The 124,811-nt window shown below is 42.3% G+C and overlaps 6 protein-coding genes, 1 long non-coding RNA gene, 1 other non-coding gene and 1 pseudogene across 9 annotated transcripts in view; 6 read left to right on the top strand and 3 right to left on the bottom strand.

Annotated features, from left to right (window-relative positions):
• Positions 1-17,576: 17,576 nt before the first annotated feature.
• On the bottom strand, positions 17,577-69,737 carry LOC102794459 (CLIP-associating protein 1-B-like). Its single transcript, XM_087836699.1, has 42 exons — positions 69,465-69,737; positions 68,639-69,060; positions 64,383-64,461; positions 62,822-62,925; positions 62,313-62,404; positions 61,802-61,877; positions 60,334-60,431; positions 59,353-59,423; positions 43,631-43,771; positions 43,415-43,491; positions 43,216-43,308; positions 42,981-43,126; positions 42,708-42,843; positions 42,288-42,358; positions 41,436-41,495; positions 40,073-40,150; positions 39,785-39,952; positions 38,532-38,578; positions 38,061-38,264; positions 37,413-37,439; positions 35,186-35,281; positions 34,764-34,961; positions 34,248-34,352; positions 34,015-34,071; positions 32,674-32,771; positions 32,524-32,547; positions 31,944-32,191; positions 31,163-31,226; positions 30,597-30,760; positions 29,966-30,188; positions 29,686-29,781; positions 27,587-27,739; positions 26,950-27,056; positions 26,254-26,376; positions 24,447-24,597; positions 24,077-24,314; positions 23,941-23,994; positions 23,637-23,839; positions 23,418-23,546; positions 23,126-23,332; positions 22,509-22,625; positions 17,577-21,977 (listed from the first exon to the last, which is right to left on the bottom strand). The coding sequence occupies exons 2-42, from the start codon at positions 68,846-68,848 to the stop codon at positions 21,894-21,896; spliced, it is 4,917 nt and encodes a 1,638-aa protein (XP_087692825.1). The 5' UTR covers positions 68,849-69,060; positions 69,465-69,737; the 3' UTR covers positions 17,577-21,893.
• On the top strand, positions 64,777-64,905 carry LOC148096092 (U4atac minor spliceosomal RNA). Its single transcript, XR_015717337.1, has one exon. It is a non-coding gene; the product is annotated as a U4atac minor spliceosomal RNA (small nuclear RNA).
• On the top strand, positions 64,797-65,964 carry LOC148096091 (uncharacterized). The gene is made up of 3 exons (XR_015717237.1): positions 64,797-64,939; positions 65,740-65,767; positions 65,913-65,964. It is a non-coding gene; the product is annotated as an uncharacterized LOC148096091 (long non-coding RNA).
• A 3,447-nt stretch (positions 69,738-73,184) lies between the features above and the next one.
• clcn4 (Cl-/H+ antiporter 4) lies at positions 73,185-83,562 on the bottom strand. Its single transcript, XM_087835921.1, has 12 exons — positions 83,380-83,562; positions 82,422-82,576; positions 82,208-82,307; positions 81,787-81,974; positions 81,583-81,705; positions 81,111-81,317; positions 80,913-80,993; positions 80,288-80,833; positions 80,018-80,204; positions 79,403-79,801; positions 79,102-79,318; positions 73,185-76,400 (listed from the first exon to the last, which is right to left on the bottom strand). Exons 1-12 carry the CDS (start codon positions 83,393-83,395, stop codon positions 76,310-76,312), a joined length of 2,310 nt encoding a protein of 769 aa, XP_087692047.1. The 5' UTR covers positions 83,396-83,562; the 3' UTR covers positions 73,185-76,309.
• Positions 83,563-86,361: 2,799 nt separating this feature from the next.
• Positions 86,362-87,720, top strand: LOC102796493 (E3 ubiquitin-protein ligase TRIM39-like). Its single transcript, XM_087835912.1, has one exon. It carries the CDS (start codon positions 86,524-86,526, stop codon positions 87,718-87,720), a length of 1,197 nt encoding a protein of 398 aa, XP_087692038.1. The 5' UTR covers positions 86,362-86,523.
• A 6,777-nt stretch (positions 87,721-94,497) lies between these two features.
• LOC148096090 (uncharacterized) lies at positions 94,498-95,473 on the bottom strand (annotated as a pseudogene).
• Positions 95,474-101,223: 5,750 nt separating this feature from the next.
• Positions 101,224-106,354, top strand: LOC118454861 (E3 ubiquitin-protein ligase TRIM39-like). The gene is made up of 2 exons (XM_087836066.1): positions 101,224-101,295; positions 104,374-106,354. Exon 2 carries the CDS (start codon positions 104,383-104,385, stop codon positions 106,030-106,032), a length of 1,650 nt encoding a protein of 549 aa, XP_087692192.1. The 5' UTR covers positions 101,224-101,295; positions 104,374-104,382; the 3' UTR covers positions 106,033-106,354.
• A 1,399-nt stretch (positions 106,355-107,753) lies between these two features.
• LOC102790597 (E3 ubiquitin-protein ligase TRIM21-like) lies at positions 107,754-112,960 on the top strand. Its single transcript, XM_087835908.1, has 2 exons — positions 107,754-107,812; positions 110,660-112,960. Exon 2 carries the CDS (start codon positions 110,669-110,671, stop codon positions 112,322-112,324), a length of 1,656 nt encoding a protein of 551 aa, XP_087692034.1. The 5' UTR covers positions 107,754-107,812; positions 110,660-110,668; the 3' UTR covers positions 112,325-112,960.
• An 8,794-nt stretch (positions 112,961-121,754) lies between these two features.
• LOC102790878 (pyrin-like) overlaps positions 121,755-124,811 on the top strand; it is a 4,423-nt gene continuing 1,366 nt past the window's right edge. Inside the window, exons 1-3 of one of the 2 annotated variants that reach the window (XR_004843924.2) lie at positions 121,755-122,698; positions 122,905-123,004; positions 123,402-123,515. Coding sequence is in view for 1 of the 2 variants with exons in the window: in XM_035911788.2 (XP_035767681.2) it covers positions 123,599-124,528 (930 nt within the window). In the remaining variant the exon portion in view is untranslated. Of the gene's footprint in view, positions 122,699-122,904; positions 123,005-123,401; positions 123,516-123,596 lie in introns of those variants that run through there. The other variant, XM_035911788.2, reaches the window with a different exon arrangement.

Raw genomic sequence — 124,811 nt, 5'->3', positions numbered from 1 at the left:
GTCGAATTCGTCCTTCATTTCTTGTGTGGTGTCTTTCTTAAACGTGGCAAACTCAGTTTTAAACTCTGCTTTAAGTGAGTGAATTTCCTTAATGATGTCCTGGAAGTCTGCGTGAGGGTGGCTAGCTACATCTCCTTCCATCTGCTCGCCTTGCACGCTGTTCTCGGACATGTCTGCGTTGCCTCCTCTTGCCAGCTCCACTTGTTTCACAAAATCCTTAATGTTTCCTTGTCTTTTTGACTTTCTTCCACCTTCCATGGCATTTATTACACAGTTTAGCGGTGGAAATATTCGAATTCTGGTTCTCTTTTGAGTTTTGACCGGAGCTGCAAGCTTATGCTGCCATCTTCCTTACGTCCCGCCTTCCTTCATTTTTAACTCATTTTTTCCTATCTGTGCTTGCCTCTTCCTTTCCTTATCCTTGCACCTTAAAGTGTTCCACCTTTTCATCCATCATTTCACTGTCCCTCCTTATTTCTTCCCTTCCCTCTTAAGTCCTCACTTTAACCCTTCTCAGCAGTCCTTTTTCCTCCTGACCTTCTTTTCTGTCCTTACTCCTGCCCTGTTTCCATATAATCACTCCTGTTTATTTTGTTTCTTTACGTACTTTTACCTGTCTTTTCTTCTTCTTTATGTACTTTCGCTATTCATCCCATTGCCTCCTTTTTTCCTCTAAATCCCTTTTTTTACTACTCATTTTTATTCTCGTTTTTCAGTTTCTTCTGATCTGTCCCGCTTCATTCACCTCTGTTGACTCTGCCTTTCCAGCTCATTCTTGTCCAGCAGCTAAGCTCTATCCTGGAGTACTAAGACAACAATTACCTCGAATAATCCCCACCTTGATCTCACGGATTACTGCGAAGCCTTTTTGGGTTTTATCTGGCAGCCTCGGCTCACCCTGACACGCCACAAGGTGCAACATGACTGCCTCAAAAAGCACAAAAAAAGAGTTTCTCGCAAACTTCTTCTGCAGATTTCTAATCCCTTGGCGTCCCTCACCAAACATCTGACCTACAAAAAGCCAAACACTTGTTTTAAAAGCTTCAGATTTTATGTTCGCCAAAATTAAACCCCATGCTCTGTCTTGTAGGATTTAATAGGTTTTTTGCATTTCTTTATGAGATTTAAATATTTATGTAACAGCAACATGTAATTTGCTACAGAGAAGAGGACTATCTCTCTGCTCTACTCATCAAAGAAAATTAGTGATATGAGTCTGACACACCGGTGTGCTTTGCTTTGAGATGCTGACAGAAAGTAAAACCCCCAGACTAAATCCAGTTATTTGGATCTTTAAAATCCAAAAGCAACAGGAGGAAATTTTGCCAATAACCCAGTGAGCTCATAGCCTAATTAGAGGGGGAAAGTCTTAATTGACAGATAATTGCATTTGAAAGCTTTGTCACTCAAGCCTGACCCACCTGCAACTTGTTCAAAATGCAGCCTGAAGGCTCCTGACGGGTACTAGAAAGAGAGAGAATATTACCCCAGTACTCGCATCTCTACATTGGCTACCAGTTAAACATAGAATCGATTTTAAGGTTTTACTATTTGTTTTTAAAGCTCTCCATGGTTTGGCTCCAGGTTACATTTCAGATCTTCTTAGCCTGCACTTACCCACTCAATCTCTGCGCTCCTCCAGTCAGATGGTTTTATCAGTTCCACGCTCCCAGCTCAAATCTAGAGGTGACAGGGCTTTCTCCATTGCCGCCCCGAGACTCTGGAATAGTCTTCCCCCTTCATAAAATCCTCTTCATCCTTGGAAGTCTTGAAATCGAATCTCAAGACCTACTTATTTTCCAAGGCTTTCAGATCTCTTTGATATCTTTTTTATTCTGTCTATTTGGTCTCTTATCTCATTGGATGATGTTGTATGTGTATATACGTTATGTTCACATATGTGTGCTTGTGTGTGAATGTGTACAGTTTTCTATATGTATGTGCATATTTGCATGTACATTATATGCTATATACTCTTACATGTCTTACAATTCTTTTTTAAAATGTTTTCTTTCTATTTTAATTCTTTTATTATATTATCCCTCTGTTCAGCACTCTGGCCAACACTTGATGTCTTTTAAATGTGCTATATAAATAAAGATGACTTGACTTGACTCCAAAATGAACTAATGGCACAAAAACGCCTGACAAGATAAGTTACGTAGTGCCAATTAGAAGAGATGAAGGGCAAGACAGTCCTCCTCTTTAAAAAACAGTGGTACTCACACTTTAAGGTGAAACAAGCATCGTTATGACTGAAACAGCTTGAACCGATGTATAAATAATCTGAACTTTCCAGATATTGTCACTTTAATATATCAACACAATTTTGACACTTTTTTAAATCAAAGAAAAAAAACCCAACAAATTAATTATATGTAAATTTTCCATTGTTTCTTGTAAAATGTTACATTTATTGGATTCAGGTCAAATGAAATGTAATTTATTGATTGGCATACATTCAGTTTATACCTGCTGAGTGCACTCAGTAAATTATAATCCCTGCTGGTTTCATTGATGTCTCTGAAATTTTAATGTTTTTTTCATCAAACAGAAATGAAAATTGGACTCTGTGCGATATTAAAAAGGTCAACCATGGAACCAAATAATTATAAGAACTTATGGGTAGATAATTAGTTTAATTAAATTAAACATGTAAAACAAAGTGTACACTCAGCTGGGAGAGGATCCAGAGTCCTACTCAACATCAAAACTGGATCAGCGTCAGTCTGAGACACACAAGTAACAGATTCACGAACAGGCTGGTGTACATGTGTCTGTACACTGTCCTGTTTAAATTGATTAATTAACTAATTAAAACTTGGGTTGCACTTTCGGCTTTGCCTTAATAGGTTATTGATATGTTATTAAATAGAAACAAACAGTTTTGAATTTTGCAGCACTGTTTCCTGCTTATTAGACAGAAATTACCCCAGGTAAATGAGTAGTAATTACTCAGAAATTACCACATTATTACATTCTTGTTTCTTCCTTGTTACCCTACTATTACCACTTTATTAGCAAGCTGTATTTCCATATCCTTGCCCCCAGTTTTCGGGCCCTTATTGTCCAATCACACACATTTCAGCATAATACTGTAACCACTGGTACTACCATGATATTACTTGGATATTAAGTGGTTATTACTTTGGTAATTGCATAGTAACAAATTAGAAATTAGTACATTAGTACATTATTACATTCTTATTTCTCCTTGTTACCCTACTATTCCCCCTTTATTACTGAGCTGTAATAGAAAGTATTATTATTTATATGAACTGTTAATAGAACAGCATGTGCTGTTAAATTGCAACACACCAAATAACATCGGTTTTATAAGTAATTTGATTTCTTGTGCTTAAAAAAGGTCCATGGTCTAAACTAATTGCTCCCATGACGCTACACCAAATAATAAGATGTTGTAGTAAACAGTGGCTTGCTGCTCTAAACACTTAATTAATCCTTCATGTTAAGACTTTAAGGCATTTTGTCTCTGGTTTAAATTAAGTTTGTAAACTGGGATCTTCTTGTTAACCTTACAAATTAGCACGTTTGACTAGCAGATTATAAAGCAGGAATCCGTCTTACCAGGAGTAAGCCTCTTTAACGCCTCATGTGGCGCGATTCCTCAAACATGAACCCACACCGGGAGCAGGAACCGGCTGGAGGCCCGTCGATGGAGGAAGTCCGTGCAAAGAGTCGGGACCTGTTCTAACAGCTGCTGATGCTGCTGCTTGGTGCTGAAGTGCCATCCATGGAGCAAGTGCGCCTTTCACCACTCTGTGACCGTATATCTGCCACCCTCCCCCCCATAAGGCGCTTTTCCTCCACCTGATCCCGCGTCATGAACACCAGCTGGAGCTCCGGACCCCAACCCTTCCCTGTGTGTGTCCAGCACTGCCAATATTAGAGTATATAAGTGGCACGAAGTAATTAAAATTATACTGTAAATTTCAGAATAATTTAGGTACAAATATAGTAATATAGTAAATGAAAGAGAAACAAACAAGATTATTTTACAGTAATGTAAAAATCTTTAAAGCAGGAAAAAATCATGTAGCAAATGTTGCTTACAGTAAAAGTACTGTACTAATTTTCTTTTACTGAAAATTAGTTGTAAACTTAATTTAAAACAACATTTTCCTTGCTACAAATTACTTTCACAGAAAATTACAGTATTTTCTTTTACAGTAACTTACTGACACCGAGCTGCCATTAAGTTATTCTAATATTACAGCAACCTGTTTACATGAAATTTTGGAAGAACAACTGTGTGTGAGAAATATTAATAATATTAAATATTAATTATAACCAGGAGACAGCTGGAAACAGTGATGATGTCTAAGCATAAACTGTGCTCTCCCACTCCCCCAACACACCAAAGAGCTTCAAATTTATAAACAGTTAGCAAACTCTAAACCTGCTTCAAAAAGTCCAGATTTAAGCTCAAAAGAACACAAAAGAATAAGATGTTGTAGTAAATAGAACACAAGATCCGCTTAATGGTTAATTCATCCTTCATTAGATTATAACGATAAGACTTTAAGGCATTTTGTCTTTGGTTTAATCGAAGTTTGCAAACTCTGATCTTCTTGTTAACTTTACAACATTGGCATTTGACCTGCAGATTAAACAGCAGTAAACCATCTTACCTGAAGTAAGCCTCTTTAACACCATCTGTGGGGAATTTCCTCAAAAATAAACCCACACTGGGAGCACGACCGGCGGGTAGCCTGCCGGTGACCTGCCGGTGACCTGCCGATGGAGTGGATAGTGTGGTTGAACAGACGCTGACCTCACAGCTGCTGCTTGAGGACATGCAGTTATCAATTACTGGTTAAAAATCTGCAGTTTTTTTTATAAACAGTTTTTATTCATTATCAAGAAAAGCATAAAACATAACAAAGCAGACAAAAAAGAAAGAAAGAAAAGAAAAGAGAAAAAAACCCAAAGGGAATATATTAAAGTCATTATATACCTGTACAAATACACATATGGTGTAAAGAGGAGAGAGAGAAAAAGACAAAAAAGAAAACATATTTTTGCTCAATTACCCACAGATTTAGAAAGAGAAAAAGATAAACTCCAAAAGTGAATTGTTGTCCTTTACGCTTACTTCCTATTTAACTGAGAACACCTTAATCGCAACCCCCCCACCCCCCCAACAGTTGGGGCAAATCATTTGGCAAATAAGAAAGCAAAGGGGACCAAACATTGAGAAAGAGACCTTCATTTCCTCCTAAAATAGCAGCAGTTCTTTCGTGAGAAATAACTTTAAATAATTCTCTGTACCACAAAGTCACAGAGGGAGGTTTATCCTTAACCCAATTAATGAGAATACATACAGCTACCAGCAATAGTTTGTCACATAATTTGTGCTGCAAGTGATTCATCTGCAGTTAAAAAGAGACAAAACTGCAGGACCGGCAGACATAGGGAGCTGAAATGACATTGGAATATTAAGCATGACATTAGATTATTTAGCTTTATAATTACAGGCCCTGGTAAAACTGTGGCATCAGTATAATATGAGATTAGCTCTATCAAGAGTATTATAGTGGTTATATGATGCTAGGAGAAAAGCTGTAGCTGTAATGGAGTGAGATTTTCACATATCATGCTGCAGCAGTCTTGCCTTAATGCAGGGCTGGGATAGATTTGGATGAAAACAAAAAAAAATCTGCTGAAAAAAGCCTAACAAATTGTACCTCTAATGTGTTTCGTTAGGTTTTGTACACACAACATATATTGTACAATGTAATTCCATGTTTTAATGCCTTTTTAACCTGCTACTGACAACTCAAAAAATAAAATTTGCAAAGTGTTTTAAAGACACATGTAAAAATAAAAAATAAGAATACAAAGATTTTCATTGCTGATTTCCTGCTTTTTCACTTATTGTCAGTGCAGTCATCATACCTGACCATTTGCCTTAACAAACAAACAAAACAAGCTATGGAAAAAAAGACAGACAGCTTAGCAAATAACCCATTTTAGGTCCTAAGATACTGGCAGCCAGCCACATCTGTGACAGATCTTCTGACAGATGGTGATCATCCTGAGACTCCTCCTGTTTATTTGGGATCTCTTCCTGCTTAGAAGTAAGAGCATCACCTTTAGCACTAGTGACTCTGTCAGAAGGCTGAATTTTCCTGGATGTCCTCGTTCTAACTTTGTCATCTTCTCTGCCTCCTGCTAAGAGCTCCATCATGTCGGACTGGAGTTAATTCAAAACTGGAAACTTAAGGTTTTGGATATAGGACTTCACATAAATGTCTGGCTGTTTACTGCCATCATCTCTCTTTTACTATTTTCTACCCTAATAATCTCCAGTCACTGGCGCAGAGACGTTCATGGACCATTGCCAGCAGGGGTTGTTCTAGTTCTGCTAATCAGCTTCTCCTGTTTATGTAGTAGGATCCTGGGACCTTGATGCTGACATGGATCGTGCAGCAGAAACAGCCTTACCAGGCTGGATAGGAAGTTAAGACCCAGAGTTGGAGCTGGAGTGATCTTTGTGTATACATTTATTCATTTATTTATTTAAATAAAGACTCCCAAACTTCTGCTGTGCTGATTGAATCCATGGTTAACAGGGTCAAGCTACAATGATATTTCATCTTACATTGTGAAATTAGAAAAAAAAAAAAAAATCAAAATAACAGATGGGCTCACTTCTTGTTTACAGTGGTGATAAACAGGTTGACAGCTGAGTTCAGGAGTTTCTGTGGACTGATGTTTGTAGAGACACTGTGAGCTATAGCGAAAGAAGAGAGCCTGGCGAGGTGGAGGTAGGAGAGCAGAGAAATGAAAGTCAGCAGAAGTAAGACAGAATTCGTATGTGTGAATGAGAGAGAGACAGGTGGAACAAGGAGAAGATATAGTGAGTCCTGCCATGATGTACAGTTTGGAGACAGTGGCCCTGACAAAAAGACAAGAGGCAAAACTGAAGATGATAAAATTTTCATTTGGAGTGACCAGGAGGGAAAGGATTTGAAACGAGTACATCAGAGGTACATCAGTTTTTCTAATAACAGACACAGTCAGTTCATTTCTGTATAATCAGAATCAGAAAGGGTTTTATTGCCAAATGTTGAGCAGGTTTACAACATTAGGAAATTGCTGCTGTACTTAGTGCAAACATACTGTCAGATAACGCTTAATTAAACATAAAAATAAAAATTAAAAGTGCTAAGTAGATAGATATATACATGAGTGTAGGTGGTGATCAGTGCAAACATGGAATGATGCAGTGAACGCAGTGTAGGGTCATGTGTTAGTGGTGGAAACAGTCATATGGTTATTGTTCATGAGTCCAACAGCAGAGGGGAAGAAACTGTTCTTATGGCGAGAGGTTCTGGTGCGAATGGACTGGAGCCTCCTGCCTGAGGGGAGCAGGTCAAACAGACTGTGTCCAGGGTGAGAAGGGTCAGCTGTGATCCGAGCTGCACACCCCAGTGTCCTGGAGGTGTACAGGTCCTACAGAGATGGGAGTCTGCCTTCTCAGCAGAGCGCACAACACGCTGCAGTCTCTGTTTGTCTCTGATAGTGGCTCCAGCGTACCACACGGTGATGGAGGAGGTGAGGATGGACTCGATGATTGCAGTGTAGAATTGCATCATCGTCCGTGTTAGCAGGTTGAATTTCTTCAGCTGCCTCAGGAAGTACATCCTCTGCTGGGCTTTCTTTATGACGGAGGTGATGGTGGGCTCCCACTTCAGGTCCTGGGTGATGGTGGTACCCAGGAAGCGGAATGAGTCCACAGAGGTGATGAGGGTGTCAGTCAGAATGATGGGGGGGAGTGGGGCTGTGTGCTTCTTGAAGTCCACAATAATCTCCACGGTCTTCTGGGCATTCAGCACCAGGTTGTTGTGGCTGCACCTGGTGCTCATGTCAGAGCCACAGGTCTGTAGTCATTTAGTCCAGTGATCCTTGGTTTCTTGGGGATTATGGTAAAGCAGGGGTGTCAAACTCCAGTCCTCGAGTGCCGGTGTCCTGAAACTTTTCCACGTGTCCCGGTTGAGACACACCTGAATACAATTAGTAGGTCATTAGCAAGATGCTATAGAACTTAGCTGTGTCCCAATTCAGGGTCTGCACGCTTGAAGTACGCGTACTACGCGTACTACGTACGGTGCGTACTATAAGTACGAGAAGTGCGGAAGTGAGAGGCTTGTGAAATGGGACGGTCTAGCCTTCGTCGCGCTGTTCAGGTTGCCTAGCAACCATGATACTAACCGGGAGAAACGTTACATACAGCTTTGTGTGACAGAAATGAAGGAGAAAAATGTTTTGTTGGTCATTCATTTTTGTCATGACATCACTTTGATTAGCTCAGTATCTGAGACTGAGACCACAGGACTGTAAAACATGAATGTTGGGCTTCATTTCTGTACTGAACAGTTATTTAAGATTAGTTAGTACATAACAATTAGCTGATGTTGTTCATGAGACTAAAATCATCTCACTGTGGTAATGTAAATATAATATGGCCAATATTATAGTTATTGTCAATTATTATGATCTCTCTCTCTCTCTCTCTCTCTCTCTCTCTCTCTCTCTCTCTCTCTCTATATATATATATATATATATATATATATATATGCTTTAAAACTAAGTTAACGCTGAAAGTACAAACATCACTAATGTCACACAACTTTGCCGACATGTGGCCATCAGCAATGTTTTAATGTTCTTCGTTATTAAACATTCGCACATAAATAAGTGACGTCATATTCAGTACTTACTTTTGACAGTTCACTCTTCGGCCCCTCCCTTCTGCCGTATTTTGCGGCAAAATTATCCACACCCACCGCTGCGCTATGAATTGTGGGATATATGGGACCGTGAAGCGTGCACCGGACCACGCTTGATATTTGGGGAAATCGACGGTGCATTTGGAGTACGCATTTGAAGTACACTTCGAATTGGGACAGCCGTCGTCGCGTTGTGGTGACGTAATCGCACTTGAAATGCGTACTTCAAGCGTGCAGACCCTGAATTGGGACACAGCACTTGACTGCATGCTGAGGTGGCAATTCAGCCATTTGACTCATGTTACAGTAGCTCATGAATGAGTGAACATGGTGCAATAAAAGGACTTCTAGTAGTACAGTTTTCCAAACACTTACATTTACTTAAATTTACTTGAGTAGGGTTAGGGGCACCACTTCAGCATGCAGTCAAGTTCTATACTCTTGCTAATGACCTACTAATTGTACTCAGGTGTGTTGCAACAGGGACATATGGAAAATATACCAGCCCTTGAGGACTGGAGTTTGACACCCCTGATTTAAAGCATCCACTAAAACCTTGCGAGTTAAAATAATAATAATAATAATAATAATAATAATAATAGCAAATCACTTGTTTTGAGAAAAATCAATGATATTTTTGAACTGTAAAGTTTAAACTACAACACATTACATTAAACTCAACGCTGTATTTTATTAAATCTTTTGCTGATGTCACATGCTGTAGGTGATGATTTCTTCTCAGGGAGAGGCAGCTTGGCAGCAAAAACAGTCTTAAAATTGCCAGTCAGTATAAAAGAGCTCCTCTGAACGTCCCTGGTCTTAGTGAGAGAATTCGTTCTTATGGTAGAGTCTATTTTACTTACTGCGGTGTCCTGTGCTGCTGGTCTAATAACAGCTGTCTCGACCAGTACAGCAGGAGAAAGTGGAAGTGTCATAGGGGGATGATGGCGAGGGTACCGTTCCTTAAGGGTGGATCGAGCGATTTGGCAATAAACATTGGCGAAAAATGCTGCTGGCGCTGAGAACACCAAGTGGCGAGGGCTTCCAGGAGGACAGCTGAAGCTTCCTTCCCCGACCCGCCCATTGCAAACAGTTCAAAGCTGAGCCTCACTCTCAGATCTGTTATTATTTGTTTTAGTCCGCTAATATCCAGGAAACCGACAGTGGGGATAGTGGACGACAAAAAATGATTTAAAAAAAAAAAAAAAAAGACCTTCAGCTGCCTCTTGTAGGGGTCCGCAGCGTGGATTATCCTCCCGTAGTAATCCCACAGCTGCATGAGATACTCACCCTCTGAGGCGAAACGTGAGTCCACTGGATCCATGCTGGTCGTGTCGTTCTGTCAGGGCTCTGTGTGCGGGCAGGCGGAGATGAGGATCCAAATGGAGGACTCTGAGACGGGATTGTAACTGAAAATCTCAGCTTTATTGCAGGCACAAAACAAAAACAGAAACCAAACCGTGAAAACACAAACTGGAACACACAGGGAATTCTGAGGGTATGACGCAACACTGACACAAAGAGTCTAAGGAGCTTGGGGAAAAAAAGCGTCTGGACTTCTTTAAGTTGCTTGAAGACGTTTCACCTCTCATCCAAGAAGCTTCTTCAGTTCTAAGGTCAAATGGTGGAGAGTCCCAGATTTAAACCCAGTGCGAGTTTCCCCCCAAAGAGGGACAAAGGACCCCCTGATGATCCTCTACCTAATCACATGAGCCAAGGTGTGAAAACGGGTGTGGGTCACAATCACCCAGGGTTTCGGGTGAGCTCATTGTGAAACCTGGGTCCACCCTATCATGCAATTTCCTGAGGTCATTTCCTGGACTGCGCTGTGCACATCGAAGAGAATGGCAACCTCAACATCGAAGTTTACCGGACGTTTCTCGGATCAGCAGTGGAACATCTTCAAACTTAAACAAGTCCAGACGCTTTTCTTTCCAAGCTCCTTAGACTACGATGACTGAGAACCTTCATAGACCCTGACACAAAGAAACACTGGGCTTAAATACACTGAGGAAGTCATCAAGGAATAGAGACAGAAGGGGAACACAGCTGGGAGGAATGAGACCTAACGAGACAGGGGGAGCAAAGCTTGAAACACTGACATCAGACATGAACATGAACCTTCAAAGTAAAACAGGAAACAAGAAACACTTAACTAAGACACGGAGTAGACAGAGTGAGACAGACTGAACTCAACCTGCAATAATGACAAAATACAACCAGAACATTAATCATAATACAGCAATATACCAGAATAACTGAAACATAGATTTATCATAATAATCAACAAAGCACCAGAGAAACAGACAACAATCCATCATTCAAAAATAAATCAAAACATAAGAAACTCAAAATGCTGGGTCAAAATGACCCAAAACCGTGACAATACCAATTCCAACTAGATTTTTAAATCTTAATATAAAATGAGTAACAGTAGGTAGTAGGTGGACTTTAGGTAAGGCTGCACTTTTTGCAGCGATCTGGTATAGAAAACTATTCCACACGTATATAAAACAGGTCCGCGGCTGCGAACCGCAGTAAAGGGACCTCTGGCTAATACGTTGGTGTTAGGAGAAAAACCTCAGGAAAGCAAAGAATCACGGGCCCAGAGTTAATTCATGTACATAGACGACTCCTGTGCACTGACTCTGTCAACTACAGAGTTAGTGCAGGAATGCGCGCCAAGCATCTGCTCAAACTTTATTATATACTGCTTTACTCATGGGTGGAGTACAAGTTAGGAAAAAACAACTTCTTATCTGGTGATTGCATACGAGGCTGCACAGGATGCAGCCTTGCAAGACAAAGATGGACAAGTTGATTAACGATCTTGTAGTGGGTTAAAACAATACATGTGGGTGTTGTCTAAACTTGAGCAACTTCCTCATGTGGTCACTTTGTTCCAGCTAAAGAATTTGCTGACACGCTATGTACAGGCATTTCTGTGAAATTCAAATAAGCTAAACATAAGCAATTATAAAAGTAAAATCTTTTAACAGTCGGGTTCCTGTTGGGCTCGTAGCCAAAAACTAGCTTTCCTTTCTAGTCTGGGTCAACTTTGCTTGCGAGAGACAGAGAGAGGCGTTGAAAGGCTGCTCCAACGGAACTTGTTGTTTTTGGAGGAAAACACGAACACGGTGTACAGTCGAGTCTTAATAGCTTACTTAAAACTGGGCTCGTCAGGCACTCTTCTTGGCTGCAGTGGTTATTATTATATTTAAATGCCTCCATCTCCCGTTTCTGGTCGGTGACAGCTCGTACTTTTCCACTCCCCTTTTTCTCCCTCCCTCGCTCACAGACACATAACAGGTATGGCAGTCCATTCTCCCTGCAGCACGGACTACACTGCCCATGAGGCTACATTCTTTAGGGCTATGCCTGTAACACTCTGCCTATTGCCTTCATATTAAATTATTTTTTGAATAATAATTTTTAAAAATATTTCTTCATGTCATTATGCGGCCGCAAGTAGAGGTGACATGGGCCACGAGATTGAGACACAGGCATTAGAGCCTCTTAATGCGTGTTTTGTTTGGGTTTCCACCGGTGTGGAATTACCAAAAATAGAGAGGGGACAACCTAACATATTTCAACAAAGTAACTGTATTCTGAATATCACCTTTTAAACGGTAACTGTAATGGAATACAGTTACTCATATGTTGTATTCTAAATATGTAATGCCGGTACATGTACTCCGTTACTCCCCAACACTGATCCACTGCATACTGCTGGACCCTCTTCTGCTCAGCCTCAATCAGCTTCTTCATGTCTTTACTGAATATCTCTTTCAGCCGACCCACAGCTCTCACCACAGTCCCCTCATATGATGTTGGATGGATACTGACATTTGTCCAGTCCTTGGTGGTTGGAGCAGCTTTCAGGGATGAGAAGTTTTGGAGGAGGTGGAGGTGATCTTTAGAGCGTGAGAGCTGCTCCACCTCAGAGCTTCTCTTCATCAGCTCAGAGATTTCCTGTTCCAGATCTGTGATGAAACCTTCAGCCTGTTTCTCTGTTGTTTCCTGTTTCTCTTCAATCTCCTTTATGAGCTCGTTCAGGCGTCGGTCAACAGACTCCTTCAGAGCAGTGAAGACCTGAACACCTTCTGCTTTCTTTCTCTCTGCAGCATATTTGCTCATCTTCACTGACTCTTTGATCTCCTGAATCTTCAGTCGTCTTTTCTGGATCATCTGTTGAATTTCAGCCTCAGTCTCCCCCATTTCTGCCTTCTTTACTTCACATTCTTCTCTCAGAGGAACAAATTCATGAGTATTGTGGTCTATAACAGAGCAGAGCATGCAGACACATGTGTGATCGCTCTTACAGAACAGCTCCAGAGGTTGATCATGTTTCACACATATCCTACTTTCCAGGTTCTCCTCAGGATCAATCAGTTGATGTCTTTTCAGACATGAAGCTGTCAGATGTCACAGGAAACTTCTCCTGGTTTGGCAGCTTGTTGCTCTGAGCTGCTGCTGCTGACTTTCTGCTGAGCTTCAGATCTAAACTCCGAAACCATCTCAGAGACGAAAGTGTTGATGTGCAGCTCAGGTCTGATCCTAAACACCTTTTTACACAAAGGACACTGACACCTCTCACTGATATCTCAGTGTTGACTGATGCAGTTTTTGCAGAAGTTGTGTCCACATGGTGTGGAGACTGGATCAGTGAAGGCATCCCGACAGATGGAGCACAGAAACTGATCTTCAGATCGAAGACAGCTGGCAGCAGACATGTCTGCACTCTGAGTGAGAAAGAAAAGAAAATGATTTTATTAACAATTCCAATTTTAATTCTATTGAAAGAGGACTTGTTCTGCTTTTTCTACTTTCCTGTCACATGTCTCCTGTTCCAGTGGTGGATGTTCATGCTAAACATGACCAAAGTTTCAAATAATGTAATCGAGTAATCCCTGTGAGCCCAAAGTTTACACTTCAGACTGCTCTAAAAACTCAGTTTTACACAGTTTTTTTTAAACTGTTAGATCTGTTTGATGACAATACCAGTTGTGGGTGTTAGACAGTATCATGAGTCCAAAAGGGTGATGTTGAATGTTGTCAGTGTAAATACTCAACAGTCAGAAGAGAAAGAATAATTCTGGAGTAGGTGGATTAAGTGGTAGAGGGTGTCTCCAGTGGGGGAGAGAGTGCTGATTGGAGCAAACTTTAATGGACATGTAGGTGAACGGCATAGAGGTGTTGAGGATGCTGGATATTTATGATGTTAATGACAGAGAAAAGGAAGGACAGATGGTGGCGGAGTTTGTGAAAAGGATGGAAATATTTGTGAACACATATGAGACGAAGGAAGAACAAAGGAGTAGAGGAATATGTCCACAGTTAGACTACATCTTAGGCAAAAGGTTCAATATGAAAGCGGAGACATTAGGGGAGAATGTTGATTGGCAGCAGTGGTGACTTTGGACACCAAGAAGAGGAAGAATGTGATGCTAGAGCAAAGTATCGAATGATGGAAGTTGAAGAAGGAAAAATGGTCCATCTGTCCTCTTGCTGTCTTGTTGCTCTTTCTCTTCTTTTCCTCTCTTACCTTCTTCTACCTGTTCACTCTGTGCAGATAACCTGGAGATCATTGATAAGGAGACTTTGGTTTCTGAGAGATTCTGTGCAAAAAGGAACTGTTGAATTGCCTGTGTGTTTGGAACCTGGACTTGACTATCCAAAACTTTTACCTGAGCTTTTGTGAACCTTAAATTTTAAACATCCATCCATCCATCCATCTTCCTTTGCTTTATCTGAGGCCGAGTCGCGGGGGCAGCAGCCTAAGCAAAGAGGCCCAGACCTCCCTCTCCCCAGCCACCTCCTCCAGCTTATCCGGGGGAACACCAAGGCGTTCCCAGGCCAGCCGAGAGATATAATCTCTCCAGCGTGTCCTGGGTCTGCCGCGGGGCCTCCTCCCGGTGGGACATGCCTGGAACACCTCACCCAGGAGGCGCCCAGGGGGCATCCTTACCAGATGCCCAAACCACCTCAGCTGGCTCCTTTCGATGTGGAGCAGCAGCGGCTCTACTCTGAGCCCCTCCCGGATGGCCGAACTTCTCACCCTATCTCTAAGGGAGAGGCCGGCCACCCTTCGGAGGAAGCTCATTTCCGCCGCTAGTATCCGCGATCTCGTCCTTTCGGTCACTACCCACAGCTCGTGGCCATAGGTGAGGGTAGGGACGTAGATCGACCGGTAAATTGAGAGCTTCGTTTTACACTCAGCTCCCTCTTCACCACGACGGACCGTTGCAGCGTCCGCATTACTGCAGCTGCAGCCCCAATCCGTCTGTCGATCTCCGGCTCCCTTCTCCCATCACTCGCGAACAAGACCCCGAGATACTTGAACTCCTCCACTTGGGGCAGGAACTCATCCCCAACCTGGAGTGGGCACTCCACCCTTTTCCGGCTGAGAACCATGGCCTCAGATTTGGAGGTGCTGATCCTCATTCCCGCTGCTTCACACTCGGCTGCGAACCGTTCCAGTGCGAGCTGGAGGCCCTCACCTGATGAAGCCAACAGAACCACATCATCCGCAAAGATCAGAGATGAGATTCTGAGGCCACCAAAGCGAAAGCCCTCCGCCACTTGGCTGCGCCTAGAAATCCTGTCCATAAAAATCATGAACAGAACCGGTGATAAAGGGTTTAAATTTTAAACAGAACTTTGTTAAACTTTTTTCTAGAGTCCTGCATTTGACTCCAACCTGTTTGGTGGCCCCGAAATAACAATATAGCCAAGATATGGATCGGTGACTAAATGACAACGTTAAAAAACAATCAATGTGAATGAACAAAGTGAACTGAAGATTTGTGCTGTACCAGTAAATTATGATGAGTTGCACTTACCAGTGTTTGTAAAGACGGCTGCGTTATTGAGGAAAACCCATTGATCCAGTTGACCCTGAGATTAGACATTTAGCTGCAATCTTCTTTGTCTCTAGATGATGATCCACATTTGGACTTTCAAACTGTTCAGTCATAATTATCTGTACTCACCAGTGTTGGAGAGAAGCTCTGCTGTGCTGATATGAAAGGATCAGTGAGCCCAGTTTAATGTTCCTTTGAAAAGAAACTGATTCTTTTCAAGTGAAACTCTGTTGTGACACAATTTAATTTAATCACTTTTAAGCCAATCACAGCTCAAGATTAACTGTAAATTATTCAAATGAGAGAATTCATGTTTGTCAAAGAAGTGGACTTTGCTTGTCTTTGTATTCTTTGTTTGATTCCTAATTTCTGAAAGAGGAGAATTTACATTTGGTCTTTTCAAACAGCATCATCGTGATCACCTGTGTTGGACAGAAGCCCTGCTGTGCTTTGTAGCAAAATGTTCAATGAGCTCAGTTTCTCATTCCTCTAAACAGAAACTGATGTTGTTATGCTGCATCTCTCGCTTTCAAGTTTACTTCTGAATTTCTAGTCTTTCAGATGTTGCGCTGCCTCTTTCAGCAGGTGAGACCCAGTGTTTACCAGTAAAGATTCAAATGTAATCTAATTTCCTCAGCTGTGGTAAGGAGTTTCAAGTCATCATGGCCATGAATCCAATGGTAATTTTATGCTTTTAATGATTTCCTTGAACTGTATGTTTTTGTTTTTTTAATGATTGTACAGCATACACCTTTAATAATTTCAAAAACGAAGAAGTTTCAATTTATTTTAGATTTTCTCTAATTCACATATGGTCAGAAGTTTACATACAGCCTCAAATATGAACATACATGCCCATTAATATCTGGTTAAAGCAGCTGCACCTACGGCATCAATTTCATAATCCTACATCACCTCGTTCTTGAGTGAACATTCAAAAACCTTGGTGTTTATGCTGTCTGCCTGCCCAGCAGGGTGACAACAATATTTCATCAGCCTTTTACAATGACGGGTAATAAAAACTATTTAAAAGCATATAAAATGGGAAGAATTTTCCTCCACTTGTCCTTTAAATCTATTAATATTTAGTTGAAATTTGCTCTTTATTAGATACCTGTGACCAAGATTAAATTGAGTTTAGACGTCAAATGAATTCGTAGAAAACTGGACCTGGATAAAAAACACAAATGTTGTAATAAAGACAATAGAGAAAAGAAGTCTGATAGTTTATTTCAAGTTCTGCGAAATCTATCACAGGTGAAAGAGAACCAAACATGTAAATATATACAGTCATACACAGGGAAATAAAACAGAATATAAATACTGTGTAGCATGAAAGGAAACTAACCAACTAAAAAAACCAAACTGGAGCCATGCACTGTAAGTCGTTCAAATGGAAAAAAAAAAGAAGCTTGAAGCGTATTTACAGCATCATTAAAAGGTTTTCTTCTCGCCTTCAGAAGCAATGAATCATAGTGTTAGTACAGGTTAGTATTGGACAGAACAACCAGGTGTATTGCAAGAAATCTTTCCCCAAAGGCACTCAATCAGGAAATCAAAATAATGTTCTCAAATCTTAATTTCAAGTTGACTACATTTAACGATTCCTGTGACACACCCATGCAGATGCAGTTTCAAGTTACACTGTAGCTTGAAATAAAGGGAACTGAGTTTTAGTTGCCAAAACTGTAGCCTAAACTGCAGCAAGTTTAACACCGGATCACCACCACTGGACTAGACACGCTATGGAGGACTTCGGCATTCAGTTCAGAGGGAAACGCTGATCAGATTCTCAAAGCTGAGAAGAGTGGCAACGGCCACTGGTACAGTACATTTAACAGTCCAAGTAATGTGTCGGAAGAAATTCAGTAAGGCCTGGAAACATCCTTCACTTTTAAAGACATTCTGGGAAATGTTTGCTTTTTACTGAGAGTCAGACGTATGTGCAGAAATGTGCAGAAATAAAAACTGGGACCCTCAAGAGAGGGTGGGTATAGCATTTTGGAAGAACAGAAAGCATTTTTATTTCTACATGCATCCGACAACACACTACCTCTGAAGATGTAAACACAGATTTCATATTGGCTTCACTTTTCAGCCCCAGAGGTTGGAAGTAAAACTAATGCTGAAACTGAAAACCCTCTAATGTGTGCTACAGGCAGTGTCCCCATAGACTACTATGGTAAAATGTCCAAATTTATAGCAGAAGTAAACATCTTTACAACCTGCTACAAAAACAGTTTTGGTCAAAGCAAGAGCTGCAAAGTTTTGTAGGTATTGTAATTTTATAAAAACCAGACTGACAGACAAAGCTTGATTTCACTGAGAAATTCCACTAGTTTAAAGTAGAGACCATGCTACACTGGGATCACCTGTTTCACATGTATTAAGGCGTGGCCTATCTGCTTGATAGCCAGATGGTGTGTCACAGGCAGCTATAGGTTTTAGCTGTCTGGCAGACTTCACCTCAGCCTATTGGAGTTCCTAAACCGGACCTCTGGCTTGAGGTGATTACTATATTTGGATAATAAATAGAATCACATCATCAGCATGTAGTGGCAGTTTGTGCTCAGTCCCTTTTGGAGCATTTTAATGCAGTTATCTGACACATGATATGCATTGTGTTGCTGTGATTAGCTGTTCACGAAGTTTTAGTTTTACGGAGTCAAATTCTAGGATTTTATTTGGATGTTCCTTAGCATTGTCTACTATTGTATGTTAGGTAGTAAAAATTTAGTTAAATTAAGCTAAATGCTTAAAAAATCAGATAAAGTTCTGACATTCTTGTAAATATCTAAAATTAAGCTTGTAATGATGGATGATCTGTAATGTTCGGATCCCCATGCAAGCCATTTCTACACAAGGGAAAAGGGTCCAAATTTACAGAATGGAATCTCATCTGACTCTCAGCAAGAAAACAAATCACTTTGCTGGAAATGTTGGATTATTTCTCATCTTCTGCCCCCTCTGGAGTGTTTGTTTGGACTCACTTAGTGTGCGTGATGGGCGGAGTTCAGCACCAGGAAAGTGCAATCAGTCAGTCGATCAATCAGTATTAAAAATTTCAGTCGTTTTTCCATCGTCATCGCTTCACCTACACTTCCTGCTGAGATAAAGTACATACACCAGAGTGGTTAGGCGCGTTTGTTAGTATTATAATAAGCAGCAGAAGGTTTAATTATAGGTGCACTTATTTGAAAATGACACTTTTTTACACTGACCGGCGAGAGCGTCTCAAAGGAGGACCTAAATGGGAATCTACAGTGTTTCCACAAGGAAATCCCAGCTGGATTTCTTGAAGTTTATTGCTAATGTCCACTCTGTTTCTTTTTTTACCACTGGCACTTCACCGTTCAGCAGTTCAGCATTGTCGCTCTCATGTAGTAGCATCTAATGATTCAGATCGTCAATCTTTCCCACAGGTTTGTCATTCACATTTTAAAGGTCGAAAAAGTGACTTACATTCGATTTGGGAGCCGCTGATGCAGAGAACCTTCATCAGCACGGCCGCTAATACTATTTCTGAGATATTTAGGCCTTTATTTTGACCTTCAGATTGAGCTTTAATATATATATATTACAGTATTTTGGAATGAAACTCCCCTAATCACAGTAGTCTAAACTTGACAGCAGTCTTTAAAACTAATAAACTCCCAGTTTAACCCAAGCTGGGCCGTTCAATTCACAGGAGAGAGCAACACTGCTGTCATTACAGTGGTTTTAATTAGGAGCTACTTGACCTTTTAGTTTTTGACAGCCATTAAAAACCCACCATAGCTGAAAAAAAATTTAACTTATGTGACACTCATCAGCTTGATTTTCCATTTAAATCTCAATAAAAGACAATTTAATCTTTTTTGTTTTTTATATCAGTCTCATATTTACGTAGGGCAATGAGAAGCTTTCTACCTTTGGCCTGAAAAAAAAATTCATAAATCTGTATTTAATTACTGTCTCCTTTTGGTCACAAAATGTGCAGTTCTTTTATTAACATTTACAAAGTGAGTTCAGTCTTTATGTTGTCTAACATAAATTAGATGATGGTGAGGATATTTACAGTCCAAATGAGTGAATGACCAAAGCAATCACCAAAAATATGTTTTCTTTGGAATTTTTCTTATTGTGGTCCTTCTGTCAAGCTGACAGTCATTTTTTACATTTTTTTTTTTTTTTATAAATAAATACTTATGGATTAGTGCTATGCTTGAAATTAGTGATAATATTTAAATGTTTGTGACTAATTGAAAAGTATTGCTTTAAGTGTCCTGGTTCTTATATCTACTTTTATGAAAGTATGCATTTAAAGTTCTGACCGGAAATAGGGGAAAAGAAGAAAAGCTCTCCTTAAATTTAGGATCAACCACGAGCCCAAAAAAGTATTGGACAGACTATCCATCCATCCAAGTTCTACAGCTGTGTGCAAAATTTACTTCCTATCACAACTTAAAAGAAATCTTTGTCTTTCAATAAATCTGCCTGTTATATTCACATCAGCAGAAATGCTACAGAGAAATCTACACGTGTTTAGTCAGTATTTTCTGCTGCTGAGTTATCTTTGCGTCATATGCAGAAATCTGTAATGAAAGCTTAAATGAAGTCACATTTTATGTTGATAACTGGAACACATATTTAAACATAAATATTGATAATTTAATGATGATTAAAAGACTAATTACGCTATTTTTCAAACTTTTCTAACAATTAGAAATGAAGTCCAACGCAGTATTTTAACAGCTTGTTTCTCAAACATTGCAAAATATTAAAACCTTCTTAAAAACAATATTTATATAAATAAAAGGCAGCATTAAATTTCAAAACTTCCTAAACTAAAGTTAAGATTACTTAAATCCTACAATCAGCTCTTCAACATGCTTCTGTAAGCTGTTTAATCACCTGCTGCTAAAGCTTTTATTGTGAAAGTCACGTATACAAAAAAGAGCTGTTCACGCGCGTGTAGGACAAATCTAATTTCCAACACTGAATATTAAATGTGTGCAGAGTGGTCCGTCTCCACCTCATCTCCAACAGCTCATTTAGACAGCTAACTAAAGCAAACCTGTGATTTCAAAATAACTCTCACTCACAAGTCTAGTTCTTCATTTAAAAACACGGCCGTTTCAATTTGACATTTTTTTCCAATTCAGGTAGAAAACTGTGATCTGTGAGGTGAAATATTTAGCCTTGACTATTAAATGGAAATCTAACTGATGAGTGCCATAAAAACTGAAATAATTTGTTCCTTCTTTTTCACACCTTAAAAAATGACTTTAAAATATAAACACTGCTGTTTTCTGCTGGTTCTCGGGCCCAGAACAATAAAACTTTGCTGATTTGTAGTGCTTAAAATCATTGGCCAGCCAAATGATCAATCACTGTAAACTGAGGCGAGCTTCACATCTTTTGAAATAGATTATTCCAGGACTGAGTGCAACCCTGTCGATTCTCCCATCGCACTCACAGAGGCATGAGCCCATTTTCAAAATAAAGCTTGCGTTGATCTTTCGATTATCTCTGGGATTCAGCCTTTTAAAGACTGTAGTGCCACTTTCTGTAACAACTCATTCAAATGTTAAAAACTGGAAAACGTCCCATCGATGAGGCAGTAGTTCACGAAGGACACTCGCGCTCACTCAAAGCTCTTTACATTCAATAAAAGGTTTGATGTGTCAAAGCAAAACAGTGTCCAGGAAGTGGATTAAAGGTACTAAAAAGGAATAAAAATACTGACAGAAGGAGGAAGCTACACTGCAAAAACTCTCCTCTTCAGGTCCTTCATGGTTCCACGATCTCCTCGGCTTCAAACTGCCACTCACATCCAGGAGATTAAAGATGACGATGATGATGATGAGATGAGGAAGAGGAGATCTTGGTTTCAGGCACATGGCCTCTAAAGATTGATCATTTCCATACTGGAAGATGGAAGATGAAGTCTTAAGGCTAATGCATCTAGTGGTGGATCTTCATGAAATGTCTCAAAAGCCAGAGTCACCCTACCTCCAAAAAATGAGCTGAACTTTATGGATGATGGACATGAAACTGGAGCCATGACAGCATGAACTCCTCAGGGACTTCAGCTCCATCAGCAGCTGAAGGAATGAGATGGAAGATGGTTTGGGAAACAGAAGCTGGTCAAGAAGATGAGGTGCCAGGCACCTGGTCCTACAAAGAAACTGATGATGATCCCACTGGTGGTGACGTCGCCCCTCAGGTCGATCACCAGCTGATGGAATGAAACAGTTTATAAGCGTGTCTGCGAGGATGGAAGCTGCAGGAGTTAGTAGGAGGAGATGTCGGAGGAGCTGCTGCTGTTGCTGGTGGAGGTCTGCGCCCGCTTGATGTACAGGTTCAGCAGCTTCATCTGCAGGAGGAAAACAGCGGCGTGGTCAGAGGACTCCAAGAGCTCTGCAGATAATCTAAAGCTCACTGCTCTTTAAACACTATACTAAACTTAAGTTATTGTAACAAAACTTTATTTATATGACAACATTCAAACAGGTAAACACAGTTTAGGTTAGTTCACAATTAAGAAAAAAAACACTGGGAAATTTATGAGAAAAAAAATATAAAACATGCAAGAAAAATACTGTTAAACAGAGAGGAAAAAATTTATGAGAAAGATTTACTAGAAAAAATTATCAAAATTATGAAAAAAGCAAATATCTGGCAAAAATTGAATATTATTAAGAAAAAATTTAAAAATTAAAAACTTTTGTCAAACTTACGAGAAAAAAGTTTACTCACAAAAATAGTGAATTTAAAAGAGGGGAAAAAACAGGCAAACTGCACGATTGCAAATGCCCTTTCACTGTACTTTTAAAGACTTTTAATATTTCTGCGGTGAATCGTCTCTACGTGCAGGATGCCGTTTCAGCTGTGTGGTCTGAAATACCTTGCTGCCGGTCAGCTGAGCCAGGTAAGGCTTCAGCTCCTCTCCGATCACAGAGTAGATGGCCACCAGGCAGAAGACGCTGGCCTTCCTCACGCTGCTCTCAGTGTTGTCGTAGCCCTGAAACAGCAGAAGAAGGAGAGACCGATATCAACACAATTGAGACAAAAAAGAGTTTATCTCACCAATTAACCGATGACTGTGTGAATAATTTCTGGGATAAAGCTGATCATACAGCAGAGGAAATTAAAAAGATATTTCAATATGTGTCTAAATTCAGTCTTTTCAGGTACAACATGAACTCAGATACACACGAGTGCTACTGACACTAGTTTTATTTCACTATAAAAAACTGTCTAAAGGCAGTTTCGGTCTATTCGTGTGCTGCATGGTTATCTTACCTGTACAGGTCTCTGGATTTTAACCATATTGTATTCTTGTGTTTGTAATAACACAGTTGAACCATTTTTAAGTGTTTTCATTTACTCAAACATTAAATACATTTCAGTTCACACTTCCTGCATACTGGAGCCCAAATGGTGGACACAAGTCCGTAACATGAGCTAATCTTGCGTGTTTATGAGCAGTTAAAGTATCTACAAATTTAAAGAATGAAAAACCTGCAGGAGTCCGGGTATGATGTCGGGCAGCAGCTGGTGCAGCGGCTCTCTGGTGATGCGTTCGATGGCCCTCGTCTGCATCTTGATGGCAGCCAGGTTGATGGGGTAGTCGGCCGTCTGCACGATGGGGCAGAGCACCTTGATGCACTGCTCGGGGTGGATGGAGCCCGCCAGCGTGGAGGCCGCCTCCTCGGCCGCCCGCACCACCTTCAAAAGAAGAAAAGGGCGCCATGAGGGGTCAGAATCACAGGAAGACCGGAGGAGTGGCCTCTGGTTTCTTTTTCATCCTCACCTCCTTGTGCGAGTCTTTGTGGGCCTCCAGCATCTTCATGATGGTGAGCTCGGCGTAGTTTTTGAAGCGGGCGGGCTGGTTCCTCAGAATCTCCTTTAGGACTCGCAGGGCGAGTGCCCGGATTGTGTGCTGGGACAGCAAGAGGAAACAAGTCACTCACAGGACATTTACAGCAGTGGGAAAAAAAAATCAAAAACAACGGAAGCCTCGCGTCCTCACGTCTTTGTCTCCCAGCGTTTCGAGCAGGAGCAGCAGCATGGTCTTAAAGTGCTCTTCCCACACCACCAAGCTGTCCTCCCGGGCCACCTTCAGCATCTCCAGCAGGGTCCCCCGGCGCTCCTCAGGGCCCCGCTCCCCTGCCTGGCCCTGGGAGAGCTCCTTCAGCAGCTCTCCGACCAGCTCCAGCTGCTCAGCAGCCCCGGCTGTAGGTGGAGGGGAAAGAGGTAGTTTTTTTTTTTTAAAAAGTGAGAACAAAGATCAAATAAATAATTTGTTCACCTCTGAGGTTTTCTGGTGAGTTTACCTGGGAAACCTTTGGGGTTCAGGATCTTGTTTTCCACACTTTCCTGCCGGCGGCCTGCAGAGTGGGACGGGAAAGACAGAAAAACTGAATCTTTACCGACGCAGCAGGACACACAGCTTTTGTCCTAAGGTCCCACCTTCTCGCAGCTGCTCCACAGCATCCTCGTACAGCGCCTCCTTCAGCGCAGCTTTATCCATCGTACTGATGCCGTCCGTGTAGTTGTATGGGTTGTACTCTCTGAAGCGCGGGCCGGCGAAGGATCGAGGAGACGGCGTGTTCAGCAGAGAGGTCTTGTTGTCCAGGGCAGTGCGCCCGCCCTCCACTGCATCACCACTGGGACGAGGTTCGGAGTCCGAGGACGCCCCGCCTCCAGTCTAAGATTCAGTGACACCAGAGCAGATGAGTTATTCTGGAGTCTTTACTCCAAGATAAAAATATTCAAATACAGATTATTTTAACAGTTATTTCAGTTATCTGCCATCTGGTTCCTCCCTGTAACTCCTCACCATAACGCCATCCTTCTTGCCGTCCCGCCTCAGCGGTTCCACCAGGTCCTCCTGGCTGCGGAAGCTGAAGTTCTGGATGGCCTCGGTGACACCGCGCAGCGAGCTGTAGATCTCCTCGGAGTTCAGGTTCTCGCTGTCGTACTCCAGCATGCTGCAGCACGAGACAGGTCCAATGGGCATTTTAGACAGGATGTAGGCAACATCGTCAGGGGATCGTCACTTAAAGGGAGAGTTCATTGCTAAATCAGATTCACATGTTTTTCCTCTGGCCTGTAGACCGTGTTATCCATATTTACCTGGAGCTGTAGAGGCGTTGGCCCAGCACTAAATCGCCCTGAGGTGCTCCAAGCACCAAAAACACATTTGGAAAACTCAGCAGTAATGACACCAGACCTGTTTGTTTTTTTTGTTTTTTTTTTATATCCCCAAACACAGAGGTACTTTCATCCATTAGATCATGTTTATCCAGGATCTTCAAAGCAGGTTTTGCTTGTATGCAATTGGAATTTAATGCTATAAATATTTTTCTTTCCCTACAAACTAATAGTTCTCCCCATTTAACTTTGGTGGTCAGTTAATCCACTCGAGGTTTGAAGAAAACTGGTGTTTAGATCAGACTGTGCTGTGTTACTTTTTGTTTGTCTTGTAATAAATTTCTTAAGAAAAACTTTAGTTACAGTTTGTAAAAACTCACCACTAGATGTCAGTAGACTGCAGCAACTGCGTTCTGTTTTCTTACCCCTCACATGTTTAGTGCATAATTCTAGCTACAGTGGCCACCGTAGGACAAACAGCTCTGTCTGCTGATCATCTGTAGTGAGTGTAGGCTGTCAGTCCGCTGTTTACCTCAGCTGTCGATATGTGTCCACATCTATTAACTCTGGAGGAGGGTATAAAACTTTGTGAAAGTAGTCCGATACGAGTCGATATAAAGGACATGTTAAACTTGTCTCTGTCTCCTGCCGCAGTTAGCTGCTGCTAGTAAAACTTTGAACTTTGAAGTGGAGCGTTAATGTTAACGCTCTCTGCCAGGTGTAAATGCCAGAGAGGCCGAAAAAGATGACTGGAAAGTTACTGAGGGCTTGTGTCTGTTTACAAGAGATGAGAACCTCGATCAGCGCAGGAGACATGTGGAAACAGTCGATTAAATCAGAGGATCACTGCCCGCATAACTGCTTCTAGAAGGACATTTAATCATCAATATATCCAAAGCATCAAAACAGTGTAGATGAATAAAGAGCACCACAGGTCAGAGGAAGAACGTGTGCCTCTGTCTTTGAGGTGGACTGTCCCTCTAAGAGACTGGTGGAAGTACAGAGGCTCTTCTTCTTAACAGCACCTATGATCCCTTTAATGTCAGCGACATGAAGCAGCTCCATTTTCATCTTGAAGATTGTGGGGGATTGAGGGCATTTTCCTTGACATGGATCAAACACAAAAGCATCTGCGTGCCAAACAAATTAGTCAAATCTTGTACCAAGGGATGGTTTGTCCATGACCAGGAAAAAGGAACTGCAGAGCCGTGCATGTTGACGAGCGCACGCGGACAGATGAGAGACAGAAGGAAAGCCACCTTTCAGTCACCATGACGACAAAAAGAAAAACAGACACACGAAGCTGATGGAGGCACCGAGGCAGCAGAGGTGACGACAGACTGACGGAAGCTCGAGGTTTCACAGAGAACTCCAAAATATCTTTAAAAATAAGCTTAGAAATCCGTTCATCACTACAGAGACAGATCCAACTGTTAAACTGTGAAACCCCGTACAGAGGAGGGAGGAGGAGGAGGGGGAGGAAGAAGGGTTACCTGGGTGAGTAAGCTCGCCGCAGGGCCTTGAGGGAGGAGTGGGCAGTGGGTGGAGGAAGAGGGGAGGGGAAGGGTGGAGGAGGGAACTTGGAGAGGCCGTCTGCGCTCCAACCCCACAGCCGACTGCGACCAGCCGGGGAGGAAGAGGTGGAGGAGGAGCCCGGAGAGAAGAAGAGATGTGAAAAGAGTGGAAGATAAGGAGAAGCAGTGCTCTCAGTCAGAGTTAGTACAGGCGGAGGGATCATTAGTATGACAGCTGTGAGGAAACCTGCTGATTGGCTGAGAGGAGAAAACGTCTAAAATCACACGAAGCTTCAGGAAGAGACGCACGGAGCCGAACATGAGCCTAAAATTCTGACGTTCATTTAAAACAAAGCATCAAACTGCAAGTTCAGACTTTGAGCTTTGGCTCTGATTTTGAGCTCTTCAATGGCTCCACAGTGGAGTGGTCAACATCTAAACTCTGTGGTGACCCCTCAGTGCAGCTTTACACTCCTCTGTTAACGAGCAAACAAAGGGAAGACACGGGGAAATACGCCCGCTGCGTTATAACCTGAGCTTCAAAATAAAAGTCTGGATGATGGCGGAAATGAAGGATGAACTGCTGAAGCCAGAATTTTATCGGTGTGGATAAAATTATACACAGGAAACGTGGTTTGAATTTTTGGTGTGGCGATGGCGGGGCCGTTTCTGTACCTGGGGGAAAGGCCGCCGTGGGAGCAGTTGGTGGGGGAGGTCAGCGGGCTGCTGCGGCTGCTGAGCTGTCGCAGGGGCGTCCGACCTGCCGAGTTACTGGGAGACGCCTGCGGATCCATGAAACACAAGTGTCTGGATTTAATGTGAGAACATTTGGAAAGCCACAGCTGTGATGATGTAAGGATAAGAGGAACAGCACACATACAAAAACTACTATATTTATCAAAACAAGTGTGTTTGTGAATCTATACAACACAAATAACAAAAAAAGCCTAAAACTCATCTTTAAAATGATTATTTTGTCTAATCAATAATCTTAAAGTCAATTACAAACATCAACAATCATGTGACATATTTATTGTTTGAGTTAAAGGAAAGTCCTAAAGTGTGTTACGATATTAGTTATCAAGGTCAGGCTACGATGATTCATCAATATATTCTGGTATGGATCAATAAATAAAGGAATAAGACCTGGAAATAAAATCTTAAAAAAAAAAAAAATCCTAAAAAAGAATATTGATTAAATGAATCTGAATGCAAACATCTCCATATTTGAGCCTCTGTGTGTGTGTGTGTGTGTGTGTGTGTGTGTGTGTGTGTGTGTGTGTGTGTGTGTGTGTGTGTGTGTGTGTGTTACCATGCTGATGCCGCTGTTGGCACTGGCGTTCCTCAGGTGGTTGTGCAGCAGCTTTGTTGTCCCGTCCTGGAAGGTTTTGGGCAGAGCACCCAGCAGCATGGTGAACTCTGGAGTGTTCAGCTCAAAGAGGGCGATCAACACCACCTGGGCCGCCTGCACACACACATAAAAAACATGTTACACACTACTTTACTGACATTATTGACTGTCACTGCACTGATTTTGGCACTGAACATGAAGAAAAGCTTTCGCTCTTTTATAAAAGACAGCCAGAAGTAAATTAACCTGTTTGAAATAAAAACAAAATATTGTTTTGCAGCATTTTAGTGCAACAGTCAGCCACACTGAAGCACCATGCAGACGTGAATGATACCAGATAATGCTGTAGTTCAAAATAAAAGCTTCCTGTTAGTCACAGGAATTTTATATGATGCTTTACTTTCCCTTTTTCCTAAATAAAAGCATCTAGCTATTTACTGCATGACGCTTAGATACTTCAGTGTTGTGGGAAGTAAAAGTCCCCAGTTAATTTTAGAAAATTAACAGGATGTTCAGACTTTCAGAATAAAAGCCTTCAATTTAATGCACAAGTTTATCAGCATGCTTTAATGCCCAGACCTTTTTTTTGTTTTTTAAGTAAACCTGTTTACCTCCAACCTTTCAACAGCTAGTAACAGACAAAGTCCAGCAGTAACAAAAACCGTACCACAATTTCTCCACAAATTAAGACAGAGTGCTTTCAAAGATTAAATCCTCCCACAGAGATATCAACTCTGAGTAAACATGGCTTCAGCCGTGTTTACTTATTATAACCCTAGCTTCCACTTTAAAGTGGACCTATTGTGCACCATATTTTAATTCTGGGCTTTGCATGATTTACAGTTCAAAATATTCTTTGTTTATTTTATTCTAGTTTGTCCACAATTAAGCCAGCTTTTTTCTGATTGGCTGCCCTTTGCAAACTCAAGGTTTGAACAGCAGGTGGATGGAGCTTCTGTGAGAAAAAAACAAACAAAAACTGAGAGTTTGGAGCAATTTGACCTTTTGTTAAGTGCCAGGATTTATACATCGGGGAAACGAAACAACCTCTAGCAAAGCTGATGGCACAACACAGAAGAGCTGCCTCGTCAGGCCAGGACTCTGCAGTCTATTTACACCTACAGGCCAGTGGACACTCTTTCAATGATGAGGATGTACACATCCTGGACAGGGAGGAACGCTGGTTTGAGCGCGGAGTCAAGGAGGCCATTAACGTGAAAAGGGAAAGACCATCTCTGAATCGAGGAGGGGGCCTAAGGGTACATCTGTCACCATCTTATAATGCTGTGATTGCAGCCATTCCCCAACTCTCTGTGAATGGTACTCATGGCCATTGGTCAGTGGTTGTTGATCAATGGTCATGAGCATTTGCATAATTAAGATTAAGGAACTGACCTCCCAGTCCATTGTTCCTTCAGTGGGCTGGTTTCAGACATTATGCAAATGTACTGTTTATAAGATTGGGGTCAGCTGAGACTGAAGAAGTCACTTGGATGAGTGACAAAACGTTTCTCCCACGAAACGCTACGTCCAGATGAACAGAATCAACTTTTGGAGATTTGTACAAAGACTGTGATTCTCTGAAACTTTGACCATTTTAATTGGAAGAGGAAAAAATATAACACAAAAAATAAAAGTAATAGTTCTGTTAACATGCAGCATGTCAATTGAACTTGTTAAGCAAAAGCTAAAGGAAGCATTTATCACTCAGTTTCCTTTCAAATGATTCAAATGTTTCATGTTTTACTGTAAAGGTTAAAGGTCAGAGTCATGCCTGATAATAAGAGAAACATCATAATGGTCGGCAGAGTTAGTCTTAAAGCTGCACTCAGCAGCAGCATCTCATGCACACACCTCAGGTACACGGATACCTCTCCACCTTTTTCACTGTTTGCCAGCAGTTAGTGCTGAAAAGCATTCACAGAACCCGCTCACACTCTCAGGTTAATGTCCTTTGTACGCGGGCCTGAACAAACACGCTCACAGCAGCTTCCCGCTTCTTTGTGACCGGGTTAGACGAGGTTATTCACGCTGCGCATGCTCACTGGTAGAGGATCTACCTGCTTGCACCTCTCCTCCAGGTTGCCCTCCCCGGGCAGAGAGGCCACGGTGCTGGGTCGGCCTGAGAAATCCTCCCCCGCCCAGTTATGAAGGGTCTAAGGGTGAGGTGGGTGGAGGAAGGACCATTAAGGGGGAAAAATTTAAGACATGAAGAAAAAAAAAAAAACCAAACAGAACAAAACAACTGAAAATATAAAAAAATGAAACATTTAGAGGAATTTAAAGGGATGAAAAGGGGGGAGTGTTTTAAGGAAGACGGAGGCTGACATGCCCTCCTACCTTGCGGACATCGGAGCTCTTGGGCTCGGTGGTCCAGGTGATGATGCGGGAAACGGCGAGGCGTGTCTCGCTGGAGTTGACAAAGTCGGCCGGGTCCATCTGCCTGGCCAGAGCCTCGATGTAGCGCAGGATGGCCACCTTCACCTTCAGGTTGGGCGTCTGCGTCTGATCCACGATGAAGCGCATCAGGATGTTGAACTGCTGCTCGTATGGGAAGGACTCCCTGCATGGAGGCGGGAAGGAGGAGAGAAAAACATCGTCAGAACATGAGATGAAGTTACACCCTCTTTTTTATTGACAACAGCTGCTCTTGCTTCAGTGAGTTCACACAACATACTTTATATTATATTACCACATATTCTAAAGTAATTTATAAACTTTTTTAAAAAACATTTAGTGCAAAATATCTCCTGTGCTCCACCTGCAGTACCAAATTAAATAACAGGAATACTTTCCCCTTTACTAAAACTGTGACTCGTTGCTCTTTTGTGTTATTTCCTGCACAGACAGCGAGCCAGAGGAAAGTCCCATTAATTACTTCAAATCCAGTTTGGTTGATTGGAGTTTAATTTTCTGCAGGATAGAAGCATGCAGGACTTTTCTTTAATGATGAAAAGGTTTCAGTCTTAACCTCGTGACATCCAGAGCCTTCTGGACTTTGGCCTGGACAGAGCCCAGCAGGTCGGCGCCCATCTTCTTCAGCAGCTGTGTGAGCAGGACGAAGAGCCAGTCCAACAGGTCGTCCCTGTGCAGCACGATGAAGTCCACCAGAGTCTCCAGGAACATGCTGAAGACCTGTCACAGAGTCAGGGGTGATGATGAGGAGATGTTTGAGTGTTTGTCTGCACATGTTGGTCTGAGACGAGTACACACGCAGTGAAATATGACAGCAGACAGTTATCATGTGAGTGAGAGCAAACACTTACTCTCTGGTGTTTGTTAGAGTCCGCAGCAGCGAGGAGGCATGCAACAAGAAAACACACACTGTTAGTTTGTCCTGCTGTTAGTGACGACACGAGAGCAGTGAAATCAGCCACGACGCTCACGTCCCAGCTTCAGAGTCACAACAAACTCCCAAGTTTACCCCCTCCAGCTCTCACTGTCACCCTCTCTCTCCACAGAAAGAGTGAACTGCTGCTTTCTGACGTCGGCTTTCACTTTTAATAAGAGTACGTGTGAAAGATGCTGCCGTCTCACCTTGCTGTGAGGGTCCGCAAACATCCTGGTGAAGATCTCACAAAGCCTCTTCAGCTCCACGCGACTGAAACAACAGGCACGGTTATTTTGTTGTCCTTGTTGCCAACAGAAAGCTTTTATGTGCAGACAGAGTAAAGAAACAGGAGACATTACAGTTCTTTACTTTACTGTAGCTTCATTAGATAAACTCGACTTTGGGAGGAAGAGAAAATAGTGAGGTGAGAAGCACACTCATTTTCTCATATCCTTTTTTGTTTGTTTGTTTGTTTGTTTTAAAGCAGAGGAGTCGTCCCCTTGCGTAAATAAAAAAAGACCAGGGGTCATGAGAAACTTGTATCTAGTGATGGGTGTGGCTTTTTAGACTAGAATACACATCCATCACTATATACAGTGTAAAGCTACAACAGAGCAAGTGGCTGGAGATCATCTCCTGAACCGCACACAGTGCATTTCCAGTAGCTGAAATAGATCTGAACAGAAGTAAGAGTGTGCTGAAAACACAGCCTCTGGATCTCAGCCTGGACTGACCACTAAAATCTCTCTGCTTTAACCTTTCTGCTGACTGTCAGCATCAAGGTACAAGGTTGATTAGAAGTCTACAAAGACTACAAGGTTTCTTTTATTAAACCCTTCTTTAACAAAACTCCTGACATTAAATTCATAACCCAGCATGTTTCCTTACGATTAAACCTTATCCACCGCCTCTTTACCTCAACCAAAAGTTCTCAAACCTGCAGAGGTGGAGCTTTTCAGACCTGTTTTCCACCATTGGCACACCCACCTGAGCATCCTCTGGCTCTTGAGCAGGTTCTGCAGTCCCAGCAGTCCCTCCTTCCTCTCGGACCAGTTGGCGCTGGCACAGTGGTTCAGCACCTCCGCCACGTCCTCCGTCTGGCGCAGGTAGTGCGGCGCCACGCCGCCGTTACGTGAGCTGTAGGAGCGCTCAGAGCAGGCGCTGGAGGCGTCGCTGTTGGCGTCGTCGTCTGAGTACATCCCCGGCGACTCGAACCGCCGCCTCACTGGCCTCCGCTACATCAGAGAGGAGATGAGAGAGGCTAAGTGTAAAGACGAGACTTCACAGGGTAAATGTTCAGCTGTCAGAAGAAGTAGCATGCAGCTACACAGGCAGACTCATGGATGCTTCTGGTGTCATCGCATGAGATGGATGAGGTTACTTTGGGGTTTTTCCCCCTCTCTTGTGAGTCCATATCAACATGCTGCTTTTAATGGAGCGATAAGCAACTTTTATCAAGCTAAAACAACTTGAAATAAAGCAAATCACTGCATCCATGTTTAAAACGTGAAAGTCAGTGTGCACAGCTCATGCTCTGCATGCAGTGACAGGTGAGATCTACCTGTACCTTACTCCTCGAGTCTCCTAAGAGCTGAAATGTACAAAGTCCAGAGAGAAAGAGCAGAGAGGGCATTAACACAGAGCTGAAAGAGCTGTGACAACATCTTTGATTCACATTTGTAATCACATTAAGGCAAAAACAGTTTTCTGTTCTCACCAGAGCATCGGCGACTGCAGCCTCGACTTCGGTGCCCGTGTTGAGGATCCTCATGGCATTGACTGAGGCAGAGATCCGAGCCTGATGGGACAGCCGGTCTGATGGGAGGAGGTCAGAGGAGGAGAAGCAGTTTGATTACAGAGGCTTTAAAATCCACAGGCACGCCTCAATATTAAACAGAAACATCTCCTTCATGTAGAACTGATGATCAATAACAGTGACGTGAGTCTTGGTCCCGTTTTCGTGAATTCAGACAATTTAATGAGCTCAGATTACATGAGAAGAATTTGTGTTATTTACCTGTGCAGGTTGCAAATTTTTAAGTAACTGCTTTAAACCAGACCAAACCCACAGTGATGAGCAGAGAGGCTGTTTGAATGTAATATAATATAACACAAGTCCAGATCTGAGCAGCAAGCAGCCTGTTTAATCAACTCAAATACAAAGAAATGCAAAACACAAGCGGAGCTCCAGAAGTAAAACCCAGCAGCGCTCGATAAAAAATGTGAAAAATAACAAACTCCATAAACTGCATGAGAGAAATAAACTTCATGATGCTCTGCAAAAAAAAACAAAAAACAAACTGAAGGAGAAGCAAAACTTTATCTTCAATATTTACAAGCGTGAACTCCTGTTTCCTGTAGCCGTTTCATAGCAACAGGTAGGGGTGTAACGATTCGCTTGATCCATAGTCAGGTTAATTACAAAACATACGGGCAAGTATTTGTTTTATCACAGGCATGATCAGCTGATAATGAATTAAGTATTCCCAGTTTTCTCTTTAATTGAAGCATCTTTAGCTTTCACCATGCCGACAGCCCACCGACAGCCCAACTCATAATGATGAGTTTAATAAACAAAAACGAGGAACTTTGTTAGAGAATCTTGACTGTTTTTGTGAGTATGTTGTACTCTGGCACAGAGTATTCCACCTTCAAGCTGCACCTGCTTATATTTATCTGACAGATTTACCGAGTGGAGGCAGGAGACTGCGAACGTTTGCACCCTGATTCAGAACCGTTACACCCCTGGTAGCGATAAACATGACTATGACTGTAAGGAGCAGGCCAGACTGGTTTAGTACCGCCCCCTGTAGGTGAATGAGATGTACTGCTTTACGTGCACCAGAGTGGGAAACTTCACTTAAGCATCTTTAAGGTTTATCTGTGGCTGGAGGTTGCATCTGATTGCTCTGTAAAGGTTTCCAATATCTGACTGATTATTGATTACTTCCCACTCTGACCACAGGAGGCAGAGTCGACTTTGGCCATGCAGGGTGAGGCAGGAAGCTTTGAGCCACTTTTGTTTTCGTTATCTGTTTAAATCTGCTCCACTGGTCACCTGAGTAGCACTCTGCAGAGGACAGGGCGCTGGTGGAACGGGAGTGACGGCGGGACGCTGAAGGAGGACGCAAAGTTAAGGAGAGACCAGGAGTGAGGATGTTATTTTACAGAGGAACTTAAAAGGCAACAATTAGACAGAGAGCATGCAAATAAAAAAGCAGGAAAAGTAAGGATTTAGTCAGACAGACGTTTGAGATTGTCTCAGCCTTCAGTCTTTGATACCATACTCACCCAGGGGGGAGAAGCCCCGCGCCGGGCTGGTGTCGCGGCTGCTCTCGCGACTGGTTTCGCGGCTGCAGCCCTGACTCATGCTCGGTCGAGGGATGCGACTCCGGGCTGCAGAGGCGGACACACAGACAGACAGAGAGCGGTGCAGGGAGGAGAGGTTAGGCAGACATGACACACCTGAAGCCCAGCAGAGACGGTTAGTGAGTCAGGCAGGAGAGCGAGACAGAGACAGAGAGCGGGGAGGCAGCAGGTGTTAGCATCAGGAAGAGGAACCAGGAAGATCTTTCGCCTCCAGTCGAGCGTGCAGGTCGACTCACATACAAGGAGTCCGATCTGCCAATTCTGACCATCTTTACTGTTTCAAACAGCATCATATTTATACAAAGTTCTCAGATTTTTACTTTCAGTAATTCTTTTTCCACTTTTTAACTTGAACTCCTTCACAAATGCTCCCAAACCTGTGTTTAAAAAAAAAAAAAATGCTTTCATTTTTAAATGTGTCTGTCTTCCCTCCCATACCCGTGCCTGATCTGGTGGGGCTGGTCTCTCGGCTGCAGCCCTGGCTGCGGTGACCTCGAGGTCGGCTCTTGTCGGTCAGGCTGGTTGTCGAGGTGCTACCCGTGGCGGCGGCGGTGGCACCGGTGCCCATGGTGGGCCTGGGGATCCGGCCATAGGTGGAGCTCAGCAGCCGCCCGGGAGAGCCTGACCGACTCCCAGCTGAAACACAGGAAGACATATTTCGGTGAACCAGTTCATATGTCTGTCACACCTTTGTTTAGGTTTCCAAATAAGTGATAAGATTAGAAAAGTAGTTACAAATCCATTTTTTAGTCACAGAAATGTTATTTAAGAAAAAAACGTTTACATTTTCTCTATATATTTGAACAGACTGATATCTAAATTTGATCTATATCACTAAAAAAAGCAGCAGAGTTACTCACGCTGGGACTGAGAGACGACTTTCCCTCGACTCCGGCCCCGTGTGTCTGTCACTGATGGACCGTTTCCTGAGCTTGTCCTCCTTGTTCGAACTCGACCTGCAGAGGCAGAGACGGAGGAAGACAAAAGCTCAAACACACTGAAGTCTTAAGACTGCTGTGACACTTCCTACATGTGTGCTTCATGCAGGAACAGAGGACTGAAGGGAGGAAAACCATACAGATCATCCTGAAGACCAGAGAAACACAGAGTCTGTCATCCATGAACACAAGCTTTAAATCCATAAAGACAGCGGACGGTAACATTAAAGGTGTTTTTGTGGGTAGCAGGGGTCACATGACAAGCGTTTATTGGTCACTGAGAACAAATTGTTTCTCTAATGTCTCAGCTGCCAGATTCAAATGTGGAGACAGAAACAGATGGAGGAGATATAAAGACGCCACAACATTTACAGACTCGGAGAGGAATCTGTGCCTCATGCAGACGTGCTCGGAAGTCTCAACACGTCACCAACAACCTTTCATTCCGGGTTAACGAGCTGTAATGTGAGTGAACTGGTGCAAAGACTCAGGAACAATGACGTTATAAAGTTCACAGTAAAGGAGAGACACATATACACACACATAGTAAATACAGCTGGCGTTGGTTGGGAGTCCTGCCTAACTCCATCTGGGTCACATGTCCTACATTTGGGTCCACTCAGCACCCCATAACCTCCTCCTCTCCTACATTAGGAGCTCTGTGTGTCTATAGGCTGCTTCTGTTTGATTCGTCTGCCTGATCAAATACGAGCAGAGACACATGACTGACTGCAGTCCTGCTTTTGTACATGTCTGTAGATGCAAGTGTGTCCTCTGCTTCCAGGAATCACTAGAAAGTCTGAGCAGCTGCTTCATGCACTGCAGAGAAAGCTTTTTTTCCCTAATCTGTGGATACAAACATCCTGAGCTCTGACATAGAACAACGAAGGCCATGTCATAACAGCTGCAAAAGCCAAGAAGTGGAAGAAAACTGAAAGCAGGACAGTTTTTCATGGTCTCCATGTTCGCTGATGGGCAGGTGTTACAGCCAGACGAGTGTCAGAGCCTGGGTGACAGAGACGGGGTGATAAAGCATCCACCAGTGCCCTCAGCAGGTCGGCACTGCTTCTGCTTTGGAGGCACAGCGAGGATCAGGAGACTCTTTTGTGTGTTTTTTTTCTGTTGTCTTTTCAAGTATACATCAATCACAACCTGTGCCCAGGAAGCCTTCAGCCACAGTGTGCATCTGCGTCACAGCCAGCGATGAAGTGCATTCTTCATCAGTAACTACGCCCGTCTCTCTGTTTGCTTTCTGTCAACACAGAGACTGTGGAAGTTTAACATTGGCCGAGGCCACAGAGACGCACGTTTGTGAAGTCTTCCAAAAAAAGGCAGCACGAAAATATCTGTAAGTCAGTTACTCACAGGCTGAAAGGTTAATGTGAACAGTAAAAGGAGCCACAACAGCACGTAAAGCTCAAACGATGGCTACAGTGAAGAGTTTTAGGTTTATTTGTTTTCAAACTAGACACAAAGAAGTGAATTCAGTCTGCTCTGCAGCTGAGGGCTGAATTAAAGGAGCCACAACAGCCACAACATCACAGGCTGTTCCTCTTATTTCTGACAGATCTGACACCACCATGCAGGGATGTGAATTACAGGATGAAACCCTACGGACACCAGCACAGGAAGGTATTTTGTTTACTGACCACACAGAGAGCAGTTCAAGCCTCCACGTACTGACAGCCAGAGCGGGACTTCAGAGACAGTGAAGTCTGAGCTGTTTGCAGGCCGACTAATAGAGGACTAACACTGCACTTCTCAGGACAGGAAACGCTGATTTTTTCATTCTGATGCTTTACATTTATCTACATGTCAAAACTACAGCTGAGGAGCAGAATCAGTTATTTACACAATCAGCTGACTCTGTTCTCAAGCAAGGAAAAACTGCAAGTGATCGTAAAACAACTTCAGACTCAAAGCAGAAGCTACGACGGGGAAAATCTCGTGCTGCTCACAGGTTTCTTTGTAACTCATATTTGTCTTTGTAACCGCACAGGTTGGTAGTTTTCCAGGTGTGTGTGTGCGCGTGTGTGAGAAGCTGGAGTAAACCATGCACAGACAGTCCATGCACTGACATTTCCATTACAGATGACCACCATTACAGAACTGATGGAGGTAAAACACCCACCACACCCACACAGCTTACCGTCTGCGTTAACAGACCACGAACCGTCTGACAAGCGAGCGAGGCCGGGAGAAACACAACAGGGTTTAGGGTCAACAGGTTAGGCTTTAGAGGGGCGGAGGAGGGGTGGTGGTGGGAGGGTGGCATACACGGCAAATTTGATTTGGATGCTTATCATCAGATCAGATCAACCTGAGACAAATGCATGAACAGCCCACACCAATTTATTTATTTGAGATTGATTCAGTAATCGTATTATCAGCCAACATGACAATTATATAATGAAAAAATAGAAATAGCATCTTGATCCTGATCATAAGACCTGCTGCCTGAAAGACATCAAATTATATAAAAAGCAGCAGAATCTGAAGGTGAATAAATGCAATTATTCAAAGTATTTGTTTGGGTTTCATTAGCACCAAACAGCAGATGGTGATTTTTTTACTACAAGCTGTTATTTTAGTTTTTGTTGTGTGAACTTTTGAGCCATCTTTTTGTTTTTTGTTTTTATAAAGTGTGCTCTGTGATTTTTGCATAAATCGGCCTGTGCTCGTGGTCGTGCTTTTAGGTTAAATACGTTGCTATAAGTGGAGCTGCTGGTCCAGTTTGCAGCTAGAAGCAACAGCAGAGTGTGGAGCAGGATAACTGCAACGTGAGCGGCTGTCTCACCCAGTGAAGCGTAGGATCCAGGAGGCAGCGCCGAGGCAGAGCTGAAGGGCGAGGCCGACGACGGCGCAGTGGAGGGTACGGCAGGCATCCTCGTGCGAGCGGTGGCGCTGGCCGCGGCGTTTACGTCCACGTCGCTGCGGGAGCGCTGGAGTGAGCCGGGGGAGGAGGCGGCAGCCGGCATCCTGGAGGTGTGGGCGGGTTTGGCTGGAGAAGGACCGATAAAGTCAAACTGTTTAACGGCAAATCAACTTGATCAGAGACAGATCAGATTAGATCACCTCTGGTGCCTTTTTTGCTTTAATAAATCGAATATTCTTGCATTTAGGTGATAACAGAGCTTTTATTGAGGAACACACACTAGACAAATACATGCTCCTCTTAAAGCTCAAAGAAACATGACAGGAGATCATCTGCTGCATGCAGATTTAGGTTTTTCTAAATGAACAGAAGAGCCAAACAAACAGTCCTTACATCGGGCTGAGCTGCTCCCAACAGTGCTTTTTGCAGACAGAGGTCGACTGTGGAGGAAAGAAGCGAAAGAGAGAAGCTTGTTTAGAACAGCAAACAAATGGTAAGTGTGAGATATCAACTGTCACAAAATCATTCAAGACTTCCCCCAAAAAGCTGCCAGTGCTGCTCCTTTGTGTCAAAACAAAAACCCTTTGACATGAGACTGAAACACTGATTGACCTGCATTTACAGCGCTGTGGAAAAGTATTCACTGTTTTCCTGATTTCTTTTTTTTTAACTAATAACTGGTTGTTCCACCGTTGGCAGCAAGAACTGCAAACAAGTGTTTGTGATAACTGACAATGAGTCTTTCACATCACTGTGGAGGAATTCTGGCCCACTCTTCTCTGTAGAATTGTTTTAATTCAGACACATTGGAGGGTTTTCCAGCATGAACAGCCCGTTTAAGGCCAAAACATTTCAATCGGATTTAAGTCCAGAGTTCGACTCGGCCACTTCTTCAGTGTATGAATTGATTACTTCTTCACACAGGGCGAGGTAGGTTGGATACATTTTACTTTAATAAATGAAATCATCATTTAAAAACTGCATTTTGTACGTATTCAAATGTGTGACAGAATACCACACTGTAATATCATGATCCCACCTCATCAGCAGGACGGCTTAGTTACATTAGTTACACTCTCTGCTGCTGTAAATCACATCTTTTAAAAAAAAAGACCATCTGTGACAAACAGCTCATCCGCGGCGCACACACATCAACACAGCAGCTTTTTATTAGACGTGGACGGCACAAAGATCAATGAGGCCCTGAATATGTTAATGAGACAGGAGTCAAGTGACAGAGAGGAAAGAGACGGGAGCAAGAAAGTGATCTGCAAAGGCAGAAATTCATTCGAAACGAATGAGCGGGCTGGTGTGGCAGCAGCACTACTGTATGTGACTACAGGACAAGTTTAAGCTTAAACAGCTTAATGCAGTCATTTCTATTTAGTCTATGACAGCAAATAGATCAATAATCAGTCCAGGAGCAGAAAACTACACATAGATTAGATGTTTCCATTATTTCTACATTAAAGATATGTTATTGGGTGAGAACTAGTCTTCCATCCTTGTGTTTTTCTCTTTGTGAGAAGATAAAGAGATGTGAGTTAGTCAAAAAACTAGATGAAGGGCCACAAAGACTAAAACCTTTTCTCCCTTTATGACTTTAGTCAAACTGATCAATCAGGGAGGAGGAGAGGAAGTCTCACTTGAGGCTCTCCTGAGAAGAGGAGGAGGAGCGGTCAGAGGCGGGCAGTGACATCAGACTGTCGCCGCTCCTCAGGTGAGCCTGTAGAGCTTTCTGATAGGACGACTCCAGGCCCTGGAACAGCTGCTCCGCCTCCCGGCTGAAGTGACTGTGGAAGCTCCAGTAACACCTGCAACATCAAGCCAGAGGGCCACAAACCTCCATTAGGGCACAGGCTGATAAACATTCTGCTTTTATGTCCTTTTCCTTTGTTTCTGTAGGTTTAAGGTGCGAGTGTGCTCAGACTTACTTTCTGGCCACAGAGCGAGCCTCAGCATCTGCATCATGGATCCCTTTCTTTATAGTCTCCATTAAAACTGTGCCGTGCCTGCAGGGGGAGGAGAACAGGAAAACTGTTCGTGTACCTGCTTTCATTGACAGGCAAACAATGCTTGAACATGCGCGTGTTTATTTGTGTGCTGATTTCTTTTCTCCATCCTCAGTGTTCCTTGTTGTTAAGATGTGTTTTATACATACATACATATATGGTGTCGACAATACCCAAAGCCTTTCAGGCTGAAAATAAGCAGGTTTAGGGACACATGGTTAGCTAAATGAAACTTTATAAAAATTTAGGGTTTTGCCACCCTAAAACCTTTAAAGTTTGATTTAGGATATTTTATTAATATTTATTATTTTATCAGCTTAATGACTGTTACAGCTGCTTTAGCTTTGCTGCCACTTTTGCGTCCCGCTGAGATAACTGTGGCTCAAAGTTTCAGTGGCGTTAACATTAAGTACAGTCAGTGAAGAAAAAACAGGCCAAACTACTCCGTCATTCAGCATGGTCAAACTCAACCACCATGCATGCAGCACTATCTCACAGCTGTAATGACAGGAAGAGTCACAGCCTGCACACGTCCCAGCATTAACTGCAGCAGTGACCTTTAAACTGCCATCTGCTGTGCAGTCTACACTCCATCAGCTCTGCTGGCACTTTAGTCTCTTACAGCTCTATTAATCAATATTTAGGGATGTTGCTCAGTTTGTGCTGAATGTGCAACAGGAGGCAGTTGCCTAGAGAACGTTACCAAATAATTTAAATTTGATGGAAAAAGTAAAGCGATCACAGCTTGTTTTTAATAACAAAACCTAAAGAAAGGTACTGAGGTTCAAATCAAAGACCTAATTTTCTCAAATTAAAACATTTTTAGTCCTTTCTCTTAGTAAAACTGATTTGTAGCTCAATGACTCAGATCCGCACACAGACAGCCTCTGACTGAGTGATCGATGAGAACCAGAGCGCTCCCCTGACACTGAGGGGTCAGCTCGGGTTTCTCCCTGGCGGCGGCGGCTGCAGGAAGCAGCCGGGTGGAAACACAAAGAGCTTTTTGGTGGCAGACAGAGATCCCCCGGCATTGCCATGGAAACCGCTGAGACAGACCTTGACCCGGCCGGTGTCGCATTTCCTCACAAGGTAGCGTGTAGCGCTCCGAGTGTCCCACAAATCACTGTCACTGCTATTGTTTTCTGTTTACTGCATGGCTCTCTGCGTATTCCACAGTTTACACACAGTTAGTGCTGAAGGCACGCCTCAAATACTACTAACCATTAATCCAACTAAAACTGTGAACCCCTGCCATCAGCTGACCCACTGTTCTATTTTTCCTCACCTCTCCAGACAGCTCGTCTGCCATTCCTGCAGCAGCAGATCCAAGAACTCGAAGCAGCGCCTGCAAACAGGAAGAAAGTAATCAAATTATTTTTGAAATAACCATGAATATTAAAATCTAAATCAATGTAAAAATTTTGCAAGAAAGAAATACATAAAAAATATTACAAAACAAATAAATACAAATGAAATTGAAATATATATAAAATAAAGCTAAATTAGAAAAAAATATTAGAGTGAAATAAAAGGAAAAAAAAAGTTGATAAATTCACAATTAAAAATGTAAACAAATATTAATAAAATATATGAAAATATAACATAAACACATGAATATAAATGTAATAAAAAAGCTTAATTAAAAGAAAATACTGGGATAAAATTAAAACAAGAAAAGAGGAAATAATAATAATAAAACATGTTTATAATTAAGAAAATAAATAAGTATTAAAATAACATAATTTACATAATACGGACATGTATAAAAATTACTACTACTATAGTAGTAGTACTATAAAAAAGGAAAAATACTTAAAAAAGAAATTACATATGTATGAAAACAAAAACAAAACATAGAAAACACAAAAATAAAGGAAAAAACTAAAAACACAACACTACATATAAAAATAAAAGAAATTAAACAAAGACAACATGAATCAAAAATAAACATGATAAAAAATACCATAAACAATAATAAATTAATGATAAATATAAACATATAATTATAATAATAAAAACTATAATAAAACAAACTGAACTCAAAGGAGAAACTGGAAAAAAATAAAACCACACTAAAATATTATGAAACAATTATAAAGACAAAAACGATCAAAGAAAAAATGTGAGTGTGTCTCACCTTCGCACAGCCACAGATTTGGAGGTACAGTTGCTCGTGATGATGGGGATGAGGCGTGGGTAGTGTGTGTGCTGTTGAGAACAAGGCAGAAGGAACTCTCTTAATTTACTTCAGACAGACAAGCTCCTGCATTTGAATTCATCTAAAAAGAAATTTGTTCCATCTGACAACAGTCAAGTCTTTTCTTCTGGACATGAAATGTGATTTGCAGGATCAAATTTTCTGCGAAATCCATCCTGTTATGACATCAGGCTAACATTGTTATGTCTGGAGAACATGTTCAGATCAGATAGAGCAGCTAAGTCAGACCATGCATGGATGAAGATTTAACAGATTTAAAGTTAAGCTTTTTCTTCCTTAAATGTCATAGTCAATGATCAGCATCGAAACCGCTCGCAGCCTCTGCTTCATCGCACGTACTCGGAGGATGAGACGGATGGCGGCCACGCCGGACGTGGCCATGACTTTGGCACTGTTGGGGACCAGGTTGAGGAGTATTGGCATGATGGCCTCTGCTGCGTGATCGAACCGGTTGCCGAGCACTGACGACAGGTGTCTGATGGATGGAGAGGAAGACAGATGGATTCATTTCAGCTGTGCACTAATAACAGGCAGGAGGAGACGATCAGCCTGGTTTTATTTTCCTTTTCTTTTGTCTTGTGAGGTCCAAATCAAGTGAGCCATGTGCCTTACCCCAGAGTGATGCAGGCCTCCCTCACCACCTGAGATCGCAGGTCCTTGGCAGACAGCTTGAACGCCGCCTCCATGAGACGCAGCTGCTGCAGGAAGCCGTCGAACTCTGGTGCACCGGCCAGTAGCAACGAACGCACTTTCTTCAGCTGGTGGAGCACAAAAAAAGTTCAGTACACACACACCTTCACTGATATTTCAAACTGAGGCGAGGGCCAAGGTCAGGACATGTTCTTACAGCTGCCACTCTCAGCTCCCAGTCCCGCTTGTCGTCCGACAGCACGTCTCGAATCTTCGTCATGGCTTCCTCCACCTCCCTGTTAGAGTAGATCTGATGGAGGAGAGAGAGAGGAGAAGGTCCACACACGAGCAGGAGTCTTACTCCCTGCAGATGGAGACGGTCAGCAGTTTGAAGTACATGTCACATATGTACTAACCTGCACTGTGGGAACATCTTCAAACGCCTGGATGAAGTCCTCCTCATCCACGGCTCCAGCACTGGACCCATCCCTCCCTGCAGAAAACACAGCAGAAAGAATTACAGATCCACAAAACACACCTGGATTTTGCCCTTCTTACATAAAAAAATGTCATCTTATTTTTTTTTTTACATCCTCGTGAATAAATTTGGGTGGAGATGTGGTGGTTCTGACCTGCAGACTTGCTGCTGGAGGCAGAGGCAGGGCGTCGAAATGAACCCATGCTCACCGCCTTCCTCCCGGACAGCGAGGTTCCTTTGGACGAGGACGAGGAGCGGCCACCATCCACCGAGTCATCGTCCTCGAAGTTCTTGTCTGTTGGGGAGGAAGAAAAGAGAGGGACAGTCATGTGACTGAACAACAAAGTTCTCACAAAGAAAAACGCCACTGCCGAGCATCCAAACAATGCGGCGCAGCAGGAGGACTCTGACATTTCTGCAATTGGACTTCAGCTGACGCAGAGGGCATAACTCGCATTCCTGTAACACCGAATTAGCGAGCTGGTAATGGCGAGGAGGGCAGCAGGTCAGAGACACAATGCCCTGACAATAAAGACAACAATTAGCCCTGTGTTCCCAGCCAGAGCGACCACAGGAGGACCAACTCATATCCTCAGGGCAACCATCTGAAAACTGACTACATGTATCCTCCACACTCTCAGATTTTATGATTATTATAAACATATAAAAGCTTTGCTTCATCAGAGAGTCACGCTGATGGTTTCCCTTATCTCCCCTGCTTGATACTGACACATTATCGCATATAAATGATCATTTATGAGACAATCCGCTGGTTTCAGACTCTCCAATGTGAATATTTGTTGCTGTCATACATCATTATAGATATAATAAATGGACACGGGTCATACTGAGTATTTTTATTACTTATCTTTAACAAACAAATGTTTTAGTCCAGCTAGTTACACACTGCTATAATGCCAAATATATATTTAATTAATGATGTCAGTGTATGTACACATAAACCCACTGAGCCTCAAAGTTCTTTACGTGCTCAGTTTTTCAGTTTTTTTTTTCCAGTTACTCTCAGATCTGTATGATGCCACTGAGCAAAAACATGAGACTGATCCCACAAAAAGAAGCATATATCCCTAATTATACAGACACCTACCTGCTGTTTACAAGGCCCAGTTTTGAAAGTAAAAAATATTAGAGGAGGAGCTAAAGCATGACAGCCCAGTATAAGACAAGTATGGATTATTTTGAATTGTGAATCATGCAAAGCTACGGTAGCATAGTAAATAAATACACTAATAAAATAATTTGTTGCCCTTTAGAAACAGGAAACAATCATTCTGAGTAAAATGCAGCTGACATATATATTATCAAAATTATTCATTAAGGGAAATGTGTTTGGTATAAACTGAATATATGCTAAATAGCAAATGTCATTTGATCAGATTCCACTAAATTAAATATTTTACATTGTACTTTTAAATAAAACTTACATGTAATCTAATTACTAATTAAAACCAGTTTTCTGAGAGTAAAGATTGTGGATGTGGAAATGAGCAGAGCACATGGCGATGTCTTTGTCTTCTCTTCCTGTCATGTAAAACAAACAGGCAACAAATCCTCACAATTCAGGGGCCAGATCTGGAGAATATCCAGCAAACCATCTGTTTCACCTCTAATCATTATAAATATAATCTATTACATTTGAACTGATCAGTAATTGAACCAAAATACAGCAACAAGAAGCAGCTGAAAGAGGCCCAGCCCTGTGCAGATGTCTCCTGCGGTGGACGCCAGAGCGCCACGTGAGCCCCCCTCAGCACAGGAATCTGCCAGGCCAGCAATCAATCCTTTTTCATTATTTAGAGTTTCAACACACACGTGCACACACAAACACACACAGAGCAGCAGGGAGCTGAGCCAACACATCAGTCATGTGACATCAGGTTGGAGGTCTTCCTCACAGCATAACACACTGTGAGTGTGTGTGAGGGAAAAACACAGCCTCACCTGTCACCTCAAGTTCAGCACGATAACACAAACATAGCGCGACACCGAGAGAGGACCAGGACGGTGACAAACATGTTAGCACCAGATGAAAATCCACCCCCAGCAGCTCTGAAACTACAGCTACTAACAGCGTGACATAAGAAGATGTTTGGACGGCGCTTTGCTTTCTGTCGATCGATGAATTTAATCTTATCACGGCTTCTCTGAGAGGGGTATCATCATCACCAGTGTGATGTCTTACTGTTGAAAAGCCTTGTAAAAGCCTCGGTGATGTGTCATAAGGAAAAAAGAAAAGCCTGCGTCGGTAAAGCTACTTTCTGATCAACAATCTGTTTTTTATATGTTCAAGGATCCAGTTGCAGGTCGGACATTAGCCGGTCTTTAACCTGCTTGCCCCTAATTATAGGAATCTTTTCTTTTTACTTTAAACATTGCGGCTTTGACTCAGTAAGGGTCATCTGTTAATCAAAACTCTGGAGGAGACATATGCCGACATATGTCAGCAAAGATAATGAATCGAGTGTGAGGTTAAAAGGGCTTAGGTACAGAATGAAGAAAGCACTTGTATGAGCGTGTGGGTGAATGAGGCTTATTGTAAGCAAGTACTATAAGTGCTTAAACTGAGTAGAAGATGACTGTAAAAGTACCAGTCCATTCAAACTCAACACAGGCACAGGCTCTTAAAACACACAGACGATTTCCAGCAGTGAGCATGTGTCTGAGGCAGAATATTTCCTGCTCAGACATGAAAATAAAAGATTGTTACCAAACGGTACAGAAAAGTTTCAGTGCATCAGTCCAAACATCCACCTGGCTAACAGTGAACCACTGAGGTTACATTTTAGCCACAACCTAAAGAAGCACAGCTTTGAATCAAGCCTTATAATTCTTCAGTTCTAACCTCTGCCTGTGGGTATGCCTGTTAAGTAAAGGAACAGACGTGACCATAAACATAAGAGTAAACAGGCCCTCGTGGATTTCAGAGGTTAATGATCTGTACTTGTGTGAGGATTCTTAAAAATGCCAGAGACAAAGAAAACGAGGTGACAACAGCCCTCAAAGTGCACCACAGACATTATTTACAGAATCAGAGGAGGATGGGCGACAGAATGAAGCCTTTCACATCAGATTTAACCTTCATGGCTCTTCATGGCTGAGTTTTTATCAGCTCGTCCTTCCACTCTGATCACACACAAGTAGATTAAAAGTTTCAGTGTTTACTCATCACACTTGCTCCTGCAGCTTCCTGACCTGAACCCTAACACACATCACTTCCTATGTATTGTCCACACAACAATCCAGCAGGGAGCAGGCCAGGAAAAGACAAAATCCTGCTGTGTTTACGATCGAGACCAGGCACACGCGTTCCCCCTGGAATCACAGCTGTACCCGCACCGCACCTTCATCACCGATCATGGCTACTACAAATCGATATCGATATTTGATTTAGTCCAGAGGAAGAGGAGCTTACAGGAGCAGATCCGCCTGCAGACCAGTTTCCTCAGCATGCCGGCAGACAGACGGGCAGACAGACAGACAGACAGTCAGGTGGTCCTCCGCTCCTCTGTGCTCCTCACATCTTTTCCTCCAGCTGTGGAGAGAAAAGAGGGGAGGGAGAAGCCGAGCCTCCCCCCTCTCTCCTGTCAGGGAGCATGTGCTTCCAAACGCTCTTCCTCTGCGTCTTCGTCCTCTAATCCAAACACGCTCGCAGTGAGGACAGAGGATGGAGGAAGAGGAAGAGAGGGGATACAGAGGAGTGATAGAGACGGGAGGGAAGGAGGGGAGGGGAGGAGCAGACCAATGGGAGGAGGAGAGGAGGAGATGGGAGGGGTCGCTTAGGGGACAAACCCCTGCGGTTTCTGGAGCGGAGGCGGTGCTGGTGGGCGGCGCTAGAGATGAGGGACAGCTACGGAGCCGTGATGACTCAGGAAAGAGGGAGGAGAGTGGGAGAGTGGGAGGGTCTGTCTCTATAGGAAGCCGGTAACCTGTCGGCGTTAACGTCAGGCATGGAACCTCCACCAAGGTTCCTCCATCAGCCCACAGCAGCAGCAGCAGCAGCAGCAGCAGCTTTATCTCAGCAAGGTCACTGCAGCTTCACACGTGTGAGAAACTTCACTGTTAGCACTGAGGTGGAGCAGGGGGAGGCTGAGTGATGTCACAGAGTCTGTGTGTAAAATAACAGTTTCTAGCGTCATCTGTCATCTGATCTGGACGAGACCCAACGCTGTTTTTAGGTTATACAGATTTATTGATATTATAATTGACTTATTATTATATTAGTGTTATACAGGAGCTGAGTTCCGTAACTGTAGTACAACATAGCTTTACTTTTTAAATCCCACACTATACCCACTATACACGAAATCTTGTGACATAAAGTGAAATATGAGGATCAGATTAATCTGAGAAAGCGTGACTGAAGGCCTGAAGGAGGAGCAAATACTTATGTGCGATTAGAACTCGGCCATCAGTGTGAAATGAATTTTGATGAAGTCGCATTAAAGGTGGACCTAAAATTAACTGCGCATAGAAATAATGATAAACCATCAGGTTCTTATTACGAAATAATAATAAAAAGAGAAATTCTTCACATGTTGTTGTTGAAAGGCCCATTTTGTTTCACTTCACAAATCTGTGTGATATCATATTCCTCTTTTAGGTTTTGTTGTGCTATTTTGTTCAAGCATTTGGCATGAAGGGAAAATCCTCCTCACATTCCTGCTCAGATGTGACTGACAGAGCTGATCCTGTCCACTCATGACAGCTCTCGTGATTCCACAGCTCTCTGTTGTGACCGTCTTTCACAGAGAGCTGCTGAGGAAGGCAGGAAGTCAGACAGAGGAACCAAATGCATAGAGCATTTGGTCTTTTTTCAAAATAAAAGACACCATGAAAAATACATTTGCTTCTGAAGCTCTCTCAGTGCGATCTGAAGCTGCGAGAAGGACCCAGTTAACCCAGCACCATCACAGTGATGTAAGAGTTGGTTTTTCTTTAAGTTACCAAACAACACTGCTGGTCTGCATGGATGATGCTTTGAGCCCTGACTGCACAAACTGTAACGCCATCAAAGCATCACAATCATTCATAATCATGTCTGAGGCGAGCCTGACCTGCTGCGGTCTTCATCTCTGAGCTAACGTATCATACATAGACCAATACTGACCGACCTGCCCGCCCCCTCGTGCCTCCAGACCTGCCACTGCTTCGTCCACCACTTTACACAGGTAGCATGACAAACAACATCCAAGCCAGCCACATGGCTCACATGTGCAAAGACGACAAAGGTGAGCAGAAAATGTCAATTAAAGTCTCCAATATATGGCCATGGCTCCATTTCTTCTTCAGTTCAACTTTTCAGCCAATCAGCATTCAATCAACTCATAGATTCATCAACACTGGAGTACACGCTGTTGGCTTTAAATCATTTAAATTTCAACAATCCCTCTGTCTCAATCACAAAACAGATAACAACACGGTGCTACAAACTACAAACATGGCACTTAAAACCCTACATTACCCAGGCTCAGCACAAGGTTCATTTTCTTTTAGAAAGTAGATGAAAGAACATGTCTCTTTTACAAACCTATAAGCCGAGCTCTGATTGGCTCATGGGTTTTCCTCCCAGAGACAACAGCAATCAATAAATAAACACCAACTGTTTTAACTGCTATGCTGATCAAAGATTCAGATGTTTAGGACTGATAATCAAATTTAACACGTCGTTTTAAAGAGACCGAGAGTGTCTCAGAGTGACTTCAGTTGACTGTTAAATGCACCCTCTGAATGCAAGCAGAGCACCTCTACCTTTAACCCCTCGGGAGAAAACACACAAACACTCCCCCTGCTGTCATCGTCAACTTCATTTATATTCATCAGCATAACCTTGAAGGTCAGACAGCAGAAACTGCTCAGTCTGGTTTAAACAGTTTTCCGATCAAAGGAGATACTCGTGCACATTATATGTCAGAAAGCTGCTCTGCTTCCACAAGATGGCACAGTTACCACACTTTATGCTGACAGTTAGAGCCATAACACATTTCCTTTCACATCCTCGTTCTTCTAGTACACGGGCAAACAGGAAGACAGCGCGGACATGCAGAAGGTCAAGAATAAAAATAACAAAATATCAGTTCTTCAAATACTTAAAACAGTTTAAAGAATCATTTCCTACATTTCTTACTCTATCTTCTTCTTGCACTGTTGTCTTATTTTTGCTTCATTTTTGAAATATCTAACAATCTCAGCGGCCTATAAATAAATGAACTGCCTCAACAAGTCTTCATTCATATAAATCTGTCCCTTCACGCTTTTTCACAGTGATGCAAAGTAATAAGCCCTCAGTATCACTACATGCACACCCTGAATGTTTGCTTAAGAAACACCATCTTGAGTTTAAACAGAGTAAACAGAAACGCTCAGAGGATGGACACAGATGAAAAAAAGCACCAACACATAGTTCTTTACACACAGAGCAGCTCTGAGATGTGTCTAGACCAGGGGTCTGCAACCTTTTACACCCAAAGAGCCATTTGGACTCGGTTTCCACGCAAAAGAAAACACTGGGAGCCGCAAATACTTTTTGACATCTAAAATGAAGATAACACTGTATATATTGTTTTTTACCTTTATGCTTTGTGTGAACAACTATGGTGTGTTGCTTGTGAAATCCTTGAAGTGCTACAGAGAAAATTACATTTTATTTATGTAATTAACACATTTTGAACTCTTAAAGAAATATAACAAAAGGAAAGACACCCAGCTGAACTAAAATGATCCATGTAGCAAACAAAAACTGTTGTCAGCCACCACCCTTATATCGCCTTTGGGCTGTTGGAGCCTTGACCTGACTTTTAAAAAATAATTGGTAAAAAAGCACTATGCTGCTGAAAAATTAAAAATAGATATTTGCAAAATTCTGCCTAAATATGTATTTTACCAGGTTAATGCGTGCGGCGGGGCGTGGTCTGCAGCGCCGCTGCAGGGGAGGCGGACGCACCTGAGCGACACCCGCAATCACGCCTAGCTGCCTTTACGTCTGCGCTATCTGTGCTGTTGTGTTGTTGGTGGTGTATGTCGGGCTGTGAGGTGAAAAGCTACAGCCGGCTGTATGCGTACAGCAACCGTGTGTGAAAAGTGGTCAATAAAGAGATGCTGAAAAGCGTGTTCATGCAAACTTCGTCGGTCTGCCGTGATATGTTTACAATAAGACTTATGGTCCCGAACCTCTGCGCACAGCGTCTGCTAATCGGGGCTGTACGAAGTCAGTTTACGCAGGACTGTAAGCTGTCATCTGTCAGGCGTGAGCGGTGTTTGTCTTTAACATAGTTCACGGTGGAGAATAGCTGCTGACATAATGTGGATCCGAAGATCTATAATTGGCCTGCCTGGGGTTGAAAGTCTCGATAAATGCACGGCGTTTCGGCGGGTACACCGGCTTCCGCGACCGCGAGTGTGACTCTTATTTTGAGCGATGAAAAAATAATAGAATATAATTTTATTTTTATATTTCAATATCACAATAATCTTCCAATTTAGAACTACAAGTTAAAAAGAACTAACATAAATAAAATACACTTCAGCTAAATACTAATTTATTTTCCCAAACCACGCGGAGCCGCAGTATAAGGACTAAAGAGCCGCATGCGGCTCTGGAGCCGCAGGTTGCCGACCCCTGGTCTAGACTATCAGTCGGACTGATGACTCCCAGGGGTTTAATGCAAACTGCTCCACTGAGAGCAGGAGGACAGTTTAGATGGATGAACACTGGTGTGTTTTCTCAGTAAAGAGATCTGTTAGCGTCCCAGGACCTGGCGTCCACATATGTGGACATCACATTTTGGGTTGTCTAGACCAAAATACTAAATTGTGCTCTACAAGGGCGTGATATCCACTTACGAGGACATTATACTGCCACTGTTTGAAATTTAATGTGAATGTCCTCAAATGTGAATCTCATTTTTCTCAGAAACAAAAATCAGGTAAAAAAAAAAAAAAAAATCACATAATTCTTTGTTTTTACATTCATCAGGTTCCAATCAGCCCAAATAGCAAAGAGAAATTAAAAATGCATGCCATGAAAGAGTTCAGGTCTTAGGAGGTTAAATGCTGGAATATGAAATATGTGTAGCTGTATTTGTATTTTTAAGCTTAAAACAGAGGCGGAGCTGCTTTCTTAGAACCAACAACATTTCTGAAGTGAAAGCTAAGACTACAACTTAGAGCCACGTTTTTCATTTCCAACAGTGAGTCAGCCCCCATAGACTCCCATGTTAAACTGTTAAATTTCAGCCTTCATAACAATCGCAAAGGAGGTGAATTTATTCCTAATTCATCTGTTCAGGTGTATCAAGGCTTAAAGTGTGTATTATTAGGGCAAGTGACATCTTTAACTGACACAGTCAGTCAGCTGACAGTCCCTGAGCTGGATCTCTGGAGCATGTTGTTGCTTTCTGGAGCATTTTAAATACAAAAAATTTAAAATAGTTTACAATTTCACTGGTGTCAGTGGGCTAAATGATCCATAGTTTGGACCATTTGGGAGCCAAAACTCACATTTTAATGGCTTTACTTTGCTAAAAACAAAACAAAACCCCTCAAATCTCCATTTTTCTTGGGTTTTGTACTAACAGTTTCATATAAAGAGTTTTTTGGGAGATTACATGAAAAAAAGTAAATAGTGTTTGACATGTTAAATATGTGAAGTTCGCTGTTACTTTTACAGCTTTACCACAGAGATATAAACAACTGCTCCCATCTGACAGATCCACACTTACGACTAATAATCATAATCGAACAAATCTAACAAAGCGACTGTGACTAACTATGCACCTCCTCACCATGCAAGGTCACAAGTTTCCCTCCTGGCAGCGTCTCACAGTCTTCGGGGAGCTTGGACACTGATGGGGTCTGACAGCTGATCGCCCTGATGCAAATGCACAAAATGACCGGGGAGGAAGTGAAGCGTTTACGAAGGGAGGTGTTACATCACAGACCTGGGAAGAAACCTGAGACTGTGGAGCCGTGGGAGAACAGACTCACAGCGGGTTATCCCTTCCTGCACGGATCAAATCAGCCTTTTTAACCCCCCGCCCCCCTTTGGAGGCTTCAACATAAAGAAAAAAACAACAATTACATGATCAGGCAGCCACAGGCTTAAGGTAACACTTCAACATGCGACGGTGAGGTGGGAAACACCTCCCTGCCTTTCACCTGCAACGACAGTGGGAGGAGCGTTCCCACAGAAATCTCAGGCTTCGGTCACGTTTTCTCATCAGATTACAGCCAAGAACACACTGTGGAGTTACAGCGTGTCAGAAAACATGTCTCACCTTGAGAACACAAAGAAAAGCAGCAGATCTGTACATCTGAGAAGCCGAAGAGGATAAGGTTGAATATTTTTGCTTCATAAAGCAGCTCAGACTGCTGCTGGTCTGTGGATAAAGCTGAGGAAGCACAAAGAGGCCTCTACCGTCTTCATTTTAATTCTCTCAAACTGAGACAAGAAGTGCTGGGAAAAGTTTGTGAACAATTTTTAATATTTTTGCATAAATACAAACTAAAACATCATCACATTTTTAAACTAGTCCTGAAAGGCCCCCTGCATGCTGTCAGCCATCAGCAGTGTCTGCAGCGTTAGGTTTATGCTGTGCTTCTTAAGCAAAGCTCAGTTTTTCCAGCTCACAGTTTGATCTGCAAACAGATTGCCGTAATTCATGTTTACTGAAGCAGAAAGTTAGAACTGCCTGTTTCTTTACCTCCGTTCTCTCCTGTTTCTTGGGATTAAACTGCTTTGAGTTACTGTCCCCATCCTTTTTACATATCACGCTTCACTGTTTAGACTCCTGTTTTAGCAGGAACTCAGTCACATTTTCCGGCGGGTGTGCAACAAACAGATTCTAACTAAACAAACAGAATTCAAATGTTACACTTGGAAACCTCTTTATTATGAAAGTTCTGAACATGCGCAGCTATGTAGATGTTTGTGTCGGGTTTTGAGGGTCAGCCAGTCTTGATTCCTGTTGGGAGTGAACATTTCCTGTCTGGTGTCCTTCGGTCTCTGTGGAGAGGACGGTTCCTGTTGTGTCGTTGGACAAACCCTCAGAGCTCCAGTCAGATAATTTTAAAGTCTGGAAAAAACTGCATCCCTGCACCTCTGAATGTTTGTGATGTCAGAGGTCAAAGCCCAAACCTTTAAAGTAACGACCGATCTTAACCGATCAGGTCAGTACTACAGCACCCAGCAGCGAGTCAGAGGCTGTGAGCCCTCGGTCTTTGTTCTTTTATTATTCTGTTTTCCAAACAGCCAGGGGAGTCTCTGTGCTGCGCCGTGTCCTTTCTGTCTCTGCACCGCCTTCATTATTCACGAGCTTTCCAACTGTGCAACCCAAGTCCTGCTGACAGCCTGTACCTGGCTTCGTCTGTCAGCACCTCCCACCTGCAGAACCTCCTGCGGGACCTCCTGCGTCACGCAGCGAGGTCAGAGATAACACATGAAACCAAAAAAAATCCCAGAGCAGGAAAATGAAAGCGTTCGTCCCGACCGCAGATATGACAATCTGACGTGCAGAAGGTTATTTATGCGCACTGTGTGAGCTGCGGGGCTTCGGTAAAACTATGTAATGAGATCACATGCTCAGGATCAATGTTAACATCCCTTCACTGTGTTATGGCTGCTTTAAGAATACAGCCGTAAATCAATTATTCACTCATAAGGGTTTAAATGGACTTGCCTTGAGCTCTGTCTCTGATTTATAACAGCTCTAATGTACAGGAGAGCAAAGTGATCAGAGAAGCAATGAGATCTGGTTGATGTCAGTTTTTAAACCACTAACACTTTACCTCCTATTTATCTGCTTTTATGACTTCTTTAAGCCTCCTTTAAGAAACAGAACTTGCTTCAAATCAGGTTCAAGCCCGACTTAACAGGTAGTCTTCCTTTGAGAAACCCGAGTACTTCAACAACAAGCAGAACAGAAGCAGAAAGCAGCAGTTTTCCTCAAATTAAAGCAGTCATTTCTCCCAGGATACTGGGAATGAGTGAAATGCTTCAGCAGGAGCAGAGCAGCAGGATTACACACATCAGCGCGCTTCAGCTACTTGTGGCATTCGGATCCTAATTATGATGTAATTATGAAGGATTACAGAAAAAGTCGTTTCATTAATCAGCTCTCACATGAAGACAAACATGCCGCTCAGATCAGATGTCCTCCCTGAACTCTGCAGACGGTTACAGCAGGTCTGTAGGTTTCACAGAAAAATGCTCCGACTTGTTATTTACCTGCAAACGGAAGTCTGCTTGCAGAGGCGACACCGTCCCCTGTGGATCTGCAGGAGGACAAATGCTGGCGTCCTGTCAGCCACTCCGAGCTAACGCACTGCTGCCTGCCTCCTCCCTTCCCCTCCAACCCGGTCTTGTGACTGTAGGGACGACAGCTGACACTGCTCTTACAAAATAAGAGCCCTGGGCTCTGAGAGTAAAGGCACTTCTTCTTTGTGACTGACTCCCACTTTGTTTTATTATTCCTTTCTTTTCCTGCCTGTCACTCTGGTCCACTTCTCTGCTCTCTGTGACTCCCGTCCCTGTTTTCCAGGTCAGTGTGAAGTTTCCTGCTCCTCTGCTGTGCGGCTGAAACACACTGATGAACACAAAAACCTTCCTAATTACTTTTTTTTAAGTGACACCTTTCCCTGAAGTAGATATTAATAGGCTGGCCGCTCTGTAATCTTCACCAGTCTTCATCAACAATCAGGCCGCGTGTCTGAGGAAAGTGAAATAAGTCCTCTGTATCAGTTCAGCTGACAGACAGGGCCCAGCACTACACACAGGAGTGAGTCTTTATTAATGTCAGGGCTCGTTTAGTCATTAGCTGTTCAGTCAGCTTTTAAATGTGACATCCTCACTTCTGCAGAGCAGCCAATGTCATCAGTCCAGCTTGTCTGTTTGCCAGCAGGATTACTCAGTAATCAGGACAGATCTGTGGGAGAATTTGATCAGAGCTCAGTGCGGTTTAAAGTGATCAATCTTTGAAGTGCAGCTCAGAGTCCAGTAGTTTTTGGAAGGATACATTACAACACTGCCCTGTGAGACATCAGGAAACTGGACATTTTCCATAAGAGCTTTGCAAAACCAAATCACACAGAAATCAGAAAAAATGTCTGCTTTTGTCTTGAAGTTCTCAGGAAGATATCACAATCTAATCCAGATCCAGGGATCCTTCTGGATCCAGGGTGTCAGTGTGGTACTAGACTTCATTTACTCGTGCATAATGCCCATTTATGTTCATTGGATGGTCAGAAATAACAGAAAAATACACAGATTTCTGTCAGGTAATGTAACACGGACTCATTACAGGTGCTGTGTAGTTAGCAGTCATGCTTACGTCACCTTATAAATGAATCAGGATAAACTGTTTACTAAAACCAGAGAGACAAAGTGATTCTTAATGAGTCAGATTTAGTGAAGATGTAGAAAAGTCAGAGTTTCATCTCTTGCGTTTCTGTTCCTGTTACCTGAAACAAACCTGGATATTTCACTTCAGTTTATTATATTTATACACTTAAATAAATTAATGTGCTGTGTGATGAAGTTTCTTTTTCTTAAAGATTAAAGTTGAGCAGACTGAAGGTTTATAAATATGACGTGTGTCAGCTGCTGTTTTTTCTCTGTATGTAATCATCTGTCAACACTGGGTTTTGGGCCTCTACATGAATTACAGATACGCGTTTCCTTCTGTTGCAGTAACGCTGAAAAATCTTGGGACATGTTTGACCTCAAATATGTCAGATATATTAATTAACAACAAAACCTGGGATGAATGATAATCAGGCTTTCCTAAAGGAAGGTGGTTGTGCCTTTTCTTTTCAAGGCTGAGCACCTCCTGAGATGAAAGCTGACCCATGTGACCACAGAGATGGAGCGAGGTAACGAGTTCATGAGACCATCAAACCAGTTTAATGTCACTCGCTCCGGTCTGCTAACCATAACCTCTGTGCACAGATCACACAGAGACAAACAAAACGCATCTGCTCAGAAACAATATTCATCCACTTTAATGACTGCTCAGCAGTTTTCCCTGTTCTGCCACACAGCCATAGCACTAAACATAAGTAGCTGCTTTTTACTGTGTAAACTGTCCCGTCTGTGTTCTGCAGGGTCACTTTTCCTGCAGCGAAGTGACTGAAATCTGCTCATTTCAGTCCACAGGAACAGAGAAGGCACTCGGGTTTCCTTCTCACTGAAAGACAGCACGCACAGCTTTACACCATGGAGAGGGCTTCCCAGCAGAAACACTGAGACTCACTGATGAGTACAACGTGTACTTTCTCTCACTTTTAGATTTACAGCCTCCATCTGAATCCCACAGGACCAATAGAGACAAAGAGAGGAATAAATCCAATTAGCAAATGAAATCTTTTTAGTGGGCCACAGAATTGATATGTGGGTTTTTAATTTTTGTATGAACTTATTTTTATGAGCAAAATATTATCAGAAAGTGAAAATTACAAAATTCAAACATGCTTCCATGCCAGGACATCCCCGGATATAATTGCACATTTGCTGTAAAACACGTGTAAGGAACTTTGTGTGCTACCTTAAAAAGCGAACACCTTCTTCAGTGGGAAAGTCTTTCTCCTCAGTTCCTCCTTATGAAGCAGAAACTTCTTATAACTGAGCAGAAACTATTGAAAAGAGCATTAATGGTGTCACACATTACTGGGCCTGTGTGTGTTTCAGACATCTGAGCCACATCCCTGATTTCTTAAAGTTCCTCAGGCCTTTATAACACAGTCAGCATTATAGAAATGAGACAGATGATCTCATCTGCAGTACCCAGAAATCACAGTTATCTTAGTTATTAACTGTAATCTTGATTATTTAGCATCATTACTTATTAACTCACCAAACACCAAGTGTTTGTTATGTGAAAGTGAAAAGACAAACCAATAAATAAACAGAAGAAATGGGTATGCACACAGGACCATCTGTTATTGAGTCAGGCGTCTAGGCTAGCGAGTGTTTCAGAAAAAGCCCACTTTGAAAGGGCGACCACTGTTCGCTATTGGCCGTCAGAGTCCAGATGGACAGATGAGTGGAGAGCCGACCAGCCAATCAAAACTTTGGTCAGGCATCACCAAAAGGGACCCGGAGAGAGATCGGAGACGAAGGCAGCTCTACCAGTTAATAATCCTTCACAGGTTAACTTACATAAACATCTTACTTCCTCTAAGCAGATCTTGTTCACCAAAATCTTTCCATCTATTCATCACCAAACCAGTCCAAACACGTCTTCATGATTTGTTCCTTTCAAGAAATTCATAAATGTTGGTCTTTTTTTCTTTTTTCTGATCAAAGGACACTCAAAGTGTATCAGTATCATTTTACTTGAAGACAGAGAACTGCAGCTGTTTTCTACTGATATAGCTAACAAGGTTTCCTCTTTTCTGCACTGAAACACACGACAAACTGAGAGCTTTGTAGGGAAAAGGAACAGACAAAAGAGAAACTGTTTTATCTCCAGTTTTATCTCCATTATCATGCTTTCATAATCACTGAAAGTCAAGATTATAATTAAGATTAACCTCTGATTAATGGTCCAACCCTAGATTCGGATGTTCTTTATCTCTGGATGTGAAAACATAAACTGTGTGGATAATATCCTGCTCGCTCACAGCAGCAACCATCAGGCTTCAGTTTTCCTCAGTTTTGCAACTTTGTAACTTGATATGAACTCTTAGTTAACTCTGTGTTATACTTTTTTTTTTAAAAAAAAAAACATCGCCCAGGAAGCTAAATCTGTGAAAACATCTCGATAACGTCTCAATCATCCAGGTAAGGAAGTCCGCAAAACACGAGAGGAATGAGAAGCACCAGCTGAGTATACTGTGAGAGGACAAAGTGACAGCCCTGTTTGTAGTTTTCTCCCTGACTGATTGATTTTGTGCATAAATACAGATGAAACTACAACACAGAGATTATCTTTGACTCAGTTACTTTGACACAAAGGCATGTGGTGTGATGCTTACACCTCTGATGAAGTCTCACAAGTGTCAGTACTGACAAATGATCAGAATTATAGTATTTCTGACTGTCTGAGTCCAAATTGAATGGAATCAAATCGGGACTTTGTGAATCGGAATCGAATGGATTATAGAAATCAGTGATGATACCCAGCCCTAGTGAGAAGCCCAGGTCCGACATAAGTGGATGTAGCTGTGGGTAATGAGAAAAGATGAAAAGAACTACTGATAAATTTTTTGTTAAGTTAAGGCCTGATCCGTCTAAAATTCATAGCCAGTGCTCTGACACGGACCCATCAACCTCTGAAGGCTGAAAAAGCACAGTGTATCCAGAAAACACATTATAGCAGGCGATAAATGCACTGCCTATGTGTCCCCTATTCCCACTGCCTTTCAGCAGCAGGCAGCAGCAAACAGGTCGTCAGAGGAGGCCGATGTGATGATTAAGTTTAACATTGTCTACAATATTGCCAAAGAGTGCGAAAGCACTTTAAGCACAAGCACTTTTTGAGTAACTTCTCTTTCTTGTAGAAATGTGCTCCAAATAAAGACAAGATCAATATTGTCTGTATGGACAGCAATTAAAAAAATAAAATAAAAAGTGAACATGTAAAGCAGTGGGGTTCAGCAATGAGGTTGAAAAATTTGGGTGCACCTAACTTTTGTGCTGGTGCTCCTAAAAAAAAAAGTAAGTCTAGAGCCCTGACATAGACAGACAAATTTGGTGCAGTTTGGGAGGGTCACATGTCGCGTGTCTTGAGGCTGCTTTCAACAATCGACAATAGAAAATATTAAATAAACAAATTAACGCTGCCATGACAACAGAAGCATCATCATAAAACTGCCCCCGGCACCATAAACCAAACTGAGCTCATCAAACGCTGCAGGACTTACCCGACAAAGGTGACAGGACCATGTTCCCCGACCTCTGGACTTCATCGAACTTACTGAAGATGACGTTCAGCCTGCACATAGAGACGGAGCAGACAGTCAGAACCAGCTGTGTTATGATGTCAGGAAAGCACCAAGTTAAAAAAAAAGGCCCTGCTGGCTTCAAGCGTGCAGAGTGTCCTCTGAAAAACAGAAAACTGGCTCATTTCAGGCTCCCGAGAGAGCGTTTAAATAGGCCAAAGTAACAGCACAGAGTCTACAGCCTCCAAAAATACACAGACGACGGCAGATATTATTAGAACAAACACCAAGAACCACAATGTCACTGTCACATCTGCTAACCTGATGGACAGTTTGAGGAGGAAGCACCCATCATTCAATGGACGAGCTTTATTGATAACAGTCAGTTACTGTTTGTGTGATTAAAATGAAAACTATTTCCTGATTATTCAATTAATAACCTAATTATCTGCCATTTAATCAGACACTGATCATCAGATTAAAGCTGAAGTTAATTAATAAGACCATCACTGCCAATCTAAGCAGTGAAAAACCCAAACATCTAACCACAGGAGCCTGAGATGAAGCATTCCCTCCTCTGAGTTTTCACTAATTCACTTTGCTTGTTGAGGTTAATTAACAGCTGTAACTTCCAACAGACAGCCACTCTTCCTCTATAGCTCTATCTCATTACTGACATAAAACACATGTAAGTGAAACTCTGGCGTAACAGGACACTCTGCTGATCAATGAGGCTTCATAGATTGATTGGTTATTTAATCTAGAAAATATTAGACAATCAATAAAAAACTAATCAGAAACAGTGTTTTTAAAGGGCTGTGAATGCCTTTCCTTCTAATGTGAAGAACAGTTATTCAAAAGGCTGTTACTTTTCTACGTGTAACTGAGTAATGTGAGTGTGCACCAGCAGCAGTACCACAGAGCCCTTCACATAATGAGATTTACAGGGAGCGTTGAACGCACCGAGACTGAGGCAGGCCCTTCTTTCCCAGGTCGATCCGCACTCGCTCTCCGACGTGCCGGTAGATCTCCACCAGGCAGTTCATGGCGCCATCACGCACCTGTGGGCCGACAGGTAAACACATTACTTGAACACAAAGAGATTGCTTGTTTTAAATCATCCTAAATATGTGGTCGACACTTTAAAAACAATTAAAATCATCTCCCATGATGCTCTTTGGCTGCTGTCCCAGCAGAAAAACCCATGACTGTGATGGCATGTTTAACTCTCCAGGTGTCTTTCTTTCTTTACTTTGTGTCCTGGTGCAAATCCATCTGTGTGTGTATCAGCATTTACAGTGACGCGTCCACATTGATGTTCTCACTCTTATTTTGAAAGACGCTCTACGTTACACCGGTTTAAATCGTTCTCTTTGTTTTCGTCTAGATGCAGATTAAAAGCAAAAATAAATACACACCGACTTTAAACTAAACATCTGAACTGTGTTCAAAGCTGTGACTTTTTTCTCTCTGCAACTGATTAGTGATGAAATCAAACAAAGACTATAGACTTTAAAATCTGATAAGGGTAGTTGAAGGCCTCACTGAGCATGCGTAAGTGTGTTTGGCTTTGGAAAGGGAAGTTCATGGGCACGGCTTCCTGTCCTGAGGAGGAAGTGCGATTCCGGCGATGACGAACCAATCAGTAAACAGCAAACAGAGAGGAGAGCACACAGATGATAGCTGAGGATCCTGATGCAGAGATGGAGGATCACAGACTTCATCCCTGTACAGCGGTGTGGGTCTGACAGCAGCTAAAGCAGGTCTGGCATTGTGTAATGTTTGAACTTCACCAGCAGAGGGCAGTCAAACACCAAGATTACTGCAGATTAAAGAAACTGTTCTCCAGCTGGATGTGGAGGAAGTTGGCTGACCTGCACAGTACAGCTGTTTAAAGCCATCACACGACTGCCGCTCAGCTGCTGTCCTGAGTGTTAAGTCCTTTCACTTGTTTCTGAAGCACTCCAGTATGTAAGTCACAGATACTGACTGCATATGAACCACTACAGCCCCTCAGGCCTGCTAATGTCTGCTAGATGAGCCAGAGTTTAGCAGTAAAATGATGATTGGTGAGGGGGTTTTAAGTTTTCACACAACGGCTGGAAGCAGCAGAAATCTTTCAACCTAAAACATCCTCAGCCTTACTTTATTAAGTAGCAGCTTGTCTTTTTAAGACAGCATTATTCTTTTCACTGATTCACTGCTGAATTATTGCACATTTTAATATATTTTCTGTCTTTTTAAAGTCATTTATCTAGCGTTACCTGGTTTGATGTGAGAACATGTCTGAAGCGGACAGTTTCCAGCTTCCTGTGGAAAACAATCCGACTCGATCCTCAAGAAGCTGTTCACAGAGCACGTGTGAAAGCGGCTTAAACCACAGTGTAACCTGGTGTGTGTGTGTGAGCGTGTGAGTGAGCAGGCATTGTACCTGGCTGGTGGGGTCTCCGAGGAGGCTGCAGATGTGAGGAACGATTTTACTGAGCGTCAGACTCTGAGAGCCAAACCTGAAAGATCAAAACACAAAACTGAGTAAAGTCAAGTAAAACTGGAGGTGAGCTCAAAGACACATGACATCATCAGTGCGCTTCCTTTATTATGAATAAAACTTCCAGTTTGTGCTCTCTTATTTTGAAAATCACCCTGACACTCATTTCTGCGTTTTTTTAAAAGCAAAAACAACAAAAGCATCGCTAGCTTCTCGCACGTGAAGGTTTGCAGCTTTTCTTTTATCCCATGAACCAGTTTTAGGTTTGAACTTTTAAAATAAAAATCAGATGTGACAGTTTTATATCTGAAGCTGTGATAAACCTCTCTGAATATTTCCTGAAACTTTAGAGCTAAATAAACAAACAAAGAGTTAACAGAGTCCCAAATATAAGCGCCAAACCTGCTGTTACATTATAAATCAGTTACTGCTCTCAATAATATTAATAACTTACACGTTTAAAGTTGAGATGAGACACAGGCAGAGTCCCTCTCTGGTCCTGTTGTTCTTGTGCTTGAATCCTCCCATCATTCGCTCCCACACATACTGAACACAGGGAGAAGACAGAGAGACATTAACATGTCACCTGTAACGTTATGGTGACGCTCTGTTGGAGGATGACACAGTGGTGGATAAATCCAAACATGCGTGTGGAAATGTGAGTGTTAGACTATTGTAATTTACTTTTCTGTGAGTTTAAATTTGAATTTAAATGCCTGATGGCAAAATTTCTCCTGTGCCGTCTTTTTCCCTGTAGTTTCCAGAGTTATGACACCAGATGTGATAGGTCAGCACCACCATGAGGTTATTATATCGTGCAAAACAGTTGTTTGAATGAAATATCAGCTCCCGGGATGCACTTAAATTCAACAAATGTTGATGGTAATTGAACGTATTTCTGTTAAGGTGGATCTCCTGTGACCAAAGGTTTGAAAAAGGAGATAAGATGAAGAGTGTGTGTACCTGAGGGTTTGCAGCCTGGTCCATGATCTTCAGCAGAAGTGCCTGGTCCTGCTCTCGGACTTGATCCTTGGCGTCTCCCAGTCGATCGATAAGACTGGGCAGGACTGAAACAGGAAGCGAGAGTTGGTGTTTACAGCCTGCAGTGATATCACAGAGAAAGCTTAAAATCTAAAGCAAAAACCTCCATGTTTGTATATTAAAGCAGTGTTTCTCAAACTAGGAGAAATATAGAGAGAATCTAAGCTTTGGTCAGGAAAATAAAATCATCTGTTGAAGCTGAAACTGTGTTGTGTGAACTCTGAGTACTGAATCAATTTTCTTATTGCTGCACTCGTGTCATCTGATTATAGAGATGACTTCCATTACTTCCATACAAGCACAGAGAGTAAGTTAAGTGAAAGACTGAAAATAATGGCTGTGATATAAACATTAAGTCTACGGAGGATTATTAAAGTTTAAATAAGAGAAGCACAGAGTAAAATGGGATTAAATATCTGTGAGCCACATGAATGAAATCCTTCTTGTATCGGTGGTTTTATCATAGTAACAGTGAGGAATGGGAGGAACTGTCTAATGCAGACAAATAAATACATTTGAAATCAAAAGTACTTCCTCACAACACTTCAAAAATAACATAAAACGTGTGTTTGGCCACACTGTATCACGGAGTTTGGCTTAAAGTTTCAAATAATTTTTGTAGAAGTGAGCACGATGTGTGAGAAAACTAGTTAAAAACTAATTCTGCTGAACTCAAAGCCTTTAAAAATAGTCTGTATTCAGAAAGACACAATTAGACTAACATGACACGTGTTCATGATACTCAGCCTTTAAATACTAAAACTACAAAAGACCGGTTTGAACCAGTTAAACACTGGAGAAGACATGATGATGGACACAAACCCCTCTACTAGAAATAAGGTCACACATTTGGAATAAATATTTGGCTCTAACAGTCAGTCTGAGAAGCTGGTTCCTGTAAACTGTTTTTAACTATTTGCAGTGTTTTCTCTTTTATTGATTCAAACTGTTGTGTTTAATGTGAGTAGCAGGCTCTTTTCTCTCTAACAGGTCTCGCTATCACTTTATAAACCCTCTTGCTGGTGTCCTATCACACACCATCGTGTAAATGTAAGAAAACACAGTTCTTTCATTTTTAAGTGTGGTTTTTTTAATTGCAGTGTTTGATATTTTAGTATATCGAACTATCATTCCAGCCATTTAAGCCAAATAAGCCAAATAATAATATAAATTACATTTAATACACACATGTAGAGATTTGCAATGAAAACATAAAATAAAAGACACTCAAGGTGCATCAAAATGTAAATTAAACACTTTTAATTTGAGAAAAATGTAAAGAATACATATTTATATACATTTTGTAACATTTCTAAATCTTTAATAAAATAACAGATTTTTTTAATGCACAAAGTATTATTTTAGTATAAATACATCTATCTAAAACTAACAAAAACAGGTTAAAGTCATTTTTAAAAGTAAGCTGAAGCTCATGTTGTTATACTGTTATTATGTGTGCAGTAAATAACGAGGAGAGGCTCACCAGTTCCAACCTGTGTCCTGAATCTCTCCTGCAGCCGGCTCACCAGAGCCGACAGGATATCCATCCCCAGTAAAACCACCTGAAACACACACACCATCACACGGGCGGTTAAACTGATCCACAGTGACTCCTCCTCCAGCGCCGGCAGCTCCACAGCGCCGCAGCAGCACAGTATTTGAATATGAGCCGCAAAGGGTTATGGGTAACACGGAAAAGCAGCGGTTTCAGCTCTAAAAAGGTAGAAAAAGGCCGAATAAAGGCTGCTGGTGTATCTGTGATGTGAGCTAACAGTGTGAACTGCGGTCCTGTGAGCTGAAGCGCTGACCTGATTGCGAACCGTGAGTGTAGCCACTGTGTAGATCTTACTATCAGCGCTTCCGGGGACGACAGCATAACTTTCCTTGTCATGGGGTGGTTTGGGAAACTCAATGAACGCGTAGTGAGAGCTTCCCTGCTGACACCATATCAACACATACGCACCACCTGAACCGCGAGTTCAGACCACGGTGCAATTTTTGGAAACTCTCAACAACAGAGAGCGATTGAACGTGACTAATGTAAGGGTGACAGAAATACAAGACCGCCTCCGCTATGGCGCCATCTCCTGGACGGAGAGCGGAACGACACTGACGTAGAGTTAATCTATTTTCATTGTTTAACAACGCCATTCTTCTTCCAAGGACTTTATTTAAATTTATGAAGATACTTCGTTTTTATATATTCATACTCACATTTGTTACATATTTACCTGTAAGCTCTTATATACCTGGAGCGATATTCACTGAGCGTCTTTTAAATTTTATATAATTTTTTAAAAATTATATATATACATTTTCAAATTGAACGTTATACCTACTGTAAACTTTATACTTTATTTCGGTTCTTTAAATTTTTTTTTAACTTATTCCGGTTTTTGTTGCATTTATGTTTTCGTTCATTGAGCTCTTAGATTTGATTTAATCTCACATGTTTTCAGTTTTCTGTGGAATCTTGTCTCTCCCACTAAAAAGAAGAAAATAAGTTGCCATCTATAAGTCAAAAATGATTAAACCAATTATTGTCTCAAAATTTCATGTTACTGACTCAAACTTTGGAGAAAATAACTTGAAATTTTGCATTTTTAAGTCACACTTTTTAGATAATAACCCAAATTTTCATATTAGCTGTGTTTTGGTTTTGTTATTTCAACTAATGATTGTTTGCTTACTAATCAATCGACTGTGTATCTATAAAAGAGTATTTTCACTGATTCTGACAAAAAATATTAAATACATCATGATGCTAGAAGTGACTAAAATGATTAACTGATAACAGTTTTGTTTTTCCTGCATATGAAATCTGTTGGTGTCCACTAAAGGAAAGCCACTGAGGTCACTTATTTTGGGGTAGGTCTCACTTACATAAAATACACTTTTGTTTATTAATTGTGCAATGAATTAATTGTGAAATATGAGGAAAATGCTTTGACATCTTATAACTAAGGTATTATAGACTCACTTTTATAACCAAAATATGACCTTTAACCTTTAGATCACCCAAAAACATCTGGACATGAGTATATGAAGAGGGAGAATTGCTGCTTTTCAACATGATGATAAAGTGAATATCTTTGGATTTTGTGGTGACATTTGAATAATTCGACTACTACAAATAAAATGAGTGTTTCTGACATTTGATCCACTAAAGAGAGGAAGAAATCAATGTGGAGATGAATCTAAACATGTGTCCATTATTCATACCATCTTAAATCCCTCCCTCATGTTTAAGCACTTCACTTTTGCCATAAGAGGCCACCCATAAGCAGCCTGTATTTACAGCTGGCTGGACAGCCTTTTAATTTACGTCAGAGGCCTGTGATCAATTAACACGAGCCATTATCCTAACAGCTTGTGAAGTAGCCCTCCTCCATCCTTCACACTCAGCGCTGGAAGGTTTTAGTGCCCTGTTAACGGCAGCGACTGGCTGGAAGCTGAGTCTCTGTCAGACTTGCTGGCTTGCTCACACAGAGCAGGAAACTGGGCTAATGGGTGCTGGTAAATTAAGCTTGCCTCTGCCGTGCTCGCCTGGGAGCCTCGCCGTCCTCGTTACGGCCCCACAGATATCACCAGGACGGACAGAGGAGGCTGTGTTTCCAGGGCAGTGCGGGATGCAGCAATACGATTGGTCCGTATGTGTCTGCTGCTCTTACTACTGAGTGAAATGATGCCACACCAGACTCCAGTGAAAAATCCGGCATTTTAGTTAATAAGACTAAAAGTTTAGCAGCCGTTCAGGAGCTGTGATTCACATCAGAGGGTTTCCTTTGGTAGACAATGGTGCAAACATCTATTTTGTAAAACAGATGTTTATAAAAAAAACATGTGGTCTTCCACCAAAGCATTTTTACCATTGGGGTTTCATTCACTGAATATTAACACCGTTTGTTTTGGGTTCTTTTGTCTATCAGACAGGAAAAACCCTTCTATTAAATCAGGTAACACAGACTCTACCTATATCAGAAACAAATACATAAATTTGTCCTGACTTCCTCCGCTCAACTCCAACTAGTCGTACTGTTAAAAGAGAGTTTTTCCTTCCCACTGTCGCCAAATGTTTGTTCATAGGGGGGTCGTTTGATTATTGGGGTTTTCGTTGTGTTATTATACGGTCTTTAACTGAATGTTGCTGTGAATTGCTGCTATATAAATAAAAGTGCACTTAACTGAACCCAACAAAAATACGACCATGAGAAGAACATATATGAAGGAAACCTGAGAGACATTACAGAAGCCTCAGATATGTTGGACAGTTTGTTCCCACAGTCTGGCTTTGAGTTTGAAGGCATTTTTAATAAGTAATATTAGAAAAGAACATGTAGTTTGTACAAGAAGCAGAGCTGGTGAAAAATGGCAACAGTTGAGTAAATCCATCATCAGGGTCAGGAGCTCTGTAACTGTCCTTAGATGCTCTATGATTAATCGATTAATCAATTATGTGCTTTTATTCAGCATCTGTTTGGCAAAGTCTGGCACATTTACACGGAGCCTTTCTATCTGACCAGCGTGGAACACGAGGGTTCATTGACAGTTTCGTTTGTTTAAACTACACAAACTTAAACAGCAGATGGTTGTTTTTGTTTTATTTTGCATATTTGTGGAGTCAGCACGACTCTGATTCGTCCTCTCTGGCACCGCTGCATTAAAAAGTGACATCATCAGCTTAAAGCAGCTCTACATTACTGTGCACTACTCCCAACTCTATTGATTAACCAGCACCAGCGGTGGCAGCAGCAAACGTCCATGTACAGCATGCTAATCGAGCAGCACGGGGAACCGGGCTGACTGCAGCTGAAGGTAAACAGGCTGGTGGGTTATTCATCAGCTCTCAGACAGAGCAGCGCTCCACGAGGAGCTGCGGTAATTAGCATCGAGCGGTTTGAGGCTCCAACACACAAACGAGGTGGGAAATAAGAGGCAGGAAGACTTAAAGTACCACCTTAAAAAACGACAATAAAATAAATCAGAATTCTGCACTCTATTTTCTTCTATTTAACAGAAAAGATGCTTAGATCTCCTTGGCACCGTACACTAACACAATCTGAAACCAAGAAGCACTGAAAACTGCTCAGCAGGTTTTCACCATCATTTTCAAAGCTTACCCCAAGAAGACTTTTGCATATCACTAAGTTGTTAATAACTTATCCTGGTCCTAAAATAACCAGAAATTCAACTCTTCAGTCATTTCTCAGGACATCAGCTGACATTACAAAGATGTGTCATTTGTCAACAGGAAGCCAAACATTACAACACATCTGGAGGGTAAAGATAACAGAATAAACACCACACTTGTATTTAGTGGGGCTTTGTTTGGCCAATTCTCTATTTTATCGAGCTGTTTAAAGCCATGTTATTACAGGTCGGCTTTAAAATTTTTGGTTTCCACAGCTCAGGAATTCCCTCATCGTGACTTAAACTGAGTGTTTCCTTCCCAAAACGACCAGCCATTCAGCTCTTTTTTTTTTTTTTAAATACACTCAGTGAGCGATGAGAAACCTAATGAAATGGTGTGTTAGACAGTTAACACACCCAGCCAACACTCTATATTAAGGGCACTTCTCAAGCCGAGTTTCACAACTAAATAAAAGCACCACTCCCTCGGTACTGCAACAGCTGAGGCTGAAGTGCTGTATTCATGAGCACGCTGACAGATGTGAGGACTGGGATCTTTTTTTTCTTTTTACCCCATTTCCACCCTCCAGCTGCTGCTGCTCTGCTCACCTTGAAGTTGCTGGAATTGACCCAGGAGCTGGCCACGCAGTCCACCATCCTGTCCAGCATGCTCTGGTCCTGCTCCAGCTCCGGGGACCTCTCCTCATCCAGGATCAGCTCCATGACCTCCTGGCCCACCTGGAGCCTCTTCCCCAGGTCCTTCTGCGTCACCTGCTCCAGCAGGTACTCCATGCTCACCGCCTCCACCTCCTCCTCCATGGCTGCAGGAAGCAGACTCCCCCAGGTGGTCTTGTTTTCCCTCCTCGCCGGTGGTCCAGCAGAGGTGTTACAGTTGGCAGGACCTGCAGCAGGATTCGTACTCGGCGCTTGTGCTTAGGAGGCAGCTAATGTGGAAGAAGGAGAGAGCTCCAGGCTGTCCTGCTGCGGAGGGCTGTGCCCGGCATTGGGCTTCATTCTCCTGCACAGCTTTGCTGTGATTTAATGAGGGGGAGAACAAAAAAGGCGAGAATTAGAGCCAAGTTTCCACAACTATCACCTCCAGATTAAAGGACTCCAGCCTGTTGACCTCCAGATCCTAGCGTGGTCCTAGCAGTGCCTCTGTGCTCTCAGCTAACGGGCCGTTAAGTGGCGCTAACACAGGTGACCATTAAGTTAGGTGTCAGGACAGTTTAACTGAGCTGTTAGCTTCAGCTGCTAGCTCGCTGATAGCCTGCTTTCTATCCAAAAATACAGCCGAGCTGGTGCTAGCTATGCGGGGAAATTCAACCCTGTTCTCCCCGCAGGAGAGCCGTGAACGCCTCTAACCTGTCTCTCGGACTCCTGGCGGCTTAATTAACTAGTTATTAATTCAGCGACCGGCTGTAAATCCACTCACCGGATGGACTGACTCGTTCCCAGGGAAAAAAGTCAGAAGTGGCGATGCTGCCTTCGGCCACAAACTACCGTTACTTTCCTCCGTGGGGCTCGGCGATCACTTCCTCGCTGGTGAAATCTTAATCTTCTGGCAGCTCACGCCATCTCTGCGCTTCTAATCCCTCACCTCTCTAACTGACGAGCTGCCCGCTGCTAATGAAAAAGGGGAAGATTATTATTTGCCGTAGTAAATCAAATCATGACCCCTGCCAGACGCCGTAGAGTCCTGCAGCGAGTCGAGTGAAGCCGCATAGTCGCGACACCTCCCGGCAGAAGCGCGCAACTACAGCCGGAGGAGGGCATACATGGTTGGGAGGGCTCTCCCGTCAGCCTCAGGTGACCCCTTTTAAAAATTCAAGGTGTGCCTGTCAGAGTCAAGAGGTGTCATTTTCGTTTCTGGAGCAGGCCGGGCCCAACTTGACTCCGAGATGACAACAAAATTATTTATTTATTTTTATGGTGAATGAGAAGTTGGAGAGAACTGAGTTTGGAGACCACTGCTTGTTGCAGATCTCAAAAGTTAGAGACCGGGCCTGCATTTTAATCCGGTTGTCTCAGAAGAAGTCACTATGCGCACTGTGAACGTAAGGGCTGTAAATGTGCTGATTTCTTAGATTTGTTTGGCATATTTGTCACACTTGCATGTTTCAGATCATCAAGCAAATTTTAATATATTATTTTTAAAAGATAAGCCAACTAAATATAAAATGCAGTTTTGAAATGATGATTTTATTTATTAGGGGGGGAAAAAGCTATCCATATCTGGCCGTGTGTGAAAAAGAAATTCACTGCAAATTACCTGTGATTAACCACATTTTTGGAAAACTGAGTTCAATTTGAATTAAAACAGAACATGTATGACAAAATGAGGCAGGCTAAAAGAGTTGAAACAGCTACAGAAACAGCTGAGAAACAAAGTCACTGGCATCTACCAGTCTGGAAAAGTGTTAAAAAGCCATTTGTAAGGCTTCAGGAGTGCAGTGAACCAAATAAAGAGCCATTTTACACAAATGGAGTAAACTTGAAAGAGTTGTGAACCTTCCCAGGAGTGGCTGGGCAACCAAAATTATTCCAAGAGTGCACTGATGACTCATCCAGGAGGTCACAACAGAACACAGAACAACATCTACAGAACTGCAGGGCTCACTTAAGGTCTCAGTTAAGGTCAGAGTTCAACAATAAGAAAGAGACTGGGCAAAAATACTCTGTGGACTGATTAGACAAAAGCTGATCTTGAAGATCCTCCACAGTGATGACTCATTGCTAGTTATCGCAAACACTTGATTGCTACCAAGAGTCGCACAAGAACCATTAATGAGGTTTATAGGGCAATCACCTTTTCACACAGGGGCAGGTAGGTTTGGATAGCATTTTTCCCACAATGAAGAAATGATTTTGTATTTACTTGTGTTATCTTTGTCTAGTGTTAAATGTGTTTGATGATCTGGAACATGTAAGCATGACAAATACACAACAACTAAGAAATCAGGAATGATGTAAGTAAGTAAGTTTCTGTGTCTCATGAACGCCCCTGCAGCTTCAGGGTGAGGGTCTGACCTCTATGTGATTAAACGAGCCTCGTCCATCTCAAGAGAGTCATGAATAAGCCATGTGACAGCCAGGGCCCTGACCTATCAGGGATGTGTCTTCACATCAGGGAAAAATAACACCAAAGTGAAACTAAAATACTGTGGAACAAGCTGGATAGTTCACTCATTACAATAAACAGTGAAGGAACGTTTTACTTCACCATCCTTTAAGATTTAGTAGCTAAACCTTTAATAATAAATCCCTATGGAAGACTGCCACCAATAACAATGTGAGTAAGCATAATTATGACTTATTATCTCTTAATTACAAGTTAGTATCTCACAGGTTTGATGGAAATTCTCATAACAATCATTTAGTGTCTCCTATGAGATGACTTTATTATGATAATGAACTTTATTATCATACTGATGAATGTCTTTCTTTTGATATTTGGACCTCATATACTTATAAGAAGCTTTGCCTTCATCATATCTTAAAATTAGGATTTAGCATCTTCTAATTAATAATTAACAATGACTTAATGCCTCATATCAGACAATAATGAGCCTAAATATCATAATTATGACTTTCTTTTTTTTTGACATAATATAAAAACGTTATTAAAGTATCATAACAACAAGTTTCACTTGTATTATTAGTTCATTTGTGGCCAGTTTCTGAGCGTGCTGCCAGATAAAGACTCCAACACCACACAGATGTAACTGCAAATTAAAGAGCTGTTTATGTAATAACAAAATAAATATCAGTGGGGTGGCTGTAGCGGAGCGGGTCAGCCACTAATCAGAAAGTCGGTGGTTCGATCCCAGGCTGCCTCCTGGCTGCATGCCAAATATCCTTGGGCAAGATACTACTGCCTTGCCTACTGGTGGCGGTCAGAGGGCCCGGTGGCGCCAGTGTCCGGCAGCCTTGCCTCTGTCAGTGCGCCCCAGGGCAGCTGTGGCTACAATGTAGCTTGCCATCATCAGTGTGTGAATGGGTGAATGACTGAATGTACATGTACATGAATGTAGCGCTTTGAGTAGCACTATACAAATGCACTATACAAATGCACTATAGGCCATTTATCATCAATCAGACTGAGGATATAACAGGTTTTTATAAACATGTAAACAGTTGCTTTATTTTGCCTTTGGGGGCAAAGTCTCTGTTGCTGTAGGTCCCTGCAGGTGATGGAAGAAGTGTGAGAACAGAACATCTAAAAAAACAAAAAAACAAAACTAAAAAACATCATTGACAACCGGTCACTGCCAACCCACATAAAACACACTCTCACACACATATACTGTGGTGCTGCTGGCAGGCAGTGGGGAGAGGCGGAGATGCTGGTGCTACTCCAGGTCATGTACACCGACCTGGACTTCCTGACGGAATTCCACATGGAGCTGCAGAATTTCCTGTTTGAGAAGTACTGTCTCTGTGTCACCCAGATGGCTGGAAAACCAGGAGGGAAACACCTTCACCTCAGAAACATAAACATCAATTAAATTCAGGAGAAGTTGGTGTTTTTATATAAAAACTGCTGTTGGTGGGTCTGTGGACTCTAAAAACAAACACATAAAAAAGACTGAAATGGAAATAATATTGCAGTTACACTTTTAAAGTGTAGTAAGCTTTGTGTCGGGCTATTACTGACAAACACAGCTGATGTCCACATCATGGACCACATACAGGAAATTCAAAGGAAGTCTACACGGTCAGGTTTATAAACATGGTGGTCTTAACATCGGGATGTGTCTCCCTGTGGTTAATGTGGATTTATCTCAAATACAACGCTCAGACCATTTTGGGTCTGGAGAATCACCGCTGTGCTGTCACCTCTGTCCGCGGTACAACAAAAACACGAGTTCAGCTGTTCATAGCTACAGAGAAAAGACGTTTTAACTGTGAATAGTAATGACACAAGGTAAAAGCAGCAGCTTTAAGTTTGGCTCTAATAAACTGCACCAAGTTAATCTTACTGCTTTGATGCAGAAGCAGTTTTGTGCAGATCAAAAAGTTGGTATTGAAACACCGAATGAAACTGTTAATATGTAAAGATATTAATGTGCTCAGACAGTTCTGTTTTCATAAGAGATAATTAGAGATAATAAAAGCAAGATCCAAATGAAAAAAACAAACAGAAAAACTCTAACACAGTGCAGAGGAAGAGTTTTTATTACAGTTTTGGAGATGGAGAGAGCAACCAAAGAGGAGGAAGTGTCCAGTCCACAAATTGTTGACACAGACTCTTTCTTGAAAGATTACTGGCTGTGTTACATCAGAAATCTTAATAAATACAAATGTGTGGTGTTAATCTTACAGTTTTTATGGTGTTGTTTGGATTCAGGCTGATTTTAATGTTTGCTGATCTTTAAGAAAGGAGTTAATGCTTCTCACTTCAGAGCAGACTGTCTGTTTTGATCTATTGTATCTATTTTGTAAGGTCACAGAGGGGCTGGAGCGTATCCCACGGCGACAGGTGAAGTCAGAGAAATAACCACACTTAAATTAGGTGAAGCTAATGTGGACGTGTTTGGACTGTGGCAGGAAACAGACAGGCCTGTCAGGTCTGAACGACCAGCGCCATCTGGTGGACTAATCCAGTTCATTTAAACAGATGGATGCTTTACTGATCCCACTGATGTGAAACAGTGAGTAAATATTTTTAATATTTTTTAAAACATGGATCCAGTTTTGATTAAATTACTGTTGATTCTGTGTGATTAGAGTTTTTAAAAGCTTCTAAGTAAAAAATAAATTAAAAAAGGGAAGGAGGACTCAGAGTCGAGTTTATTCTGAGGTTAAGTTCAAAGTTTTCATTTGTTCTTCAGTCCCTTTATTTCCAAAGCCCACAAACAAAAGTGCAGATGTGTGATTTCTACCTCATAACCACCCACCATTCAAATAAAACGTGGAGTTGATGTTATCCTGTCTGAAACGCACTAACTTAGCAAACACTAAACGTTGAGTATTTACAGCACAGAGAGCTTTCCGGTACATTCTGTTGGCATTTCTCAAAGAAAACACTAAACGAACGAGTTTCCCTCAAAGGTTCTCGTCTGTGTGGAGTGTCAGAAGCACCCGTGTCTTTCCACACCAACACAAACACAACGAGCACTGAGCGCGCTCAGATCAGCTTAAAAATGACCTTCGTGGACACATTATCACATCCTCACATGGTAACAGTTAGTTAATGTCAGTTTACATAACGGGATCTCACAGTACCTTAAAGTGTTAAAGCAGCATCAGACTGGTGGATATGAAACCACTGCTTTAAAGGCTCACACACGCAGACGCACACCGTTTCTCTGACTTAGCTTCTCTTAGATGATTCACTAGAGTGAAAAGCAAAGCGTCGCTCACATGGCCTTTAATTATGAGTGACTTGGCAACATTTTCCCTTTGCTTTGTCTTTAAATCCAGTTTGTGATTAAAAGAAAGAGATCGATTAGCTTATTTGAACTGGAACTAGGGCCTGTGAGTATGTGTGGGAGCCTTTAGAGCAACTAAAGCAGGTTTCATATTGTTAAATAGGAACTTAGAGGAGGAAACGAAGCTCATTCCATCGCCTCCTCGTGCAGCTCTGGACCGCTTCCAGCACCACTGATATTTGGACACAGCTCTCTAAAAGTCCTTCAGTGACCATCTTCTCTTTAAACGAGTCAAAACAAACACCTTCAACACTGAATAAATAAATAAAACGTCAGATGTCTTCAAACCATCTCCTCAACAAGGAGAAGATCTTTTCAGCTGCTTTAGGGGTAAAATCTGCTGCAGCCGCCGTCTCTCCTGCAAAATACAGCTTTGATCATTAATATCAAATATAAATGTAGTACCAAAGAAATAATGTGGATTAAATGACTCAGCAGCAACTTCCCCTCCTGCAGCGCAGGAAAGAAACACTGAGCTGCCTGCTTTGGGAGCTGTTCTAATGGACGCTGTTTGCTTTTTAAGTTTTCTGGTTTGGTGTTAAATTAGATGTTAAATCTTTGTGCAATCAGGTCAAAGATAACAACCACAGAGCATTTTAACTCCTTACCCACTGAAATTCAACCAGGAGGAAGCCTTAAAGCTCTTCTCTGATCTGATAAACTCGTGAAAACCCCAAAACTATTCCAAAAGTCATCAAACTACAACTTTATGGATATGTAACGAGGTCAAAGCTGGTCATTCAGGGTCCAGGGGAGGTCGTCTCTATGAGGAAGACAGCTGAGATGACTGGAAGCGGTTCAGAGGTGCACACCCATCCTCTAAGATCAGGGTTGCTTTTTGATTTTTATGGGTGGAGTTTAGTTGGAGAGCTTTGTGATTTCCTCTCTGTGCAAAGAATCTGATTGGCTGGTAATTAGAAGAACAACCAATGCTACAGTAAAACAAACAAACAAACAAACAAGGTTTAGTGTTTGAGGGAGCTGGCATGTCCACCAGACGCATGAACACAGGCAGCAGTAATATATAAATATGGCAGCAACATGTACAACAAAACAAGACAAAGTGCAACAAAGTCCTCAACTTCAAATAAAATCAGCTCCAGATGTGTGTGACCCTCACAGCTGGTCCCATTTCACCTCCAGATTTAAAGATACACATGATCATTTTCCAGTTATGAATGAATATCATCTCATTCGGAAGTGTGTGTGTTTCATAGATACTTGTAGTGCATTTTCTTAACCGATAAAGTTGAATTTGGATTCAAAGAAGAGCTAAAGTTTCTAAATATGTTGACGTTTCGGGCCTGAAGATCACTCAACAGGTCTGGATCTGGAAATTTGGGGAATAGCACTTCACCAAATATGTTAAAACTTTATAAATCTTTATAAAGTCTGAGTGTTTTAGGGTTAAATATACACATCTAACACACAGAGTCGTTTGCGCTCCAAAAGAGAGGAAAGCTAGGCAGAATAAAGACACCCTTCTGAATGAGATCATCTCTAAAACCTACACCATAAATCAATAAAAACAATCATCACGGAGCCTCAGAGGTCCAAATTTCATTTAAATATGATCAGAGATAATCGTTAACCCTGCGATTCACTCCACACACACACACACACTGCCCTGAAGTTGCAGTTTCCCTTCATCTGAATCTCTAAACTGAACAAGCAGCAGCAAATGAACAACGTTAAGGTGGATTCACTATGTTTTAAAGGAGTTCCTGCCACTTGGGGGGGTATCGAGGGAGGTGGGAGGGGCTTTTCACAGGTAGCAGAGCAGCGTGGCGTCATCTTTCCAGTTTGACATATTTACACCATCAGGGCAGTAAACCCGCCTCTCACGCTAGTTGAACATGATGGACTCTGGATCCTGGTTCATCATCTGGGCCATGTGACGCAAAACGTCCTTCTTGGTGATGATGCCCAGGAGACGCCTGCAGAGGAGGGATGCAAACAAAGGTCAGAGGTCGTTGCCCATGTGATGAGTAAAGGAAGAATGTGCAGATTAGAGGAGACAAACTAAAACTGCAACCAGATCAGCTTTACAGCCACTCTGATCACACAGATCAATCAACTACAGGAGAAAGTTGAGTCTAAGACCCAGCTTCCTTTGCTGTTGCTGTTCCTGGCAGAAACAGCAGAGCATGGACACTGCGGGCTGGATCACAAAGTGTCCTGACCTCTAAACACCAGCTGGCCTCTCATATAAGTGAGTAAACACTAGGGATGGGTATCGAAAACCCGTTCTTGTTGAGAACCGGTTCCCACTGTTTCAATTCCTTGGAATTGTTTGCCATTTTTGCAAACAATTCCCTTATCGATTCCAGTCGCCCCGAATGACGTCACCCGGCAGGCATTTACCTGGCAGGAAACATGGCGGCTCAAACGCTCAAAAGTTTGATTATACTTTACGAGAACGGATGACAACAGGGCAACTTGCAATACTTGCAAAGTAGATATTTCATTTAAGGGAGGAAACACTACGAATATGCAAAAGCATTTGCTCACAAAACACGTGATAACCTTAAATGAATGTCATGTTTTTAATTCCGCTTCGGATTCGTGAATCTCAACCCAGCAGCAGCGGTAACGTTTGCGCGTCCTCTCCCGTTAATGCGGCAGGTAAATAATCAACTAACAGTGCATATTATGTTAGCGCGATCTGCCTTATTACAAAACCTGCCATTACTGTGCGTTTAGGTGACCATGATGAGAGAGACAGACAGAGTCTCTGTTTGCTGGCAGTTCTCACTGCAGTCTACCGGTAGCGTCTCCTTTCAGACCAGGATAGACGAATGTCACCGAGCAGTGACTAAGTTTGTGGTCAAAGGCTTGCACCCATTTGCCACAGAAGATGCCCCCGATTTTCAGTAAGTGAATGTGTTTAATTGTAGGCAGGGACATTACTGGATATTCTTGTGTAATTGCTACAGAATAATTTATGTTATACTTTGTTATTGCTACAGAAGAATATTTATTTTATTATTTTACATTTACAATTTTTTTTCCTGGGGACCCTGTGACACCCCATTAAAGAGCCATAGGCTGGATCTCTTAAGATCTCACTGTTGGGTTTGTAAGGCCATGTTACTCCTAAATTTCTATCTTGTTCAAAGAGAAGATATAAAACAAAGTTCTAAGCTAATCAACCTTAGTGTTCTCCTTTTTTAAAAAAAGAATCGATAAAGAATCGAATCGTTAAACAGAATCGAAAATGGAATCGGAATTGTGAAAATCTTATCAATACCCATCCCTAGTAAACACTGAATACATTTGGGTTTATTTAAATCTTGGTTATAGGAGACCTATTTTCATTTTTATTTTTTTTAAATAAGTAACAGAGGTAATAAAGATGTAATAAAGATTAAAGAAGTCATAAATTAATTGGTTTTAGGAGTTTTAACAATTATTTATGTCACTTTGCTTCATAACTATTAATACAAATGATCTCATTGAGTCACTAGAGGGAGCCGTTTGACCTTAAAATAACCTAATGAAAAAGCTGCTGATCTCTTTGATCTAAGCTAAGCCGGCTGCTGCAGAAATATGACTTTAAAAACTTCAGCCCAGCTTCACCTTCCTCCTCTTTTTTTTTAAACTGTATATTTAGAAAAAAGACTGGCACATAGAACAGAAAACACTGCACTGAACCCCCGATCTCTATTATTCTAGATAAAGCCCTGAAATACTGGCTGCTCTTACCAACAGAGCAGACAATGACATCAGAGGTGAGAAGGAAACATGAAGCTGCTGCTTCTCTGTTTCCTGCAGACTGGAGAGAATCCTGAAGAATACAGATCAGCTTCTGAGCTACAAATGGTTTCAGGGTTTTTACTGATGAACGTCACTGCTAAAGTCAAGGTATTCGCAGTGTTTTTGGTGGCAGGACAACTGCAAATGATCCAGTTTGTCACCAACAAAGTGAAACTATGTTTTCGGGACTTTGTAGGTGCTTCCTGAATGAAATCTGACCCTGTTTCTTTGAGAAGTTTCAACCCTCTAGCAGATCATTACATGCAGGAACCTTTTGAATACAAGCGCGCTCATGCTCACAGGTGCACACACGGGTGCTCACACACACAAACTACACCCTTTTTGGCTCCTACCTCAAAGCACACTGTGCACTGTCAATCCTACGTGCTGCACAATAATATTCAATATTTAGTATTTGCTGTTATCTTCACATAGATCATCACGATGATGTTGTTTATTATATTGCTCTCTTTTTTGGTTTTGTCTTTTTTCTTTCTCAACAAGTGATCCAGGTGATTGATATATGTATTTTTTGTCTGTTTGTTTTGTTTTTGGTTTTTGCCTTTTATCACCGTTCCTCTTCCCCGCTGTTTTTCTTTCCCTCTTTCTTTCTCCCAGTCATGTCTGTCCCGTGTGTAGCAAGTGAAAATAAAATAAAATAAACAATAAAAACAAAGGTCAATCAAACAGATCAATACGGCAAAGCCGGGATGGTCCATTTGGTAAAGTAAATCTGTTGGGCATCTTTCTTTGCCTTTAGATAATAATTCTGATGGCAAAAGAACATAAATGGGACAGGCGAAAAAAAAAAGAAAAAGGAGAATTTTCAACTGTTTCCATATTTCAGGCTGTAACAGCAGATGGCATTTGGCGTGCTCTTACCCGCTCCTGGTGACCAGACACTGGCGCAGACCAAGCTTGCGGAAGATGTCCACCACGGTCTCCATGGGCGTGTGGTCGGTGACGGTGAATGGGCTGAGGTTGAGGATGCGTCGCAGCTTAAGCGGCTGTGGGTTGCTCGCCGGCAGCTGCGGTGCGTCCTCGGTGAAGTAGACCACTGAGCTGCTCACCACGCCGTCCTGCTTCTGACGGGCGTTCTCTGTGGATGGATCGAGGGGAGGAGTCAGTGGAAACATTCCGATCGGATTCACTAAAGACTAATGTGCATTTGCGGTTGACTTACTGATGGCGAGCGTGAGGTCTCTGCGCTGGACGAAGCCGATGAGCCTCTCTGACTCTCTGGACACGACCACGGGGAAACCGTTGTAGTCCGTGTCTTTGATCAGCGTCTCCACATCCTCTACTGTCGTGGAGTCCTGCGTGAGGACAGCCAGCGGCGGGTCATTCCTGCGGGGACGCATCACGTCGGTGGCGAGCGTGCGGTGGGTGAACTCGTCCCGCACGTCCAGGTACGGGTAGCCGTTTAGCAGGATGTGTGACTCGTAGATGCCCTCCTTACCGAATGCATCTGCCACCCACTTGCTGGTGACGGCGGCGGCCATCAGGGGGACGATGTACTCCAAGCCGCCGGTGAGCTCAAACATGATGACCACCAGCGAGACGGTCATTCTCGTCACACCGCCTGAAGCAACACAAACACAGCTGCTTCATCACAGGAGGAGACTTAATTCAACCATTCACAGTGTGAGAAGTTTCTGCTGTTTACCAGGGGCAGCCAATCAGAACAAAGCTTGAGTTAAAAGGGGAGGAGCTAAACCAGCTTGTTTCAGGCAGGCCTGACACAAGGCCTCATCATGTCTACATCTTAAAGCTTCTAATGGGTGAACGGTGCACTTACCCAGGCAGGCGGCGGCTCCCACCATGGCGTACAGTCCCGGCGTGACGCAGTCGGCGCCGGGCCGGCACCAGTTCTTGAAGATGATCCAGTCGTGGTGATGGTAGGCCATCTGCTCGACGGCGATCCCGACGATCCGCCCGGCGATGGCCCCGACCGCCATGCTGGGGATGAAGAGACCCGAGGGGATCTGAGGAGGAAAGAGATCCGCTCAGGGAAACAGAAACAGGAAACAAACACCGACTTCCAGCCCATCGTCTTCCTCGCACTGACCTTCATGCCGAAGGTGAAGATGGTGATAACGATCTTGAAGATGAGTGCGAGGGTGAGCTGCCACAGGGCGTTGTAGACACCAGGTCCCGCCGGGCGGTCCGGGATGTCGTCCACCGGCCGGCTCATGTTGGGGTTGTTGACGTAATCGCAGAGCTGCGACGACTCGAGCGCGCCACAGTCATTGAAGAGCTCTGAGATAAGCTCGCTGGTGCTGCGGCGGGTGTATGGGTTGGGGTAAGCCAGAAGGGCAGTGATCCCCGTCACGGCAATCACCTCCAAGACCGGGTACTTCCCCAGCTGTGTGGTCTTCCTCCGCCGGCACCAGGCGATGTTGGCCCGGATGAAGAGAGTCCCCCAGAGGCCACCGAAGACGCCAAGCAGGATAAAGGGCACCAGCTCGGCCATGTACCACGGCGTGTGGTACTCCACATAGAAGAGCACCAGGCGGCTGTTTCCAAATGGGTTGATAGAGCGCAGCGTGAAGGCCGCGACCAGTGCGGCGAAGAAGGAGCGCCACAGAGTCTTCAGAGGGAAGTAGTAGCTGACCTGCAGGAGGAAGCACAGGACATTGTTAGGAGAGAGGAGGAAGAGCTACAGATACTCTGTGTCCGGTCTGATAGCCGACCTCTTCCAGACTGAACAGGACTCCTCCGATGGGCGCACCAAACGCCACCGACACTCCAGCTGCCGCCGCTGCCGACAGCACCTGCAGGAGGCAGACACACATACATCTACGTGACCTTTCCTTCATCGAGGGGCACTGTGAGGAAATCTTACTGCCCTTAAAAGGTCAAAGGTCAGGAGTGTTTTTTCCGCAGCATACCTCTCGCCTCTTGCCCTCGTTCTTGCTGTACTTGGAGAAAAGGCTGCAGAAGAGGTTTCCGCAGCAACACGCCACATGGACCAGAGGACCCTCCTTCCCCAGGCTCAGGCCCGACGACACGGCCAGCACCAGCGTGACTGTCTTGATCAGCAGGGTCCACTTCCCCAGGTAGCCCCGGATGATGAAGCCGCTGAGGATCGTCTTGATCTGACAAAACATGCAAACAGACGGAGACATGTGAGAGCAAACACACAGCTGAATCAGACTCCATTTAAAAAGTCCCGCAGGAAAACTGTTAAAAACCATCTAACTGTGGTGTCCACTGATGTCATGGCTTCAGTTCCTGTATCTGCATGGGGGCGTGGCCTAATGCCACCTGCTGCAAGTAACACACCTCATTAGAAGCCTGCTCAAATGAACTGAGCCAACTCCAACTGATTGAATTTGTTTATCCAGTGAAAAAGTTTGTTACCTCCGGGATTCCCGACCCGCAGGCGTACGGAGCGAACACTCGCACCAGCGACACCGCCAGGAAGGAGAAGAGCAGAGCCCATAGGATGTACAGGAAGTAGTTCAGCACGTACGCTCCGGCTCCCTGAGAGAACACAGAGTTAGCTCATCACTCTGTCCACTCATTGAAGAAACACACACAACCACTAAAAGCGGGCAACTCAACCTCGGCGTGGCCTGTCATCAGCTCCGCCCACTTCTGCCACTGTGGGCACTTGTCCCGGTCGTCAAACGTGGTCTCGTTGGAGGTCCAGCAGCACTGCTCATGGCTGTACCAGAACGCCGAGAGGCACACACCCTCCTTCAGGTCCGTCATCCAGTCCACGGCGAGGTCGATCACGCCGGCCAGCGTCCCTGTGGAGGAGAAGGGGAGGAGTCATTCCACCTCAGAGACACCTTCATCACTCTCAGATTGCTCCTGTTTCTCTTCTGGTGTCGCTCGGACATCCAGAGAGACGTCTGCAGCTTCAACAACAGAGTAAGAAACAGAAATAAAGGTAAAAAGGAAGCTAGATAGATGAAGCCTGGGAAATTTAAGCCCAGCAGCACGAAGAGGAGGAGGAGATCAGAGACACGGCGAGCCTGACCTGAGAGGAGGCCGATGAGCAGCATCACCACCCATCCCGACCAGGCGTCCAGCAGGCTCTTAATCAGCTCCCAGAGGGACTCTTTGCTCTTGCTGGTGATCTGCAGAAACACAGGATCAACTTACAGGTTTGCTGTGTGGATTTCAAATAAAAGCTCACGCATCACGCCTCACGCCTCACAATGAGGAGGGAGAGGAATAGATGGAGCACACACCTTACGGTGGCGGTCCGTGTCCCTGGATTTCTCTCTCAGCCAGTCAATGGTGTGGAAGTCTTCGTACGTGCTCACATCGGGGAAAGGCTCATCCAGGAAGTCCATCAGGTTCCCAGCACCGTTCATCTCCTCCGTGGGCGTGGCGGCGTTCACACCTGGAAGAAAGTGAGGACGTCATCAGTGTTAATTTGATTTGTAAACACTCACTGTTTATTTAACGTTAATGTCCATGCTCATCGGTTTAATGAGATTTCACCTGCTCAACACACTCATATAAATAAGAATAAAAGCTTAAATTAAAGATCCACGTGTTTTTAATAATATTTTTGTTTATCCCGAGGAGGAGGAGCCGGGTGCTAAATGGTAAATGGACTGGTTCTTATATAGCGCTTTTCTACTCTGTCCGAGCACTCAAAGTGCTTTATACAGCTAATTCATTCACCCAATCACACCCATTCACACAAGCACTTCTAAGCTTAAGTGCTAAGTATCTAACATTCATACACATTCACACTCCGATGGATGCATCGGAGAGCAACATGGGGTTAGTATCTTGCCCAAGGATATTTGGCATGCAGAGTGGAGCAGCCTGGGATTGAACCACCGACCTTCTGGTTAGTGGCTGATCCGCTCTGCCACCTGAGCTACAGCCACCCCAATAAACAGCCTTTATCTCAGCCTTTACTGAATTCAATCGATGAGTTAAAAGGAGGAGGGGAAACATTTCACCTGCCTCATATTACAGGATGAGGGCAGATCTCCTCACTTTTACCTGAACAACAAAAACAACTATCTCTATGAATGCAATCACCACCGAGAGTCTCCACTGTGTTTGTCAGACTTCACACATGAAATGATCCAGCAGCACGAACAGCACTGCAGAGCCTTTATTTACGTTAGCTCCTGAAGCTAACCAGGCTAACTCAGCATCATTTCACTGGCTGTTGTTGTTGTTTACCTTCAGCGACCTCCATGTTGCTCCGTGCTCACCGCTGCGGGTCTAAAATAAAATCTCTTCAATTATTAACTGATACGTTGTCAAATAAAAATGTCATTTTAGTAAAATTCGGCGAGAGATAAACAAATAAAAGCCGACAGGAGCGTCGCAGAAGGTTCCCTGCAACCTGTCAGTATCGCGATACTTGGGGATCGCGCTTTGCTTGGACCACCTCAAAGCTCGTCGTGTTTCAGGTGTTTGGAGTCTTTTCTGCCCTCTGGTGGCCACGCGTGGGAATTACAAGAAAGAGTAAAGTTTGAAAAATTACAAACCAGTCAAAGTCAAATGTATTTATATAGCACATTTAAAACAAGAACCGTTGACCAAGGTGGTGTACAATTAAGATAATTGAGAGAAATAAAAACATAGAATCAAAAAATTAGAAGATTTGAGTAAGAAATAAGATAAATAAAAGTAATACAAGCTCATTCTGATTTAAAAGTCAAGGAATAAAACTTGGGTTTTCAGACGGGTTTTAAAAGTGTCCAATGTCCAACGACTAAAATTTACAGCTGCCTACATGGACAAGCCAAATAGGTGTCTTCTGGAGAATTTTTTATGGTCAGATCAGACAAACATGGAATTATTCGGACACAATGATGAGTATGTTTCGGTGAGAAAAGTCAATTGGACCTAAGAACTGTCATAAATCATGCTCTAGGGCTGATTTGCTGTGAAATTCTTTGAAAATGTGTGGGTTAAGTCCATATCAGGAAACTCTTGGCATTTGCATTTCTACCAAAGAGAGTCTCTGCAAATATCTAGAATTCAAAAGCTTGCTGATCAAAAGGAAACTTGTCAAAAGAGACATTTATTAGTGGCGTGCATGTTTATATTTGAGCCTGTACGTTTAGAGAAAAACTAAAATAATTTCAAAGTTGTGCACCCAACTAAAGTCAGTAAAGATGCATGATGTGCAGTTTACCCCACCCTGAAAAAAAAGCAGTTACAACACCAGTTTAAAGATATTTACAACATTACAGTGAGCTTCACTTCCAATTGAATATTTACTGGTAAACAATGTCTCTCACCTGCTGAAAGAGGCGGGGGAAAACCTGAAGGATGAGAAATTCAGCGTCAGAATTCAGAAATGAAAGTGAGAGATACACCTGAGCAAAAATCTATTTCTCTTTAAAAGAACCTAAAACTTTGCTCATTGAGCCTTTTGCTACGACACAGCAGGGCTTCTGTCCAACAGAGCTTATACAGGTGACCATGATCAGGCTGTTTTAAATGTCTAAATTTAAACTCTCCTCTTTCACAGTTTAAGAATCAAACATCAAATACAAAAACAACCCTACGCCCACTTCTGTGACAAACATGAGTTTTCTTATTTGGACAACTCTTTGGTAATCTTGAGCTGTGATTGGCTGAAAAGTGATAAACCTTGTTGTTTCTTTGGTTGTTGAACCATGTGGGAACCGATACAATGTATTGTAAATTATTAGAATTAAATAAACCATTAAAATAAATGTAGTAAGATGTGACACAAAACTCTAGATGGATGACATTCCACTGATGAAAGTTGGATGATAATGAAGGATGAAACTAAAAGCATGTGTAACAATAGAAATTCACTTGAGCAGAATCAGTTTCTTTTCAAATGAACATTAAACTGAGCTCACTGATCCTTTCATATCAGCACAGCAGAGCTTCTTTCCAACACTGGTGAGTACAGATGATCATGATTGAACTGTTTAAAAGTCTAAATGTGGATCATCCTCCAGAGACAATGAAGTTTACAATTAAATCTCTAATCTCAGGGTCAACTGGATCCATCAGGTTTTCCTCAACAACACAGCAGAGTCTTTACAAACATTGGTAAGTGAACTCATGACACTCACTTTCACAGCAACTTGTTCATTCACATTTTTTTAAATTTAAAAGGGACCGACATAGTTAGGTGAGAGTTTCTTTGACTTGTATTGTAAAGACACATACTTTGTGGACTTTTTGGTCAGACTTTCTGACATGGGTGGTATCTTGGTGCTGGGATCCAGTGGTTGGCCAGACGTCTATTTTGCTTAGAGGGCCTTCTCATGTGGACCTCCCTAACTACCAACATGCAAGATGTTGTAGTGAGGAAACAGTAATCCCATCTTTGATAGCAGATGATTTATGGTAGTGGGTAACCCAGTAAAGACTTTAATGGGGAAAGACCAGTAGAGAGAGCAGTGGAAGTTATGGAGTTATGTGTGTATTTGATCAGGACAGTTTGAAGCTCAGGAGGACTGGTTAAAGGAGGCAAAAGGGCAGCTTATACCTCTTGGTTAGCTTTCTCCATTGCCCGGTGGTCTGAGGATAGAAATCAGAAGAGAGACTAACTTGAGCTCTCAGGGGCATTCACACTGATGACATTCAACATCATCCCTTCGATTTCTATCTTCAAACAGATCTAAGACTAAAAGAACTGCGTGATACTTTTTATTTAGAGCAGTGTGACATGTGAACTTTGGGATCACAGGGATTAATTTCACATACACTGACTTATTATTATTTCAAACTTTCATCATGTTTATCTTGACCATCCAGCACTGGAAAAGGAGACATAAGACAGAAATGAAGAAAAAGCAGAACAAGTCTTCTTTAAATATGATTAAAACTGAATTTAAAATAAAATCATTTTCTTGTCTTTCTCACTCAGAGTGCAGACATGTCTGCTGCCAGCTGTCTTCTATCTGAAGATCAGTTTCTGTGCTCCATCTGTCTGAATGTCTTCACTGATCCAGGCTCCACACCATGTGGACACAACTTCTGCAAAAACTGCATCAGTCAACACTGGGATATCAGTGAGAGGTGTCAGTGTCCTTTGTGTAAAAAGATCTTTCAGACCAGACCTGAGCTGCACATCAACACTTTCATCTCTGAGATGGTTTCGGAGTTTAGATCTGAAGCTCAGCAGAAAGTCAGCAGCAGCAGCTCAGAGCAACAAGCTGCCAAACCAGGAGAAGTTCCCTGTGACATCTGCACTGGAACCAAACTGAAGGCTATGAAGTCCTGCCTGGTGTGTCTGGCCTCCTACTGTCAGACTCACCTGGAGCCTCATCTGACAGCTTCACGGCTGAAAAGACATCAGCTGATTGATCCTGAGGAGAACCTGGAAGGATGGATATGTATATGAAGCATGATAAACCTCTGGAGCTGTTCTGTAAGACCGATCAGACATGTGTCTGCATGCTCTGCTCTGTTATAGACCACAGGACTCATGAGTTTGTTTCTCTGAGAGAAGAATGTGAAGTAAAGAAGGCAGAGCTGGGGAAGACTGAGGCTGAAACTCAACAGATGATCCAGAAGAGACAACTGAAGATTCAGGAGATCAAAGAGTCAGTGAAGATGAGCAAAGATGCTGCAGAGAGAAAGAAAGCAGAAGGTGTTCAGGTCTTCACTGCTCTGAAGGAGTCTGTTGACAGAAGCCTGAACGAGCTCATAAAGGAGATTGAAGAGAAACAGGAAACAACAGAGAAACAGGCTGAAGGTTTCATCACAGATCTGGAACAGGAAATATCTGAGCTGATGAAGAGAAGCTCTGAGGTGGAGCAGCTCTTACGCTCTAAAGATCACCTCCACCTTCTCCAAAGATTCTCATCCCTGAAAGCTGCTCCAACCACCAAGGACTGGACAGAGGTCAGTATCCATCCACCATCATATGAGGGGACTGTGGTGAGAGCTGTGGTGAGAGCTGTGGATCAGCTGAAGGAGATATTCAGTAAAGACATGAAGAAGCTGTTTGAGGCTGAACTGAAGAGGGTCCAGCAGTATGCAGTGGATGTGACTCTTGATCCTGATACAGCACATCCTTTTCTCATCCTGTCTGATGATGGAAAACAAGTACACTGTGGTGAAGAGGAGAATGATCTTCCAGACAACCCAGAGAGATTTTCTAAATTTCCCATTGTTTTAGGAAAGCAGAGTTTATCTTCAGGCAGATTTTACTTTGAGGTTCAGGTTAAAGAAAAGCCTGACTGGGTTTTAGGAGTGGCCAGAGAGTCAGTCAACAGGAAGGAAGTCATGACATTGAGTCCTAAAAATGGTTACTGGATTGTAGGAGTATGTGAAAATATTTGTGTAGCAGTTGATGACCTTCCAGTCCATCTCCCTCTTCAGTCTGGTCCTCAGAAGGTGGGGGTGTTTGTGGATTATGAGGAGGGTCTGGTGTCCTTTCATGATGTAGATGATGTAGATGTGATATATTCCTTTTCTGGCTTCTCCTTCACTGAGAAACTCTACCCATTCTTCTGTCCCGGCAGTAATGATGGTGGTAAAAACTCTGATCCTCTGATTATCTGTCCAGTCAATCAGTGAGTCTGATCTTTTTCCTTGAGGAAATTGGATCAAATACAGATTAATCTTAACATTTAAGCTGACAGAGAAGAAGTCCTAAAAACATAACTGAGCAAACTGCACCTGCTAATGAAGATGAAGCTGCAATGAAGAAGCTGCAAAACAAGCCAGTAAACTGAACTTTAGCTGATTTTTCCCATTTGTCTGAGGAAGTCCAGTGTGACAAAGAAGAAACTCTAGTCGTCTTTTCTTGCATTGTATGGCAAAGGCACAGACATTAAATTATATACTGTACACAGAAATGAGTACAAATGTTAATATTTTATTATTTTTACTTATCTATTGTTAACTATCAAAATATGGTGGATAAACTGTTCTGTTGTCTTAACATGTACAGTATGCTTATTCAGAATGAAAGAATTAAAATCTGAACGTACCATCTTTTTTGATCTTTTCTTTGATGACAATCAGCTGCTGAGCTTCAGCCTTCTTACCTCTGAGGTGATCACAGAATGAGCGGCTGTAAACCTTTAGAAAGACCCACATTTGCATCAGTAAAATTATTAATAACATGCAAGTGTTAAATACATCTTTCAGATGATATTTAAACATTTTTGGAGCCCTGAGATATTTGATTTAAAAAAAGACACCCCACGGATCACTGACATTCATTCATTACTTGTGCACATGTTAAGTTGTGGTTGTGGTATTTAAACATTTTATTAAGGTGGCACAGTAACAGAGCCGTTAATGCTGGGGAGAGTCCTTCCTGAATAACTCACTCTCCAGATCCAGCAACTAACCCCCCTGATACACGCTCACGTTTTTCAGGCCGCAAAATCAAAACATATGTCTTAAAAAAACAGTAATATTGTAACAGAGGTACTGAACATATCACAATAAAAGCAGCTTTAGTATCATTATAATCATGTATACACACACACTATAAACCTTACACTTGCCACTGACACTGCTCCCTCTGCCACTTTGTTTTCTTGTAGATAGATCAGTCTTTTATTTTAAGCTAGAAAAGAATGTTTTGTGTGTTGTTTTGGCCTTGGACACCCTGAAGCTAAGACCTTTCATGTGTTCATTTATTTTTGTCCTGTAATTGATTTATTTGCCTTGATTTTTGAAATTCAATTCAATTCAATTTTATTTATATAGTGCCAAATCACAAAAACAGTCGCCTCAAGGCGCTTTATATTGTAAGGGAGACACTACAATAATAGATACAGATAAAAACCCAACAGTCATATGACCCCCTATGAGCAAGCACTTTGGCGACAGTGGGAAGGAAAAACTCCCTTTTAACAGGAAGAAACCTCCGGCAGAACCAGGCTCAGGGAGGGGCAGCCATCTGCTGCGACCGGTTGGGGTGAGAGAAGAAAAACAGGATAAAGACATGCTGTGGAAGAGAGACAGAGATTAATAACAGATATGATTCAATGCAGAGAGGTCTATTAACACATAGTGAGTGAGAAAGGTGACTGGAAAGGAAAAACTCAATGCATCATGGGAATCCCCGGCAGCCTAAGTCTATTGCAGCATAATTCAGGGTTCAGGGTCACCTGGTCCAGCCCTAACTATATGCTTTACCAAAAAGGAAAGTTTTAAGCCTAATCTTAAAAGTAGAGATAGTGTCTGTCTCCCGAATCCAAACTGGAAGCTGGTTCCACAGAAGAGGGGCCTGAAAACTGAAGGCTCTCCCTCCCATTCTACTTTTAAATACTCTAGGAACAACAAGTAGGCCTGCAGAGCGAGAGCGAAGTGCTCTAATAGGGTGATATGGTACTACAAGGTCATTAAGATAAGATGGGGCCTGATGATTTAAGACCTTGTATGTGAGGAGCAGGATTTTGAATTCAACTCTGGATTTAACAGGAAGCCAATGAAGGGAAGCCAACACAGGAGAAATATGCTCTCTCTTTCTAGTCCCTGTCAGTACTCTTGCTGCAGCATTTTGGATTAACTGAAGGCTTTTCAGGGAGTTTTTAGGACATCCTGATAATAATGAATTGCAGTAGTCCAGCCTGGAAGTAATAAATGCATGAACTAGTTTTTCAGCGTCACTCTGAGACAGGATATTTCTAACTTTAGAGATGTTGCGCAAATGGAAGAAAGCAGTTTTACATATTTGTTTAATATGTGCGTTAAAGGACATATCCTGGTCAAAAATAACTCCAAGGTTCCTCACACCGTTACTGGAGGCCAAGGTAATGCCATCCAGAGTAAGAATCTGGTTAGATACCATATTTCTAAGATTTTCAGGGCCGAGTACAATGACCTCAGTTTTATCTGAGTTAAGAAGCAGAAAGTTAGTGGCCATCCAAGTCTTTATGTCTTTAAGACATTCCTGCAGTTTAACTAATTGTTGTGTGTTATCTGGCTTCATGGACAGATAGAGTTGGGTGTCATCAGCATAGCAGTGAAAATGTATATTATGTCTTCTAATGATACTGCCTAAGGGAAGCATGTATAATGTAAACAGAATTGGTCCTAGCACCAAACCCTGTGGAACTCCATAATTGACCTTAGTGTGTGACGAGGACTCTCCATTTACATGTACAAATTGGAGTCTATTATATAGATATGATACAAACCACAACAGCACAGTACCTGTAATACTGTGTAGTACCTACAGCATGTTCTAATCACTCTAATAGGATATTATGGTCAACAGTATCGAATGCTGCACTAAGGTCTAGCAGTACAAGCACAGAAAAGAGTCCACTGTCAGAGGCCATAAGAAGATCATTTGTAACCTTCACTAAAGCTGTTTCTGTGCCGTGATGAACTCTGAAACCTGACTGAAACTCTTCAAATAAGCCATTCCTCTGCAGATGATCTGTTAGCTGTTTGACAACTACTCCTTCAAGGATTTTTGATATGAAAGGAAGGTTGGAGATTGGCCTATAATTAGCTAAGACAGTTGGGTCTAGGGATGGCTTTTTAAGTAAAGGTTTAACTACAGCCAGCTTGAAGGCCTGTGGTACATAGCCGATAGATAGGTTGATCATATTTAAGATTGAAGCATTAATTATTGGCAAGACTTCTTTGAGCAGTTTTGTAGGAATGGGGTCTAAAAGACACATTGATGGTTTGGAGGAAGTAATTATTGAAGTTAACTCAGAAAGATCAATTGGAGAAAAAGAGTCTAACTTAACATCAATGGTACTAAGAGTAGCTGTAGATAATATTACATCTGTGTGATGATTATTGGTAATGTTTTCTCTAATTATTAAAGTTTATTTGTGAAGAAGTTCATGAAGTCATTACTAGTTAACGTTAAAGGGATGGTTGACTCAACAGTGCTCTGACCTTTTGTCAGCCTGGCTACAGTGATTTTCTTCAATCAGTGATGAATAGTAAGATGTTCTGGCTTTCTTATAAAGCAACAAACTATTTCTCCAGGCTAAATGATGATCTTCTTGTGATCTTGTGATGATCTTCTTCTTGTGACACGCCATTTCCTCTCCAGCTTACAAGTTATCTGCTTTAGGCTACGTGTTTGAGAATTATACCACAGAGTCAGGTACATCTGATTTGACGCCTTAGTTTTCACTTGAGCTACAGTATCCAGAGTCGTACGTAGTGAAGAAGTAAAATTATTAACAAGATAATCTACCTCTGTTCAGGTAACTGCTCTGCTCTATGTTGGTACAGGGCGTTGAAGGTGATAACAGTGGGTGGATTATATTCTTAAACTTAGTTACAGCTCTTTCAGAAAGACATCTACTGTGATGAAGTCTACTCTCCACTGCTGTGTAATCAATTATTGTAAATGTAAATGTTATCAGGAAATGATCAGACAGGAGCGGGTTTTCAGGAAACACTGTTAAATGTTCAGTTTCTGTGCCATATGTTAAAACAAGATCTAGAGTGTGATTAAAGTGGTGGGTGGGTTCTTTTACATTTTGAGAGAAGCCAATTGAGTCTAATAATAGATTAACAGATAAAGATAAACTAACATAATCATCCTGCTGCAACCAGGTTTCTGTAAGGCAAAGTAAATCGATTTCTTGATCAATTATTATTTTATTTTATTTATTTATTTATTATTTTGCCTGTCCCATTTGGTTCTTTAGCCCTCAGAATTGTTGTCTGAAGACCAACAAGGATACCCAATGGATTTTCTTTGCCAAATGGATCATCACGGCCTTGCTGTATTGGTCCATTTGATCAGCCTTTGTTGTTATTATTTATTTTATTTTATTTTCAGTTGTTACAGACGGGACAGACATGACTGAGGGATAGGAAAGGGAGAAAGAAAGATGAAGGAAAAGAAAAACAGAAGGGAAGAGGGACAGTGAGAAAGGGCACTTAAAAAGAGAAAGAAGAGAAAAAAATCTCCTGGATCACCTGTTGAGAGAAAAAGAAGAGAAAACAAGCAAAAACAACAGAGCAACATACTAAACACAACACCATCACGTTAATCTAGCTATGTGTAAACAGCAGTAAATACTAAATATTGAATGTTGTTGTGCAGCACGTAGGACCGACAGCGCACAATGTGCTTGGAAATAGCAGCCAATAAAGGTGTAGTTTATGTCTATGAACAGTGAACACCCGTGTGCACACTGTGGATCAGTGCGCTTGTATTCAAAAGGTTTCCCCATGTAACGGTCTGCTAGAGGATGTAGAGAGCCATAGCCCTGTCCCCCAGGGCATGAAGCAGGCATGGAGGAGATCCAGGCTCCAGACATCCAGAGGCCCCAGAGTGCAAGAGCCCAAGGAGGACCACCGGAGGGGCATCCGTGCCACCCTCCTGGGAAGAGCTGAGGAGAGCCCCAGATGAGGGGTCACCCAGTAGCCACGGAGCAGAAGCCAGAGGGGGCTGCAGTGGCGTGCCCATCGGCTCTGCCGGCAGCCAGCTGTGCCAGAGTGAACTGAGCTGCAGGCCCAGAGGCCGGAGGCCCGAGGGCCCCCTTTGCCCCGGAAGAGGACTGACCGAGCAACAGGCACCAGGCCCCGCCAAGTAGTCACCAGGAGTAAGCTGGGACATACCTGAGTGCCCAGCCCCGGACACCAAGAACCACCAACGCACCAACCCCTGACGGCATCAGTTACCGGCAGGGAGTGTGGTGAGGGAAGATAGGCCTCCACACTTTGGAGGGCCTGGGAGTTCCCAGAGAGGTGGAGTGTAAGACCCGACCTGACATATAAACATAGACAAACAGGCACACAAAGACACAAACATGCATTCCCACCCTCATGCACACATATACAAATACTCAGCACTCACCCAACGTAGGGATAGACATACATGGACACTGTACACACAATCACACTCCCCAAACAAACTCTATACCCCAGGTCCAGGTAGGACCCAGAAGATGTTACCCTTTCCCCCGGGGTGGAGGCAAGCAGACCGCCCCAGGCTCCGCAGCAGCAGGGAGGCCCCGCATCCCAGATCCCAATCGGACAGCCAACACCTCCTCCCAGCCCCCCCGCCCCGATGGCCAGCAGAGAACAGGGGTGTGTGAAGACCCCAAACCTCCCTCCTCTTGCTCATGTGTAGTGTTGCTGCGTGTTGTTCTAAGGTGCATTTAAAACACGGGAGAGCATGGTGCAGCTGCCAGAGAGCAGCAGGTGTTAGCATGGCCCCTCCCAAAAACTCTCAATGTCTACATGGATTTAAAATTGAGAGGTGGGCACCGGCGCCAGAGGTGGGGTTGAATACACAGACCGTCCACTGGACGCCGTTAACGTGTCCACCCTTAAGGCCCTGTATGTATGTGTTATGAGAGTGTGAGTAATGTGGATGTCTTTGTTGTGGAATAAAATTGAGGCACAGGCAGCCAGAAGGGGACAGAGGGGGGGGGATGCCTCCCCTGCACCCTGGTGACACACCCGCACCCCAAGGCCCTACTTGTGTGGGTGGGTGTGTTGGAGCGGGAAGAGGGAGGCACCCGGGAATGGGGAGGAAAAGAAGGGAGGAGCAAGATGCCCCTCCCTGGGGCCAGCTCCCCCGCTGACCCCAGTAAGCACCCCCGTCTTTCGGCACCCATCAAGGCAAGGGAGCCCAGGCCCATCCAGATCAGGGCCTATGGCAGCAGGACCGCCCAGCCTCACAGGACCCGGGGCAGCCCACCCGACCCCATCACGGAGGAAACTATACCCACCCTAACATTCAATCATCTCCCAGACTGCACAAGACAGTAGACACCCAGGTTAAGTTTATTCTCCACCTCTCCTATGACTCTCTCCCACCTGCAGAGTGGACTCCTGCAAGGATGGAACAAACTCCCCGTCAGTTGAAGAGCCCCCTAGTTAGGCCGATGCGCCAGAGGCCCCCTGCGCCAGGGCTGAGCCCCGGTGCACCTACCCGCCCACAACCTCGGCGACACACCAACAAGGACCTAAGCCCCCAAGGCCCAGCCAGAGCCCTAGCACGGAGGTGAAGCACCCCCTGAACCCCAAGGCCCCACGCCTGCCCCGGATCCACTCAGGGGCAGCTAGGCTACCAGGCCAGTAACCTACGTCCGCCAGCACAGACCCTCCCCCAGCCCTGCTGCACGCAGCCACAAGGAGAACACCCTGTAAGAGCATTGTTGATCAGTTATTAAGTCATGTACTAACAGAGACTTGGAGTTGAGAGACCTAATATTTAATAATCCACATTTCACTGTTTTACTCTTTGGTTCAGATGTGGATACTGTATTGTTCTTTCTTTGTGATTTTTTATGTTTAAGTTGTTTATTGCTGGTTTTTAGTTTGTTTTATGTCTGTTTGGGAGCTGACATGGTCTCAGTGGAAATGTTTTGTTTTGTTTTGTTTTTTTTTTGGGGGGGGGGGCTAACAGGAGGAGAGAAGCTGCAGAGAGTAAGACTGCAACTCTGCTTCCTGGTCCCAACTCTGGATAGTCATATTTTTGGTGAGTTTATTGTCCATATTTCTAGAAATGAGAGCTGCTCCATCCAAAGTGGGATGGATGCCGTCTCTCCTAACATGGCCAGGTTTCCTCCAGAAGGTTTGCCAATTATCTATGAAGCCCACATTGTTTCTGGGACACCACTCAGACAGCCAGCAATTTAAGGAGAACATGCGGCTAAACATGTCACTCCTGGTCCGACATTGTTTTGGCAAAGTTACACACTGATTCAATATTGATTTTAGTGATGTCCGATGGCGTAACCGTGTGTCATTACAGCCAACGTGAATTATGATTTTACTGAATTTATGTTTACCCTTAGCTAGCTGTTTTAAATTTCCTCAATATAGCCTTCCCTGGAACACAATTGACTATGGTTGTCGGTGTCTCTAGCTTCACATGTCTCAGAACAGAATCACCAATTACCAGGCTGGTGTGTCCGAGTGGGGAAAAACGGTTAGACACATGAACAGGTTGGTGGTGTACCTGGGACTTCTGTTTAGATCTATGCTTCGTCCTCACCGTCACCCAGCCGCCCTCTTTCCCCAGCTGCTTGGGGTCTGCCGGGGAACAGCTAGCGGGGCCTACGCTATCTTCGGCTGCACCAGCTACAGGGGCCTGGGTAGCTACAGGTGAATGAAGGCTGTGAAGCCGAGTCTCCAATTGAGTAATCCTGGCCTCCAGAGCTGCAAATATGCTACATTTGTTACAAGTATCATTACTGCTAAAGGAAGCAGAGGTGTAACTAAACATCTGACACAATGAGCAGGAAAGTGCAGAAGGGACAGGTGAAGTAGCCATGGTGCTAGCGAGTCGGCTACGAGCTAAGCTAAGCTAGCGAAACAGTACAGACACAGTGAGTGAATACCTTGGCTATAAATTAGGTAGTGAGTACACAGAAAGTGTGTGAAGCACGTGAAGATTATACTATGAAAAAAGAATGTATCTAAAAGTTTTTAATTAAATTGCTAAGCAGATAAGCTACTCAAAAACACCACTGTGTTTGAGCAGGAACAGGAAGTGATACTCTACCGCAGAGTGAGTGAACACCAAGTGACAGCACCACCAAGACAAAATAAAAACCTATGTTCTACTAATGTTAACTATGCAGTGTTTAATAGGTATTCTTTTCCACTTTGTGTTCAACCCTGTGCCAGGTAACATCTTTGCTGTTTAGTGGGTTGTAACATAAGTGGGGGCTCGTCCGTGATCTCTGGAAAGGACGTTTCGATTTGGCAGTATTTGGTTTTTGAAAATTTTGGTTGTAGGTGGCTGATAGTGTTACATTTTGGAAAATATAACATCCCAGTTATGTTAGGTGAGTGTCCAGCAGAGCTTCTTAAGGTTTTGTTTCGGCTCTTTTTTTGTTTTTCCTTTCTTATTTTCAGAGTAATCCTGCACTGCAGTGGCATCAAGACATATGGTGTGTAATGTTGCTGTGTAAGTTGACAGGTAAGGCTCAGGAAGCTTGTTCTGCTATGTCTGTGAAGGGTGTTTAGTTTATGAAAATCTTAAAAGTGCTGTCCTGAAAGCCTATAAACTTGTACTTGAAGCCTATATGCAGAATTTTAAATTTTTAAAAAGGACACGGGACCAATCTTACCTTGACTTTGCTACAGAGAAGGAAGATGGCTAATGATTTGGCTTTGTCATGTGAGCTAATGCTTGTGGAGGAATTCAAGAACTGTGCCTGAGTGTATTGCTTTTTATGTAAGTGAACAAAGGGTTTCCAGCTTTACAGCAGGCTGCCATGCTGGCAGATGAATTTTTGTTAACTGACAATATAAATGCTGTAGAATGTGACATCCCTTCTCACCATAATATACTTTGGAGTGCTTTGAGTGTGCCAGTTGTGAAGGCTGATACGGTTGTGGGTTCAAGACCCAAAGTAAAACTTTCTTCTGCCACAAACCTGGCCACATTGTTACTGGCTGTTTGAAACTTAAACTCAAGCAAAAAGCACATTCTATGCAAAAAGGCTCTGGCTTGAAAAAAGAGAGTTGTGGGTCCAGAACTGACAAAGAAGCCAAGCCTAGTAAAAAGTCACATTTGGACCATAATTGTTCAATGGTGTCATGTGATCAATGTCAGAGGTCGACTAACTCTGAGCTGCCACCTGTTGACCATCTTCTGGGTCCCTCCGAATGACCTGCAATGTGACAGATTGTGTATACCCCAACCTCAAAAAGTGTTTCAGTAAGGTCTATTAGCAGCCCCAAGCGTTCTCCATATGTGTTGGCTCAAAGAACTCTTGGCAGACTCTATTTTGTCTGCCAAAATAGAGTCTGTGTTTTTCATTCAGTGTTTTCATTCAGTGTTTTGGACCCATTGAGAACGTGTTGGCAGATTCCACAGGCTATGCCTAATTGTTAATATAAGGTGTGGTATGTAGTATATTCAAAATTTGGTTGTGATATGATGAAGCAGGTTTAATTAATTGGTTTGCTTATTGCACTGTGTAGGACCCTATGTGACTGACCACTTTTTTGTATTTATGGGAGGGTCTGTTACGGCCCTAGCAGGGCCTCTTGTGAAATTGGTCTTGTGTGGTCATTTATGGTCATCTCTTCTGCCTTGGGTGCCACATTTGTTGTACACATTTGCTGACTCTAATCAGTAATTAAGAATACCTAGTACCAGAGAGCCTTGCTGTCTTTGTAGCTAGTGATCTATGTGCGTGTAGTGTGGCTGTTTGCTCCGCTCTGTGGAGAGGAGTGTGTTTCGGTGACTAACCTTTTTTTTAATCTTTTCAGTTTAGTGACTAACTCCTGGTTTAAGGTGATGGCGGCTTCCTGGAACTTTTAGGAAACGGAACAATCCTCACTGCGTGTGGAAGTTGCTGTATTTCTGGCATGAACAAGTGCTGCAACACTAGACTGATGCTGCCACTACGAAGGTCATGTACCAGTTAATAATGGATGACGAAGGTGAAGATAACAGACTATGGCCATCTATGGCTTGATAAAGTGAACTGTTAATTATGTGTATTACAGAAATCTGACTGAAGTGTAACACACTGATGTTGTAAGAAGTGCGAAGCTGAATTGTAGAGAAACCCTTTTCTGACAAAATGTGTTTGTAATTTACTTTTTACATTTTTTACAATAATTCTACCCTGAAAAAAAGCACACCTGTTACGACAACTGAAGGTCCAAAAGTACCTGAAGCCACTGCAGGGAGAGGTCAAAATTCAGTTGACTAAGATCACATTTAACACTGGCTCTTATCTGCGGACAGAGGTGGAGCAACACCTGAAGAATGAGAAATTAAGCGTCAGAGTTCAGAAATGAAAGTGAGAGATAGACCTGAGCAAAAATCAAGGAATCCAACCAGACAGCAAAGGTGTTGTAAGATGTGACACAAAACTCTAGATGGATGACATTCCACTGATGAAAGTTGGATGATACTGAAGGATGAAACTAAAAGCATGTGTAACAATAGAAATTCACTTGAGCGAAATCAGTTTCTTGAATTCGTGGATTACTCCCCTGTGTATATAAGCCCTGTGTTTCCTTTGTCCTCCGTTGCGTCGTTAACGTCCGCTCACCCTCTGATTTTGCTGTGTGTTCCATTGCCTGTTTTGCCTGCCTGTTAGCTTACTTTTCCCTTAGTATAGTTAGCCTTCTGTTCAATCTGCAACCCACAATAAAGCTGTTTATTTTGAGTTCAACTTTGCCTCAGTGAGTCCTTCCTCCCTGCCTGCCTGCACACATCCATGACAGTTTTAAGTTCATGATTTCATATTTACTTTGAATAAAGCATTGGGAGTTTAGAAATGAAAGTGAAAGCTGCAAAACATGTTTTTCTCTCTTTCAAAGGAACTTCAAACTGAGCCCATCAAACCTTTCTCAACAGCACAGCAGCACTTCTGTTCAACACTGAAAAGTACAGATGATCATAATCACACTGTTTTAAATGTTGATCTCCTCTTTATAGCCTACAAACATGGTGCAATTTGTTAAAATATTTTTTTTTACATTAATGCAGGATTTAAAAATATTAAAAAAAAAATCTTAATCTGCTTATTGCTGACAATTATTTGTGCTGATTATGTTTTTGTTTGTTGTTTTTGTTTTATATCAATTGGACAGAAGAATAACAGTAAAAATTCATAGACAACTTATTTATAGTGCAAACAAAAAACAAACAGAAACTTTCACTTTCAGCTGTTGTGATCTGTGACAGCAGAGATGTAAGTGTTGTGGGTTTGTCCGGATCCGGTTTCATTTCAGCTGTTTCAGAGTAAAAGCTGTTGTTAGCTAAATAAAAGAGATTCAGAGCATCATAGAAATGACTCCTAATGATTTCCTGAAATATTCCTGCTGTGTGTCAAACACTTGCAGCTTCTTTCATTTTGAACTGCAGTCGGCACTAAGGCTGCTGTCTGCTTTATGAATGAGTCTATGAAGATATGCACAGTTTGTTGGCTTTGCAGCTGATGGTGACAGAGAGTACACTATGGATGTGGGCAGACAAGGAAAGCACTCTGTGTGTGGCAGGAAGCCTGAAATGGTTCAATATCAAAATTTTCTCAGGAATCTACTGCAGAGAAATCATTATAATTTAAGAAATAAATCATTTGGTGCTGATGAAATTTCAAATACTAGTGCACATAGTGCCAGAGAGCTTTGTTGGTTTTGTAGCTAGTGATCTTTGTGCGTGCGGTGTGACTGTTTGCTCCTGCGCTTTGGAGAGGAGTGTGTTTCGATGACAAACTTTTCTTTTATCTTTTCAGTTTAGTGACCAAGTCCTGGGTGTTTTCCTTATTTAAAATGTGACAGTGGTTTCACCATCTTTTAGTTTAATTAGTAATAGAAACATTAATAAACCTTTAATTTGACTCATTTTTTTCAGCCTCGACACCTTTTACTCTCCCACGTCCCCTGGACCTTTTAGGGCAACATAACAATCCTCACTGCATTTTTGCATTTATATGTGGACAGAGATATTTTTTCAAAACTGCACGTGGACAGGATTAAAAACAAAACAAAAAAACCCCCGGAAAAACTCAGTTTACAAAAATGCCTGTGCAACAATTCTCACTGCATGTGGATGTTGCTGTATTCCTGTCGTGAGAACTCCTGCAACACTGGATTGATCCTGTCACTACAGAGGTCATGTACCAGTTGATAACAGATGATAAAGGCAACGATTACAGACTGGGACTGAAGTGTGATGCACTGATGTTGTAAGAAGTACACAGCTGAACTGTAGAGAAACAGCTTTCTGACAAAATGTGTTTTTAATTTACTTTACATTGTTTAACTACGGAAAATGTGTGGGTTATGCCTAAAAGTCCACATCAGGAAACGGAAACATTTAAATGAACAAATTCTGACAAGCAGATTCTGTCTAGCCAGAATTATTCCAGAAGCTTGCTGGTGGAAATGTCACAGTGAGTGTGTCTATTTACAGTGAAAGACAGTTCAATGTGCAAACATCCCACGGTGATCTCCTCCCAGTTCCCCAATGTTAGTGCATCCCTGTCCTTTTCCAGAAGTAATCCAGTGCACCCCCCAAGAAATCCACTCCTTGCCTGTTCCTAGTGAAAGCAAACGGTAAGTAACGATTCTTGCAGGCACACACTTCCTTCACAATCCTGCAGCTACTACCAGGCTTAATGCAATACTCCAGCACTGACTGTCACCTGACCACACCGTTAAGTAGCATTGCTCAAGATGGCGGATGATAAGAAGCAGATGGACACCAAATCAGTCGGATGCACCCGGCGCCTATCTTCCTGAAGTGCAAACTTCTGTAAACAACACACCACGGGACGCAGAGGAAGAAAAAGGAGAGGAAAACACAATAACAAAAACAGTGAGGACCGTCCGACCATGACAGGAAATGAAACTTGCCAAGGGATATTTAACCAAATAGTAGTGTGGGTGCATGTCTGTATTTGAGCCTGAATGTAAATGTGACCATGTGTGGATTAGAGATAATGTAAAATTGTGCACCGAATTCTTGTTTTTTAAAGTCATTAAAGATGTATGCTGTACAATCACTCTACCCTGTAAAAAACAGTTGAAAAGCAGTTAAAAGACAAAAATTAATGATTCATGCCCATGATGCATGGAAGCAAACCTGTGACCACAACTGAAGGTCCAAAAGTACCTGCAGTCACTGCAGGGAGAGGTCAAAGTTCAGTTGACTCTGACAACATTTAAATGTTTACTGGTAAAATTTCACTAGTGTATCTCTCATCAAATGAGAGATGAGAAATTTAGTGTCAAAATTCAGAAATGAAAGTGAGAGATACACCTAAGCAAAACCAGTTTTTCTTTAAAAGAACACGAAACTGAGCTTGGTGAGCCTTTTGCTACAACAGAGCAGGGCTTCTGTCCAACACAGGAAACCAACCAGCAGCAAAGGTGTGGTAAGATGTGCCACAAAACTCTAGATGGATGACATTCCAATGATCAAAGTTGGATAACAATAAAAGCTGAAACTAAAAGCATGTGTAACAATAGAAATTCACTTGAGCAGAATCAGTTTCTTTTCAAAGGAACATTAAACTGAGCTCACTGATCCTTTCATATCATTACAGCAGAGCTTCTCTCCAACACTGGTGAGTACAGATGATCACGATTGAATTGTTTGAAAGTCCAAATGTGGATCCTCCTGCAGAGACAAACAAGTTTATAACTAAATCTCTAATCTCAGGGTCATCTAGGGCTATCAGGTTTTCTTCAACAACAGCAGAGTCTTTACAAACGTTGGTAAGTGAACTCATGACACTCACTTTCACAGCACTTTGTTCATTCACATTGTTTTGAGTAGATATTGGGTCATATAGCCACAGACCCACTATAGAAACAGTTTTGTCATTTCTCAGGAGTTTGGAGGTGAATCTTCATAGTCTGGATTTCAATCTGACTACTTTTTTTATTGAATACTTACTGAAAAACTACCTGCAAACCATAAAGGTTGTAAAGGTTGTCTCATTTTCCCAAAAGTTGATTCTGTTCATCTGGACGTAGCGTTTTCAGTGGGAGAAACAAGGTTCTCAGTCATCCAGGTCATCGTAGTCAAAGGAGCTTGCAAAGAAAAGCGTCTGGACTTCTTTAAGTTACTTGAAGACGTTTCACCTCTCATCCGAGAGGCTTCTTCAGTTCTAAGGTCAAATGGTGGAGAGTCCCAGATATAACCCTAGTGGGAGTGTCCCCCCACAGAGGGACAAAAGGACCCCCTGATGATCCTCTAATCGCCTGAGCCAAGGTGTGGAACTGGGTGTGGGTCCCAATCAGCCAGAGTTTCGGGTGAGTTCATTGTGAAACCTGGCCCCACCTTATCATGCAAATTCCTGAGGTCAGATGGCCCAGGGTGTGAGTGGGCGGGACACTCCCACTAGGGTTATATCTGGGACTCTCCACCATTTGACCTTAGAACTGAAGAAGCCTCTCGGATGAGAGGTGAAACGTCTTCAAGTAACTTAAAGAAGTCCAGACGCTTTTCTTTGCAAGCTCCTTTGTCACTCAAGTGAGTTCTTCAGTGTCAGCTGACTGCAGGTTTCCCCAATCTTATAAACACTATGTTTGCATAATGACTGAAACCAGCCCACTGAAGGAACAATGGACTGGGAGGTCAGTTCCTTGATCATCAATATGCAAATTCTCATGACCATTGATCAACAACCACTGATCAAAGCTCATTAATCAAAGCCCACTGATCAATGGCCATGAGTACCATTCACAGAGAGTTGGGGAATGGCGGCAATCACAGCATTGTAAGATGGCGAAAGATGTACCTTTAGGCCCCCTCCTCGATTCAGAGATGGTCTTTCCCTTTTCACGTAAATGGCCTCCTTGACTCCGTGCTCAAACCAGCGTTCCTCCCTGTCCAGGATGAGCACATCCTCTTCTTTGAAAGAGTGTCCACTGGCCTGTAGGTGGGACTAGACTGTGGAGTCATGGCCTGACAAGGTAGCTCTTCTGTGTTGTGTCATCCGTAAGATGAAAGATGCTGTAGCAAGAAAACAGACATCTCATCTTTGACAGCAGATACTTGAAATGGTTGGTAACCCAGTAAAGACTTCAATGGGGAGAGACCAGTAGCAGTGGAAGTTATGAAGTATGTATTTATGATACAAGACAGTTTGGAGCTTAAGTGGACTGGTTGAAAGAGGTAAGACACCGGAGGGCAGCTTATGCCTCTTGGTTAGCTTTATCCCCTTACCAGTTGGTCTGGGAATAGAAACCAGAAGAGAGACTAACCTGAGCTCTTAGTGCTGCACAGAACTCATTCCAGACAGTTGGAATTAAAGTCCATGATCAAAGACAATGTTCAAGGGGATTCCACACAGCTAGAAGACATGAGCAGTAATGAAGCGGCAGTTTCTAAAGCTGAGGGGATCCTCAGAACAGCAACAAAATGGACAGCTTTGTAGAATTTGCCAATAATAGAGTTACCTGAGGAAGGAGTTAGACCAGTGATAAAATCCAAGGCTGACCGGGTGTAGGAAGAGGTCTGAGCAATCCTGTAGGAGTTAAGCTGGAGGACCTATTTTGGGCAAAAACATAGCAGGCAGTAACATATTATTATACTTTCTTTACTAGGGATGACCACCAAAACAGATGGTGATAGTACGTTTTTTTCCCCAGCATGATATGCAATTTAAGCAGTATCTGTCCAAAGTATTACTTGAGGGTGGACCTTTGAAGCCACATAGAGATTGTTGGGTCGATCGTTTCTAGGATCTGGCTTAGCCCACTGAACATCTTGTTATTTTACTATTGCTTTGCAGCTCAACCAGATAGGATATTTTAGAGTTGCAAGACCAGTAGGTTGTACTTTGCTGACTAATGACTAGGAAGCCCTGAGTCATAGACTGTCTTCCTAAAGTCATCCTAAAGCCTACTATCCAGTGCTACCGATCTACATTCTCCACTAATGCCACCTTGCAATCTGCTGTGTCTTTCATATTGCATAAGATGTTGTCCACATGTGTGCACCTTCCTCCACTCTTGCATGTTACCCTTTGTTCCTCCCTCTTCTTATATGTGTTAACCACAACTATTTCCATCCTTTTCACAAAATCTGCCAATATCTGGCCTTCTTCTTTTTTTTAGGTCATTAATACCATACATACCCAACACCACCTCATCACCTCTGTTTCCTTCATGCCAATTAAAGTTTGATCCAATCACCACTCTCCCCCACTGGGGACACTCTCTGCCACTTCATCCAAGATGCTCCAGAATTCTTCTTTCTCTTCAAACTGACATCCAGTTTTCAGGAATTTGCACCGACAACATCCATGTGGTGGAATTAAGGCACGACGGGACCACAGATCCATGTTTTGAGCCATCTTTATTTAACATTTGCATCACACCACCACAACCCCCCTGCGTCCCCGTGTTTTTAACTAGGCGGGCATGATTAAGGATGGCGTGCAGGTGCGTCCACCCTCCCTGCACGGCACCGCAGACCACGCCCCACCACAATCCAACATCACCCCTTAAATTTCTAGCTTCAACCTTGATATTATCTGACACCTATGGCTGGTCTTTTAATCAAACAGATGTAAGATTAAAAAAAACAACAACTGTGTGATACTGAGTGTTTAGAGCAATCTGAAGTTTGAATGTTGGGCTCAAAGGAATTACTTTCAAATACACTGACCACTTTATTCGCTTAATTATTAGTATTTGAGCCTTTGGTCATGTTTAGCATAAACATACACAAGTGGAAAGAACAAGAACTTGTGACAGGAAAGAAGGAAAAGCAGAATAGGTCCACTCAAAACAGAATTAATACTGAATTTAAAATAAAATAATTTTCTCTTCTTTCTCACTCAGAGTGCAGACATGTCTGCTGCCAGCTGTCTTCTATCTGAAGATCAGTTTCTGTGCTCCATCTGTCTGGATGTCTTCACTGATCCAGTCTCCACACCATGTGGACACAACTTCTGCAAAAACTGCATCAGTCGACACTGGGATATCAGTGACAGGTGTCAATGTCCTGTGTGTAAAAAGGCCTTTCAGGCCAGACCTGAGCTACACATCAACACTTTTGTCTCTGAGATGGTTTCTCAATTCAGACGGAAAGTCAGCAGCAGCAGCTCAGAGCAACAAGCTGCCAAACCAGGAGAAGTTCCCTGTGACATCTGCACTGGAACCAAACTGAAGGCCCTGAAGTCCTGCCTGGTGTGTCTGGCCTCCTACTGTCAGACTCACCTGGAGCCTCACCTGACAGCTTCACGGCTGAAAAGACATCAGCTGATTGATCCTGAGGAGAACCTGGAAAGTAGGATATGTGTGAAACATGATCAACCTCTGGAGCTGTTCTGTAAGACTGATCAGACATGTGTCTGCATGCTCTGCTCTGTTATAGACCACAATACTCATGAGTTTGTTCCTCTGAGAGAAGAATATGAAGGAAAGAAGGCAGAACTGGGGAAGACTGAGACTGAAATTCAACGGATGATCACGAAGAGACGAATGAAGATTTGGAAGATCAAAGAGTCAGTGAAGATGAGTAAAGATGCTGCAGACAGAGAGAAAGCAGAAGGTGTTCAGGTCTTCACTGCTCTGAGGAAGACTCTCAGGAGATGTTTGAAAAAGTTCATAAAGGAGATTGAAGAGAAACAGGAAACAACAGAGAAACAGGCTGAAGTTTTCATCACAGATCTGGAACAGGAAATCTCTGAGCTGATGAAGAGAAGCTCTGAGGTGGAGCAGCTCTCACGCTCTAAAGATCACCTCCACCTCCTCCAAAGATTCTCATCCCTGAAAGCTGCTCCAGCCACCAAGGACTGGACAGAGGTCAGTATCCATCCACCATCATATGAGGGGACTGTGGTGAGAGCTGTGGGTCGGCTGAAGGAGATATTCAGTAAAGACATGAAGAAGTTGTTTTATGCTGAGCTGAAGAGGGTCCAGCAGTATGCAGTGGATGTGACTCTTGATCCTGATACAGCACATCCTTATCTCATCCTGTCTGATGATGGAAAACAAGTACACTGTGGTGAAGAGGAGAATGATCGTCCAGACAACCCAGAGAGATTTTCTGTGGAGCGTCTTGTTTTAGGAAAGCAGAGTTTCTCTTCAGGCAGATTTTACTTTGAGGTTCAGGTTAAAGAAAAGCCTGACTGGGTTTTAGGAGTGGCCAGACAGTCAGTCAACAGGAAGGAAGTCATCACACCGAGTCCTGTGAATGGTCTCTGGACAGTAGGAGCATATGAAAACATTTGTGGAGCTCTTGAAAATCCTACAGTCCCACTCTCTCTTCAGCGTGGTTCTGAGAAGGTGGGGGTGTTTGTGGATTATGAGGAGGGTCTGGTCTCCTTTCATGATGTAGATGATGCAGATGTGATCTACTCCTTTACTGGCTGGTCCTTCACTGAGAAACTCTACCCATTGTTCTGTCCCAAAGTTAATGTTGATAATGATGATGAGAACAGTTGTGGTAAAAAAATGAAACCTCTGATCATCTGTCCTGTCAATCAGTCAGTCTGATAGTTTACCATGTGGAAATTGGACCATATACAGAGTCATCTAAACCTTTCAGCGGAGCTGAGTCGAGTCAGTTGAGTTTTTGTTAAATTGTTTTCAAGTTGAAAAAAATGATTACAACATAACAAAATAGAAACTCTCCTTTTCTTTTGCTTTCAGTGTTCAAAGGCACAGACATTAAAGCATATACTTATATATATATATACACATGTTTGAGGAAACATGTTAATATTTTATTCTTTTCATTCACCTTTTCTTAAATATCAAAATCAGGATTTCTGAAAATATTTTTTTAATATGTACACTATGCTTTTTCAGAATACAATAAATACAATTCTAAACTTTTATTTCTTCTTTGATGATAATCAGCCGGTGAACTTCAGCCTTTTTACCTCTGAAGTGACAGCAAGACCAGTTCTTTTAGAAAGACCCACATTTGCGCCAGTAGCATGAAAACTATCATACATGTCACTTTAAGTGAAAATGCAGCAGAGGGTGCTCTTAGCCAGGCCCACTCTGTTCTTTATTTAAAACATTTAAATCATTGTGTGTGTTTGATTAGTGATTATTCAGCTCATCAAAGCTGCTTCAGTGTTTCACTCTGTTTTTTCTTTATTCCAGTTTACTGTGCAGCACATGTTGGCTTTATTTTGGAATTATTTTCTCTTCTCCTCTAAGACATCTTTGAACTAGTTTTTGTGTTTGTCATGGTTTATGTCCTAGTTCTATATTAGTTTTTCTTCAGCTCAGTTTTCCGCAGTATAGTCTCTGTGTCTTTCAGCCTTCCCAGTCACAAACCCATGACTGTCTGTTTTCTCCCTAGTCTCATGTGTCTTAGTCATGCTCTCAGTGTTTGTACTTCCTGCTTATTTAATCTTCCATCTCATGTGTATTCTGTTCAGTTTTGCTTCCCCTGCATCGTCATTCAGTTTAGTGTCAGCTGTGTTCCCACCTGTGGCCTGTTCTCTTGTAGTCCTCTTTGTGTGTATATTGTCTGCATTTCTCTCTGTTGTGCTCTCACTCATGCTTGTGTCCTCTCTTTCAGTATGTGTTTCATGATATCACAAAAACATGACTGGTCAACTTACAGGTTGATGTAAGAGAACAACCACAAGTGAGATTGTTCGGCAATCAGCTGAGCCAGCTTCATATTTTGCTGGACCAACTGGACCTGAGAATTAAATAAGTTACTAACTTAAATATTTGAGTTATCAAAATTTCTGTCAGCTGAATATTTTGAATCGTAAACATGGTACAAAAAATTCATTTAAAGTTCCATTAATGTAACCGTTTGCCACCCCCCACCAACCCCTGTTTTTTCCCTTTTACTTTCACTTCCACCAGTCCTGATCTGTGACAGCAGAGATAAGGCTGGTTGGGGGGGAAGGTCTGAAACTGCTCAATTGCAGCTGTTTCACAGTAGCAAGTGTCGTTAAGTAAATAAACGAGAAATAGACCGGACTTCAAGAATCAAGAGACTCAGAAAAAAAAGACAACAAAATAGAAACAATCCTATTGTGTGTCAAACACTTCCTTTGCTTCTTCATTCAACGTGTAGAATTGCAGCTCTGCACCTAGGCTGCCACAATCTGTAGAATGAAGAAAATGCATGCATGGTTTGCTGGCTTTGCAGCTGCTGTGACGGGCTGATAGAGAGCAGCCAGACTTCTGTGTCTAAAGATTAATTATCAGCTGTGTTGTTCACTGTGAGAGCCTAAAACACAGTCCTGAGCTGAGACATTGTCACATATTTATTTGCTCTTAAAGTTGAAACTAAGTAAAGGTAAGTTTCCTTCTTTGCTGTAAAGGTAAGTTTCCTTCTTTGCTTCTTTGTGCAAGAAAAACCAGAGGGCAACACAGGGTCACAGCTGACCCTGTGGACTCATTTAATGAGCAGTTGAAAACTTCTCCATTTAACCAGGCTTTTATTAAATTCAAATTCAAATTCAAATTTTATTTGTCACACACACACAAACATACACAGTATGACATGGGGGTGAAATGCCTGTAGCTGTACAATGCCCGACCATTAAATGACAGAAAAAAAAAAACAAGTTTTACAGTATTTACAATTTATAGGTTACTACAAAATTTACAAATTAATTAGGAATTTACAGTAAAAAATGTGCAAATAGCAGAAAGAGATTATCAAGATTATAAATTATAGGAATTATAGGATTATAGGAAATGTGTGGTGGTGCGTGTGGTGATGTTATGTGTGTGAGAGTCCAGTCTTATAGTGATGTGTGTGGGAGAGTCCAGTCCTACACCTGGTTCAGGGCCCGAATAGCCTGGGGGAAGAAGCTCCTCCTCATTCTCTCTGTTTTGGCCTTAAGGGAGCGGAAGCGCTTCCCAGACCTCAACAGTGAGAAGAGTCCATTGTTGGGATGGGAGAGGTCCATCATAATCTTCCTAGCTTTGGACTTGCACCGCTTGGTGTAGATGGACAGCAGGTCAGGGAGCTCTGATTGAATGATGCGTTCGGCTGAGCGCACTACTCTTTGCAGATCTCGTCTGTCCTGCTTGGTGCTGTTCCCAAACCAGGTGCAGATGTTTGCCGTCAGGACGCTCTCGATGGTGCAGGAGTAAAAGTTCTTGAGCACCTTCAGTGGCAGATGGAAGTCTCTAAGTCTTCTGAGGAAGAAGAGACGCTCACAGGCTTTCTTAACCAGGGTGTTGATGTGGCAGGACCATGACAGGTCCTAAGTGATGTGGACTCTCTCCACTGGCGTGCCACTGATGATGAGGGGCTTGTAATTCCTCGCCTGCTTTGTGGTGAAGTCCACGATCAGCTCCTTAGTCTTGCTGATGTTTAGGAGGAGGTTATTCTCCTGGCACCAGGTCTCCAGGTTCCTAATCTCCTCCAGGTAGGCCGTCTCGATGTTGTCGGAGATCATTATTGCTTTAAAGCCTGTTTTTATCCTAATCTTAACACATTTGTATTGCTATTAACTGTGTTTTAATTTTTGATTTTATTTTATTGAGATTATTTCTAGTTTTTACTTACATTAAGAAATGTTTTAAAGGGCTGCAGAGGATATAGATATTATGGTCCTGGGTCTCTTACCCAGCGTTCTGTGTTTTTTGAGCTTTGAAGTTTTATTTAGATATCTTTAGATTGTTTCTTAACTTTACACTTCATGTAATATTCCTAAGCTTTATTCAGCTTTACGTTTCTTATTTATCACCTTGTATATTTAACAGTAAAATACTGGCAGCAGGCTGAATATTGTACTCAACACTAAAAATCTTAGAAATATGGTATCTAACCACATATTTTGTTTGCATGGCAATACTGTGGCCTCCAGTAACATTGTGAGGAATCTTGGAGTCCTTTTTGACCAGGATGTGTCCTCTAGTGTGCATGTTTATCACTTATGTATGGCTGCTTTCTTGTATTTGCATAATATCTCAAAAATGACAAGGCCGACCCAAAAAAAACTTTCTAAAACTGGAATAAAAACTAAAATCTTCAATTGTGTAATTACATTCAACTTTCATTTAACAGGCGAGTGAAAAAAGAAAGGATTTTCAGTTTTTTCCATAAACTCAGTGAGTTTTTACCAAGAAAACACTGATGTTTCTGCACAAAATTGTTATATTGGTTCCTCTTTGCACAGTTCAGCTTTAGGCTGCATTTCTTAATAAAGCTGCTGATTGTGATATTGTACAATGACTTCTGAAGTACATCTAAGGCCATGAGGCTCTGTCAGTCACAATAGCGTGATGGTTTTGAATGCAATACCTCCTAAGGACTTAAAGGTCACGCACATTCAGCAGTGGTTTCCTTGCTTGACCTTTATGCACAGTGATTTCTCCCTGAATCTCTTCACAATGTTATGTACCATAGATGATGAGAGAAACAATGTTTTTATATTGAAAGATGGGCATCATTGGGGGGTGGCTGTACCTCAGGTGGCAGAGCAGGTCAGCCACTAATCAGAAGGTCGGTGGTTCGATCCCAGGCTGCCTCCTGGCTGCATGCCAAATATCCTTGGGCAAGATACTAACCCCATGTTTGCCTACTGGTGGTGGTCAGAGGGCCCGGTGGCGCCTGTGTCCGGCAGCCTCGCCTCTGTCAGTGCGCCCCAGGGCAGCTGTGGCTACAATGTAGCTTGCCATCGCCAGTGTGTGAATGTGAGTGTGTATGGGTGAATGACTGAATGTAGTGTAAAGCGCTTTGGGGTCCTTAAGGACTAGAAAAGCGCTATACAAATGCAGGCCATTTACCATTTATCATCTAAATTTGTTTATGTTTAAGAAATAAAACACACTCAAGTGCATTATGTGCACTGAGAGTAAATACATTTTGTATACCTGAATCTGCTGACTCAGCAGCCATACTGGTTGATCCTGACATAAAAAAAAAACATGCAAAAAGCAACAGAGACTGTGGTACCAAAATATCAAAGAGAAACTAACATGGTGAATGTAAAAACCACTGTACAAAATTCTTTGTTAGAGTTCTTGATAGGACAGGAACACAACTTGTGTTCCTTGGTATAAAACAGACTTACAGACTAAAGCAGATTACGGTCTGGAAGGATCAGAATCAGAAACTAAATAAAATCCATAGATTTAATTAAAACTCAATTTAAAATAAAATCATTTTCTTTTCTTTCTCACTCAGAGTGCAGACATGTCTGCTGCCAGCTGTCTTCTATCTGAAGATCAGTTTCTGTGCTCCATCTGTCTGAATGTCTTCGCTGATCCAGTCTCCACACCATGTGGACACAACTTCTGCAAAAACTGCATCAGTCAACACTGGGATATCAGTGAGAGGTGTCAGTGTCCTTTGTGTAAAAAGGTGTTTGAGACCAGACCTGAGCTGCACATCAACAGTTTCATCTCTGAGATGGTTTCTCAGTTCAGACGTGAAGCTCAGCAGAAAGTCAGCAGCAGCAGCTCAGAGCAACAAGCTACCAAACCAGGAGAAGTTCCCTGTGACATCTGCACTGGAACCAAACTGAAGGCCCTGAAGTCCTGCCTGGTGTGTCTGGCCTCCTACTGTCAGACTCACCTGGAGCCTCATCTGACAGCTTCACGGCTGAAAAGACATCAGCTGATTGATCCTGAGGAGAACCTGGAAAGTAGGATATGTGTGAAACATGATAAACCTCTGGAGCTGTTCTGTAAGACCGATCAGACATGTGTCTGCATGCTCTGCTCTGTTATAGACCACAATACTCATGAGTTTGTTCCTCTGAGAGAAGAATATGAAGGAAAGAAGGCAGAGCTGGGGGAAACTGAGGCTGTAACTCAACAGATGATCCAGAAAAGACGACTGAAGATTCAGGAAATCAAAGAGTCAGTGAAGATGAGCAAATATGCTGCAGACAGAGAGAAAGCAGAAGGTGTTCAGGTCTTCACTGCTCTGAAGGAGTCTGTTGACAGAAGCCTGAACGAGCTCATAAAGGAGATAGAAAACAAACAGGAAACAACAGAGAAACAGGCTGAAGGTTTCATCACAGATCTGGAACAGGAAATCTCTGAGCTGATGAAGAGAAGCTCTGAGGTGGAGCAGCTCTCACGCTCTAAAGATCACCTCCACCTCCTACAAAGCTTCTCATCCCTGAAAGATGCTCCAGCCACCAAGGACTGGACAGAGGTCAGTATCCATTCAACATCATATGAGGGGACTGTGGTGAGAGCTGTGGGTCGGCTGAAGGAGACACTCAGTAAAGACATGAAGAAGCTGTTTGAGGCTGAACTGAAGAGGGTCCAGCAGTATGCAGTGGATGTGACTCTTGATCCTGATACAGCACATCCTTTTCTCATCCTGTCTGATGATGGAAAACAAGTACACTTTGATCAAGAGGAGAATGATCTTCCAGACAACCCAGAGAGATTTTCTAAATTTGGCATTGTTTTAGGAAAGCAGAGTTTCTCTTCAGGCAGATTTTACTTTGAGGTTCAGGTTAAAGCGAAAACCTTATGGATGTTAGGAGTGGCCAGAGAGTCAGTCAACAGGAAGGAAGAATTCACATTTGACTGGACTCCCAAGAAAGGTTACTGGTGTGTTTTTAAGGGAGATGAAAATTTTTGTGTAGCTCTTAAGGACCCTCCAGTCCGTGTTTCTTTTCAGTCTTATCCTGAGAAGGTGGGGGTGTTTGTGGATTATGAAGAGGGTCTGGTCTCATTTCATGATGTAGAGCATGCAACGCTTATCTACTCCTTTACTGGCCGTTCCTTCACTGAGAAACTCTACCCATTGTTCTGTCCCGGATTTAATGATGACGGTAAAATCAGTCCACCCCTGATCATCTGTCCTGTGATGGGTGATGGTGACAACTGATCTATCAGTCAGTCTGTCTTTTCCAAGGGGAAATTGAATCAATTACAGGTTAATTTCAGCATTTAAACCAACTCAGAGAAGAAGTCCTAACAATAGAACTGACCAAACCGCACCTGTTGATCAAAACCACGTGACATAGTTAGAAGCTACAGAAAAAGCTAGTAAGCGGAACTTCAGTTGATTGTTTTTTGAAATTGTTATAAATATATAATCAATCTGAGGAATTTTATATATAAAAAAAACAACCTTTCTTTAATTTTCTTTTAGAGTTAGGGTCTGGTTTCCTTTCATAATGTAGATGATGCAGCTCTTATCTACTCCTTTACTGGCTGCTCCTTTACTGAGAAACTCTACCCATTCTTCTTTCCCGGTGTCGATGATTATGGTGGTGGTAGCTGTTTCTCTGATCATCTTTTCTGTCAGTCAACCAGTCTGATTAATCTGTAATTGGATCAATTACAGATTAATCTCAACGTGTAAACAAACACAGAGGAGAAGTGACCAAACTACACCAGTTGATGTGGTTAGAAGCTGCAGAACAAGGCAGTAATCTGAAATTTCGTTGATTTATTTTATTAGACTGTTTTCAAGTTGAAAAAAAAAAATTTTTTTTCCTGAAGTCCAGTCTGAGGAGGTAGACACGCCATTTATATGGACAGTGTTGGGGAGTAACGGAATACATGTACCGCCGTTACGTATTTAAAATACAAAATATGAGTAACTGTATTCCGTTACAGGTACCGTTTAAAAAGGTGGTATTTAGAATACAGTTACTTTGTTGAAATAAATGGATTACACGGCGGTACTTTCCTGTTTCATATTGTGGCGGTCAGGACTGTTTGGGTTTTGTTTGACAGCTACGTTCTGTTGTTCCAGGCGACAGCGTTACGGTTGCCATGGTTACAGGGTGACGCTCTCTCTCTGCGTGTTTCCTGGGTGAGAGAGGCCTTGTTGTTGTTGTTGTGCTAAGCTAATAGGCAGAATGCTACCGGTATAGCTCTAAAGAATGTAGCATCATAGGCAGTGTAGTCCGTGCTGCAGGGAGAATGGACTGCCATACACGTTATGTGTCTGTGAGCGAGGGAGGGAGAAAAAGGAAAAGTACGAGCTGTCATCGAGCAAAAACGGGAGCTGGAAGCATGTAAATATAATAATAACCACTGCAGCCAAGAAGAGTGCCTGACGAGCCCAGTTGTAAGTAAGCTATTAAGACTCGACTGTACACCGTGTTCGTGTTTTCCTCCAAAAACAATAAGTTCCGTTGGAGCAGCCTTTCAACGCCTCTCTCTGTCTCTCGCTAGCAGAGTTGACTCAGACAATAAAGTAAAGCTAGTTTTCGGCTACGAGCCCGACACAGAACCCGACGTATGAGCCAGAGGTCCCTTTACTAGGGTTCGGAGCCGCGGACCTTCAGTAACAGTAATAAATCACAGCAATAGTACATTCATGTAGTTGTAAACAGCCTGATAATATATTAAGTAATCCAAAGTATTCAGAATACGTTACTCTTATTGAGTAACGTAACGGAATACGTTACAGAATACATTTTGGGGCATGTATTCTGTATTCTGTAATGGAATACATTTTAAAAGTAACCTTCCCAACACTGTATATGGATACACCGTAATAAAATGGGAATGGTTGGTGATATTAAAGTCCTGTTTGTGGCACATTAGTATATGTGAGGGGGCAAACTCCTCAAGATGGGTGGTGACCATGGTGGCCATTTAGAAGTCAGCCATCTTGGATACAACTTTTGTTTTTTCAATAGGAAGAGGGCCATGTGACACATCAAACTTATTGGTAATGTCACAAGAAAAAACAATGGTGTGCTTGGGTTCAACGTAACTTTATTCTTTCATGAGTTATTTACAAGTTTTTTCGAATTGGTGATATGTTGTGGGGAACAAAGACCAAACGGCTTAATTTATTAAAACGAGGAGAAAACGATCACCTTTAAGGTGTCGCGGATAAATACAACCACATAAAATGATCCGACCAAGACAAAAAACTGGTATTTTGTAAATATAATAATAAACGTCAATGTACTATGTAATTGTGTCACTTTATTAGCAGCGTAGTCCTATGGGATAAAACAAATTATTTCACTGTTCATTATTATCTGTATTATCAATGTATTAATTAACCTTGCATTAAGTCATTATCATTGCATTAGAACCACATAACAAGCATTACATTAAAGCATTTATTGAAGCTATTGATATTACATTAAAGTCTGTATTTCAGGTGTTAGCATAATCACATAATAATCTTTCATTGCAGGTGCAACTATAATCATTTTATACACATTGCATTTTGGTGCTTTTAAAGAGTTGAAGCTCAGTCAGTTAATTGATGGTCAGAAGCTTCGTCCGGCGCAATGTCCGGCCGATCTATTGAGTAAAGTGACTTAGAGCTATGGAAAGGTTGCTTACATGCTTACAAAACACTTATACCATATTATTCAGTATGATCATTTGTTCATTTATGTTTTTATTAAGCTTTAAGTAGGGCCATTTGATTAAAACATTTATTCAATATATTACATATATACTTTCAGTTAGGTTAGTACACATATGAGAGTGGCCTCTGTCTGGTTAGGAGCTTTAGTAGGCGAGGTGAGAGGTGAAACAGAGTGCGTTTGAGGTCGGGACACACATACACACACATCGTAGGTAGATTCATTTCTAGGTAAGAGTTCAGACATATTTTGCAAGCTTGCAACTGCATTTTGTGCCTGCATAAGTGATAGTTTGTTGTAGGACGTGCTCTGAGGTTTCGGAGATAAGCGAGGGTAAGATGAGCTACCGGATGCGCCTGGCGTGGAGACGAAGAGAATGTTCTTTTCAAATGTGTCAAAAGTCGTTACCAGAACATTTGTGGTTTTGAAACTTATGCATGTATTGTATCTGCTTGACGCATGAGGGGGCGTCATAAATATTACCCTGATGTTATAAAAACAACTGCTTGTGTATTATTGGGTGGAGATCTACAGCTGATGTTTTGCAGTGTACATCTCCCCACACGTGTGTTCATTAAAATCATCGTTTGACCTAACCCTCCTGGACCAGTGTTGTGATTTGGATTCCTCCTGTATCCCTCCTCGATATTTGAATCCGTAACACATCCTCCTCTCTGCCGCTTAATGCTCCCTGGTCGCTATGGTAACGTGTAAATATTTCTTTCAAAATAAGACACATCTACAACAAGGGAAAGACCCAGGGAAACCAAGTTAACGATAAAAACCCTGAAAACCATAAATTTCACACCTCAACTCTCGTGGCCTGGTACCAAACAACTCACGTACCGCTGCTGTACAGAACCTCTGATGTCCAGACGGTGTTCCTCTGGTGTTCTGCTGTGAAAACTTTTGGGTTTAGGGATTAACATAGTTGCCATGGTTTCCTTTCTTCTCTTATTTGCTGTGTGTGATCAGGACAATTCTGGAGAAGATGGGCCGTTTCTTCCTGGAGTAAACGCCCCTGTTTTATTCAAAAAACAAAAAACATCGGTTTTACGTGGCCTATCAACACAATTTAAAAACTGGTATATAGTGTGAGATTATTATATTATCTTATGCCATGTTAGACGCCTAATTAAAGATTGTGAAATCATTATGTAGTTTTAGTTTGCATTATTCTCCTGACTTAGAAGAGGTGATAACTATTAGATTTATTAAACTGATTTGTATTACATTAGACTGCTGATTTATTGTGAATGAATGATATTGTTTTATGATGCATGATACTGCTGAGTTATAAGAAATACTGTTTTCAGAGAATCATGGCCTTATTTGTCTGATTAGAAAAGAACAGAACATACTGCACAGGAAGCCAAGGTCATAACTTAGGCTCACTGAGAGAGAGAAAGAATGTGGATGTTTAGGTTTTATGACTTTGGAGGGGGGCTGAAGCTATAAGAATGTGAGGAACGCTCAGACACTTCGAGATCAGGCGGACACCCTCCCGCGCTCATCTCCCCTCCGGATGGTTTATGCTCGTAAAGTGTTGAATTGTATAAAATAAAAGATTGTTGATTGAGCATTTATACACAGAGTATTGTCCTTCCTTCAGCCCAAAGATCAAAAGAATTGGGAGGATTTAACAATAGTTTGAAGTCTGCACGTTCGACCCAAGTTGAAATGGAGACTCGGGGTCCGTCGACCCCAGAGGGTTAATCAGAAAGCCTTAATTTGGCTAGTTATGTATCGGGTGTCATGTATTTAATATATAATCTTAATGCTTATTTGCTGATTGGATTGTTTTATGAGAGGCCCAGACTTGACTAGGTCACAGACTGACAGGAAACTGCATGTTTTTGCAGAGTATGAGCAGCAGACAGAGTAAAACTAAGTTCAGAAAGGGGAAGTTATTTCAAGCTGCACAGGAAGTTTTAGTGTACAGGCATATTAATAAATCAGACACAGAAAAGAGGAACTGAGTGGAAGGAGTTTGTTTGTAATGAAACTGTGTGTGTCACGTGTGACGTGTGTGACGTCTGAAGTACCAAAATAACACCATATAAGACACATGTTGTGTCAGGGTCCTGGGTCCCCTGACCCAGCGTGTTTAGTTCTTTGTGCTTTTTGTATAATTGTACTTGTGTGAGTTACTCTATGGTTTCTAGTTTCGATCCCTTGCCCTTCATGTTTCTCTGTGTACCCTCTGTTCTGTGTAAGTCTGTGTCTGCATGTTTGAGTTTCCCTCTGTGTCTTTCGGTTCTTAGAGTCCTCTACCTTATGGTTTGTCTCTGTGTTTCTTAGTTGCTGTCTCCACCGTGTCAAGTTCGCGTTTCTATGTCGTACTTCCTGTTTTACTTTGAAGGTCCGTGTCTTATGTGAATGCGTCCTGCTTTCCTTGTCTCGTCAGTCCTGATGTCTCCCAGCTGTGCCCTCCTTCTGTGTCTCATTCCCCTCGTTACTTCCCAGTGTATTTAAACCCTGTGTTTCTCTGAATCAGTGTTGCGTTGTCCCTCAAGCTGTGTGTTTCCTTGTGTGCCTCGCTGCAAGGTGTGAGTTTATATTTTCCCAGTTTAGTTTAGTTTTGTATGCTTTTCCCTTGTCAGCAAATAAAGCTGAGTTTTTTGAGTTCATCCCTTGAGTCTGAGTCGGGTTTTTCTGTTCTATCATGGGGATCAAAAAATCGGGTTTAATATTTGGTGTTTCCACCCAGTTCCCTTTGCAACAGAGAGAACAAATGTGGCCGAAGGTTGGATCTGATATGAGGCGAACAGAAGACCGGTCTAAAAAGATTTAAAGGTAGGCACAAACCTGTTCAAAGAAAAAGCAAATTTGTGCACATTGGATGAATTCTAAATCATCTGTTCGCTGAGTTGACGATCTTAACTATTAAATTGGCTCCGTAGTGGTAAAACTAAATTCTTGAGAATGAGAAACTTTGAAGTAATGATAATGAAACTTGGAGAATGACAGTACTGACTTAAAGGTAATATGGTATTTCATGGTAAAAGAGAAAAGAGACCCATGTATGTTTAAAGTAACAAAGGATAAATAGGTAATTGGTCATTTTATGGGTTTAATAAGTGTCAAGTTCAGCAGCGGAAACTGCCTCCCGTTTAGAGACGTCTAAAAGGGGCCTCGGGAGTGAGGATTATTCCAGGTAGCACCTGCCAAGACTTGGGACCTTGGTTTAAAAATAGCTAATGATCAAAGGATCATTTTTTATGCACTTATTTGGTCAGTAGAAAAGCTGATTTCAGACGTGGAGGTCCGAGAAATAAACCTTGGGTTGGGCAAGGTAAATTGATTTTAAAGGAAAATCAATGTTGAAACTGTTGATTTAATGTTGATGAATATTACGGGACCCGCCGTGGTCTGTGATAAATTTCTTGGGCAAAGGTATGACAGAGAAGACTTTTGAATATTGTGGAGAAAGTTTGAAGAACTGAGGTTCAATTTTCTCTGTATGTTCATGCACTGTGAAGAATTAAATCACTGTTATAATCCCAAAGTTAATGCCCTGGTGGGGAACAATTGTGTGTAGAGAAGAACATTACTTGGAAAAGGACAGTTATTGTGACATTTTTGTCTAAATTCGAAGAGAATTGTCCCATATGTGTTTATTTCTCTTTTCTGTTAAGGTTACACACGCACTTACAGGGTGCGGTCTACTTCCTCTTTCTGATTCTAAACAGCATGTTTGATGAAAATAGTCTATCACAAGCATGTTTTGGGTGATTCTAAGTGTGTGAACGTTGTGGGTACTGCATCTGAGTGATTCTGTGTGATTTGTACAAAATAATAAATAAGTAATAATAACACTACTGGGGTAAAAATCGTGGGTTCATAGCAGAGTGCGTGAAGAGAGGAAGTCTGAGAGAAGAGAGTGTGTGTGTGTCTGGCAGGAAGTGAACAACTTTGCATGCCCATAAAAGGAACTGGCTGATGTGTGTGAAAATGATATTAAATAAGTGTTTTAGTGTGTTAATACAGGTGCCCATGGACTTACTCAACCTCAAAATGTGAGTACAGCGGCAAAATGATAGATTAACAGAATTGGGACGACAAACACGCCAGCCTTTGGCTTAAAAATTTTACAGCTTGACCTCTCATTCTGTCCTTATCCGGAGAAGAAGCTTAAAGGACAGTCAATCTCCTGATGCAGACAGAAGACAGAGCAACACCGTGGACTTGAAGAATTAACAGCAGGCAAAAGACAGTGCAATTGACCTATAACACTGAAGACTCCAGCAGCAGCATGTAAGAAAACATTTGATGGAACATGAACTCTGAATTACATGCTGGGAAGAACAGTGCGATAAATAATTGTGTGAAAGCACTGGACAGCACTGGAAACTGAGTTTCATATTTGCCATGCTGGGAGTGAACCTGAAATAAAGAAAAGACTGAAAAGATCAAGAGAGAAGCAATGGAGAGAAGAAACGCCTGATTTGGGCCTGTGTTGATCTGTGAGGCCACACAGGAAACTGTGAGAAGAGGGACAAGGACCAGTGAGAGGTCAAGCCCGGACGAGTTCGAGTGAGAGCGTATGGGGAATTGGATTGAAAATCGAGGCTGAACTGTTGGAGGTTTAGCAATGTCCAGAGCATTATAACAGAAAGGTAAATTTAAAAAAAAAAAAAGGAGAGAGAAAAAAATACATAAGGTATTAATTACATGAATGAATAGAAAACACACATACACAAATTGTTACATGTGAAGTTATTTTTGGAGAGAATCAGAAGTGAGATAGTTTGAATCCAGAGCTCAGTGCAAAGATGCATGAATTAAACCTGATTATAAAAAACACATCGAGGCAATGAAGATCAGCTTACACTCAATCTTAATATGAATACAAATACATAGACGCAACGAAGACACGCTTACACTTATGTGAATACATGACATAAATTGGTGTTTCTGCCTGGAGAGAGAGATGTGTGTTGTTTAAGCAGTGAAGATAATAATGAAAATGTCTTAGTTTTGTCACTTTTAGGTGCAAAGCAGACCTGGATCAATTTTCCACATGCAGCAGTGGAAGAAAGTTATAGGTTAACATCACTGGAAACATTCAGGCCAAGTTTCTGGTTGAATTGTTTACAACGCCGTGTGTCACTAAACCTGACAAGCGAGCTCTCACTCCTGGCTGAAGACAAGGAATGCAGTTCCAAAGAGCAATAACATGGCAGTTCAAGAGAGACAGTGGAGAATGCAGGACAAAGCGGAAAGAGAACTGCCTGGGTTTGGACTGTTGAAGTGGGAGAGGACAACGGACTGGGAGCAGTAGGTGAGAACACAGAGGAATGCTGTTATTTAATGTGGGAAATCAAAATTTGGGTTAGCAAACCTGGGAAAAAGAAAACTGACTGCTTCAGTGGGAAAATTGTGAAGGAGTCTGAAACACTGCAAAAAGAAACATATACAAAATTACACACACAAACAGAAAATGTATTAACCTTACTAACACTTACAAAAACAAGAGAGCTCATGAAGATTAGACAGCATCTTGAGCATGTGAGACTGTTTATCATCTTGTCCAAGTCGCTTAGTGTGATGAAAAAGTAATACAAAGACCATTGGACTAATAGCAAAGTAGTTAAAAAATGATCAGATTATAGCAGAGAAAGGTGTAGGACAGGCAGCTTTGAGAACATGCCCTGGTGGATCTGCAGCTCCACTGCACAGACATTGATTAAACCTGACTAATAACACACACACATGCAATGAAAATCAGCTTACTATCTTTCATCAGTGTTAAAACAGTGTGAATTTAACACACTTAAACCCTGAACTTGAGGAATAACTCAGGGAAGTTCCATGAAATAGAGTGATTTTTGTGAAAAGGAAAAAGTGATTAAAGCTTAAAGTAGTTTTTAGAATAGTGAATTAGAAGTGCTCTTGTACAGATTGATCAAAACAAGTGATTACTGTAGAAAGAAAACAAAAATAATTCAATAATGTGGTAATGTTTAAATATGCATTTCTCTTGTCACGGCAACTTCTTGAGATATGACTCGGTATGCAAATTAGTTGAATGACTGGGGACAGGAAAAGAAAAAGAAGAACTTGGGTTTCCTGTCTGACTGTATGAGTGGAGCTTGCACTGAAAGAGACACTGTGACTGTGTGAGAATAAAGGCTTGGTAACAGACAGGATAATTAAATAAAGTGGTCAGTGCAGTAGTCTAAATGCAGTAGTCCAGATTTGGAAAAGAAATTTAGAATTTAGGTATGATAGATTGTTTAGAGAGGGCTTAATGAGAATATCAATGGTGTGCAAAACTGTGGCTTTTAACAAGATTTTCTGTGTATTTAGCAGGTGAAATTATGTCAGTTGGCCTCAGACTGTCAGTCGCTGAAGAACCTGAGGCAAAACGTTTCTGTGATTAAGATTTTTGGGTTTGTTGTTTGAGTGATGGGCTGATTCTGACAGTTAGGTTTGGGTGGTTCTTATTTTAATAGAGGGAGTTTTATTAATCATGGACGTGGGTAGAACTGGGCCCTTTAAAATTGTAACAGTGCACTTAAGAGAAAACCTGTCAGGTGATTATGTTTTGATGAGCTACTAATCAGCTCTCTTTTTCTCATTTTTGTGCTAAGCAGGCCTGACAGAGTGAATTAACAGCGCTGTAAAAATTTCCGTGAGAACAAATATAAGGTGAGCTTTTCCAGATTACAATGGGCTGAGGAAAAGGCTACCTGTGGGGACCTGATCAGGTTGTAAGTCCCTGTCTAAAAGGATTGCAGCGAGTCAATCCAGTCCAAGAGCATAAAGAACTCTTTTCCTAAAAAACCAAAAAATAAATAAAACAAATGAATGAGCTCATGTTGCTGAGGGTGGAGAATCTGATTATTTGCGTGGGAGTCTCCACTATCAGCAATATCTGGTGTGAATGCGTGTGAGTGAATGTGTGTGACTGGACTGACGATGTGGACTAGAGGTTGGACTGACTGGACACTGGGGCTGCTAATTTTGGGTTGTTGATGTTTGCTTGAAGAAAATTCTGTTTTGTTGACTGGGTTTAGATTATGGTATATTTTGTTGGGAGAATGTCAAATGCTAAAGGGGAGGACATTTTTAATATTACTCATGTTACCATTAACCAAAGCAGGCCACTGTAGAAGTCAATTAAGAAGTACTCGTACGTATTTGTAACACTTTTGAGACAAATTTTGCTATAAAGGAAATTCCAGGTTTAGTGTTTCTAAGGTCTTTGTGCTCTCCAACATCTCAAGTAAAGATTTGAGGAAATGATTAGTTGCACAAATCATGAGAGAATCTGTTTGGTTTCTTGACATGATGGTGCAGCTTTAGAGCTGAACAACATTTGAGAAGTCAAAACAAACAGAAAATGTGACAGCAAAACTTTCCCTTCACGTTTGAAAAACAACCCAAACAAAGCTGCTCAACATGACTGAAATATCAAAGAAACACATGAAGTCTGTTTCCTGGCTGATAATCACATTAAAAGTCTCTGCTTAGCCACCAGCTCTCACCTGCTGACAGAGGCAGAACAAAACCTGAAAAACCAGAACTTCAGGATCAGAATTCGAAAAGTGAAACTGAAAGAACTTTAAAATCTGTTTCTTTTAAACAAGAATCAAACTGAGCTCATCCAGCCGTTCTCAACAGCACAGTAGAGATTCTGTCCAACACTGGTGAGTACAGACAATCACGATCACACTGTTTTAAAATCCAGATGTTCAGTCTCATCTCTTTATGACTTAGAATACTTCTGCATCAACACAGGATTACGGACTAGGAGTAAAAACAAACAAATATAAAGACAGTAAATGAAAGTAAATTTTTGTTTCACAGCAGTTTCAGTGCGGAAAATCTGTTTCTCCTCAAAGGAACCTTAAACTGAGCTCATCCAGCCTTTCTGAGCAGCACAGCAGAGCTTCTGTCCAACACTGGTGAGTACAGACGATCACGATCACACTGTTTTAAATTTAAACTCTCTCTGTGTCAGGAACAATAACTGTAACACTGCTGCAACTGGTGTGTTTCACATTTTCAAAAGTTCAAAGGATGACATAAGAGCTGATTTAATATCAGCACTGATCAGATTACATTTGTTGGACAGAGAAAAGACGTTTACAGTTAAAATCTCTAATTTCAGGGTCTGATAAGATCCCCACTTTGTGCCTGACACACCTGCAGGGAGAGGCGGAGATTCAACTGAGTCTATCAGATTTTTCTCAACAACACAACAAACAGCAGTGAGTGCAGCTGATCACGTTCATGTTTCAATGCTCTGTTCATGTCATGCTGACTCTTTTTGTTAGAGCCATCGTCTCCAAGCTTCTTCTTGTACATGGTCACCACAGCCATTTCCATCCTTTTGGCAAAATGCTCCACCATCTGTCCTTCCTCGTTTCTCTCATTAACACCATACCTGCCCAACACCTGATAACCTCTGCCTCCTTCACCTACATGTCAATTAAAGTCTGCTCTAAACACCACTCTCCTCCCCACTGAGGACACTCTCTGCCACTTTATCCAAGTTACTCCAGAATGTCTCTAACTGACATCGAACCTGCGGGGCACTCACGCTGACAGCATTCAACATCACCCATTTGATTTCTTGTTTCAAACTAATGATCCTGTCTAACACAGATGGCTGGTATTGTCCTCATATGGATCTAAGAGTAAAAAAAACCCTGTGAAACTGAGTGTTGGTCGTGTTTAACATGACCATCCACCAATGGAAGAGGAGACATGAGACAGAAGGAAGTAAAAGCAGAACAAGTCCACTTTAAATATGAGTAAAACTGAATTGTGCATAAAATAATTTCATTTTCTTTCTTTCAGACATGTCTGCTGCCAGCTGTCTTCTATCTGAAGATCAGTTTCTGTGCTCCATCTGTCTGGATGTCTTCACTGATCCAGTCTCCACACCATGTGGACACAACTTCTGCAAAAACTGCATCAGTCAACACTGGGATATCAGTGACAGGTGTCAGTGTCCTGTGTGTAAAAATGTGTTTGAGATCAGAAATGAGCTGGGGGAAATCTCTGAGCGGATGAAGAGAAGCTCTGAGGTGGAGCAGCTCTCACTCTCTAAAGACCACCTCCACCTCATTCAAAGCTTCTCATGCCTACAAGTTGCTCCAACCAGCAATGACTGGACAGAGCTCAGTTTCCATCCACTATCATATGAGCTGTTTGAGGCTGAGCTGAAGAGGGTCCAGCAGTATGCAGTGGATATGACTCTTGATCCTGATACAGCACATCCTAAACTCATCCTGTCTGATGATGGGAAACAAGTACACTGTGGTGATAAAAGGAAGCAACATCCAGACAACCCAGAGACATTTTTTAAAGGTGTTTGTGTTTTAGCAAAGCAGAGTCTCTCTTCAGGCAGATTATACTTTGAAATTCAGGTTAAAGAAAAGACCAAATGGTTTTTAGGGGTGGTCAGAGAGTCAATCAACAGGAAGGAAGACCCCAATCCGAGTCCTGCGAATGGTTACTGGACAGTAATTTTAGGTAAAAATAGTTTTTTAGCTCTTGACAACCTTCCAGTCCATCTTCCTCTTCACGGTCCTGAGAAGGTGGGGGTGTTTGTGGATTATGAGGAGGGTCTGGTCTCCTTTTATGACGTAGATCACGCAGCTCTTATCTACTCCTTTACTGGCTGCTCCTTTACTGGGAAACTCTACCCATTCTTCTGTCCCGGTAATAATGATGATGGTAACAACTCAGCGCCGCTGATCATCTGTCCTGTCAATCAGCAGGTCTGATCTTTTTACATTAGGAAATTGGATCAATTATAGGTTAAGCTCATTATTTTAACTAACACAAAGAAGAAGTCCTATAAACAGAACTTGGCAAACTGCACCTTCTGAAGATTATGAGATTCACTCAGAAGCTGCAGAAGTTGAATGTTAGTTGATATCTATTTATTTTTTTAATCCGTTTGCAAGTTGAAGAAAATGATCCATTTGAGGAAATACAGTGTGAGTAAATAGAAACTCTCCTTTTCTTTTTTTTTTTTCAATGTTTAAAGGCACACATATGAGTACA

This window comes from Neolamprologus brichardi, chromosome 23 (assembly GCF_056152115.1).
Source record: "Neolamprologus brichardi isolate AB-2024 chromosome 23, ASM5615211v1, whole genome shotgun sequence".
Lineage (NCBI taxonomy): Eukaryota > Metazoa > Chordata > Actinopteri > Cichliformes > Cichlidae > Neolamprologus > Neolamprologus brichardi.
Note: the sequence above shows the minus strand (reverse complement) of the source record. Positions and strands in the feature narration are given on the sequence as shown.

What these genes read in the sequence shown, in the direction of transcription:
- LOC102794459 (XM_087836699.1), bottom strand. Translation starts at nt 68,848, where the DNA reads ATGGAGGAGGAGGTGGAGGCGGTGAGCATGGAGTACCTGCTGGAGCAG. An exon ending in TCGGAGACCCCACCAGCCAG is followed by an intron (nt 60,432 to 61,801) that starts GTACAATGCCTG and finishes GTCGGCCCACAG; the next exon opens with GTGCGTGATGGCGCCATGAA. An exon ending in TGTGGAGCAGCTGCGAGAAG is followed by an intron (nt 23,995 to 24,076) that starts GTGGGACCTTAG and finishes CCCACTCTGCAG; the next exon opens with GCCGCCGGCAGGAAAGTGTG.
- clcn4 (XM_087835921.1), bottom strand. An exon ending in ACGAGGGCAAGAGGCGAGAG is followed by an intron (nt 80,994 to 81,110) that starts GTATGCTGCGGA and finishes TGCCTCCTGCAG; the next exon opens with GTGCTGTCGGCAGCGGCGGC. An exon ending in TCCTGTTCAGTCTGGAAGAG is followed by an intron (nt 80,834 to 80,912) that starts GTCGGCTATCAG and finishes TTCCTCCTGCAG; the next exon opens with GTCAGCTACTACTTCCCTCT.
- LOC102796493 (XM_087835912.1), top strand. Translation starts at nt 86,524, where the DNA reads ATGGATATGTATATGAAGCATGATAAACCTCTGGAGCTGTTCTGTAAG.
- LOC118454861 (XM_087836066.1), top strand. Translation starts at nt 104,383, where the DNA reads ATGTCTGCTGCCAGCTGTCTTCTATCTGAAGATCAGTTTCTGTGCTCC.
- LOC102790597 (XM_087835908.1), top strand. Translation starts at nt 110,669, where the DNA reads ATGTCTGCTGCCAGCTGTCTTCTATCTGAAGATCAGTTTCTGTGCTCC.